General features: G+C 38.4%; 1 protein-coding gene and 1 pseudogene across 1 annotated transcript; both read left to right on the top strand.

The window, feature by feature from the left end:
- The first annotated feature begins 23,591 nt into the window (after window positions 1-23,591).
- Etv1 (ETS variant transcription factor 1) lies at window positions 23,592-110,005 on the top strand. The gene is made up of 13 exons (XM_052185924.1): window positions 23,592-23,936; window positions 24,360-24,491; window positions 25,342-25,429; window positions 26,748-26,795; window positions 36,629-36,682; window positions 70,845-70,974; window positions 74,603-74,791; window positions 78,561-78,808; window positions 94,462-94,530; window positions 96,451-96,519; window positions 99,376-99,545; window positions 104,074-104,175; window positions 108,255-110,005. The coding sequence occupies exons 2-13, from the start codon at window positions 24,447-24,449 to the stop codon at window positions 108,474-108,476; spliced, it is 1,434 nt and encodes a 477-aa protein (XP_052041884.1). The 5' UTR covers window positions 23,592-23,936; window positions 24,360-24,446; the 3' UTR covers window positions 108,477-110,005.
- A 72-nt stretch (window positions 110,006-110,077) lies between these two features.
- LOC127687950 (60S acidic ribosomal protein P0-like) lies at window positions 110,078-119,715 on the top strand (annotated as a pseudogene).
- Window positions 119,716-144,179: the final 24,464 nt, after the last annotated feature.

Genomic DNA, 144,179 nt, shown 5'->3' with positions numbered 1-144,179 from the left:
TCACAGGTAAGTGTGGGAAGTGGACTCTGGCAACCGATTTCACCTATATGTGACATTCCTGAGTTTGGAGCTCATCTGCCAAACTGGTTCTTGATACCAACACATATGTAGTTTTATATATTGGTTAGCATATGTTATATATGTGCATACATAAATGCAGTGTATATGACATGGAAGAAGAAATAAGGAACAGAGGCAACCTAAGAGAGGAGATTGGAAAAGAGTATAAGGCAGATGAGTCTGAGAAAAGAAAAGGAAGACATATGCATGAAATTGCCATGAGGAAACTCAATGTTTTGTATGCTAAGTAACAATACTAACTGAAAATATATTATTGTAACAACATTTAAGTTTTAAATACTAAGTTCTCTCTAAATCTCACTTCATATGTTTGATTGCTATTAAAAACCTTAACCCAGTTTTATAATAAATGTCGTGACAAATAAGCTTAACACTTCTTTTCAGTTTAACAACAGCTGGTTCTGCCTTTTCTCCGCAAGTTGTGAAGGTGATTCGTAAAATTGCCAAGTAATAAATATGTGCTGGTGGGCAACATACTGGCCTGTTCTGCACTTGGTAGACAAGATGCTGGCCTGCTGTGCACCTGAACTATGCTTCTCCCATTTGTTTGGTTACATTGGGGTCTTTTGTGTGGTTTGAGATACCCTCTATTGATTCAAAACTGGCCTCAAATTCATGGCAATCCTTTGTCTTTTAGCCTCCTAAGTACTGTGGGGATTGTAGATGTGAATCATACACACACCTGTCTCTAACACTACATCATAGCTGATTCCTCCCATAGGGCTCTGTGTTAGCTTAAATTTTTCTCTAATTTTTATAATGGTTCTTAAATGCTTTAACCTCCATTCTAGCCCACCACCCATCAGAGGCAGCGAAAAGCCAAGTTATTAGGATACTGAGGAAGTGGACCTGTTAAGAAATTGTTCTTTGGACCAAATCCAATTTTCATTGTCAGGAAGGAAATCAGCAGTGGCAGCTTTATCCAATCGCAAACACTTCACTAATATACCAGCATTTGAGTTCTGAAGTGTAGAAATAGCAAACATGAATCAGCAGCAGTGGTACAACCCAACAGAAACAGCCAGGCCTCCACCGAATCCACGTAAGTCAGCAGGAGGGACCAGAACCATCAGGGATGCCAGGGATGCAGAAGTTCTCTGCATGCCCCAAGACATAAGACCAATAAAGTGTTGCAAAGCTAGCTCTGCAAGCAAGCCTCCGTCACAGTCCATTGAGTCCAATTTATACTTCCTCCAAATATCATGTGTCCTTGGCGGGTCTTGCCTCATCCCTTGTCTCTCCTCTGCACTCTGTCTTAGCAAAACTCCAAGTTGACTCTGAATCAGCTGACATAATTCTGCCAATTGGCCAGAGTCATTGGAAGCAGCAACAAGCCACCTGAAGTTTGTTGTTGTTGTTGTTGTTGTTGTTTTTGGTTTTTGGTGAGGTTCTGTCTATGGAGTCATGACCAATGGAACTCTCAGCTACACAATGTAAGGAGAAAGAATATGTGCTAGTCCATTAATGAAGAATCCCTCATTAAATGCCCTTTCATGTGCTTGCTTTAACAAAACATGCTTTCACCTGTGTCTGCTTCAGCAAAACATTCTTTTGTGTGTTTGCCCCAGCAGAATCCATCTGACACATCTGACTTCCCAAAGAAATCGTAAGTTTCCTCTTTAGCTATGCTATTGGCATGTTATTATGGTAACATTATATGTGTGTATGTGTGTGTTTGTATGAGAAAGAGAGAGAAAGAGAGAGAGAGAGAGAGAGACAGAGAGAGAGAGAGAGAGAGAGAGAGAGAGAGAGAGAGAGAGAGAGAGAGCTCTACCCATGATAGCATTTCTGCCTTAATAGTTGATGAAATACAAGGGTGTGGAAGCACTTGAGGGAGTTAATTAGACGTACTGAACTTCTGAGTGTGAAGCCTAATCTTGAAGGTCTTGACAGTCACTTGAATGGCTTTTCCTACTGTGAAGAGGAAATGGGTTTAGCCATTGAGTAGCAAAGCCTTCTCCAGTTTCCTGCTGGTTCCATTGTTCCTGGAGGCCTTTGCTCATCAGGGCCTGGCTTCAGGTCTGACCACTCCCTTACTTGCATAGATAGAAAAACAATGTAAGAAATACAAAGTAGATTCATGTACAGCTTGGGTCAAAACTAGAAGGAAAACCAACCTTTCAATCTGCCTCTGACTAATCAAATGGGAAACTTTAAAAATAGTTGTTTATTGTATAAAATGGAGACACTCACATGGACTACAAGTAATTGAATTAGGCCACATGTTCTCGGGACAGGAAAGAAAACATAAAAATGAAAGTAAGTTGGTTTTACAGTTAAAGAAATTGAAGGACAGACAGTCTTCTGTTAGGTTGTGGAGCGGGCAATATTAAATTCAGAACCCGGAGAACCATATATCATTTCATTTCAAACCAATAGCTATCATAAATACAGTCAGATGAATTAACTTTCGCAGTAGATCTTTCTGGCCAGAGTACTTAGTAAAGGTCAAGAATATTTCTCGCTAGTAGTGGTGACACTAATCTCAGTATGAAGGCGGGAGAAAAAGGTGGATCTCTGATACTAGCTTCAACCAGTATAGACAGGGCTACATAAAGAAGCCCTGTTTCAAACAGACAGAAAAACAAACAAACAAACAAGCAAACAAAGAGAACATTAGGCTAACAAAATAAGATTCCTTCCATAGAAACAACACAATGAAGACCTAATGGGTACAGCTTAGTGATACAGCCCTTGCCTAGTCTGGGCAAACATCTGAGTTTGGTTACTAGCATTACCAAGGAAGACAAAGTTCACATTAAAGTGGACAGAGAGCCTGAGAGTCACTATACTATTCTTTTTTTTAAGATGTATTTATTTATTATCTATAAGTACACTGTAGCTGTCTTCAGACACTTTTTCCTCTCATTCTGGCCTCGCTTGCTTGCTGTAGCTCTCTTCAGACACCCTAGAAAAGGGCATCAGATCTCATTATGGATGGCTGTGAGCCATCATGTGGTTGCTGGGATTTGAACTCACGATCTTCGGAAGAGCAGTCGGCACTCTTAACCGCTGAGCCATCTCTCCAGCCCCAGTATACTACTCTTACAGAGGACATGGGTTTGGTTCTCAGCACCTACATCAGACAACGTGTAACTACCTGTAACTCTAGCTCCAGGGTTTTTAGAAGCCTTTGGCCTATGTGGATACCTACAGTAATATACATATACCTCCACACAAATAGACACTCATTTTCAAAAAAGAAGTATGCAACATGCTATGTGGAAACATCTAAGAAACTTTTATCTCTAACCATCAAAGGAATTGTATCTTTTCTTTCCTCTTGAACAAAAGCCAGGTTGTCAAACTAATAAATTTTTTATGATTGCAAATGTGCCATGAATATATTTCCTCTTTCCTCTTTATTCTTAAACGATATAAATGTGTGTATGCATAAAAAATTCTTAATTCTTTCCTTCATAGACCCAGAAACCAAAGACTCACATTGAAAATACTCATAATATACACATATATCCATATTATATAATATATATAATGTGTATAATATATTTATATAATATGTGCATATGTATGTGATTTAAATCAGAAAGACATTTCATAATAGTGTATTAAGACACCTCCAGGTAATATTAGTAAATATTCCCTAAATTCTATAAACTGTATCCATTGTACAAAACAAGAAATGCACATTATTTTTCTTTGTGATTTGCCCATTAAACACTTGCCATATTTTTTAACCAGAGCCAGCTATCATGAAATTATGCCTACAAAACAGAGGCACACACAATCCACCAAAAGTGTGGGAGCAAATAATTGACTAGGAGAAACTTATGCATTTAAGCAGTTTTGCCCATAGGTTCGAATCAGTAAGGCCAAGTGCTCTCCCTAAGTCCCCATGCTGCTCATAGAGGAACACAACCACAATGTTTTTATGCCTTTGGTCTATTTATTTTCAGTAATGGAGGTGTTTTCAATTCATGCAGACACTAGGTAATTCGGAAGCTTGAAACACTATTGAATAAATTATAAAGGAGGGAATAATGACAACCACAGGGTTGTGTAGGGTGATGGGGTGAGAGGCACAAACAGAAAGAAGTACAGCTTCTGTCTGGGAAAGCATAGGAGAGTGGAGCACCTGTGTAGAAGGAACAAGGCCCAGTTCCCCAAGAGAGTGTATATCCTGACAGTGGGGTCCTCTGGACCTGCTGGACCCAGGCCTCCAGTCTCTGGCTGTGGCTTTCGGAGCCTTTAGACATCTAGGAATGCTGGAAGGGAACCTGGGTGAGGGGGACAAGAAGCCTTGTTCCCACTGCTTGAGAAGCTATAGGAAGAGATTTGCTCTCAGGAGAGAAGCAGACTCTGTTCCCTACAAGCTTCTGCTCTGTGCAAGCTGCTGTTTCTGGGTCCTCTGTCCCTTGACTCTAAGCCTGGCTTAGGACAAAAAGCTTATGCTGTGCTGTTCATTTTAGCTTAAGTCACAGTTTGCTGTTGTTGTTATGTAGAAACAGAGTCTGTGGCCTTCACTTGCACTCTTGTCTCAGTCCCGAGATATACTAAGGATTGCCTTGCCTTAAATGTCATTTCAGCCATCTCTGACCTTTGTCACTCATATGAAACTTCTTTAAAGCCAACAGTGTAAACTCTGAAAAGATAATTCAAAGTTAAGACTAACATTTCCTCACATCCCCATTTCTATACTTTTATTTTTATTTTGTGTTTTCTTTTTTCCCATTTTTTTTGTAATGATAAAATTAGTAATAATATGCATTCTTTGAATGTAACCAAACCTTCCCTGGCTTTTGGTGAGCTGAACTTGGGGTGCTACTGGACTGGACATCAGTTAGGAAAGTCACCCCAAGCCAACGGCTTCCTGGTTTGGTGTCTGACACCCAAGAATAAGAAAGAAGGCTGCAGGGATGGCTCAAATATTAAGAACACTTGCTGTCTTGCAGAGGACCTGCATAGGACAGCTCTCCAACCTCTGACTCCAGTTCCAGGAGATCCAATACCTCTCTAACTTCTATGGAAACTGCATACACAGAGTGAGTATACAGACAAGCAGAAATGTAATTATATACAAGGATACAAATGATTTTTTGTTAAAAATAGAAGGAAATAGGGATAAGAAGTAGCCAGAAAGAACAGTAATGAGGGAAAAGTAAGAACTCTTGGACATATGGTGGGCTTCAAGGGAAGAAAGCCAATGTGCAACCCGGCCCACTAGCCTTTTATGGGTCTTATGCTGGGAACTGAGAGCTGGAAACACAGCTGAGATGTTTTAATCTTTTGGTTTTTATGTGTTTGTTTGTTTGTTTGTTTGTTTGTTTGTTTAGAGAAAGACAGAGAGAGAGAATGTGAAGTTGGGTGGATAGAGGGGTAGGAGGAATCTGTGAAGAAGTGAGGGGGGCATAGCCAAAATAAACTATGAATAAAATATTTTAATAAGAAGGGATGGTGCACATTAGGCTGAGCCAGTGAGGAGTCTATATGTTCTGTGCTTGTTCCCTCTGATGCTAGAAAAGTAACCAAAATTAATTTTCCAATCTTAGTGGTCACATGCTATCAGATTAGCTGATCTACCATGGTCTCACCCTTATTGCCTCAGAAGATTGCTTTCCTGTTTCATGTTTGAGATTATCATTTATATAAATAAATGAGAAAACAGGAATTTTTCTAATGATAAAAGTTTCAAGGGAACATAGAGATATATGCCCATAAACCCATCACTCAGGAGACAAGAATCAGAGGATATGAGTTTTAGGTATTCTGATTTTGAGTACTAGGGCATCCCTGTCTACACTGTGAGTGCTAGATCATCCAGGTCTCTATGATCTCTGAGCCATCCTGGTATACACTGTGAGTGCTAGGCCATCCTGGTCTACACTGTGAGTTGTGGGTCATCCTAGTTTGCATAGTGAGTTCTCGGCCATCTAAGGGCTTCAGGGAAAAGAAAAAAACAAACAAAAAACCTTGTCTAATGAAAGCTTCATTTGTATCTTAAAATTTGCCTTTGTTTTCAAGTTTCCTAGTTCCTTACACACTTTGGAGGTTGGAACAGGAGGCCTTTCAGACTTTGAGCCATGGCACTCAGAATGCAGCCCTGTTCTTAAGGCCTGTATCAGTCTCCTCCCTCCAGGAAAAGTCCAAGCTTTCTTAAACCAATCCCGTAAATTATTACCTTGATAAATTATCTGCCTATTGTTCAGCAACTTCCTCATATGCCAATAATGATACTCCCTCATCCAATCCTGAAGTATGATTTATTTTTTTAATTAGGCTCTGTGCGATTACTGGTGATTATACCTAATCTATGTCTCTAATGCTAAACTGACTACTTCCCCAAATGGTGCTCCTAAATACTTGCCGTTTGTATCTTCCTGGGTTATTTCTGCTCCAACAGTCTGGTGTCCTAGGAAGGCACATCATGCTGGCACATGCGTGGTGCATCATGACAAATGAAGACATCCTCTACTCTCTGTCTTCTGCTCTGAGCTCCTTCTCTCTCTCTTTTTCATTCTCCCTCTTGGTCCCTGCCTGCAATACCCAAACTGGTAGCTCAAACCCCACCAGTCTCTATCCTCTCTAGTAACTGGTCGGAGGCATTTTTATTTAACTAATGGTTTAAAATTGCAGAGTAAGGATTGTACAGCAAAGGCTGGTGTACAATGAGGATTTGCTCCTCTTGGGGCAACCAGATCTAAATGGGATGCTATGATAGTTCCTTGGCTGCACTGGATATGACTGCAGGCTGATAAGATAACGTTGTAGGTCATAACGGTTGCATAAAGGAGTTAAGTACAGTTTTACTGTGAAAGAAGTTTATCGTTTTCTTTGTGAGATTCCCAGAAAAGTTTGGGGTCTGTTCTCAAAGATCATATACACTTAGGTAACAAAGCTTGTTTGGTTTCTATCTTAACATTCTTATTTGAAATAATAGTCAGAAGCTGGAAAGAACACAGGTGTCCCTCAACAGAGGATGGATACAGAATATGTGGTACACTTACACAATGGAGTACTACTCAGCTCTTAAAAACAATGAATTCATGAAATTCTTAGGCAAATGGATAGAGCTAGAAAATATCATCCTGAGTGAAGTAACCTGTACTGGCTAGTTTTGTGTGTCAACTTGACACAGGCTGGAGTTATCACAGAGAAAGGAACTTCAATTGGGGAAGTGCCTTCATGAGATCCAGCTGTGGGGCATTTTCTCAATTAGTGATCAAGTGGGGAGGGCTCCTTATGGGTGTTACCACTGTTGGGCTGGTGCTCTTGGGTTCTATAAGAGAGCAGGCTGAGCAAGCCAGGGGAAGCAAGCCAGTAAGAAACATCCCTCCATGGCCTCTGCATCAGCTCCTGCTTCCTGACATGCTTGAGTTCCAGTCCTGACTTCCTTTAGTGATGAACTGCAATGTGGAAGCATAAGCTCAATAAACCCTTTCCTCCCCAACTTGCTTCTTGGTCATGATGTTTGTGTAGGAATAGAAACCCCGACTAAGACAAATTGGTATCAGCGTAGTGGGGTATTCCTGTGACAACCTGACCATGTTTTGGGGAGGACTGTGGAAGGACTTTGGAACTTTGAGCTAGAATAGCCATTAGAATATTAGGGACTTGGTGGAAAGTTCTGTAGGAGCTTGGAAGACAATGTTAAGAACAGTGCAAAAGATGGTGGCCTGGCTTGTGAAATTTCAGAGGGAAGATTAAAGACTCTTACACTGGCCATGTTTTGATTGTGAAGATTCTGTGGTTTTAGTTAGCTGGGGCTGAAAAATCAGCTGTGAGTAAGAAGATATCAGAACCACTAAAGCAAACCTTTGTGTTACTGGGATTATTGATGCTGGTTAGCTGGAGCTAAGAATTAGCAGTGATTAAGAAGAGACCAGCATCACTGAGATGAAATCTTCTTGGAAGTGTTTTCTGAGAGCACAGAGAGTGTGTTCCAGATAGCCACAGTTGTATTTTGTGCTGTGGCTGGACTTGGTACTGTGTAAAAGTCACCCAGATGGTACTGGTTTTGAAGGCATGAAGGGGTCATGCAGAGCAGCTGAAGCTCTTGGCACAGTGAGAGGCTACAGAAGGCCATTGGTGAAGGTGCAGCCTTAGTTGAAATTGATGGCCCAGGACTTGAAGGGATCATACATAGGAGCAGAGGCTTGTCACCATGAAGAGAGCCTATGAGAGGCTATTGGTGAAGCTAATTACAGTAGAAGTCAGCAGTGTTTTGGAGATGCCAGTGCCATGAGATGACCACCAAGAACAGCAGCAGCAGTGGAGTACAGGCAGCTGGAGCCTAGAAGATAAGCTGTGTGCTACAAAGGGCAGAGCTGGAGAAGTAGCCCAAGCCCTTGGAAGAGCCTGGAAGATTGTGAGTTGGATCCCAGACATTGAACCATTGGAATTTGAGTTTTGCTTTTGGTTGTGACTGTGCCCTGACATGTTTCCCTCTTGAAGGAAGAAAGTATTTTAGTGGAGCCACAGTTACAAAACTTTGAATTTTTAAAAGACTTTGAATTTTAAAGATATAGGACATTTTAAGGTGAATGAACTTTTAATATGTAAAGACTGTGGGACTTTTAAAGTAATTTAGATCTTGGGGATGAATAAGAAAGTATGGGTTGAGGCTTAATAGTGATGTATTTGTGTGTCAAGTTGACAAGGGATCAATTGTACTGGCTAGTTTTGTGTGTCAACTTGACACAGGCTGGAGTTATCACAGAAAAAGGAACTTCAGTTGGGGAAGGGCCTTCATGAGATCCAGCTGTGGGGCATTTTCTCAATTAGTGATCAAGTGGGGAGGGCCCCTTATGCGTGTTACCACTGTTGGGCTGGTGCTCTTGGGTTCTATAAGAGAGCAGGCTGAGCAAGCCAGGGAAAGCAAGCCAGTAAGAAACATCCTTCCATGGCCTCTGCATCAGCTCCTGCTTCCTGACATGCTTGAGTTCCAGTCCTGACTTCCTTTAGTGATGAACTGCAATGTGGAAGTGTGAGCTCAATAAACCCTTTCCTCCCCAACTTGCTTCTTGGTCATGATGTTTGTGCAGGAATAGAAACCCCGACTAAGACATAACCCAATCACAAAAGAACATACATAGTATGCATTTACTGCTAAGTGGATATTAGTCCAAAATCTCAGAATACCCAAGATACAACTCACAGACCACATGAAGCACAAGAAAAAGGAAGACCAAAGTATGGATACATTGATCCTTATTGGAAAGTGGATCAAAATACCCATGGCTCACAGCCAACCAATAGAATGAGCATAGGGTCCCCAATGGAGCATCTAGAGAAAGGACTCAAGGAGCTGAAAAGGTTTGCAGCCCCGCAGGAGGAACAACAATATGTACTAACCAGTACCCCAGAGCTCCCAGGGACTAAACCACCAACCAAAGCGTACACATGGAGGGACCCATTACTCTAGCTACACATGTAGCAGAAGATGACCATTTCAGACATCAGTGATAGGAGAGGCCATTGGTCCTATGAAGGCACAATTCCCCAGAATAGGGGAATGCAAGTCAGGAAACTGGGGGGGGGGGCATTGAGCAGTGGGAGGGGGAATGGGATAGGGATTATTTTGGAGGGGTAACACAGAAAGGGGATACCATTTGAAATGTAAATAAAGCAAATATCTAATAAAAAAGAAATATCATTATGTAAATGGGATGTTGATTCTGTTTATGCAACTTCTAGAAAGTTTTAATTGTGCTGGATTTTTAAAAAATTATGTATAGACAGCTCACATAGCTTATGTTGATGTCAAGCTTTCCATGTAGTTAAAGAAGACTGAATTTCTAATGCTCCTGTTCCCAGTCTTCCCTGTGCTGGGACTTAAACCATATATCACCTCGCATGGTTTATGCAGTGCTAGGGACCAAATCCAAGCTTTCACGAATGCTAGGCAGGCACTTTGCCAACTAAGCTACATCTCCAGTGCTGTGCACTCTCAATGGACAAGAAACAGAAATCAGAGTCCAGGATGAGCCAGTTCCTTTCCCATGTTCCCCAAATTTTCTCTGTCCATTTCGTGTCAGTAGAACTGTTGCCTAGCCTACTCAAGGCATTGGATTCAATCCTCAGGACCGCAAAAACAAGCACAGACATAAATAAAACAGAATAAGGTCATAAAACAAAACAACTAATGAAATAGCAACAATTAGCAAACAGTTGAGAGGTAAGATCTTAAGAAAATGCATCAATGAAACGGAATGGCATAGTCTGTCATAGATAGCAAGAAACACGTACACGTTCATATTGAGGATGCCAGAGGAGAGCTGTGGGTCTTAGGCCTCGGAAACTGCTGCTTCCTTACCATAGGCAGGGGGCAGGGCTATGTCTCTTACTGGTCTGAGCTCCCTAAGCAGCCTGAGAATAGTCAATGAGTACCAAGGTCCTTCCTGTCTCTCTCCAGCACTGTAATTACTAGTGTGCCCCACCATATTTAGTGTTGTTTAGCATGGGTTCTGGTCATTAAAGTTGGGCTCTTCTGCTTGCATAAGAAGCACATTACCAACTGAGCTATCTCCCAAACCCTCACATTGTTAATGAATAGTGAACTCAGTATGAGGAAGTAATTTTAAACTCTAGCACAAAAGATTTTTACTACACAAATCTTCATCCTACAGTGTCAAATCCCTAAGTGATACTATATCTTGAAGTTCTACACTTCCTTTACCTGAACATCTTAAAAAATTGTCTGTCACGGTAGTACATGCCTGTAATCCCAGGACTCAGTAGATGAAGACAGGAAGGTTGGAGTTCAAGGCCAGCCTAGGCTACATAGCAAATGTGACAGTAGTTTGAGCTTTAGGAGATTCTGTCTCGAAATAAACAAAAATGAATTTCTTAACATCTCTAACAATCATTTTATGGTTCTATTTGGACATTGCTCTAGAGTGATGGGATTATAATCTGAGTGTGATAAAATCTTTTACGTAGAATCTTATCTCTAATAGCAGGGAAAAAAATTCAATCTAGAATGTATTGTATTTCACACGCTGAAAAGAAAAGGTTCCTTACTGAGAAAATTAGAGTTCCTTCTTAGGGTTCTTAGTCATTTTAATGTTAAAAAAAAAAAAAGCAACTTAGAATAAAGTCAGAAAAACTCCAGGACAATTTTATAAGTGCATAAAAGAAAAACTTTAGGGCAGTGCCTTAGTTAGGGTTTCTACTCCTGCACAAACATCATGACCAAGAAGCAAGTTGGGAAGGAAAGGGTTTGTTCAGCTTACATTTCCACATTGCTGTTTATCACATAAGGTTGTCAGGACTGGAATTCAAGCAGGTCAGGAAGCAGGAGCTGATATAGAGACCATGGAAGGATGTTTCTTACTGGTTTGCTTCCCCTGGCTTGCTCAGCTTGTTTTCTTATAAAACCCAAGACTAGCAGCCCAGAGATAGTACCATCTACAAGGGGCCCAAGGAGTCCTCCCCACTTGATCACTAATTGAGATCCAGCTGTAACTGGATCACCTTGACACACAAACACATCACTATTAAGCCTCAACCCTTACTTTCTTATTCATTCCCAATATCTAAATAACTTTAAAAGTCCCACGGTCTTTACATAGTAAAAGTTCAAACCCTTTAAAATATCCAATATATTTTAAAATTCAAAGTCTTTTAAAAATCCAAAGTCTCTTAACTGTGGGCTCCACTAAAATACCTTCTTACTTCAAGAGAGAAAAATATCAGGGCACAGTCACAATCAAAAGCAAAATCAAACTCCAACAGTCCAATGTCTGGGATTCACTCACAATCTTCTGGATTCCTCCAAGGGCTGGGGTCACTTCTCCAGCTCTGCCCTTTGTAACACACACCTTGTCTTCTAGGCTCTAGATGACTGTACTCCACTGCTGCTGCTGTTCTTGGTGGTCACCTCATAGTACTGGCATCTTCAAAACACTGCTGTCTTCCACTTAACTAGACTTCACTAATAGCCTCTCATAGGATCTCTTCATGGTACCAAACTTCAACTCGTTTGCATGATCCTTTAAGTCCTGGGTCATCACTTGCAACTGAGGCTGCACCTTCACCAATGGCCTTCCATGGCTTCTCACAGTGCCGAGCCTCAGCTGCTCTTCATGACTCCTTCATGCCTTAAAACCAGCACCACCTAGGTGACTCCTATACATTACCAACTCCAGCCACAGCACAAGGTACAACCTTGGCTATCTCTGGAACACAGCCTCTGTGCTCTCAGAAAACACTTCCAGAAGATTTCACTTCAATGATGGTGGTCTCTTTAATCACTATTAATTTCTTAGCTCCACCTAACTAGCATGAATAGTGCCAGTAACACAAAGTTTTCACTTTAGTAGTTTTGGTACCTTGTTAATCACAGCTGATTCTGCAGTCCCAGCTAACCAAAATCACAGAATCTTTACAATCAAAATAGCACTAGCCCTGATAAGTGTCTTTAATCTTCCCTCTGAAATTTTAAAAGCTAGGTCTCCATCTTCTGCACTGTGCTCGACATTATCTTCCAAGCTCCTGTACAACATCCCACAGAGCTCTTAATGAGCCTTCTAGCCCAAAGTCCCAAAGTCTTTCCATTGTCCTCCCTAAGTCATGGTCAGATTGTCACAGGAATACTCTGCTATGCTGGTACCAATTTGTCTTAGTCAGGGTTTCTATTCCTGCACAAATATCACGACCAAGAAACAAGTTGGGGAGGAAAGGGTTTATTCAGCTTATAGTTCCACATTGTAGTCCATCACTAAAGGAAGTCAGGACTGGAACTCAAGTGGGTGAGGAAGCAGGAGCTGATGCAGGGGCCATAGAGGGATGTTTCTTATTGTCTTGCTTCTCCTGGTTTGCTCAGCTTGCTTTCTTATAGAACCTAAGACTACCAGCCCAGGGAAGGCACTACCCACAAGGGGCCCTCCTCCTTGATCCCCAATTGAGAAAATGCCTTACAGCTGGATCTCATGGAGGCATTTCCTCACCTGAAGTTCCTTTCTCTGTGATAACTCCAGCCTGTGTCAAGTTGACATAAAACAAGCCAGTACAGGCAGGCAAGCTGTAAATTTTGACAGCAGCTGAAGGAGGGAGATGGAGATAACAGAAATGGAGAAGGAAAGAAAACCATGTTATTTAGAAGTAACTACATGATGAACAGGCCGCTAAGGTCTGGGAACAAGGGCTTCAGAGAAAGGGAGACTAAGAATCTCAATAAGAAGGAAGACCAAAGTGAGAATGCTTCAGTTCTTAGAAGGAGGAACAAAATACTCAAGGGAGGAAATACGGAGACAAAGTGTGGAGCAGAAATTGATGGACAGGCCGTCCAAAGACTGCCCCACCTGGGGATCCATTCCACCTACAGTCACCAAACCCAAACAGTATTGCGGATGCCAAGAAGTGCTTGCTGACAGGAGACTGATATAGTTGTCTCCTGAGAGGTTCTGCCAGATCCTGACAAATACAGAGGCAGATGCTCGCAGCTACCCATTGAACTGAGCACAGGGTCCCCAATGGAGGAATTAGAGAAAGGACTGAAGGAGCTGAAGGGGTTTGCAACCCATAGGAAGAACAGCATTATCAACCAACCAGACCACCCCACCCACCCCCCCCCCCCCGGAACTCCCAGGAATTAAACCACCAACCAAAGAGTACACATGGAGGGACCCAGGGCTTCAGTTGTATAGGTAGCAAAGGATGGCCTGGTTGGACATCAATGGGAAGAGAGGCCCCTGGTCCTGCAAAGGCTTGATGCTCCAGTATAGGGGAATGCCAGAACAGTGAGGTAGGGGTGGGTGGGTAGGTGGGTGGGTGAGCACCCTCATAGAAGTGGGGCAGGGAGGATGGAATAGAGGGTTTCCGGGGTGGAAACCAGGAAAGGAGCTAACATTTGAAATGTAAATAAATAAAATATCGAATAAAAGAAAAAAAGAATCTGTAAAATGACCATTACTGTTTCCAGATTCCTTAGACAGCTCAACATTCTCAACAATTTAACTCAGTTTAAGAGAAGCAGGATTTATTGAGAAAGTTCCAGCTTGCCTTGAAAATGCTAAGATCTCTAGTGACTGACTTGGCTAATATATGATAGAATGTCTGAGTTAGAAAGGTTTAGTGGGCAAAATTCCACCGATTTAGTACGATGCTTTTTATTTACTATTACAAACTGGACGACATACATTCCCCTAAGTGGTTAAGGACATAAATGAGCTGAAACCCATGGACAAATTTTAGAAGCAGAAAAAAATATATATAGTAGTAATAAATGTTGTGCCACTGTAAAAAGATTGGTCACTATTCTTTTTTTTGCCTTCTTTTATTATCCTTTATTATTATTTTTAATTAATTATTTTATTTATTTGCATTCCAAATGTTGCTTCCCTCTTGTTCCCTCTTCCCAGAGTTCTTTACCCCATTCGCCTGTTTCTCCTCTGAGAAGGGGATCCCTTTTCCCACAGCATTTCCCTTCCCTGGAGCATCAAGTCTTTACAGGATTAGGTGTATCTTCTCCCACTGAGACCAGCCAAGACAGTCCTCTGCTACTTACATGCCAGGGACTCGGGACAAGCCTCGTATGCTCTTTGTTGGTGACTTAGTCTCCGGGAGCTCTCAGGTGTCCAGGTTAGATGAGACTGTTGGTCTTCCTATGGTGTTGCCATCCCTTTCATCTCCTTCAAACCTTCTCCTAACTCTTCTGAAGGGGTCCCCAGCATCATCAGTCCAATGGTGGACTGTATCTGCATCTATCTGTTTCAGTCAGTTGCTGGTAGAGCCTCTCAAAGGACACCAATGCTAGGCTCCTATCTGCAAGCAAAACATAGCATGGTGTCAAGGTTTGGTGCTCCCCCTGATCCCCAAGGGGATGGATCCCCAGTCACCGGACTGCCTTTCCTTCAGTCTCCACTCCATTTTTGCTCCTGCATTTCTTTTAGACTGGAACAATTCAGGGTCACAAATTTTGACTGGGGGTTGGTGACCTGATCCTTCCACTGAGGGTCTTGTCTACATCCTATAGGTGGTCTTTTCAGTTTCCATATCCCTACTGTTGGACATTTTACCTAATGTCACCCTCATTGAGTCCTGGGAGCCTCTCATGGTCACTTTTCTTATGAGAACAATAAAGACTCATGCTGCAGTGGTGATCTGGCTATCTTTTCCTGGTGAGCTTATATCTTAGAACAAACAATTTGGGCTTTGGTGAAGTGAGGAGGGGTTTCATCACAAATGACCCCCACTACCTTTTATGTCTGTTGTCTTTTCTTCAACAGGGAAATCTGACTGGTCCTCTGGAAGCTCCCCTGAGAGGCCTATTTCTGTTTCATGTCTCTTTTCTTACTTTAGGATCCTCATTTGGTGACATATACCACAGTAAGTAATGCAGACACCAGTAGGTGCTTCAGAATTCTTGAGTCCAAGTAATGTGGTAATAATGAATGTAGATTGGTTTAAGTGTCTATAGTTTGAACTAACTTAGAACTCAAGAGTGGTTAATACATGCTTTTCAAGTGCAGACAATTTGAGAATTAAAAACTTAGAGTATTGTTGATAGAGATTCGATTCTGGATGGACAGGCTATTACTAAGTGAGGATCAATGTGTTAAAATATGCGAGAGTATTTATTGCATAATGCTGATAACAAACAAGGTAAGTGAATGAGACTTCTTCTTTTTGTAAGATTGACTTGTAAGAAATATCCCACATTATACTAGGAAAGAACAAGAGCTATTTATAGCTATTTAATAAATGTTGTGGACTTTTCCTCCAATTTAACTGATAATATTATTAGTTTAACACCGGGCATGGTGGTGTATGACTGTTATCTCAATACTTTCGAGGTGGAGACAGAAGGATCACAAGTTCAAGGCCAGCTTCTACCATGTAGAGTTCAGTATAAACTTGGGCTAAATCCTGAAAGTCCTTTCCACAGAATAAAATGAATAAAAGAAAGAGGATGAAAAAGAAAGACAGAGACAGGGTTGGAGGAGGGAGAGGTAGAAGGGGAGGCAAGAAAGGGGAGGGAGACAGATCCGACTAGATGCAAATAAAAATGGCTTGATGCTACATGCACGCTCGGAAAAAAAAATACCTATGTTTTAACTTGAAATGGAAATACCTGAAGCAATGTGGTCTTGCTTAAAGACCTTTTTGATAGTACTGCCTTCCTTTATTAGTGCAAAAGGTGTCACAAGTGTCACATGTAAAGTTTCCCTAAGAAAGATAAGAATTCATTCATCAACAACCTTTTTCTAGGTAGTTGATGTTACTCCCAATTATACAAGATAAACCAATGAACACTGACATTTGATATCATCATAGCAAAGAGAACAAAACCCCAAGTTTTATTTAGTGAGTGTCACACAGATACAAGGAAGATTTGTAGCTTTCTTTGATGTGCTCACATGAAATGCCTGTAGTCAAACGGCTATTTTTAAGCTTGAGAAGAAACTCGGGACAAAAGGAACATTTTAAATATAAAAGGGAATTCGGGAAGATCACAAAGAAGTAAAATCACTATTACAAAGTTCAAAGCCACATTGTTCTTCAAATATCAAGACGCTGACTTAAATATCATTGGTGACCCTTATTCAAGGGACACTTTCTGGGGTTTAGGGAAGTGATGGACACATGGTCACTCTTTGGCCCCTTTTAGAAACTGTTTGGTTTTGGAACACTATTATGTTTTACTTTCTTGCAACCAAGTCTCCTGTTGTGTCAGACTTTTGAACTAGAAAGGAGATCTTAACTTCAAGATAATGGGTAGGCTGTGACAGGCATCAAGTCAGCTGACTACCAAAGACAGGGAGAGCACTCTGAAGTGTCAGTCCTCTGTCTGAGCAGCAGACAATCCCTTGTCAGCTTTAGAGACCAAAGGTTGGCCCCTGTATGGCTGGGAGCCAGAGCTTTGCTTTAATTTTGAGAAGAAGTCAGGGTGTTTCTTGTGTCAAGGATAGTCCTGCGAGCTCTCCATAAGATTGTATGGGCAGATTGTAATGAAAACTTGCCCAGAGAAGGGATCTGTATTGTATGGTTAAAAACCCTCTAAATGTACATGGATGGGAACTGGTGTGGCAGTCATGTTCTGTCAAGTAATTCAGTTTGTTGGTTCATTTCCTCCTAGCAGAAACTTCAGAAAATAATATGTATATGCAATATACAAATGTTGAAACTGACACTCAGAGAGAAACAATATGGCCTATGTTGGAATGTTGGGCTACACTTCCTTCCAATCTATTTTTCTTGAATTCTGATTTTCCACTACTCCAGTATAGTGTGCATGTGCGTGTGTGGCTTTCTTTCCCCCCTCACAACTGATGTGTTCAGCAAAGTCATTTACTAGGAATACAAAAATCATAGAATTACTTTTATGGGGTTTCAGGAAAGTCTATTACAAACCTTTCATTTAATAAATAAGAAATCAAAAGAGGCACTAGCTCAACTGGGATTCCTAGTCATCTTCAGACACTTTGTTGTTACACACATCAATGTCACATCCCTAGAAGTCACAGAGAACGTATGTTTCTGTGCCAAAAAAAGATCAGCTGGTATATTTGAAAAATAATTTGACTTTTATGTCACTTTTAAATCATCCTTTAAAATTATTAGAGCAAAATTTTATTTCCAAGCTTTACTGAAGCAGGATTTAAAAACTACAAAAAGATGTGTTTAATGTACATAATGAATTTTATTTTCAATGTTACAGTTGAAACCTGGAGCTTCAAATATATTACCCAAATGCCCCTTCTAAGGCATATTCACAACCACTACCTTCCATCTCTCTTCTTTTTCCTCCTCCTTCCTCCCCTTCCTCTTCTCCTCCACATTGTATTGTATTTTATTTTATTTTATTTTATTTTATTTTATTTTATTTTATGTGTAGCTCTTATTATAGCAGAACTTCTTCACATTCCCATTTTGAGTTCCTGCCCTGACTTCCTTCATGGTGGACAGTGATCTGTGGTAGGAATGCAAAAGACAAATAAATGCTTTCCTCTTCAAGTGCTTTTTACAAATTTTGTTTGCTTGTACTTATTTACCTTTATCAGTGTTTGATCTGCATGCAAGTCTCCCACCTGAGTGCTTAGTGCGCCCCAGGCACTGGATTCCCTGGGGGTGGAGTTACAGACAGTTGTGACCTGCCATGTGGGTTAGAGGAGCAACCAACTACTAGCACTCAGCAAAAGCAGCAATAAGCCATCCTTCCAGCCAAACCACACCACCAAAACCATACCAAGTTGCTTCAGGTCATGGTCGTTATCTCAACAATAGAGAGTAAACTAGTAAAGGCTGGTATGTTTTGGAGGGAAGCCATTCAGAAACGTGCCATCTGTTGATTAACTCATTCACCTGACAATATTCTCAAAACCATCCATTACTGTCTGTCACTGAGAACATTAGAGCTCTGAAGAGTTTGTCAATGGGTAGATGGTAACCAACTTTAACACAGAACACAGAGCTCAGAGAAATACCCCTGAGAAAGCAAATCATGTGGATGTCTCTAGTGTTCCCATGGTGTTCAGTACTAGACCTAGAAAAAAAAAAATCTGAGAATATGTGTACTGTGCATAGATACATCTGTCTTTACTCACACTCTCTCCGTTGTCAAAAACAAAATATATAGTACCATAGATTGTGTTTCCTGGTTTGTTTTCTTTGCTACTTCTTTTAGAAGTAAGTCACAAAGACAAGAGCAAATAGAGACATGCACAGGCAGAGAGAAACTCATGGGTGGCACATCAAAGTTTGTACAAAAGTACACGAGACGATAGAACAAGAAAAATAGAAATTGAAAAAAATGCACAAAGGCAAAACTGAGAGCCCATGTCCTATGCTACACAAGGAATGTGAGTCCTTTTCAACAACACTTCCTGCTAGCAATTTCCTTTCCAAACTAGGTCTTTTCTGTTGGAAGACAACAGAATTTGCTATATGGGAATTCTGACCCAGTGTTATCAGATTCTTCCATTTTTTGTAGGGATACAGGTACGGGTTATTGGGCATAACTTGGATTTTAAATGCTTTCTGTGAATGTCCTGCTAAAGTAGATTTGTAGGCCAAACGAAATGTATCTCACTAGCACACTGAGGACTTCCATTACAGTCTTCGAAGAAATTAGTCCAGGGTTCAGATTCCTGCACCCTAGCTCAAACCCATAGGGCAGACTGTGGACACATCTAGGAGCCTGAATTTTTAATGACTTTATTATGTAATCTCATTTGAGAACCAGGAAAATCACACACTGGGGGAGGGGGAGGTGCATAATTACATTTGAATTTCAAAGCATTATACTTCATTAAACCCACTGCTCTATGGATGGGATTATATTACATCTAGAGTCTTTACTCTAACATGTAGCACTGTGGCTTTTGTGGAATTTTTCAGGTCAGGATTATTGGCTCCAACTTTATGGTTTAATAGATAGTTCAAGTTCACAGTTTAAAGACCAGGGGATAATGAGCACTTACCTTCAAAATGTTCCACAAAGTTGTAGTTTAAGGTGCAGTATATGTGGCTTCCTTCCCATTGTCATCCTCTGAGCATTCATGGTTGACAGACTTTCAGTAGGTGACAGCAGCACTGAATGCCAGAGGATGTCTTCTCCTGCATCTTTCTCTGACAGTCTTAATCCTCACCCCACATTCCCAAGTTGCTTGCCAAGGACATCCTCTTAAGGTTATCAGTTATCTTTCAGCATGGAGAGGAGACACCATGTTTTTCCTTCCATAATTTTCACATTGCATACTATCTTATATAATGGTGTATCTTATTCTGATCTATGTGATATAGACCCATGCAAAAACTAGGTCATCAATAATTCTCTTATATAGTCTTTTGGCAAAATGAATTTTTGAAACTGCTAGTTTGCTTAATAATAATAATAATAATAATAATAATAATAATTTGAGAAAATTTCTTTTTACTTTTTCATATTTGTAATTTTAATTTACTATTTTTCTACCTCAGAGGAGTGTATGTGTGTGCATGTGTGTATGTGTGTGCGTTTCTGTATACTTGGCTGGAACTTGCTGCATAGACTAGGCTAGCCTCAAACTTGCAACCATTCTCTTGCCTCTGACTCCTAAGTTCTGAAATTAAGGTGTAAGTACCTTGCCTGCGATTTATTTTTTGTATTTTAATTTACCTGCAGTTTTATTAGAATATGAGTTTTATTTAGGTATACAAATAATTTTAATTAAATATTTTATTTATTTACATCCTAAATGTTGCCCCCCTTCTTGGTCACCCCTTCCAGATTTCTTTTGTGTATGGTTGGGTTTTTGTTGTTGTTTTTTTTTTTTTTTTTTTTTTTTTTTTGATTTGGTTTTTTCAAGACAGGGTTTCTCTGTGTAGCCCTGGCTGTCCTGGAACTCACTCTGTAGACCAGGCTGGCCTGGAACTCAGAAAATCCACCTGCCTCTGCCTCCCAGAGTGCTGGAATTACATGCCTAGACAAGCCACAGATTTCTTTACCTCATTATCCAGTCCCCTTCACCTCTGAGAGGGTACTCCTTCCCCTTTCCCCTTCTCCAGTATTTCTCTTCCCTGGGGCATCAAGTTTTGCCTGCTATATTAAGCATTTTTTAAAAAGTAGGACCATGATAACTTGTAGTTTTTCTCAAGCCACTTTTAGAAATCCAATTACTTACATGCATTTTCAGTGCCATAAGTCAGCTACAGACAAACCGCTAATGTATATTATTTTACTTCACAAAATAGTAGCAAAGGAACTATAAAGCTTTAAATAGTTTTATATGCAAGTTTAAAAAAAGTTTCCAAACTTTAAAACAACAAAAAGGGGACTGGTGTGTGTGTGTGTGTGTGTGTGTGTGTGTGTGTGTATGTGTGGTGTTGTTCTCTTAAGACTCAAGGCTCTTATTTCAAAACCCAGATGGTATTTCAAAATACAAGTAAATAAATGTCAAAGCCTCTCGGCCTCTGAGCTGCCACTCTATGTCTGAAATCTTGCCAAAATGAAATTTTCCATTCAAGAAGGACTGGAATGTACTAAACTGATTTAAAAGACATTCTCAAAAAGAAACTTTGTGCAACTTCTGAGCACCTCTTCTTGCTCATGTAGCTGCTTCAGTGGACATTTCCGTGGAATGTAACACAACTGAAAATTAAATTCTCAACACTTTCCTTACCTTCTGCTACTGAATTTATTGTTCTTTTCCTCAGTGACAAGGGTAGGCCATAACGAGGCATTGGGCTAGAAATTAGTATTTCACTAAAGTGCCAGGAGGTGAACCAGGATAGTGAAAACATCTCACTATGAGGGCAGAGAAAAAGAACGTGCACCAAGAGAAGGGGCATGGTTCAAATGTCCGGTGGCAAAAAGGCTCATAGGTCGCTCAACATTTTAGACTTCTCAAAGAGTTGTAGGGAAAGGCTGCTTAGTCACATAAGAACTTAATTTTCAATTACTGTGGGAGTCAAATAGTTAACAGGTAGCTGTTCATCTGAAGACCTGCAAAGGAGAAATGGGGAGAGTCTGCAGGATGATAGACCATCCTAAAAGAAGAGTCCTGTCTAGGGATGCTGGACTTCGGGACCTAAAAATTGGCAATGTGTGAAAACGTACACTAAAAGAAGCTGGGGAGAAAAATGACACTGGGATAAATCAAAAGTAGAAACGAGAGCTACAGAACATTAGAGAAAGCTGAATAGTTTCTACACCGCGAGACGACTTGCACATTTAAACAGCCACGTGCTGAAGAGCAAGGAAAAGTTACTAGTTCTAAGCTTTCTTTCCACTCAAAATTCCCTCTTTTCAGGATTTTCTCTTAGTCAGGGCACCCGGGAATTACACCCTGTGATAGTTCCTTTAGCCTAGGCTTACTTCCTCTCTCTCTCAACTACTCAACAGAAAGGTACTTCCCCTCTGCTAAGGTCATTTGGTACCAAGTGTGTATAGGGGGAAAGCAAGGAAAGGAACATACTCAGACACTTGCGCGCACCCGCGCACGCACCCGCAAAGCAACAACAACTAAAAACTTTTGTGGTTTGGGGAACTTGGGCCTTTGTTGTATCTTTTTTCCTTGTCCCGCCACGCCCCCAACCACGTGACCCAGAGAGCTCGGGATTTTGTGAATGGAGCCGAAAGGTGGAGGAGGGGGGCATGGGCAACGCCCCCTGCACGAAATCATCCAATCCGCTGGCGGAGCGCTGCGGGGTCAGCAATAAACAACAATGGACTGGAAATCCACGGTTCCTCATTGGCCTCAGGGACAGGCTCCCCGGGCCTTTCACGAAGCTCCGCCCTCTCCCGGTTGCTCTGGATACCTGTCCCGCTCTGGCCTCACAGAAAGGCTTTGGAAACTGTTACCGCCTTGTCTGAGGTTAGCTGACTGGCGGGGTACCCATGCTGTCGTCCCCTGTTCCGGTTGCACCCTCACTAAGTCTTGTACCGTTGAACGCACCCCTCGCCCGCCTCTTATACTGTCGTCTCTCAAAGTGGACGCGCGCGGCGCACTGACCAGTCTCAGGGCAAGCTTTGTGTGTGCCCTGGAAGACCACACTTTTCCCTTGATGAAGCGCAGAGTGGTTTGTCATAAACCATGCTCTTTCTCACCGGGCGTGGAGTGCCAGGCGCGCACGCTCCCATTTTGATGTTTCCACCATGTTCCATTTAAGGAAAGAAACTTTCAAATAGAAATTGAGAACCGCAGCACTTTGCTCAACGGAGCTAAACAGCTGCTAGAAAAGTCCTTTAGTTCCCAATTCTGGTCCCCGCCAGGGTCTCAAGTGACTTTTAGCACCGTGAAGCCTCCGCCCCGCTCCTCCCTGGCCTCCAGTTCTCGGTAGGGCAGCGGCAGCAAAGGGGACACATCAGAACTAAGCCCTGTGGGCAGGCAGCTTCAGAGACATTCTAGCTACCAAACGTCCCATCATTGTCCTTGTAACCCGAGCTCTCCCTGCTCTCCTCTCCTCCCCACTTCTTGGTGGAGGAAGTGAAATCCTCAAGTACAGTAAGTGACACCCTCTGCCTCTCTGTATACATAACAAAAGCTCCGGAAACGGCGGGGACGGGGGACGAGGGACGGGGGACGGGAGGGGGGACTTCTGAACTACCTCGTCCTCCCCAACCCCTCTGCGGCCACCGGAGGTTTATTTCCTCTCAGCACTCTCCAGGGTGAATCTGATTTTTATACTTTCCTCGCCCACACTGCTACGTACTCCTCCGGATCCTCTCTTCCAGCGCCACCTCTCCTGTGAAGCAGCTTCTCTTGCTTGCTTTCCTTAACAATATTTTCCTGTCCAACGGACGAAAGGAGATCATTTTTGTTGAAGATGTATTTAAAAAATTCTTATAAGCCCTATTACAGTGGTGATTAGTGTTAAAAAAAAATGAAAAAAAAAATAGCTTGGACCGAAAGCTGCTGGGGAGCAAGGCTGGAACACGTGGTGGGTGGACTCCGGGTCAAAGGTAGAGAAAAGGGATCGTGGACACTCAATCTGTACCTGAACCTCTACGACAGTGCTTTAAGGACATCGGCCTAATAATGGACCAAACAACGCTAGGAATGGGAACTGGTTGACTCGGTACACTAGGTTTCAGTATCCCTCCGGTCTTAACAAACACAGCGACTTAGGAAGGAAGTAGGTTTCCTCGGTGGCTTTTCCTGGGTGCGGACCCCGCGACTTCTCCCTGAGTAGTCGCGTAGGCTAGGGGCGCGGGAGACCCAAGGGAAGGGGCCGAAAGCTGCCTGATTGACAGCCCGAAATCTGATCTTGTGAAAGAGACGTGGAGCCAATGGGAGGCAGCGATCCATCAGTTTGGATTGGAGGCCCCTGGAGGAGAAGTAGAGGAAAAACCACCGAATTCAGCTCTGTCAGAGGCGCTTTCAGCTTCCAAGGGGAAGTGCTGGGCAATAATTAATGTTTTTATTAAATCTGGAGGGAATTTTTTGCAGCCGTTCGCCTAGCGTGGCCTTCAGGTGGGTATTTCCAACAACTTTTTATGTCTCTCCAGATAATTGCATGGTTGTGGGTTGCAAAAAACTATTCTTATGAAAGAGGTGTCTCCGTCTCTTTAGTCCCGTTAGGTGAAAAGCAAGTCTCGTTGATCGCCATTGCTAGTTTTGCACACGTTTGCGAGTCAGCGCTGCCTGGGGTACACTGACCGAGCAGGGAGCATCCAGAGTGTAAATAAATACATTGCCTCTTGTTAGGATTTTTGATACGACCGAAAGTATGTAAATTGTGAACTCTCTTGCCTCTCTTTGGATCCAGGTGAAGAAGGCGGCGTAGGGGAGGGTTATTTTTGTGAATGGGGCTGTCGAGGGTAATTAGCTATGCAAATGCAAAAGCTTCATTCATGATTTTTTTTAAAGCCTAAAAGCCATCTTGTTCCCCTCTAGGTTGATAGAAGTCCAGATCCCGAGGAAATCTCCAGCTAAATGCTCAAAATATAAAACACTGTGCTAATATTTGCGAAGAGGAGCAGAATGGATGGATTTTATGACCAGCAAGTGCCTTACGTGGTCACCAACGTGAGTGATCAGTTCGAAAGTTGCTGTTTATAAACTTGACTCGGACGGGGGTGGGGAGAGCCAGAGATGCGAAGGGAGGGGGCAGGGGGTTGGGACTGCAACTGCAGATACTTTATCTGCTTTGTTGCCACTGTAGGGCGACTCTGCTTCTAGAAGCCCTGTCTACAAAATGAGCTTACCTTTGAGTGATTCGGATAAGGCATAGTTTTGTTTTAAGATCCCTTCTTCGGGTTAATGTGTCCACGATGAGTGCAAGAGGAGACGGAGGGCAGCAGCAGCTGCACTCAAAGTTTGTGGCTGCGTTTATCTGCCACATTGAAAAGAACGAAGTTGAGACAAATGCTGACAATTTTGTGTTTACATGGGGTGTCTTGGGGGTTTTCTCCCCCCCCCCCATTTTCTCACTTTTCCCAGTTTTGCTTTGGCTTCTAATCTTACTGCGGGTGGGGGGGGTGCTGTTTGAGAGAATGGAATTCACAGTTTTAATCTGGAGTTGATTCAGAAAAAAAAAAAAAACATTAAGTGTTTTAGTTTAATGTTTTGATGCTGAGATTACGTGTAACCAGGATGAGGATAAACAGGAGTGTTAGGACATGCTCTGGGAAGCAACTCCTCTCCCTGGCTGTTGAACTCAGTCTGAGCTTTCACTGTCAAAGTCAGACAATACAAGTTGGAGCTCTCCTATGAACTTTTTGTTGTTTTTTTTTGTTGTTGTTGTTGGTTTTTTTTTTTTTTTTCTACTCAGAGAGAGGATACAGTAGGCTTAGGTTATGTATGCATGCTTTTTTAAAAAAATGTGTGACATCTGAGATTTATATTCTTTTAAAGGATTTTATCTTTCCCTTTGTAGAGTCAGCGTGGGAGAAACTGTACCGAGAAACCAACAAATGTCAGGAAAAGAAAATTCATTAACAGAGATCTGGCTCATGATTCAGAAGGTGAGGTTTGATTCTGAGCTGAACGCCTCTTTTTTTATTCATGCTCTCTACCGTCCAAAGGGTTCAATCTCAATCTCATCTAAAACATAGTGGACTCTGAGACATGGACCGCCCAGGCAGCCACTCACACAGTGGGTTTGCCTTGGAGACTATTTTATGGTCTTGTCACAAAATTGATGAGAGGAAAATAAACACGCAACAGTGACCTTCTTACTTTAAAGAGTATTTTGTGTTCATTCTTGTCCATTTGGCAGATAATTCCCTATACTGAGATAACAATTTCAAACTGTAACACCCTGGCTGGGATCAAGTAAGCAGCTCTGCCCACTGCTTAGGTTTTTCTTTCAACTTTATTACAAGTTGAACAATATAAATGAAGCCATATACTATTGTTGAAATTTTATGAGTGAGTTTGATGACTGTAGTTTGAAGTCATAAGATTTGTTGATAGGCCTTAACATGTTTACTAGATCAAACTTAAGGCTTATTGAATACTTATTATATTATTTAGTAAATTAGGCTGTAGTTTCTTCCTATCAACTGTTGTTAGGAGGTCAATATATTATGAATTATTTCGGCCCTGTGGGGCTACTCATTATGGATTGAAGAAACAGACTTAATTACTAAAGTTCACATTGAATTTAAATTAAGTGGACTGAATTCTAAAACTTCATCAAAATTTCATTCTCTTTAGATACTTTTCTTCCTACCCACCAAATGGCAGAATATAATTTGTAACTGATAATAAACCAAAGTGGGGCACTAATGTCTTTGACTTTTATAGATCTACTAAAGTAAAACATTGCATTTGAAGTTGCACCCTGTGTTGGTGTTGAGCTGTTTGGCTGGAAAATGTAACTTGGGAGTTAACGGAGTTCTGTTGGTATTTTGTACATAAAATTAAAATGTACTTGTTCTGTCTTTCTAATAGTTACCCCACTTCTATTTTAGCAAGAGTCAAATGTTCTTAGGAAAGGTTTCTGTACATAGACCATCTTAGTGAATTTCTGTGTATGTGTTTTTCTTTTCCTGAGCTTCTTAATTATTTTGAAAAAGAAAAAAAAAGATAAAAGAAGGTAATCTGATTTAGTTGCCTAAATATAATATTTAGTTGCCTAAAGAAATCTCTTAAAGTGTCCCTTAATTAATGTCATAAGTAAGCAGGATTATTGAGATACTTGAGATATGAATCCTGTGTTCAGTTGACGCTCCCTAAACTGAGATCATATTGAATGGCAGCGTCATGAGAAACATTTTCATTTAAGGAAGCCCGCAGACTGTCGAGTCTCAAGCTTGTGTGTTTGACTTGCTTTTTTAGAACTCTTTCAAGATCTGAGTCAGTTACAAGAGACATGGCTTGCTGAAGGTAAGAGGCACAACTGTCTTTAAAGGGGAAAAGCAACTCTAGAAGGGGGTGGGGGGAGTTCTGAACTTGCTGTCTTAAATGTTCAACCCAATTAATTGAGCTCTAAAGGAGCCACCTCATGTGTCATGCATACATTAGAGCCTCTGATGAGTTTGTCTTTGGGGACTCTGGGGCTGTACTACCCAGTGTCATCACAAATTACCAGGAGAAATTGCTTCTAGCTCACAATCACATCTGCTTTTGGCAAGAACTAATGCACCAAGACTTCAGGTTCTAAGCCTCTGTTCAGATTTTAATTGCAATTGATCAGGTTTATATTATTGTACCTCGAGAGACCTCAAGCCAGAACCGGCAGGCTTGCTCTTTCCCTTAGAGCAGCGCATGTGATTGTTTGGTGCTCTGCTGAAGGACTTTTCTGATGGCAGAAATTAGTTTCTCTCGGCTCATCAGGACGGGATGCTTCAAGATTTAAGTGCAGGTGTCTTCTTTCCTCCTTGTTCACAGCATAGAACGTTAGGTGTGTATGCCTCAGTTAAGAAATCTGTGGGTTTAAAATAAATCTTTTAAGGGGATTTGAAGGTTTTTAAAAATGTTTCATGTATTATGATGCATGTAATGTTTGTTGAAGTTTGACTTCTGATGTCTTGTGACTTTAATTAAGATTTAATATGAAGACATTTAATAGTATTTTAGATTTTTAAAAATTTTCTGCTGCAACCTATTATATCTTTTATTGTGTGCAACTTTGTTTATAGGAACAATGAAATGAGGCTTAAGAAAAGCATGACACATACTCAGATTTGCTTAAGGTGGAAGGTGTTTATTGGTTATTTACTATTTAAAAAATTTTTTTGGATATTTGTGAAATATTATTTCATAAGCTGTGTGTGTGTGTGTGTGTGTGTGTGTGTATGTGCACAAGAGTGTGTAGGGGGAATAGAAAGTTGCTGATATTTAAACATTTATTATGTTTTGTTATTTGCATACTTACTTTCCGAGGGGACTCTAATTCTGGTAATAGATTTTAAGATGGTTCAAAGGAGAGGGAGGGTCTCCAAATGGAACCCTGTGCCTCTCTAGCTGCTTTGAGGAAGACTGAGGAGTTTTTAGTCTAGATCTTGTAGTCAGTTGTACAAGTTGCTGTTAGCATGTAAACAAGTTTCTTTGTCTTGCTGATAATTCTATTCCTTCACTAGGGTTTTACTACCTTAAAGAATTCAAAATCATTGAAGTTAAATAGCTCTTAATTATCCTTTGAAAGGGGGGTTGCATTTATATGTTAATGAATGGTAAGTATTAGTGAAAGTTTTATTTAAATTTAAGGTAATTTTTGCTTGTCTTTAAATGAAACTTACTGTAATAGATTACTTAGTATTGCAATATAAACCATATATTCAGATAACTTTCTCATAAAAATTTGCAGAGGCTCTTATGTTAACTTTTATCTCTTTTTTTTTCCAAATTGAAGGCATTTTGTTTATTCAAGAATTTACTCTCTTACCTAAAATAAGTTACTATACTTACCTAATTGTTGTGGAAGGTTTATTGGTTCTTAAAGATATTGAAATTTGAAAACTGAATCCAAGTGAGTGCACTGGTTGGCAGGTTTTAGATGTGCATAACAGCTGTTTCTGGAATTTTAAAATGTGGATCTGTGGCAGACTGTTATCATTTTTAGTACATTTTCTTTCTTTTATTTTTTCACTTTGCACCTGATTTATTTGAGTCTTATGGCTCAGATAGGAGAGCTGAATAATTTATCTGAGTTTGAGTTTATCATTTAAAACAGTATGGAATATTCTTATCTCTTCATTACTTGCAAATCAACGCTGAAGGCTTATCTTTATATAAAGTAAACCTAGATAAGGACTAATGTATTTGAAGGAACATGCTTTTACTTAGAAAAGAATTCATAAGCTTAATTAAATACAGGAATTAATCTTGAGGGCTTTTCTTTACTGAATACCAGGTGTACTATTTACAAACTGCATTTTAGAATAATATAAACATTTTCAAAATAGATACATGAATTTGTATAGTTACGATGTAAGCAAATTTTATTAATGTAATTTTTAAGATCTAATAGTAAGAGAGTTTTTTAATGTTAGTGCACTGGTTTGGTCCTCAGCAATTAAATATAATTGTTGTGTACATATATTCTAATTTGGCATATCCTTTGAGTTGACTAATATTAGCTAAGAGATTTCAAAAATTAACTGGCTAATTTGTCACTAGTTTTGTTCATTTGTGTTCTTCTGAACTGGCAGAAATTAATGGATTACTAAACTAGCAAAGGATAAACTGTTACATATTTCTTTTCTTAATGTTCCATAGCCAAGAAAGTAACCATGGAGTTTTAAGGCATTTTGATCTTTTTAAAAAGAGACCACTGACAATTAACCAAGTTTCTCCCCTGACTTAGGATCCCTCTGGGAAGCCAACAGGTCCAAAAATGTTTTTAGGCATAAGAATCAAGTTTGCTACATTGTGTCATATGATAATTACATTGAAAACATTTCCCAAAGTCCTTAAACAAAAATGGTGCTTCTTGGAATTTTTTAATATGTTTTTTGCTTGCAAAAATTTTTATAAACTATAGCCAGTGCAACACATTGATTACTTATGAGTAAATGATTGTGTATCTTAAAATGTGTTTTATTTCCAAACCGCAGTTGAGGTAGAACAGGCAGGACTGTTGGAGGGTAAGGATAGAGTTCATATAGTCTTCTGTAAAAATATAATTGCATTTTCCCCTGCAACTTTATCTTTATACAGAGATCTAAAACATGTCTGTAAAATGTAACTTCACATTAGAAGCACTTTCCAAGCAATAATGCTGCAATTTTCAGGCTTGTAACAAATATACCACAACTTAAAATAATCACATCCTGAGGGAAATTATAAAGCTAATGTTTTCAATGACCACAATACCAGATAAAAGGAATAGAGACTATGCTTATATTTTAAATGTTACCATAGCTACTTTATATTGAACTTCACTATAGACAATTCTTTATCGATTCTCAATCCTTTCACTTAGATGGCTACTGACAGGCCATTGGAATTATTTGATTCCTTGAAATAGCTCGTTCAAATGTCACTCCTATCATCATTATAGCAACTTTGTGTTCTTAACTTGTTTTTGAAAAGCTGTAGTAAGTAAGTAGTCTCAAAACTTCTTGTATGTGTGTGTGGGGGGGGGGGCAGGGGCAGAAATAGAAACTAAGCAAGAAAGCATTGCACTTTTCTAAACACATCCAATCAATGCTTACCTAATAATACAACATATAAGAAAATAATATGTTGCAGTATATGTGTCATGTGAAACAGAGCTACTTTTGTCTTATTTTGCTGTGGTCTGGGTGTCCTGAGGTCCTCTGTTATGAATGAGTTTGAGGAGAAAGTCCCCAGTGGTGACTCACCAACCACCACCAGGGTAAAAGGCTTTCGGTGACACCAGGGAGCCAAATTGCAGCGTGCAGCCACAGCTATACCTTTGGAGTTTTAATATCAAGAACAAGGTTCTACATCAAATGACCCTGTTATCTCATACAAATAAAGAGATTACCTTTTGGTTTTATGAAATCGTCAAATAATACTCAGGTTGGTCTAGAAATAGAGACACTAATAGGTTTTCCTCAGTCTGTTTCTGATACAGCGTTTACACTCAAACTATGTTTTTATGATAGTTACTGGGAAGGTGAGCTGTTTTTATTCTTTACCTGTGGCCTCCATTACACACGGTGCTCATTAGACTTGTTTTTCTTGTCCAAATACCCTACTTCACGAGGAAAATAGATGACAGCATTGGCCTTAGTTTTGCTTTTCTTTCTTTTCCTTATTTGGCTCAGTATTTAAAACTGTAATACTTAGTGTGGTTCTATGAAACAGGATCTGATAATTGAGCATTAAGAATGAATATATAGGTCCTTAGAATTGGGTGGTAGATGATTCTTGGTGTGTGTGTGGGGGGGGAGTGTGTGTATGGGTATGTATGTCTTTGTGTGTGTGTGGTATGGAATGCTGTAAGGAGTTGTAGCTGCTCCCATACTTCTTTTTTTTTTTTTTTTTTTTTTTTTTGTAGTTGTTGCACCAGAAAGCTCTGTAAGATGTGAAAGGACTCTCATTTTTTCGTAATGGTAGAAGATCAACAAATGGAACAAATGTATTTTATGGCTAAATATCTGTTGGAAAAATGTAAATGTGGCTTATCTATGATCTACTTACAAAAGAGAAAAATTATAGAAAAAAATGCATTGAGTTGGGTATAGGGCCATTTTCTTTCTCAGAAAATGTTGACCTATGTTGGTGAAATGTTGCTGAACTTTTCCAGTTGAGTTACAAAGACTAATATCTTGCATGTTATACTGCAACTTTATTTCTTTGATTTATGTACAACTTTGTAATTAGAAATAATAAAAATAATCATAGAGGCAGACCTCTGTAGCACTAAAGCAAAAAACAATCTGGCTGTGAACTGCAGCTGGTTGGCTCTCTGGGCATCCTTTTTAAGTTTTCAAGTCACTGCAGGTCAGTCTAGTTCGAAATTGAAGCTGTTTGAGACCTTCCCGTTTTCCTGCTTTGAGTGCACACGCAGAGTGTGTGAAGCATTAAAGGCTTCTCTGTCTAGGGAAGTCCCCCTTCCCTTTCTGCTTAAATATGTTTATATTTCTGCACTAATTAGTGCTTTTACTTTGCAACCATTTTAATGTGAAAACCGGATGTGGTCTATAAAACCAGGTTTAGTGAACTCATGATCATTTTGTTCCATGGACTGAAGCCTCATTTTAGGATTAGAAGGGGTACCACAGCGCAGATGTCGACATTCTTCTTGTTTTACTTAAAATAAATCACACATTTCTTCAGGTAAATTCATTTCTAAACTTTGATCCGAATGCTATGAACCTCAACAAGGATCTCTTACATTCTTATGACTCAAAATTTGCATGATAGGCAAGGAAAAAAGACCATTTATTTAATTTATTACTCGAATTTATTTTCCTCCAGGGAATCAAACTTAAGGGCTTCCTACATGTTTGTTCATCAAGGGCTCTGTCACTGAGGGACATCCTAGTACATTTAGTGGTTTAGGGGTCCTTTCTTCTTCCCCCCTCCTTCTCCCCTTCCCCCTTCCTGTTCTTCTTTCTCCCTTCTTCCCATTAACCTTTCCTTATTTTCCACATACTTTCCTAAGTTTTGTATATCCATGTTTTTGGAACAAGGTGCGCTGGAAAGTAAGATGATTTAATATGTGTATATACATCTCTTTCCTTCTCTCCCTCCCACGCTCCTCTCTTTATGTATACGTGTGTGTCATATTTTAACGTGTTTCTCATTGGGTCTGTTTGAGAACGAGCAGTAAACTTGGCGTGTTTACCCTGCAAGTTCAGCTTCCTTGCTTCGGTTCTCTGGAAGGGTGTGACATGAAAAGATTGCGGTTGGGCCACATGGTTCATGCTGGACTGTGTTTTTGTGAATGGAGGCAGAAATCCAGTTCTGCCTGCTTGTCTTGAGGAAATGCTGAGGAGATCAGCTGTCTCATTCACGGGCAGAAAGTATGAGTCATACATCTTCCGCCTTGTTTGGCTCCAGGTCATTGTTACAGTGGATAGAACTGGTTTTAATTAAATATTAACCCCTTTAATACTTGACATTTGTTTCATTTGTAATTTTCCCACTCCTCCCCCGCTTGGCTTTAAAAGAAAACTCAACAGACAGCTAGCTTGTAAGAAGAAGAGGGTTTTTATTTGCCTGCAGCTAAATTGGAATTTTTTTTAAACGTTCACCATTTCTTAAGTGGCGAATACTCTTTTATTTAAACGTTGAAAATCGGCATAAAGCAGAGATAAGCTATATGTAAAAACTGCTCTTCCCCAAGGCTCTGGTGCTTAAGAACACATATTAAAGTTGAAAACTGGGGCATTGATTCTGTGACATTTTGGTTGCGATTAATACTTTTATGAATTTCTTTCCCAGAGTGCTGCTATGTTGCATCAGGCAAAGTATTAGAAAGGAAGCTAGATAAAGCCAGTAACCTGGAGTGCGCACAGTGTCCTTTTAGAGCAAGGCTTTGGAGACGCAAAGGCAACTGGTCTATTAACGTGCAATGAACTGATAGAGTCGCCTCAGCTATCGCCAATAAAATCGATGTGTTCACTCTTCATGAAAATCTTTTATTGGTCTTTGGTACACATTTTCTCTCCTTCTCCATTCTTTCTCTTCTTCCTCTTTCGTTACCTTGTGTACAGAAGAAACTTTCCCCAGAGATGATCACTTCGAGCATACTCGAGTAGACAGTAATGCAATGAAAAACATTTAGAAATTTTTAGTTGCGGATTTAGTTGGCTTCTATTACTAATTCTTAACTTTGGGCTAGGTATGGCTCGAAACAATATTTCAGACAGCTGTAGCTTACTTCCTCTTGGAATTCTTGTGAAGTAAAGAAAAAAAATGTAGGATACAAGTGTGGGGGATCAGTGTCATACTTTCCTTGCCCAAATCCAACTTGTGTTTTGAGTTAAACGCTTTTCTTCTCCTCCAGCGTCAGGTTCGAGGTAGACTTGCGCCTTTGACTATTTAAACAGGGTGCTCAATCTACTCAGTGTCGTAAGATTAGCTTCTGTGAGAATGTGAGTCATATGTTTTTTGTTAAAATTCTGTAATATGTTCGAGCATAAGTGTGAAGTACTTATTCAGTATGTTAAGGAGTTAGGACAGAAATAGCATCCTTCATCCTTACTCTTTTTACAAATTGTTAGTATGAAGCTATTTTCTCCGAACTGATGAAGTATACCTTCTAGATTCCTCTGCCCCTTAAATATTTTCCCTCTCCCCACACCTATGCCAACACCCAGCACATGCTGCACACCCATTGGGTCCTGCCTTGCTCCTACTCATGCAGTGATGTGTTCTGTGAACTGTAACTCTGGCTTATGAAACTAAGAAAAGTCTTGCCGAGAGCATATCTGTACCAGCATATTAAGTTGCAAATAACTCACTACCTATTTTTAACCATTTGTATAAACTAGCATTATATTATCATTGGATTATTGAAATGATCTTTCATTATTTTATTGCATTTGTCTGCTTTGTGCTACTACACTGGAATGAAGGCTCATTTTAAATATAAAATTATCTTATTATTTTGTTTTAGGCCTGAATATTTATCTGTGAACCATGGGTATGCCTAACTCCCTCAAATATCAGGTCCCCTAGAACTGGAATTAGAGATATGTGAGCCAGCGTGTGGGGTGCTAGGAATCAAACCTGAGTCCTCTGGAAGAACAGCTAATGCTCTTCCCCATTGAACCATCTCTCCAGCCCCACATGTTGGCTTTTCAAAAGTATATTTTGCGTCTCAATCTGTTTAGCCCTTTTGTTTTTGTTCTGTTTTGTTGTTGTTACTCTATGTAGATTCTAGATATCCTGGAACTCACTCTGTAGATGAAGATGGCCCCAAACTCAGAAATCAACCTGCCCCTGCCTCTCAAGTGCTGGAACAAAAGTGTGTACCATCAAACCTGCCCTGTAAAACCCCAGATTTTAACTTAGAAGGAAAAATACAAGATGGATATATATATATTGTAAAGTTCAAGATTTAGTTATTTTCTTGCTATTATTAATATGTATTAAACACCTAATTATTTTTCTTTCTCGAGTCATGGGCTTGCTTGCTTGCTTGTTTGTGAGACAAGGTTTCTCTGTGTAGCCCTGGCTGCGGTGGAACTGGCTTTGTAGACCAGGTTGGCCTCAAACTCAGAGGTCCACCTGTTTCTGTCACTGACTGCTAGGGTTAAAGGTGTGTGCCACTGCTGCCTGCTTCACCAAGTTGTGTTTTCTAGAAGTGAAAATAAACAAACAACCCTTCCCCCAACAACAACAACAAAAGCCAGGCCACAATCATGTTGAAAGGGAATTTGTGAATGTGACTTTTCAGGAAACGGTATAGTAGAAGATTAGAAAGAAGAAAGGATCTAAGATCTAAGTATGTGGATCATGCTTAAAGTATTTGATTTATAGGTTTCAAAAATCCCCTTGTTGCATTAAGGTGGGTGGAAGGTGTTAAGTGGCATTTAAAGAGGTGAAATTTATCCAACTTGAAAGTTATTAAACATAGTATCAGCTAGTTGAACAAGAAGAAAACTTGCTTCTTACACAGGCTGATTGAGCTGGTACCGGTTATGGTGGGAAGTTATTGCTGGTTAATTTTTATTTAGTGGTAGGGAATGGTGTGTCTTCAATAAAGTTAAGTACTGATATGAGGTACAACAATTAGAAAGGAACTGTGTGCTTTATACATTTTACTATTAGGCAAGACTATCCTGGCATAGCTATATTCTTGTCTAAGGTAAAGTAATTTATTCATTAAAGTATTTGCATTTGCAAAGAATGCTATTAGATAAACATAGGGAAAAACTATTACAATATTCTTTCATTTTCCTTCATATCACATAAGGTTATGTCATATAAATTCTGTTATTGTGTGAAATTTTTTTCTTAACTCACTTATGAGCCTGAAACATTTCATTAGACAATGATCATTGCTTTTGCTGTAGTTGTTGATGAATGTGATTTTAGACGGAGTCTCAAATTGTAGCTTAGGCTGGTTTGGAGCTCATGATGTATCTCACTAGCCTTAGAATATTGGTGAGCCTCAGCCTTCCAAATGGTAGAATTACATCCCTGGCTAAGACTGATTATTTTTATCAACATTCCCCACATAGAATCATTTAATTTAAAAAAAAAAAGACTGTCATCTGTTTTTATATGCCTTGATGGGATCAAAATTTATAGTATTATACAATAATAGCAAAGTAATACTGTCCAATGAGGTCACATTGAAAGTAAATAAGATGACCATTACATGTTCAGAAAGTTACAAGGAATCTGATTTCTGTTCTGTGTAGTTTTTTTTTATACAAAAGATATGCATATCTTTATGCTTGAAAATTCAATAATATCCTGCAAGATAGGCTATTTCAATGTCCATAGCAAAGGTGATAAACATTTCAAGATGCAAGAATGGACTTGTGCTTTAATTGCCCTGAATGTATTAAGTCCTCCCTACCAGTACCTTTTCTTTTCTAAAACAGGACATCATTTGATCTTAGGGCCGGTGAAATGGTGAGATTCTCTTCCTTAGCACAGACTAGTAGCCAGGAAAATATTTTGCCTGAATGGATGGCATTTGTTTTATTGTTTGTTATTTTATTATTATGAAGAAAATAGTTAAAATATATTGCTTTGTTGCATGTGGCCCCAGTCATTGGCAGTTCTTACATTCTTGCATTTTTATAACATTACACCTTGCTTTGAACAAGTTTAAGGCAAATGTTTTTAATGATTTGCAGGAGACAGAACATACCAAGAGAAATCATTTCTAAAAGTAAGAAGGAATTTGTGTGAATTCAAGTGATGTGGCACATCACTTGTAAAAATCTTGTAGGTCACCGAGGTGGTCTGCTTAAGCACCAGCATTGGGTAGATTAAAATGTCCTTAGTGCAACTCCTGCAAAATCCATCTGTGCATGATGTAAAGATCCTGTACCTTGTATTTTCCATCTCTTCAGTGTCCTTCTGGCCTGTAAAATTCAGAGGGACCACACTTGCTGCCATGATATTTCGGACACACTCAAGTTTTCCAGTTCTATCAATGGGCCTTTCTCTTTCCTCTCCTGTGTCTTGATCCTTTACATAGAAGGTTATATTGGCAAATAAAGCACAGTCATAGCTCCATCTATACAGGCCTTGCTTGACACATCTGATTTGATTCCTTATGTCTTGGCAGTTCCCCCTCTTAATTTTGTTTTTTAAATTTTCTTTTTCTTCTTCAGCTCAGGTACCTGACAATGATGAGCAGTTTGTGCCAGACTATCAGGCTGAAAGTTGTAAGTACAGCATGACTCATGTCTTGTGTTTCCTGTGTCTGTCTTTTTTTATTGTTCTTTCTATTTGGTTGGTTTCCACTTCTAGTGTCTGTCTTTGCATTGTCCCAGTGTTGTACTGGGATTGCAATCATGAAGTGGTTTTATTTGTCAGGTTGTGACATCAGCAGGATCCCTGCAAAGTATCCAGTGGTGTGTAAGAAAAGCAGAATTGTTAAAACACTGGCTTGTTCTCCATATTTAGTGCATTTCCTTGGAGAGGAAACAGGGTGTGCTGCAATTGTTTATTCCAATTTTGCCAGTGCGTTCACAAGGAAAAGTCTGGGTGTTGATGGGAGGCACAGTCATGCGAAATTAGTTATCCTATAAGTTGTAAAAAGATCTTGGTTTGGACATTCACTGGCTAATTGCATTACTCTGTATTCACAAACTGTCACCTGCTTTGATTTAATATTTAGCCTGACGTTTTCAGCTTCCAGGTTGCAGGAGGAGCACATCTGGAAGTAGCCTTTGGCTTCTTACAGCATCACTTTTGTGTTCCTATCCCTGAGCCTTGCTCCAGGGCCTGTCAGAATGCAGGAAGAGTGATTCATAGATACTTGCCCTCCCTTAATTGCAGAGTGAGCATTTTGCCTGCACAAACATAGTTGCCCCAGGGTTTACTGCTGATATTTATACTTTGCAATTCTAGCATTAACCGAGGCTACTGACCCATGAAGTAAATCCAAAGGAGATGCATGGTTACTCCTCGTTCCCCAGGGACCTGTTCTGACATAGCTGGTGAATTCACATCTCGATGGACAGTCTTGGGCCTTGTATTCTAGAGGCTTCTTTTTCATTGTACATGCACTTCTATGATAAAGCTTAATTTATAAATTAGTAAGAAACTAAGAGTGGTAACAATGAGCTAGAACAATCATAATGAAAACGTATCATTAAAGCAATTTAAAATTATAAACTTTCCCTTTCATATTTGGCCTTTGTCTGACTGCAAAAAAACTAAGCTTGTAGAAAGTGAAACTGTCTACGTGTAGAGAACATTAGGCCTTGTTATGAGAGTTTTCTGATGTATTATCAGTGCCATTTAAAACACTAACCTGTTTTGTGCTTTCAGACTGTTGGTGGTATTAGATGAGTTCGTGTCAGCAGCCTATACCTCATGGAAGTCATAGTGTAGACCTTGATCTCTCAAGCACCTATGTTAATACCTTCAGGTGACAGATGTTTGCTTCCAATGTCTGTTATCCTGAGCTTGCCAGGCATCAAGGGTTCTTAGAGGTTTCTTAAGACTAAAAGCCAGTTGAGAGGTCAAAGAAGAAAAGGTGTAAAAAAAGTGACTTCCCGGTAGTTTGTTTTGTCCCGACAGCTGGAGTTCTCCTTAGTTTCTCCAGTTGTGAAGTGACTCATTAAAGCTTTGTTCATCCAGCAGATGACAGGTTAAACTAAGAGACAAAAAAAAAAAAATCATGTTCCTCATAATATAGCTTGATTTTCAAACTCATTGTAGTAAAATGGAGACAAAACAAATTCCATCATTTTAACCAGCTTAAGTATAAAGTTCAATGACGTTAAGTACATTCTGATTACTGGACTATTCAGAATTTTCAATTAACCCTATACCCGTAATGCAACAGCTTCTGACTCCCCACCCTCTCCAAACATTGTTCTGTCTCTTTTTTATTTGTACTGAGAAGAGAATTTGATGTACTGTTTGATATCTGGGCACATGTATTTCGTATATCTCTCATGAAACATTCTTGAGATATCAACCTTAAGAACTAAAGACCTGTGGAGTCCCTGTCTTCTTTGGGTTTCTCAGTCTTTCTCCCTACTTTTCTATAAGATTTCCTGAACTGGATCCATCTAATGTTTGGGTGTGAGTCTCTGCCTCTCTTTTTACGGGCTACTGGGTAGAGCCTCTCAGGGAACAGTTATGCTAGCTTTCTGTCTTGCAAGCATAATGGAATATCATTAATAGTGTCAGGACTGGATCTTGCCTGTCTAACATGGACCCTTGGGACTTCCCAGAGACTGAATCAGCAACCAAAGAGCAATCGCAGGCTGGATCCAGGCCTCACATATGTAGCAGATGAGCAGCCTGGTCTTCCTGCTGGTCCCCTAAACAACTGGAGCAGAGGCTGTCCTCAAACTTGTTGCCTGCCTGTCTGCCAGTGGATCCCAAGCCTTTAAAGTGACACTCTTGTCTGGCCTCAGTGGAAGAGGATGTGCATAGTCCCACAGAGACTTCATATGTTTGTGCAGGGAGGATCGGGGATTTAACACTCTGACGGAAGCTTCTCATTCTCAAACAAGAAGTTGAATCTCGGATTGGGGGAGGACTTGAATGAAGGGGTACTGGGAAGAAAGGAATGACTGGTACTGGGTTGTAAAGAGAATAATTAAATAAATTTAATTGAAAAAAGGAGAAAAAAAGAGAGAGAACTAGAGACCTCCCAAACTCTCATAAGAATAGTAGCTAAGGGTATCTATGCAAGGCCTACACGTACTGATTGAATTGTGGGAAGAGAAAGGTCATCTTTCTGACATTTCCTTTTCTAATTTTTTTTTCCTGCAAGTTCAATTTGTCTCTCTAGTGAAAGAATGACTTCTCATTGAGTCATTTCATATCCGTATAACTGGTAAGGATTCAGTAGTGCAGCTGCCAGGATAGAAAACAATACCTGAAAATGATTTTTACTGCTTTTCTTATTCAACGTCTTTATACGGTTTTATTCTTGAGTGTTTCATCATTCACACTCACATCCACAGCAGTGTTGGCTTCTCCCCTCTGTCTTTTTTCTCTTTTGATTCCTCTTCACACTCTACTCACTGTCTGTCTATTAAGCAGATGACATGTGGTTAGGGGGAGCACAAAAATGAATTTTTACTTTTAGTTAAATTTGATTACTTTCATTTGAGACTCATGTTGGTTACTTTACTGAGATCATGAAGCTCTGACAAGCCACACCCACCAGGCCATCATTATCAACCCAGATCTCTCTACTCCTGGCTCCTCAACCTCTCCTGATGCCTCATGAGAGCCCCTATGTAAGCAGCAATATGTGGCACCTCCGGACTCACCCAGTACTTTGCTGTGTGTAGGTATAAAACACTTTTTAGACCAGCTGAGGCTCTAAAGGCAGTCCACACTAGAAAGACCAATGGTTTTATTCCCATATTGACAGTTTTATTTTTATTTATATTTTTGAGATAGGTCTTAGAAGTTTCCAAGCTAGCCTCAAATTCACGATCATGGATTATCATGGATGGTCATGGATGATCATGGATGATCATGGATGATCATGGCTGATTATGAATGATCACGGATGATCTTGAAGTTCTGATTTTGCCCCCACTTCCCAAATTATAGGCATGTGCCACCATACCCGACTGCAAACAAATGTGTCTTTTTGGGTCTCTGCTGTCCTTTTAAAATGAAGCCATTGCTGTCCAAGCTTAAAAAAAAAAATCTTGATTTAAATTGTACCTTCAGTTAGCTGCAAAAACCTGCAGTTACTGTTTTGTTCAACTGCCTCTCAGAAGCATCTCAGGTTTCCTAGCTCTGTTTCATCCCTGTTTCCTGTGTCCCCGTTCCTCAGTCTGCTGCCACACAGCGTCAGAATAGGTTTTGTGGTTGGTTTTCTTGTCTGTGATCCTTTTTCCTTCCAGCCTGCCCTTTGCATCCCCACATAGGTGTCTGGCCTTGTTAATTTTCTCCTTGTTCCTCTGGCTGGCCAAAGTCCTTGTGCTTAGGCAGAACGTTGTTCTATAATCCAGACCTTGGACTTCTTCGCACCAGGGTGTTGACTCTGATGCTTCCATTACTCCTTCCCCTACAGACATCTTGATATCTTTGCCTTTTTTTACTTTTCAGTTCTCCACAACTTTTTTTATGCCTTGTGCTGCTTTAAATGATCTCACTTTTGTGAGCTTTTGGTGGTCTTAGTTCATACTTGGTTCATACAACATCTTGTTTGCCCTTCTTGGCTTTCTGCTGCAGTCTTTGTCTTATAGAGTTAGTCTACACCATCTACTGTATTAGAGAACTATAGTTTTGTTTATATTGTTCTGCTTTGGGTTGTTTTTTTTTTTTTGACATTCAAAAGCTTTAATTCAGATTCATCATATATTCATATTGACAAATTGTCAAATATTCATAGATTACAACTAGATCCTGGAACCCAGTGTGGATTTGAACTTATGGCTATGATCTTACAGGGAATGTGGGAACAAAAAAAAGATAAGTTTTTATCTATAATACGGTCCTGGAGAAACCAAGCAGCCTTTGTACCTCCCAGGCAAACACACTGTGCATGGATGTTCAATCTCAAGGAGAATCATAAAGTTTCTCAAATAAAGACATAACCTACCCCAAAAAATGTATTTACCAGTCAGAATAAGCAAACAGAAATGTTTATCCAGCTTCTAATGACTGAGGCCCTCATACAGACATAATTTTACCATTCTGGATATACTTAAAACCCTCAAAGCCTGTTATTAAGGAAATCTTCAGTAGCTGCCTGTGCAGCTCCTCCTCGTTCCTCCAGCAACAAGGTGCTTGGAATCCCTGAGCAGTTCAAGACCAAGCCGAGCCCGAGAGCAGCACCTAAAAAGCTCTGGTTTGTTTTTAAAGAGTCCTGGTTTTCCTATACAGCTTTGGGCTAGCCAGGAACTCAGAATGTAGGCCTGGCTATCCTTAAACCCAGAGAGATCTGTCTACCTCTGCATTGCTCATGCTGGCATTAAAGGCGTGAACACCTTTAATGAGATTGTGATCGTCTTAAGAGTCAGGGGCATGTCAGATTTAACGTGCCTGCCATGTTACAGATGACCATAAATAAGACAGTTATCCCAATCATCTCAATTTTACTTTAGCTAGAAAATATTGACAGGTGAATGAGACCTAGAAACTTATAAATAAAATGTATTTATAAACGAAAACTAGAAACAAGGGTGAATATAAATCTAAAATGGCCTGATACAACTCATGGTAAGGCATAGTTTGTTTCAAGTTTTAATGGAGAAAACAATCTTGAGTTCAGCTGATGCTGTCCAGCTGATTTCAGTTGGTACTATGGAGAGAATAAGAGAATGATTTGAAGATAGGAGAAGAGTGTTTGGACTTAGAGCGAAGAGAAGATTTCTTGACTTCTTCATAAAGAAGCTGTCAGACAGCAGAATGGAGAGGTTGCTTTTATAGATGCTTGATTCTTTTCTGTCTGGGGTTGCTTAGCGGGGCAGAAGGAATAGAAAGAAACTGGTCCCTCCCCACACGGCCTGCCATTCCTACATTTACCCAGGATGAACATAGATAATTGGATTTTCTTACATACCTCCATGAAACAAGATGTTTCTGAATTTATTTTCATTGTTTTAGTCCTTTGATAAAGCAAGATTAATCAAGTTAAAAGTAAAAGTTTTTCAAGAGTTTAGTCAAATTTTACCACACCCATGGGACTATGCCATATTTAAGCACAAATAGGTAGCAGAAGAGAAATTTCAAAAATTTCAACCAGAGATATACGATAACATTTGGGTCTTTCTAAAATGTTTTCCGAGCATGTCTTATTTTTATTGACAAAATATTTGAATTACAAATCTGGAGCCCAGTGTTACACCATTGCTGGCTAATTTTTGAGAAATTCTGAAATTTGAAGCATAGGCATTAACATAAGTATAAAAAAAAACAAATAAATGAATTCATTCCAAGAAACAAAAGGTTTGAACACATAATTTGTTTTGTACCAATACATGTTTCATAACTTAGAATTGTTTGGAAACTATACCATCACTTTAGGATATACTCTGACTTTAGTGAGAAACTAAGTTTTCAGGAGAGGGACTAAAAGGGGTCTCTTAAACATAAATGCATGACTAGCAAGGTGTCTTGGTGGATGAAGATACTTGTTGCCAGGTCTCATGACCTAGAATTCCCTAGATATACATGGTGGAAGGAGAGAGCTGAGTCTTCTCAGCAGATCTCCACATGTACTATACATGCAGGTACACACACACACACACACACACACACACATTCAGGCACATGCATACATACACACAAACAGAGGAACAGAGAGAGAACATTTGAAAACTTATCTTTCCAAAGTATATATAGGTTTGCATATCAACTGAACGTTTTATAAATACACATGTAAAATTATATCAGTTATCTATTAACTTGTGATATTGTCATGTCACAATAGTGAACAAAAGCTACCCTTTGTTTTGTTCATCTTGCAGCTCCACATTAGTTCTATAGCCTGCTTCTTCTCTACGTTACACTCATCACTGCAGTCTTTTCTCTGTAGGGTGCGCAGGATGGTCAGTGTTCACAGTTAAATCTCCCACTCCCCAGGATGTTCCCAGGACTCTGCTGTAGTCCCAAAAGCACAGACCTTGAAGCTCTACTCTGCCTTCTCACTCTCAAAGGGACAGTGGAATGCAAAGCAGTTAGAAGGGTGGCATTGGAGGAATAATTTTGGCTCTAATATGTTTATGAGAGTAATTATTTTCAACCACTTCACTTTATCTGATATATGTAGTAGAGTACTTGGGTACCATGTACACACAGTCAAGACCAACCAGTGTGTGAGGATTCAATGATTTAAAAGCAATCACTACATAGTGACACCTTCCAGTAAATAAAAGCCACAACAATGATATTTTCTCAGGCTTTTTCAAAATTCAGAACAACACTCACCTTGAGTTTTCGACCACAGAGATGGGACACAGTATATAAATTATTGTTGGAAACCTGCTTCTTTTTCTGACTTTTTTTGGAGGGCAGATGCTATGGACGAGACTAGGGGCTTGCACGTAGTTTCCCACAGGACTGCAGCCTAAGCCCTATAGATCTACTTTCTAATAGGCCATTGCAGACTCTCACAGACTAATTTATTCTGTGTTAATAAGATTGGAACATTTCGATTTGTGTTTCTTAGCTTTTGCCTTTCTAGTAAACTATACCTTCCTAGCACACAGTGAGACCTTTGTAAACAGCTTAATTCTTAGAATTAGTCTTGGCATCTTCCACCTTTGAATGAATTTGGGGGTTTGATTGGCCAAGAGGATTTAGGGTCTCCTTTCACTGCTTCTGGCTGTAGAGGGTGCTGCACCCTGAGCAGCTGTGTTGCTAGTTTTAGACCAGGTGTTTGTTTGGGCTATTAGCTCTTTCTTGCTCTTCTTTCTTCCTCTCCTTCATTCCCCCTTTTCTCCCTTGCTCTTTCTCTAAATGTTCTGGTGAGGCGAGCAGGATTTCACTGTGTAGCGTTGGCTGAGCTAGAACTTCCTGTATAGATAAGCCTGGTCTTGAACTCAAAAAGATTGCCTTGCCTCTGCCTCTCTCTAATTTTTTTTATTTAATATTTTCATTTTTTTATTCGATATATTTTTTGTATACATTTCAAATGATTTCCCCTTTCGTGGCTCTCCACTCCCCAAAAGTCCCATAAGCCCCCTTCCCTCCCCCTGTTTCCCCACCCACCCCTTCCCACTTCCCTGTTCTGGCATTGCCCTATAATGCTGCACTGATCCTTTCCTCTCTCTACTTTTTGAGACACCCATAAACATATTGCTCTAGTCAGTCTTATTTCCAGGACACACAGTCCTTCACCTGAGGTCCCATGTCTGAGGTCTGAGTTCTACCTGTCTAGAGGAGTCTGCCTCTTTGGTCTACGGTTTGTTGTGATTACTTGGTTTGCTATTGTCATTGCTGTTTTTGTCCTTTCTTTTTTACAATTCAATTTTTTTTAATTAAGGCAACATAGATAATATAGAAAAGGGGTTGAGATACATAAAATCATTCTCTATGCCTACAATCCCTTATCTCACAGCCCTTTGTAGAAATAAACATGCTTTTCTCCCCTCCTTTTAAAAAATTGTATGTGTCTAGGTCTTTTACCTTCATGTCTGTGCACCATGTGTTCTGAAAGGTTAGAAGAGAGCATTGGATTTCCTGGAATTTGAGTTACAGATATTTGTCAGCAGTCATGTGGGTGCACAGGATTGAACCCCAGGTCCTTTGGAAAACCAGTCAGTGCTCCTAACTGTCTAGTCATCTGTTTGGCTCCCTTTTCTTATTTTCTGTTTTGCTGGGAAGGCTGTTTTATGTTAGTTTATGATTTGAGGTGGCATAGTCTGTTATGGTTACAGTATGATGGAAGAAACACAGTTGATAGTGCAGATCTGAGTATATCAAGAACCAGAGAGATGATGCCAACTCTTGTCTACCATTTTTTTCTTTCCGTTTTTTCTTTTGCATTTCTTTTTCCATTTTTCTTTTTTCAAGGGTTTAAGATAGGATCTTACACAGCCCTTGATTGATTTGAACTTTCAGTGTCGTCAAAGATGGCCTTAAAATCATAAAACCTTCTGCCTCTACTTGCCAACTGCTAGGAGAAGACATTAACTACTATGCCCAATTTTAGACTGTATTTATTATCTGTTAAGACAGACACATAAAAAGAAGTGTTTTGAAGTGTAATTGTTATTTTTTCTTGTAAGAGATAGGAAATTCTAGAATGGAGCCTCAGAATCTCTAACGAGTTGTTTTGTTATTCCCATGTAGGCCTAGAATGGAGTGTAAGGTTAAAAGCTTTGCCTACCCTGTCATTTGCTTACTTGGAGTGAACACAACAGCCTCAGTCTTTTTGCAGTGAGCTAATGGTCCCTGCTACAAGATTATATGTGCAACTAGAAGTTATAAAACCAACACAGCCACTTCCTAAAAATATAATCTAAATAATGTGTCATCCTTTTATTATTTATGTAGACTAGAGAATTAGAAAATGAAGTCTGTATATGATGTTTTTAAATGTTTCTCTTTTTAGTAAATCTTTGCTTTACTAAAAGTATATTTTCTAATCCCAAAGCATATTTTTTCTTTATTTACTCATGATTTTCCATTTTGAGTGTCATTGATGACACCAGTATAGAACCATAGACTCCAGCACAGAATGGCTGAACAGTGAACACTCTATGTTACTTAGAGAGAAGCAAGGCATTGCTGGCCCCACCTACTGTGAGGTTTTCTAACCAAGATTCTGGCTTATAAAAGTGCTGAGTGCTTATAAAAGTGCTGAGTGTGTCCTGTGTTTCTCTCCACAAAGAGCCTGACCGGCACACTCAGAAGAAAGGCCTAAGTCTTATTTTGGTCCTTGGTGGTTTCACAAGAAATATATTTTCTAATCAAGGTAGAAAACTTAATGACAAATCTCTAGGCACAGCATCCTGATTGTTCCAGATCTCCTCTGCTCTCTGAAGCAAAACTAAGCTGGGATGAATAGGTCTTGGATGGGAAATCCAACCACAAATACTGCCTAGCAAGAATTTTTTCTTTTAAGTGATACTGAGATCCACTGAGTCCAAGAGAAGAGATAACACTTTTCCCTACCCTGAGCATGCATTTAAAGTTGGTTTACTTGTGGCATGAAACAGAGCTCATTGGGTTCTTAGGCACAGGCCACATTTCTATCCTATGACAGCCTTTCACAGTAAAGGACATATAAATGTAACCTATAAATGTTAAGAAATGCATGGCTGAATTTAAAAGTGGACCTAAAGAGGGGGAGGATGACTATGAGAAAGAGCTAAACTGAACATATTGGTGTGTGCCTTTATTTCCAGACCTAACATTTGGGAAATGAAGGCAGCAAGACCAGAATTCCAAGGTCATCTTCAGCTAGATAACAAATTCAGAGCCATACTAGCTACATCATTTATTACTATGAAATAAATTACTAGCTTTTTTTCTTTTAGTCTTGGTTTTGATGTATTCTCTAGAATATACCAAACACATTTGATTTGATCAGTTTCTTGTTACTAAGTTAGGTAACTCAGACAGAATCCCAAGAAAAAAACCAAAACACAGATCAAGACTAGGTAGGCCCCTAACAGCTTTGATGTTTGCTTTCCATTATAGCTAAAGGTTGAAAGTGCTCATTAGCTTTGTCTTTCCCCTGGCGCTTTCCCTTCAGTTTGTCCTTGATGCAGCAGTATGCCCTGGAAACTGACTTCTCAGACTTGTTCAAAGGAAGTATGGCAGCAAGTCCTTTCCACTCTTCCTACCTATAATTAGCAACAAATTAGTTTATGAAAGGCAATCAGTGCCATCTTTGGTTGAAGTTCACTCAATAATAAATAAACATGTTCTTATTTAGCAAGCGGACTTCTTAGGGGGATAACAATCTAGTTGGAGGATGGTGATGCAAATCTCTTTGCTGAAACAAACAGTGTAGTTTTTGCTCCAGAGCTTAATTATGAACACATAGTATCCGATCCAGAGTAATTTACAGTTGTGTGTCACAAGACACTTATTAGTATTTGAAATTTTTTTTACAAAATCTGTAAAAATTATGAAATCAGATATAAGTTGGATACAAAGTAGACTAATGAGTATATAAACATATTTATGTGATTTTGTGTGTTTGCTATTTCTTAGTTTGATTTTAGTCTGTTATTGGTGCTTTTACTAAGATTTGGTGCTGTGTCTCACATGATGTTGTTGCTTTTTAGATCTAAGGACTTATACTCCAGCGAGTGCTATTTGCATTTGACAGAAGCCAGGGATATTAATAGTTATTGACTTAGTTATTCATAAAATATTTTGTAATGGCTAGAGGAAAAAAATCCTGTTTAAAGAACATCTGGTGAATTTTTAAACAGAAATAAATACTTCAGTGAAATAGTTTTATATGCAAGTTTTCAAATATTATTTTATTTTATTAAGAGTGAGTTTCAAGTGGCTGACCTGATACTTGTTATGTGGATCAGGCTGAATGCACAGAGATCCACCTATCTCTGCCTCCCTGCTGGGCTTAAAGGTGTTAATAAAGGCTGGGATAAAGGGATTGATGCCACTTTGCTTTGCTCAAATAGCATACAAAAATGGAATTTAACAAAGAATCAGTTATACTGTATAACAATCCAAGTCATTTAAACAACATGTGATTCATACCTGCCTATAGATATACTTTTCAGTAATGTTACAAATGATTTTTGATCCTGTAGAATGTTTTGAATTATGATGACTTCTTCCTGATCTCTGACATTACAGGGAAATTTCATATTAATATTTTGCTGTTGTTACCTTACTAAGTATTGAATTTAGGGTTTTGTGCATGCCAGGCAAATGATTACCCACAGAGCTACATACCCAAATCTAACCTATATTGAGATGATTACATTCTTACATATGTAGTCCATATTCATAGTATGCCATTCTGTTACTTTAAAATATGAATAATGCATTTTAAAAATGAATCAATTTTTACATTCCTTGTTAGACAGAATCTGATGAAACCAGTATGGCTTTGAATTTGCTATATAACTGAAGATGACCTTAGATTTCTGATCTTGCTGCCTTCATCTCCCAAATACTACGTCTGGGAATAAAGGCACACACTAATATGTCCAGTTCAGTTCTTTCTGCAAGATTCTGGATTGTTTTGCTACATGTCACAATTGTTCTACCATCTGAGCTCATGCCTTACCATCATGTAAGATTTAGTGTTCCTTGTATTGCATACATTTACTTGCATTGAGTACACATTTGTAGAACTTTAGTCAGTACACATGTACAGGAGGATTATATGCAAGTTTATTTGCTTGGAAAATATGATTTGAGGTCCTTTTCTGTGCCTGACATGTGGACAACCAGATAAAATATCTCTACTATTACAAGATAAACTTTGATCCACCTCTACTTGTTTATGTTATATCACATGAGGGGTACTGTCTATGCAGAGTAACTATTATGTATTTGCCTTTGGCTCTATTGCTATATGCAGAAAAATAGCTAAGCCAAGTCTTGCTTTTAATTTTACCTTTATTTCCAGAAAATACACCTTTCACACAAGTGTAGTCACAGGTTCTCCCAGCCAACAGTTCAGTGTTTGTGATTCTAACTCTTTGTCTTATACCAACAACTACACTGTGGATTTTAAAAGATTATATACTGCAATTTGTAGTTGCTGTCTTGTTATTTTGTTTTTTAATTTTGAGGAATTGTTTTGTTCTTCAGAGCTAGGGATCAAACTGGGACCTTGTGCATGTGGCATGATTGGCAAATATGTTACTACCGAACTACACCCCGACTCTGTTTTAATGTTAATTATTGCTGTGGACAGAATCTGTTCTCCATACTTTAAGGCTATGATTGTTCTTTAATGTCAAACTTGGTAGCTTCTATGTATGCATCATTGCATGGTTATCTGCATCCTGATTTTACTCCTGTTTTGATTGGCTTTTAGTGGATGGATCACATCCTGTTCACCCTAGTTTGAATCATATTGTCATAGGCATTCACTGAGTATTGAATCGAATTGAATGACTAACCGCTTGGGTAGTTAGAATTATTTTTTTTATACATTCATGTACTAGTGACTTTAATTGTTTGATGTCTAATGCAAATATCTGCTTTAGGTTTCTGTTTCATTTTCTTTTGAGGGATAATGGTGACTGCACATTTGCAACATTAGAGTTAGACCCTAGTTATTACATTGGAGCCCTTTAATAAATATTAATTGATATATCTATCTGAAAATACATTTCTCTCAACAATCTCTTTTCAGTATGAATACTGAGAAATTACTTGGCACTGTTCTTGTTTTATTTAAAGAGAAATTCAGAGAGCACAGCATGATCAAATGGGTAAAGCTTGTGAATGCCGTCATGCAGCCCTGGCCCTCAGCACCCGGTTGCTTAGGTTATGCCAATCTTCCTTCTTCGACCACCAGACGTTAGACCACCTATAAATATCAAAACTATTTCTGGCTTGAGAAGAAAACCAAACAGAGCTTACATAGCTACAGCTATGAAAATTGCTCAATGGTAAAGTAACATGCATGAGTCCTTGAGTTTAATAACTGACAAAAGACACACACACACACACACACACCAAGTAATGGTTTAAAAAGATTGCTCATACAGGGCATTGATACTTTTGAAAAATCTTATTAAGTTTTAAAAAATTAAAAGAGGCTTAGAGAAGACAAAAGGACTTTTCTAGCAGGTGATTGTCCCTGGGAATTCATTTGGGTTACCTTTGTAAACAAAATGGGAAGCTTGGTGTTTGAAAATGGCAGCTGTCATTTGGGAAGCTTGTGCTTAGCTTTCACTGCCTCAGAGATTTTTCTCTTGTTTATTCAAAATATTTAGGATGCACATGAAGGCTCTATGAGTTTGCATGCTGCTAATGCAGAGGTGTTGGATTTTGAAGTTTAGAAGATCTGTGTGGGCTGTAGAGATAGGAAGCATGGGAGCAGAGGCACCAAAGAGAATGCTAGAGGGCACAGCCTTGAGATCCCAGCCGTGTGGAGGCCAAGTAAAGAGGACCACAGGTTCAAGACTAGTTTGCATTTTATAGCAAGATCCTGACAGAAGAAATCAAGAAACAGAACCCATATCAGGAACTCTGTGTGTGTGTGCGCGCGCGCGCGCGTGTGTGTGTGTGTGTGTGTGTGTGTGTGTGTGTGTGTGTGTGTGTGAGAGAGAGAGAGAGAGAGAGAGAGAGAGAGAGAGAGAGAGAGATCAATAATCCTGTTGGCATTCACGAATTCCTGATTTCTAGTAAGTCAGTTTTCACTAGAGCCCAGAGCTTCAGTTTTAGATGATATTGCAAATTAATCACAGCAGTATTTTGCATTTAAAAATTAAATATGAATTCCATAGAGTTCTTGGTGTCTTTCTGATTTTAAAAGAAGATTGTATATGCTGGGGATATAGGAAATAAAAACTGTGAAAGAACACACATTTTCTTCTTCAAAATTGTTTGTAATGATAGTCTTCTGCTGTCTTAGAAGCACAAAAATATAATAGATGAAAAGATGAATCAATGCAGGATGTTGCTATGTCCAGCTCTCTTTTTTCAAAGATCAACTTCAATTATATTATGTACACACATAATTCCTAGTTTACTGTTGTTTAGATTGTTCACATTAGCTGTGATCAAGCTCTATTGGCCCGTGTGAGGTTCTGGATAAATCTGAACTAGATGCTGGCATCCCCTTGTCTTTCCTTTCCACATGGAACTTTTCAACACTGATATTTACTGCTGAGCTGTAAGAGGCTGTTCTTAGAATGTCCTCTAGCTGCAGACTTGCCAGCAAAAGTTCTGTCAAACTCTATCAAGACCTCGGCACTCACTTAAAATGACCCCTTCTGGAAGATGTATAGATTACAACAAAGTCAACCCGTAGCACTACTCCCTCCCCTTTGAAACTGTGGTCATGCTGTGAAGTGAACTTTTATCACTGTTTGAGGTTGTTTTTCTCTGTTCTCATGGACACAACAGCCTGGATATGTTGATCCGCTATGACTTTCTAGTTCTTGGAATGGCGCCGACTGTCAGGTGATGCAGTTGTCTCAATTCACAGGCCTGAAGTGAAACCAAAGTGCCCGAAGAACATTGTTCTGTTTTTCTGGAAGTTTCTGCCTACCTTTGACTCCTCCTGTTGTGTTTTCTTACAGGATAATCAAACCCTGTTTTCCTTTCTGAAAGCTCTACTTTCGTTCACTGTTTTATTGCAGATTAAAGGCTGGTACATTAGAAGGTTATCAGTTAATCAATAAGCTTCAGTCATGCCATCTTGTGATGAAGATATCCATTGATCAAAGTGGAAATTTAGGCCCTGAGCTTTTAAATGGCAATTTCTGAAGGTTAAAAGAGTGTTCTTGTGGAATGTACAGTTTTGTCTCAGTATTTATATTTAAATGGTAGGCATGACTTTATGCATATGCATAACATACACAAACCTGTATATAAATGCCACTATCTGCATGTTATATAAAATTCCATTCACATCTCTTTTTTTGTTAAATCTTAATCAGCAGCTCTTTCCAAATTGTGTGTGCATTCGTGTGTACATGTGTGCCTGTGTGTGTGTGTGTGTGTGTGAGTGTGTGTGTGTGTGTGTGTGAGTGTGTGTGTGTGTGTGTAAAGCAAAAGGAGGAGGACGAGGAGGAAGGGGAAGAGAGGGAGAGAGAGAAAGAAAGAGAGAGAAAGAGAGAGAGAGAGGAAAGGAGAGGGGGAGAGACAGAGAGACGTCTTCACATACACACAGAAAGACTAGTACTGTAATATTTTCTAAGCTGTCTGTGATCACAAAACTGGAAAATATGCTTTTATTCATATGATTTATATACTTAAATGGACATGAGTTACCATAAGAGTCATCATCTTTATTTTAACCAAATTCAGAATGCCCTTTTAATTACTTTCATCCTGTGGCTTTTGTTTAAAGAGAAACTACCTAAGTCGATACCCAGTCAGTGCCAGGCATGGAGTACGAGGTGCTAGGAACATTGTCCTAGCATTTAACACTGATCTTTGGATCTCCTTAGCACCTGAGACTTCATGGACCGTTTTCTCATTCTGTATCTGTTTATTTAGCCAAGTGACCTTGGTAGGTAGGCATCCTTGTCAAGACTCACACAACTTCAGTGTCTGTCACAGTCTCATGACTGCATCAAGACTCACCCCACGCTACTTTCTTTTCTGTACTTTTCAGCAAATTGCTAGATTGGCATTCACTGAGTTGTTATTAATGTTGGTTCAAGTGAGTGGGATATGTGAAAGTATTTCGGATACATGCATATATGCGTGTAGACACTTAAATGCCCATAAGCTGCAGTGAAGGGAATAGAAAACAAAAATGCATTTTCTTATTTATAGGATTCTTCACGAAAGGACAAACTAATGCATGCACAGGCGGCAAGGGTGGAGTAGGCAGCATCCTAAGTTCCTTATTAACCTATGAAAATCGCTGCCTTTGTGCTTTGAATGGGAGAGATGTGGCTAAGTCCTGTGTGTACATAACTTCAGCTTCAGGACTCCTGAATGTTTGCTTAATAAAATAATGATGCCCCCAAAGGGGAATTTTAAAATTTTAGTTTGGGCACTCTTTATCTCTAGACAGTGAATAATTATGCCACAATATTTGCGAATATTTGCTGACATTAATTGAATGCCACCTTTGTTATCATATTTTATCTGAAACTGCTTTTAAAAGTTCTTTTTTTCTGCTACAAACAGTATTGATGCTATAGGCACTAGAGCCATAATTGCCACGGTTTTCACCCAGGGATATGAATACAGTATCCTGACCTTGTACATCTGTGTTCAAATGTCTGTTGTTGACTAGATATGTGGCTTGGTTCAAACAACTTTAGATCCTTGTGGGTCAACTCTCTCAGACATCAAAAAGGACTGAGTGCTAACATTGGTAGGTGACTCACCTATAAAATGAGAATCTATCTAAGTCTGTTTCTGTAACATTGTATGTGCTTATATAAAAATCTATACATGTTTGGTACATAGAGAACACCAAACTTAACTCCTGTATAAGAATGTAGTGCATAAACTATTTCAGTGGTACTCTTCATATTACTTAAGTGTGTTCACTGGGATCAGCTTACCAGTTTGTATTATATTTTGTTTGTTTGCTTGTTGCCATGCTCAGGAGTTGCATGTACAACTTCTAGACCTTTGGAGACAACCAGACAATACTGTGGCATTGAGAAGAAACTCAGAAATGTAGCCTCAAACCTGCCAGCATGCTGATCACAGAAATTCATAAATAGAATGTCCAGCTAGAACCATTCTGACACTTGTTAACACCAATCCCAGTTATAGGACATGCTAGCACCTTGTGTTTCAGACTATGAATTTGGTTGATCTAGGACCCACTAATTTGTGGGTCTAGTAAAATTGCTTGTGTCTTCAGTGTTTTTGTTAATTTTGAAGTCGATTCATTGAAGGAAAAAAAGTGATGATTTTTCAATTAAGATGCAACCTTTATAGTGCAATGCATAATAATTATAGCATTCACTCGGCCTGAAGAAAAATTTTTACCAGTTAAATAGTAATAATCAGGATGAAAACCGCATTAGAAGGGTATTAATTTTATGATCATCTCAATTTAAATGTTAAAAAAATCCACAAAACTTTGCTGTGATTACTATTCCACCGAAGCTGTACTCAGTTTTACATGTAGCCTCCTTGAATCCCATTCAACAATAACTGGCTGCTAAAATGGATGGCCAAAGATCACCCTTGTAAACTAGATACTTCCCTGCCTGTTAGAATCACTGTGCTTCAACAGGATCAGATGTGTTTGACCCAAATTATCAGTGTGATGGTTCTTAACAAAGTCAAGAATCACAGGAAAACAATTTAAAACTGAAGTTCCCACATTTGGAGTCTGCATGCTGAATATATTTAGGAGTAGATACTAGTTTTTCTGCCAGCCAAAGGGAACATCTAGAGTTAGAGGACTATTTAGTATTGACAAAGGATCTTGTAACAGCTACGAGTTTAGACTGCAACAAACATGGCAGTACCTAGTGACGCAAACTTAGCTCTGGACCAACACTGCTTCAGTTTTCTAAATGAAAGGTCAAAGTGTCCGGGTGGATAGGATGAGTGAGGGGGCTACATTTTGTCAAGGTTTTAGCACCTAGTCTAGAAAAACTCAGGATCCCTACAGGGGTGACGAATCAGCCCCACAGCATGACATATCAGCATTTATTCACCATGCATTGTCTTGAAGGTCAGAGAATTTTATAAGGTACATTAACAGCAGAGGATATTTAACATAGTGATACCAATACTACACTTGAAGAGAACGTGAGGTGATAGTGTCTAACTGACGCAGCAACCAAAGGCTTTGCTTTGTAATGTTACTCTAGAACACACGGGACGAGTATATCTTCCCTAGGGTGGTGTTCTTCTCATTAGAGAGCTGTTCCACTCCTCCTGAAAGGGAACAAGATGTAATAGCAAGTACACTCCAAAGTTATGGAAGACCCTGTTAGTTTGGTTTGTGTGGCAATGGTGTCTGCACAGGGTGTTCCAAGTGTTCTCTTTATTATATTCATGGTTGCCAATTGAATGACAACAACAATAATGACAAAGATAACGTGGTTTTCTGAAGCACTTTTTAAGCCAGTCTTAAGTCACTGCATTTTGGAAGTTATTTGGTTTTACTTGCATGGTTAGAATCCAAAATTAAATGGTTGTTCATTTATATTACAAATAGTTCATATACACAATCTTGATATATAATAAAATACCACACACACACACATACACACACACACACACACACAGAGAAGGCATGCTGAAAAGTTTGAAGGAAGCAGGGAAGCATGTAGGGAATATTGAAATAACAGGAGGGTAGGATACATTCAGTGATTGAATGGAATTCTGTGAGTCAGGCTCAATACCCCTCAGCTTTCTCTTTATTTGGTGGGTTTGTGTTCATGTGTGACTATGCCATGGCTCACAGATGTGTGCATGTACATGTGTGGGTGTGCCAGGGCTCACAGATGTTCAGAGGGAGTTGTGGGAGTCAGTTCTGTCTTTCTCCTGTGTTGGTTCTAGAGATTGCACTCATTTTTTCAAACTTGGGAGCAAACTGATCCATCATGCCAGCCTCTTCTCTACTGCTGTAACCTTGGCAAATTACTAAATGTTCTTTGGATTGCATTTCAGCATCTTCCAAAGGGACTGAAGATAGTACGTGTAGAACATAGATAATTTTGTCCAGAGCACTCATTAGTGGTACAATTATTATGATATTCACAATAAAACTCAAGCATAGATTTATGGTGCAGACATTGAGATCTCTACCTCGTTGGATTTTTGTTGTTGTTTTTTCCTGCTCAAGATACCTATATAAATTGGAATAGTTGAGAAAGGCCTCACAGAGAAACTAAGTCATGCTCTTGAACTACAATGCAGGCTTATAGAAGATTAGAAATGACAGGAACCTAGAGATTGCCTACCCATTATGTCTGTGACAGCTGGACACCTGATAGCTCTTGTCTAGGGCTCACTGGGTATTGTATGTTCATATCTTAAGACAGCTGATTTTTCACAATAACCTAATTTTTAATGGAAGCTGTCATGTTCATTTTTAAAATTTTATTTTTATTTATATTTTTTAATGTTTGAGGCAGGGTTTCCTCTGCATAACCCCTGCTCTCCTAGGACTCACTCTGTAGACCAGGCTACCCATGAATTTAGAGATTTACCTGCCTGTGCCTCCTGAGTGCTGGGATTAAAGGTGTACGCCACCATTCTCAGGCTTTTTTTAAGTTTTGTTTTTTTTTTTTTTTTTTTTTTTTGATTTTTTCGAGGAAGAAAATTGTGTTACAGAGAAGTTAAGTTTGGGTTCACTATGGCCAACTATAGATCTTCCTGAAACTCTTAACCAGAGTAAGACTGTCAAAACAGGTTTTAAAAACAAAGGTGTTTGGTCAAGGCAATAAATAGTACTAACTTGTGGTAGGATAGAAATAAAAATGAGCTCGTCTTGGTAGAGAATTTTCAAGAGATTTGTGTCTGTCACGTATTTTGTCAATGAAGGGGAAGATCTTTGTGGTGGCTGAAGACCAGGCATTGGTGCTGGAAAGGCAGGCCTGTTTCCTGACTTTCAGAGACAATAGACGCTATGTCTGAGTCCACAGACAGATATTAGACAGTGGGGAAAAGGCAGGTGGAGATTTGTTATTTGGAATAAATCAAATTCTATAAAATAGCAAAAGTATATCAGGTGAAGCTGGAACTTATTTGATGAACCAATGAACCTGGAACTATCTCAGGATGAAGCTAGCTGTCATGTACTGAGGAGAAAGTGGAGGAGAGATAAAACCAGAGAGTTTCTTTCAAGTGTACTGGAGCATATCAGCACACCTGTACTCAATTAACCACCTTTACAAAAAATAATTAATATATTTTGGGTATTTTCTAAATTTTTTTGAATCTGGTGTGATAATTTTAGCACTGGCTAAAATTCATGCTTGTGTAGTAAGGGAAGAGGAGAAGCAAGATTTATCTGACCTTTCTTCCCCTGCACACCCTCAATTTACAAAGCTCTATTTACTTTAAAGGGGCCAGGAGGAGAATGCAAAACAGCCTATTATGTTTGTGATCCTAGCATTGTTTTGCAGCTGGTATCCATGTGCTTTTCTCATAGCTTATCTTTTCTATCCCCCCCCCATTTTTTTTTTATTTGCACACTTGGAAGCAGAGCAGAGTGCTTTTTCGTTTTCGAGTTTCTTGAAACTATCAGTTACAACATGGACTGTATAAACACTCACCCCACACCTTGTCTTTACATGCTAATATAAATATGCTGGATCTATCAACTAGCTCTGGCATTTAATGCACCTAATGGGCCACTTACACCTGGAGTGACATCAAATGAGACTCTGAAGAATGAGATTATGATTCTGGGGAAAAAAAAAGAAGGAAAATGAAGGGAGGAAAGTCTGTTCTATATACAATCTCCTACATCATGCTGTGTTGGTAAACAAGAAGGCGACTTGACATTGGTATTCTCTTTTATCACTAAATTATAGGAAAATAATATGCCTGTGATCTGTAATAGTCATTATGGTGTCCAATTTAGTATTTAAGAGTCCCAAGTGGTTAACTTTAAGTTAAAGTAGGTCAACATAACAGTAAATACATAATTTTGACAGTTTTAAAGGAGGCAGCTAACCATTAGAATACCATTTTGTTTAGATATGCCACTTAAACTTTATCTAATAGCAATCACATCTTAGCATTTAAAAATTCATAAGCTATTAGTAACTAATATTTATTTGAGTGAAATCTGTGAGAAAATAAAATCAAACATAGGAGTGCTTTCCAGTTAGTGTCTCTGTACACTGAATAACAAAAAATCTTGCCTTGTTAAAGGATTACTGCTATATGTATTTTGATGTTACCACAAAATGGGCCACTCAAGAGAGAAGAAAACTATCTGTAGTATTCAAATACCCTTGTGTCTGTGGTAGGGTTTTTCATTTTTGATAGTTTCTGAACCTTGCTATGCGCTTTACTCTAAAGTCTGTGTTCATAGTTAACAAATCAAAGTAAAAACACACACACACACTCACACACACACACACACACTGGACTGTTTCCTTGACACTTTTGCTGTGGAATTAAATTGTGTGGTAGGTGAGATGCTTCTGTTCCCCTCTGATCCGGCTCAGTTCCTTGTGGCTCGTATTATGTGGAGTTGTCCTGTCCTGCAGCCTCCAGAGACTTCTTGGGTAGTGTATCAGGACAGCTCCAGAAGAGAACAAAACAGAGCGAGAATCCCTTGAACTAGCCTTTGAGAAGTTACATCAATAAAGTATAATAAAAATTGGAAATGTCATTTTCTGTACATTTTTTGTAAGCATCTCTGATTCTATAAATAGAGCAAGAATTGAGAATAACTTCGGTTATAAGTACATTCAAATAATGAGTGTTTGGGTAATACTTGGTTATGTACTCTTACTATTCCAACAGTTCCAGAAGATTATCAGCTAAGTCAAATACTGTAACTTTGAATGCATATGCCTTATTATTAATCACTGTAAAGTACTGAAATTAGAATTAATGAACTAAATATCAATGACTAGAGTGTTACTCAGTAACTGTTCATTCTCAAGATAGTGAAGGTGGATAGAGTACTCCCTTAAACCACTCCTGAAACACTGTAATATGACCTGGTTCATTTGCAATTGTAACTCTCTGCTGGGTTTTACTTTGAAATGAGGGATACTATATTCCAGTATCAGTTTCCTTACAGTCCAACATGTCTTTTAGCAATGGAAACAGGATCTGTGTACTTACTGATTGTTTACACTCTGTTCTTATCACGTTTGCAAAGTCAGATTCTTATGTAAATGTCTTACTGGGTGTTTGCTTACTATTGAGCTAAGCTCATCCAAGTCTCTGGTTTGTTTTCCTTTATTAGTGAGTTTTATTGTTTGCTTCCTCTTTTATTTCTGTAGGCTGGACTTGTCAGTAGAGACAAACTGGTTCTGATGTCACTCATGCAGTAGCTGTTACTGTTTATCATTCAAAAAAAATGTTAAAATGGGGGACGGGTCTGATTGGCTGAAGAAAGTGCCCCTCCCAATGGTATGGACCTCAGGGTTCTCCTTTTTTGTGAGGTCATTCTTTAGTTTGGTAGTTAGAGGCATGTTCTGCTGGCCTCAGACACACAAGAGTTCTGCTTCAGCTTCCTAAGAAAGTGTGTGTGTGTGGTGTGTTTGTGTGTGTGTGTATGTGTGTGTGTGGTGTGTGTGTGTGTATGTATGTGTGGTGTGTGTGTGTGTGTGTGTGTGTGAGAGAGAGAGAGAGAGTAGCAGTGAGCACCACCTTCCCTAGCTAGGAAGCTAGGAATACTCTTGGTTTTTGCTGTTGTTTTTATTTTGCTTCTTTGTTCTGTCTTGTTTTTGCTTTTATGTGTATGAATATTTTCCCTACATGTATGTCTGTGTTCCACATGCCAGCTTGGTATCTGTAAAGACCAAGAGAAGGTGTGTTAGCCCCTGGAATTTGAGTTACCGACTATTGTGAACACCATGTGGGTGATGGGAATGAAACCAGGTCCTCTCCAAGAGCAGCCAGTGCTTTTAACTGCTAAGTCATCTTTATAGTCCTGTTGGTCAGTTCTCAGACTAATAAAGTTACATGAAAAATGTTTCTAGGTGGTAAATACTTTATGTTAAAGCAGTTCTATAGGAGTGGTGTAAACTCATGCAGCCAGGATGTAAACATTACAGAGCATTTTATTTCGTTTGTTCTTACTATGTCTCTATTATTTAGTGTGTGTACATGTGCCTGCCATGAAACAGATATGGAGGTCAGAGGTCAATCTGAGGAAATCATTTTTCTCTTTTCCCTACATGAGTCTTCTATCGAATTGAAATTGTCAAGCCTGGTGGCAGGCGCCTTTGCAAGGCATTCTGAAGGACTGTCCTTCAATTTTATTTTAGGATATAAATTATACATATGTTGTGTCAAATTAGTAATTTTTTTTTAAATAAAATGTACAACGAGTGTTTACCTGAGCCAGTATGGCCATCTGGAACATGGCCCAGTGACAGGGCTTTTCTGAAAAAGGTGTTACAGTCAGGAAAATTGCCATGTTTGCTTTGTAACCACTGAATCTTTGTTATTTTGGCAACTTGTAAAGTTTTATTGGTATTTACTGAAAGGTACTTTTTTTTTCTTCTTGTGGCTCTAGCCAGCTGGCTTTCTTGTTTTTCCAGCAAACTTTCCTAGCTCTGGTATTGAGAACATGTTTTCAGCTTTGATTATCTACTGTCAGGGTCTTTTTGTACAAGGAGCCAACTGACTAATAATGTTTGAATTGATGTCAATCATGTCCTTTGTAGGGTCACACAGAATTGTGGCAGGTGTGCTGCAAGCCTATGAGGCCTGTCCATACTTACCCTACATAGTGTTTTGATGCTAAAATGGTCAATTTAAGACTATGCAAATTGCAGGCTTCCCCCCCCCCATACAGATGAAAAGAAAAATATGCAAAATTAGTAATCAAACACAAGGATCCAGTAGGTTATAAGAAAGTGGAATTGTGTAAGTAGTAATGAGTTGCAAAGTAACTAAAAGATCATTTTGGGGAGGTACATATGAAAACAGTCAATGCAAAATATCTAAAGTAACAGAATCATAAAAAAAATTTAGACTTGGATATATTATATATTAGATTGGAATGCCAAATTTCTCTCTTTCTCCCTCTCTCCCTCCCCCCCCCTCATACCCCATCTCTTACTCCTGGGTTTATTTGAAGTCTTATTCAAATCATGCTGACATATGTGAGGTGGCTTCTGAACTTAGTCATACTGCACTAGTTCTGAAGACTTCAGTTAGAGAATTCACTTACACAAGTATTTGTTTCACTGTTTTGTTTCATTTAAAATTGGTACATAGGTTGTTTTTCTTCATAAAAATATTGGCTACTTGTTAAACTGATTTTTGACATGTGCTCTTTCATTTTGTGTGTGTGGGGCGTGGTACCCATGTCACTGCATGCATGTGGATATCAAAGGACAGCTTACATCACTTCTTTCCTTCTCTGTATGAGTCTTGGGGATTGAACTCAGATCCTCAGCTTTGGTGATAAATGCCACAGCCATCATCCTCAATATGACTACTTTTTTTGCTTTCTTTTGTTTTGTTTGTTTTGTTTTTGGTGACTAAAACTTACAAGTCGTGGAAATGGTTGGTTGGTACTTATTCTGCAGGAACAAGTCTGTTCGTATTTGGCAGGGTTTTGGAGCAATGCAATATTATCTCAATTCTGTTTTGCATATTACTATGGCTCATAGTTAATGTAATTACTATGAAATTTTAGGTTAGATTTTATTCCTAGCAAGTTAATTAAAAAGGAACATTGAAGTCCCACCTATCACTTACGGAGTCTGAGCAATACAATTTTCATGTTCTCTTCTGCATTTTCCCTTTTCTTTTGTGTGTCATCTTTTTTCCTTTCTTTCCTTTGTTTTAACTTTTGGAGCAGCAAATAATGAAGGTCAAATTTATCACACTTTTCTAAGATACTGTTAGCGGTCTGCTGGAATATCTGCTGAGGAGATAACTCTAAGATGTTGGAGGAGGTTGGGGTGCCTAGTTCTTTCTATGACGAGGTGGTCTTCATGTTTGCATAGCAGCCGAGTCAGAGTGCCCTTGGTGTCTGGATTCATACAGGTCCACATGTTGTAAGATTCCTCAGAACTTCTTCATGCAGAAGCAAGAGATACCAGGATGTGATGGAATTTTCCAGGCTATGCCCAGCTAGGAATAATAACTTCCTTCCTAGTCATTCCCAAATACCTGTTACCTATTATTTGAAAGAAACCACAGATTTTGGCACAAAAAAGAAATCGCTCTTTTGGGGATTTTGCAGGTCTTAAAGACTATATTAAAGCACAGAGGGGCAAATTCAATAGAAGAAGGTTTCCAGGTTCAGAAAGGTCACAGTTAGGGCTTCATTTAATAGAGCATCTTCAGGGAGTTGTGGATTCAGACAAATTTCCTCTTTTGGGAGCTTCATTTCGATTGATTAGATCTGTTTCTCAAATAGCTGCAGCTTGTTCTGTTTTGTTCTTGGCAGTTGGATGTGGAGTGTTGTGTGTTTGGGCTCATGGCACAAAATTTGTTTCCAAAAAAAAGTGTCATGCTGCTTCCCATCTACTGGACCAGTAGGGGTAGGAAGATCTGACTTGGAGCCAATATGAATTGCAAAAGTGATTCGATTTGGATAGCTCCTACATTAGACCTTCGTTTCCCTGCTTTTACCCTTTTCCAGATAGAAGGGCCAGTTTCCTCCCAGGATACTTCTGCTGCCAATTAGACTGGGAAGGTGAGGATCATTTAGCACTACTAAGCTGAAAAACCATTATATGAAGTTTGGGCATGAAATTTAAAGGAGTCAATCAACATATTGTACATTCAGCCTCTTAATGATGCTTTTAAAATTAGGAATGTAACTTTCTGGGTTTGATACTGCTTGTTTTGTTATTATGATAATATCTTTCTTTCCCATATCAACTAGAAAGTAGGTGGTCCATGTCATCAAATTTAAATGAGATTCGAAACACCTTTTAAAACAGCGAGTGCTTTAAAATGTCAACCATATTGACTGCACAGCTTTCTAATGTGCATTATGAACCCTCCTCGTTTAAATACAGTACTTATACCTGATTTTATTTTTTCATAGAGATTAAGGGTCATTGCAATTGGGAGTTACTATTATTTCCACAGTGCAAAAATGCCCGGAGCAGAGTTTAGTGCCCATTTTCACAATATGACCCCAGAAAAAACATAAGCCCCAAAGTCTTGTATCAGATTTTCATAATTTTTCTCTAATGTCTATTTAGCAGTAACTCTGCTACTTCTCATTTTGGCTGAGGAAGTCCTTGGGGTTCAAAATATTTGTGGTGAGAGCTGTTGAGAGAGAGAGAGAGAGAGAACTAGAGAGAGAGAGGAAGAGAGGAAAGAAAGTGAATGAGAAAAAATAGATGATAAATGGATAGATAGATGATAGATGGATGAGCGGATAGAAAGATGGGTAGATAGATAGATAGATAGATAGATAGATAGATATATGTATATATGTATTTATATATATATATATGATGGATAGATAGACATATAGACAGGCAGATAGAAAATGTGAAAGAATGCATACACATGTCTACATGTGGACACATTATGACTATATTCAGATAAAGGGATAGGTACATGCTTAGCAGATAAACAGGTGAAGTGAGCTCAATACAGATACGGCTGGAGATTGAGATGGGAGTGTAGCAAATATGAAAACCCAGGTTTCCGTAAGTAACTAAGTATATTTGGACCGAGTTGAAATGTTGGCAGCCTTTGATAGAGATCACCAGACACTGTGGGAAGAATCATTTTCAGTCAAGTGAGAGGAATCCACATTGCATCCCCACCAGTCACTGAGCAGAGGGATGACACATTTAAACCCAGAATGCAGATCCATAATATTCTATTAAGTTGCTATAATGGTGCTTTGCAATGTACACAAAGTTATATTAGTAAGCCTACTTTTGAGAAATGGTTATCCCTTGAGGTCACGTCTTCATCAGGAAGTCCATTCTGCAATCCGTGAGGATTCCAAACTTCTATTTCTACTTTGCCTCCAAGTCCCAGGGTGTGCACCTGTGATGCTGGAAGGAGGTGTAAGTTCCAGGGTCACCTCCAGGATCTTCTCAGCTGTCACCTCTTTTTGCCACTGACACAATTTTTCAGAAATTCTGGAGATAGAGAGCATGCTCAGTGTTACTGACAGGAGTCACGGAAGGGTCAGGTTGTCTCTGAAGAAATGCATGACTTCACTAAGATGCTCTGTGGACAGCAGGTATCTGATGTACCCCAGGCTGGCCTGCTTTACTCTCCGGCCTCCTACTTATTATTTCTGTAATCAAAGGGTTCTGATGATTAAACCAACACTGTCTCAGTCTCAAAATTCTGGCCATACATAACATCTTGACCTAAAAGAATTCTGAGGTTCAGAATAACAGTTGTTTCTCATGATGACTAAATATCTTATAAGTCTTAAAATCATCAAGGGGTCCACTACAGAGTGGATCTCTGAACCAGCAATATCTCCTTAAATTTTCTGGCTCTTCTTTCTTATAACAATGTAAAGAATCTTATTTAAGAAAGAAATGGATATCACGTTTCTGTGCTATGATCTGAATTTCTGCCTCAGAGATATTATAGGTGAATATATTTGCTGACTGCAAACAATGGAAAAATCATGAAAACTCGAATCAGGGTCCCTGCCCTTAAATGTGTTTCAGTTTGCATTTTGATAGCGGTTTAGAAATGTTATCGCTTGTTTTGTCACAGACATAATTCACATCTTTCTTCAGGCACTGTAAACAAGAGAAATGGTTTAATGGCCCCATAAAGGCACTCTGCTGATAGCCGAGATTAGGCTCTTTAGTAATGGATGTCAGTGTGTGTGTGTGTGTGTGTTGTGTACACACTGAGAGTAGGGAGAGTTTAAAGAGGCAAATGTACTGAAAAAGAATCTCAGGAGAGACTTAGATGCAGCTTGAGGGAACCCCTGAGTGTCTCTACCTTGTGAGGTGTATTGACAGAGCATTTGACATTACTGTCCTTATTTGTACATAAGCCTTCCCCTTTCCTTCTGAGATTTAGCCGAGGACGAGTTGAGGTCATTGCCCTGCATTTATCACCTGAACTTGAAGTGGTACTAACTTAAAGGGAGTGTTTCATCTACTGAGTGTACTTCTAACTACATTTATTTGTATAAAAGACTGCATGCATTTTTCATGGCGTGCTTGTATCTGCTCTTAAATAATCTAATTTATGTATACCATTTATTTTTTCACCTTTTACAGAGGATTTTTTTTTTACCTCCTCCAAAGCACTTCCATAGCCAAGTATTTTTTTTTCCCATAAGCACTTTGATGTCTATAACATGATTTGTTTTTGTGTTGACTCTTTTTCAGTTATATTTTCTAGACAGGTGTAAAAATTTCTGCATGTTATATGTCATCCCGGACTAAGTGAGTGCTTTGAAATTCCTCACACCTCATAAATCTGTGGTGTTTTAGAGTCTCAATTTTGTGCCATTTTTCATCGGCCTGTTTGTGAATTGATTACCCTAGGCCACACGAAGTGTTACCAGACCACAACAAAGTGAGCTTTGTTGACTAGGTTGACAGTGTATATGAGCAAACATCACTCCTTTCGTGTTTGCTTTCTCCCTTAGCACTATAGAGCATGATCTGGCATGAGGATCAACAAGCTGTTCTCTGGAAAGAATCAGATGGTAAATTTTCAGACTTTCCAGGTCCATCATGGCTACTCAGGTTCGCTACTGTGGCTTGAACTAACCCCAGATGGTCATCAAGTGCATTTATAAAAACAAGTAGTAAGTTGTAGGGGTTCACAGACTGTCCTTTAAACTCCTCAAGGACCATACTGTAGATTACCCTAAAGGTCAGGGTTAGGGTTGGTTTTATTTTATCATAGTTCAGGAGTCCCAGTGCCAGTGTGAGCATACGTGCCTTGGTTCCCTTTAGAAATTGCAGATTTGCTCCAGAGACCTGTTTCTCTTTTGACAAGAACTAAAAATAAGTGTTTCTTCTCCTAGGGTAAATACTTTGTATTCCTAGAAATTATTATTCTGTTTCATTCTTAGAAGAATTAAAAACTAAAAAGAGTGAAAGCCCTGAGCCCAGCCTACTTCCTGCTTCTTTACCTTCCCTGGAGGTGTCTAGAAGCCAACTTGCACGGTGTTTGTGACTTTTTTTTTTTTTTTTTTTTTTTTTTGTAATTCCAGGGTAGGGCAAGCTCTCAGTGTGGGTGCATCTAGAAGCCAACTTGCATGTCGTTTGTGACTTTTTCTTGTTTTGTTTTGTTTTTTTTTTTTGCCATTCCAGGATAGGGCAAGCTCTCAGTGTGTGGGCGGGTCTAGAAGCCAACTTGCATGTCGTTTGTGATTTCTTTTTCTTTTTTTTTTTTTTTGCCATTCCAGGGTAGGGCAAGCTCTCAGTGTGGGAGAGCACCATCTTTGCTTCAGTGTAATATGAGTAGTGTGAAATTTTAAATGTCTTGGTCACAGTAATAAACTGAAAGAAGGCAGAATGCCTAAAAGCAAACACAAATGCTCTGAGAAGTTTTTGCATTTAGATACAAGTGCCAAGAATATATTAGTAAGGTCATGCATACAGCTGTGTGTATCACACACACATGAATTAATCAAACATAAGGAATATAGAGCAGGCTAAGATCTTTGCTAGAGGAAATATTTTTCAGAAATCTAAATAAAACTATGATTGGACCTACATTTGCACTTGATGGTATGAAGTCATCTTGTTCAACACCTGCACTCCCTAGCTCTATATTGCCTTCAAGCTCTCAGTATCCAGTCTACCATTTAAGGCATAGTAGATACAAATAGGGAAGGAATAAAGGGTTCAAAAACACCTGATGCGATTTTATACAATGTTACAGTGTGTTCTTTAACAGGAAACATTTCAAGGGCAAATGTAAACAGATTTTAATTTTATTGCAACCAAAGCCCCAAGATTCCTCTTAAAAATTTTATTTGTTACTATTTTTGAAGTTGGGGGTCTTGTATGCCTATGAAGGTCAGAAGAGGACATTGGATCCACCAGAACTGGAGCTACAAATAGGCATGAACCACTGTGTAGGTGCTGGGAATCCAACTCAGGTCCTCTGCAAGAGCAACAAGTCCTCTTAACCAGTGAGCCATCTCTTCAGCCCAAGCTCTAATTATTTTTTTTAAGGTTTATTTATTGTTTATCTAAGTACACTATAGCTGTCTTCAGACACACCAGAAGAGGGTGTCAGATTTTATTATAGATGGTTGTGAGCCACCATGAGGTTGCTGGATCTTGAATTCAGGACCTTTGGAAGAGCATTCAGTACAATTAAACTCTGAGCCATCTTTCCAGCCCCAATGCTCCAATTCTTAACCTGCTATAATGTTGTCTTAGAGCTTTACCCAGGCATTCTGCTTAGCTTCTTTATGTTAGCTTTCCATGTCTACGACTAAATAACCAATAATATGAACTTAAAAAGTAAAAAGATTAATCTGGCTAATGGGTTCAGAGATTTTAGGGGACAGGCTATACTTTTTAAATCTGCAGTGTACAATACAGCATATCAGATGAAGCTTCTTATAGCTGGGAAATAAAACAGGCACCAGGGCCTTGAAGTCTTCCTTCTGCTGTGGCTTATTGCCTAGATTCCCTCTCTTTATAACCATGCCTCACACTGGGGACCAAGATTAACATCTGAGCATTTGAGCAACAATCAAGTCCAACCTTGAAGATCACCAAGCACTATCTAAACCTGAGTTATTTTCAAACATAGTTGAAGTTTCTTGTTCAGATTGTCCACTCAGCTTCACACCAAAACTCCTATTTGTGGACAGCTGTCACAAACGTGGTCTGTTCTCAGTGAAAGGTTACAAGTTAAGGCATTATTGTCATGACGACGGAAGTATTCTCCTGGGAGAAAGTAATTCATTCTCTCTATCTACGAGTTATTTTATGTTGTGCTTCTGCTCAAATCAGAAGTTCATTTTTAAATTAGGATCCTTGTTTGTGGAAACCTCAGGGTGTCTCAGTGCTTCTGAGGTATTGTGACGGAATTGTTTCCCTTCTGAAATGTAGGTAGAAGATGAAAGATACTAAGCCCTGTCGTGTCTCACTATTAAAGCTCTTAAATGAAAACAACCACTGAATTTCTAAGTACTTAACAATGAATGCCATAACCACTCCTTGTAAACTCTTGGATTAGGAAGTGGTTAAATTTATTTTGAAAGTGCATATTTTTAAGTCCTGATATTTTGGAGCTCTTAAATCTAACCATTAGACAAACTCAGCCATTATTAGTGGTTTTAAAGGTCAAGTCTCCATCAAGGCAAAGAATGCAAGGCCTATCTCTTGAGTGTTCTCTCTTCCTCTCCCTAGAAAAGCTGATAGCTGTGCGTTTGTTAAAAGTTTGCACGGGAACCCTCAGGCCCTGTTTGAGGAATGCCTGAGATGAACTCTAAATTTCATACTTAGATAGACGACCCAAACTCTACAAAGTCAGGAATAAAGCATCATTTGGAACATCCTTTCTTTGTCAATGAAATGAAGAGGCTAACTCGCTTGATTTAATTCACTTGAAAAAGGAAAGATTCACTTTAATTACACTACAAACAATGCCGATGCCTGCAGGTCTGTGTTCCAGACCCAGGGAGGACTGCACTGGAAGCGGAATGCTAGCAGCCTCGGCAGCAGGCTGGAGCCGTGTTCAGTGAAAGTAATTTAATTAGTGTTGATCATGACTCCAGATGATGGTGATTTGATAAGGAATAATTTAGTACTTAACAGCCTTTTACATGCACCAGCTCCGTGTGGGAAGGTACAGCAAATTGCACGAAATGAATGTGCTGCTTTCTCTTGCGCCGGTGCCAATGATCTGGAAAAACCTCCTATTAGCAGACGCTAAGGCTCGAGTCCTGGGATGAAATATACCTAGGCAGCCAGCCTCCAACTCAGCCTTTCCTGGTGGGAGCATCTACATCTCTCATGCAAAGGTAAATAAGAGATGTTGTCTACATGAAGTCATTGGTATGATTCCCAGGAGGGAGGCGAGCTTAAGTGAGGATCATAAAAGATAAAAGTCCCACTCTCTTGTGCAGAATAATCGAAGGCTTCAGTTTGGCTTTAAGTTTTATGATTCACCTACAGATATGAAAAATAAAGATAAATGCTGGGAATCTTAGATCGTCCGGTTAGTCTTTGGCTTGGGACTAGTAAAGAAAAATCAATTCTTGGTCCATAATGATTCACAGCCCCACAGGCATAGAATGAAGTTGTAAAGTGAGTCGAAACCCTCCACAGTAGAGCTGGGGAGCCTAAAAGGTGGAGAGCCTTCAAGTGTTGGCATCTAAATAGAAGTTTTTCAAGTGACGAATCTGTTTGAACACAATGTACTGTGGTGCTGCTAAGCCTCACAGAGGACGCAGTATTTGATCACCTTTTAAGCTACGTTTTTGTAGCTTAAAATCATTCCTCAGCCAGCTTGGTGACAACATCTACTGGTAATGGAGCATCATTAGGTCAAGGTCAAGGTGCAATAACAAGGTGCCATGTGCTGGGTGGCTTAAAAAGCAGATGAAGATGAGAAGAGAGAAGGGCTCTGAGAAGAGGGGGGGGGGCGGGATCTGCGCTCCGGATTCTCCCCAGTCCTCTGCACTTTCCTCTCCCTCTTTGATATTTCTGGGTTTGCCGAATCCTCAACTCGATCTCTGCCTTCTGCTTCACACAATGACATCAGGAGCTCACATCTTTTGTCCACATTTACCCTCGGTTTGAAGAACCCTAGCCGTGGACTTATGGCTTACCCTAACAACTTAATTTAACTGAGCAGCCAAACAAAATCACAGGCTAGATGCAGAGGGAAATCTTTATGCTCTCGGCTAGCTTTGTTTTGGAAATTTATGGGGTTTAGCTACATAGCTGTGAGAGCATCTGTGTTTTTGCATGCATTGGAAGGTGCTCTATTCCTTGTTATTTCTAAATATTCTTTGCATGCAGATGCCATACTTACTTATCTCCACCAATGAATATTTAAAACCTTTTAAGCTTTCTTTACATGAATAAAACTTCCGCAAACATTCCCACACATGTCTTTTGGGGACCATATGAACTCCATTTTCATATATACATACACATCCATACAGAGAAATATGTATTAGTATTATTACTAGATCATAATACATTCTTGTTGAAGCTCTCAGGTACTCACACCCTTTCTGAGAGGCTTGTACCAACCTCCATTATTTTGTTCAATATCAGGGTTGCCAACCTTTTATTACAGTTTGGTTTTTCTAATGAGTATTTGGTGATAATCATATTGGCAATTTCCTGATGAGCAAAGATTTTGTTTATGTTTTCACTCATTTTGCTGTCTCTACCCATCTTGCTGTTTAGATATTTTCTTTTATGAACCAGTTGTCTAAATCTTTTGAACTTACCCTTCTTCCTTCTAATGGAGCCATTAAAGAGGTAATTTTAATTTTAGTAAAGCTTAATTTGTCAAGTTTTTCTTTTGGGTTAAGTTTATTTTGCAAGCTGTTTATTAATCTTTTTTATACCTTTGGTCACAAAGTTGTAACTATAGAAATATAGCTTCTTAGGCCTTAATTAAGTTTTATTCATGTAAATTAAATCTGAATTTAATGTTACTTCTTTGAGGACAAATGGGTTTCTTTGTATGTTGCTACAGCTTTTTGTTAGGAAAACATAAATCTTAGGTTTGAATTCAAAGTTCTAGAAGTTGAGTACACACATACGTTTTTCTGTCTATATTCAAAGAGCTTGAAAATAATGAAAATGCTTTGCAAAAAGTACCAATAAATGTGTTGTAACATAAATGGTTGTTATTCTAAGAGTTAGTGAAACCATATGTACACACATGCATCACACATATATACAGGAGGAGAGAGTTTTCTTAGTCAACATGGTAAATGCTTTGTGATTTTCTTTTTCATGTATCAAAAAATTTTATCATTGACATTTCATTGTGAAGGAAATCTAAAGAGAATACAGTGAACACATGTGGGATCATAGGACTTAAAAATAGAGTGAAATTTATTCATTGGTTTTATAGTCCTCAAAAAGCACATTTATGTGAATGTGTATGTGTGTGTGTGTGTGTGTATGTGTTTCTTGCAGTGTACATTTTATGACATAACTGGCTTTATATTAAGCACAATGAATGTATGTAAACAGTAACTATGCTTTAAAAATGGTTACATATTAAGTTGCATAAAAAAAGGAAAACACTATTTGTTACAGAATGATTTTTATGGAGGATTACATGTGGTGAAAATTTTTTATGTATCATATTTTATCTTTATACTTTAGGTAAATAGATAAGCAGGGATTTTGGATTCTGTTTAAAATTAACCACCAACCTTAAATATGTTGGCTTCCACAGCCCCCACACTTTTATGGCTTGCCTTTGGACGTACACCTGGATTTTCTTTGTCACGTGTCATGAGATCACTGCTACTGAAGCAATACTACTGAATAATGCTTAAAGCCTTACTCCAGTCTTGGCTAAACAGTTATAATTTTTTTGTCTCTGTTTTAGTCAATGGAAATATTTATAACAGGTTTTCGAAACATCCAGAATCCTTGCGGCCGCATAGCCAAGTTACTGTGAAATGGTAATGATAATTTATTTCAAGAAGAGAAGTAAAACAGACTAACTAATAGATGTGATTCTTACTTGAATCAAATCTTTATTTGTTTGTTCTGTTTTTAGTGGCTTTTCATGGCCTACCACTGAAAATCAAGAAAGAGCCCCACAGCCCATGCTCAGAACTCGGGTCTGCTTGCAGTCAAGAGCAGCCCTTTAAATTCAGCTATGGAGAAAAGTGCCTGTACAATGTCAGGTAAGAAGTCTTAGGCTCGTAGAGAGCAAAGTTCCTTTTGGAAGCAGAAAGTGTGGAATGTTATTAAAATCTCAAGTCAATTTTATGGGTTACATCTTCATTACATAATAAGCTAATTAGGTAATGTATTCAGCAGAACTCTAAAGACCCATTTGCCATACAGTCACACACTTGAGAATCATTTTAAAGTAATAATTCTCATCTCAATCATTATTTGCTTTTCCACTGTGGTGATGTATCTTGGGTTTGAAAAGAGGGTCTTATTTGGCACAAGCAGCTTTTGAAGGTTCCCATCAGAATGAATGCATTATGTACTTTAGATAGTTTGTAGAAAAAAAAAACATAACATTTGGCAAGCAAAAGCAGTACATTAGTTATCTGACAGGCTTTGCAGATGATCTATAAGAGGCATTCATGGACAATTGCAATGAAACTATAATTTTATAAGGCCTAGCCAAGGCTATTATCTATTAAAAAGCCAGTTGTTCTTGAGATGATAATAAAGGGTGGTGCATTCAAAGTGCATTGTTCATTTACTAGAAAATTTGATAACACATATGTTCATTAAAAACCCTTTGTAGTGAATTGCAGGCTTTTACTTTTCATCTTGGCCTCTAATTGCATTAAAAAAAAAGAGTTGGCTGTAGCTGTTGACTATTACTCTTGATTACAGTGGAGACTTGGTTCTTAAAGGGAGGTAGCTTGAGAACTTATAAAAATGATTCCAAATATTTGCACTGTTTTATAAGGTGTATCAGTTCAAGCTCAATGCATTAGGATCCAGAAGAATCTTGTGTTACTGCAAACACATCTGCTCACACCATCTTTTACATCAGTTAGATGAAAGAGTCAAGAAAATTAGATTGTGCCATCTTATGGCAACTGACCAATGTTGAGATCTTTTGTTCCTGTTTGTTCTTCAAATTTGTTGTTTTATATGTGACTTTCTAAGAGGCTCACTAGAGCCTGAAATTGTGAGGCAGCTCATTTGAAACTAAATTTGTTTTATAAAACAAATGTGAACTGTGACAGCATACAGAATTTATGTTAGGTATCAACATGCATTTGGCTACTTAGTTTTGTTGTTTGCATTTTCTCATTAAGGTGTGTATAACAACACAATTATTTTAGCATTGGACAATTTCCAGTCATTGAACCAGTTATTATAGTGATCATAAAAATACTGTTTCATACAATATATCTCAGACCTATAAACTAACAGTTGAGGAATTGGCCAACAATTTGAAGGATTTTGTTTAAAAAAAATACATCTCTCTCAGCACATAGCCTGTATACAATACATTCTAGAGCTTCCATTTCTCTATAAATAGTGAAATTTAATATACCACCTTACAGAGGAAGAAAGGAATATTTTAGGATGATTAGGCATTTGTTTGTCTCTTTCTTTTATTTTCTTTCTTTTTGTTTGTTTGAGACAGGGTTTATTCATGTACCTCTGGCCATCCTGGAACTCACTATGTAGAGCAGGCTGACCTTGAACTCACAGGGACCCACCTGTCTCTGAGTGCTGAGATTAAGGGCATGAGCCACCACTGCCTGGTTTTGTTTCTTCTTCTTCTTCTTCTTCTTCTTCTTCTTCTTCTTCTTCTTCTTCTTCTTCTTCTTCTTCTTCTTCTTCCTTCTCCTTCTCCTTCTCCTTCTCCTTCTCCTTCTCCTTCTCCTTCTCCTTCTCCTTCTCCTTCTCCTTCTCCTTCTCCTTCTCCTTCTCCTTCTCCTTCTCCTTCTCCTTCTCCTTCTCCTTCTCCTTCTCCTTCTCCTTCTCCTTCTCCTTCTCCTTCTCCTTCTCCTTCTCCTTCTCCTTCTCCTTCTCCTTCTCCTTCTCCTTCTCCTTCTCCTTCTCCTTCTCCTTCTCCTTCTCCTCCTCCTCCTCCTCCTCCTCCTCCTCCTCCTCCTCCTCCTCCTCCTCCTCCTCCTCCTCCTCCTTCTTCTTCTTCTTCTTTTTATGGGAAAGACTCAAGCAAGCTACTTCATAAAAATAGTAGGTTCTTGTTCAGAAACATCAGTAAAGAACATAGGTAAATGGAAAACTGGAATACCCAAAACCTAATCCACACATCAAATGAGGTACAAGAAGAGCGGAGGAGTGGCCCCTGGTTCTGGAAAGACTCAGTGCAGCAGTATAGGGCAAAACCAGAACAGGGAAGTGGGAAGGGGTGGGTGGGAGAACAGGGGAGGGAAGGGGGCTTATGTGACTTTCGGGGAGTGGGGGGCCAGAAAAGGGGAAATCATTTGAAATGTAAATAAAAAATATATCAAATAAAATTTAAAAAAAGAACATAGGTAAAACCAAACACAACACATTTTTGTTTTTGGCTTGAGAATTTCATACATATATATGATGCATTTTAACTAAATCTATTCCCATATTTGTCCCCTTCTTCCAGTTCCTCCTTTCTCCTCCACCAGTTTCTCTTCCCAGTGTTCTTAATATGAGTACAGATAGCTTTAAAGAGTGAATAGATTATGTAGCACATACCGGGGCACTTCTGGAAAACATATTTATTCTTGGATATAACTCTTTTGTAGTAATGGAGAAACTAAGTTATTATACATTAATCTGAAAAGAAAATATTTCTTTTAAAAGTCTATCATTATGTACGTATACTTTTCTTTCTTTCTTTCTTTCTTTTTTTTTTTTTTTTTTTGAGATCAGATCTGACTGGCCAGTATAGGCTGGGGCATAGAACTCAGTCTATAGGCCAGGTTGACTCACAGATATTTGCCGGCCTCTGTTGCAATTAAATCTTGCATCAACTTAACCAGCTCTTTTTAGTATTTTATTTGAAGAGTATATCTAGATACTTTACACAGAAGTAAATATACCTTTTTGTTGTTCAATCAGAAATAAAAATCTGATTTTAGTAAGATATTTTCCTTGATTGAAGTTATTAGATATTTCAGAAAGCCACTCATTGGGAAGCTATTTAAAGTCATACTATAAAACAAACAACTTACTGTTTTTGCATTTGTAATTGAGAGTGGAAGTTAGTCTATGATAATAGGATTTTATTCTTAATGTTATTTTGTACCCACAATCAAAGAAAACTTAAATATATCAGAGACATTTTAATTTGCCTCATTAATCTTTATTATGAAGGAATTCAAGGCCAAGCATCATTTAATATAAAACATCTAGAGAGGCAAGAGCAGTGCTTCCAATTCTACCACAAAAAAAGGCAAATCAAATATGGCCTCTCTCCTGAGGGAGGGCTGATGTTAGGTCTCATTTTGAAACGTAATAGAGAAGAAGAATGACGATCAGGTATTTAAGGATTTAGGAAGGAGCTGTCCCTGAAAGATGGGTGTTGACCACAGACGGAGGTAATGGTGATCCCTCAGCGCATGGCGCTTCCTTAGCTAATTTGTCTGTATATGGAGAATGTATGTCACAAATAGTCAAGTCATTACACAATTTCATATAATTATTTTCTATGTAAGAGCATGGGACTTTGAAGTTTAGAGATTCTCGAATTAAGAAATTAAAATCCAAAAGAGTTTAGCTTCCCTTATCGTGTATGTCTAAGGTAAGCTTTTGGTATTTCCCTAGGATGGGGATCTTTAAAAATTACTCCAATGCAGCCTATGTTCTCTTTTGTTCTCTGGGCAGTGCCTATGATCAGAAGCCACAAGTGGGAATGAGGCCCTCCAATCCCCCGACACCGTCCAGCACTCCAGTGTCCCCACTACACCATGCATCTCCAAACACAGCTCATACTCCGAAACCTGACCGGGCCTTCCCAGCTCACCTCCCTCCTACTCAGTCCATACCAGACAGCACCTACCCCATGGACCACAGGTAAGCTGTAGACACCATTTCAGATGAAAAAATAAAAATCTCCCCCTGTTTCAGCTTTCATAGAGGACATTATTCATAGCTGTTCTAAAGATCTCCAGTGTTTTAAGGTAAGCATATTAATTCAGCACATTTGTACAAGATATTTTCAGTAAAAGGTTGCCCTATCAATAATAAAAATAATTTATGGAGAAGATAATGTATAAACATTTAAATTGCTAAAGTGAATATAATCTGAACATTTTCCCTTCACTTCTCATAAATTGCTTCACTTAAACATTACCACAGACCATGCATACATATGTATACACTAGTTTTGCAAAGTTAGACGACTCAACCTACTAGATTACTTACAAAGTTAGGTTCATTATCTTACATCAAATGGCTTAGTTCCACATAATCTTACAGAGTATAACTTATTTGATTAATCTATTTGCTTTCCTTTTCAATGACTATTTAATGTCCGTAGACCCATGCCTATGGACACTCAGAAAGAGCTTCAGCGAGAGAGCTGCCAAATGAGTGTTACTTAGAAATGAACAAGGCAAGAACCGAGTCGGAGCTGGTGAGAGGCATGTAATAAGAGATTGTTGACTCTGAGAGAAGTGTCAGTGCAATCCGGGAGGAAGTACTTCTTTAATCCATGATTTAGAATACCAGCTAAGTTTGTCCCTTCTGTTTTGTTCCTCATTACCAGTGCTGTCCAGGAAACTCTTTAGCAGTAGTCTCTATGGGAGAGAAAGACTTTATCTGAAGGGGGCACTGAATCCATGACAAAATACTGCCTCATGTGTAACTATCTTTGTGATAATGCTGAATACTAAATGGAAAGAAACGTGCATCACGCACCACTAGGTAGTCTGTGGCCTGTATTAGGTGCTTTCAACAACACAAATAAGAAGGAAATCATTAAGAAATTCAGAGCTTAGAGTTTCTATTGTCTTTCTGATTAAAATTGGCCTTTTAATGGAAAAGTTATACAATTGGACACCTAATGTAAAATTACATTAACAATTGGACTTGCCCCCCTAAATTTCAAAAATTCATCTAGGAACTACAATCATAACTGGCTGAGATACATCACTGTAAAAATAGCTGATTGAAAGGACTCCTCCCAGCCATCAGAGGAAGCAGGTGTACCGCAGGCAAATCTGGATATATAAAGAAACACTTTATACCTCAGTCTCAAATTGAGTTACTCCTTGCAATAAAGGAATAGCACGAAATCTAATTTCCCCATGCGAAACAAAGCCATGTCCTCTCCCGTTGATTGTCATGACCCAGTTCTTCTGAGCTTTAGTTCCTAAACACCTTCTGTTGTCTTTCCTTTCTCACTCCATAGGCGTGAGATGTGTTTAGAGTGAACTGCTATGTGCATCTATCTGTGCAGTTTTATAAATCCAGATGAAAGAATTCCTGTTGCAGGGTAGGCAATTAAACAAGAGCCCATTGTGCAGGACCAGAGAACAAGCAGGGACAAAAAACTACCATCGTTGCTTTAGCCTGCTTCCGAAGACTCACCCAAATTTACCGTCACCAAGTGCCCTGCAGTTCGAATGAGCACCGAATTATAGGTTATGTCGTCTGCCCTCTGTGCAGGCTGGCTATCTCTAAGGCAAGGGGACTGCTAAGTAGGTAGTGCGCTTGTTTTTAGATGATCTAACTGGAGGTGCTTTGGCCAGATCCATTTTTGTCTCTCAACTTGAAGTCAAACAGTTGAGACTGAGAACAGCCGGCCCGGAACTACAAGAGGGAAGCTCGGGGTCTTTTCCCACTGCCCCCCAACTGAGTTTTGAGCATGGTACCAGCTGGCCAATCCCAGGAAAATCTCCGAAGCCTTATGTTTCTGATGAGGATTTCTTAGAGGGATCTGGCCAACGAATGGCAGTCCCTTGGTTATAAATGGCAAATTTGCTCTGGGAGCAGATCCCTTCCTCAGATAGCTCCCTCCAGGCCAGCACCCCACCTCACTCTGGGGACAGTTTAGAGCCAGCTGGCCTGCGTTCTGCTTCCTCTCCTCAGCCTCAGTGCACACCTCAGGCCAGCCCTTTGGCACGTCTTTGCGAACCCACTGTGCAGGAGACCAGTCTTGTTTTCTGTAGCCGTGCTCCCCATGCAGATACCGACTCTCCTTACCCACGAGTCCATTTCTCTACTGTCCTATAGCCTCCAAACTTTTTCCTCATTTTCTCTTAACCAATGGTCAGTGGCTCACCAGAATGACATACAAACCATACATTCTCCCGGGAAACATGTCCCTGATACATACATAGCCTCTCACAAGAACAAGTATAAATCACATCGACTCGTAAAAAGCAAATAGCTTTGCTTCCTTACAATGCTTTCAGTGCAAGCGATGTTAGCTTCCTTTTAAGGCTTCAGAAGGGAGCCAGCTTCTTATTTTATCTCCAAGTTACCATTTTCTGATTCACTCCTTGACAGTTCTTAATGATAATTTCTGTTTCTTTTTTTGGCTAATGAAATAAGCAAGAGAAGGGAAATGCATGCAGTGCCAGCCAGCCTCGCTGTGGCTTTCACAATATCTGGGTTTCTAAGTTTATTTTGTGCAGGTGTAAGTGGAATTTCCATGTTTCTCATGGTAGCAGGAATACCTAGAGTTAAACCCTGGCAGGGGGTACGCTTCTGAAGGCTAAAGCAGTGGCCTTGCCTTTCTTTGGCTTTTGCCTTATTTTCATTTAACATTACTGAAATTAAATGCTAACTTTCAAAATTAAAGTCTAGTGGATGCTTTTAGTGGGGGTGGGAGGTTAATAGGGTAATATTTGCTCATGGATATGTTTTAGAGGGTTTTTTTTGGTAAGCACTCTTGGGGCATTTTTAGAGTACTTTTAAATCTTTAATTAGTTCACATCTTTGTGGTGGGTCAATGATATTATGGATGAGATGTACAGAACAGAACAATGATGTGTTCAGCCAATCTTTACCAAGAAGGAAAGAACATGGGACTCAATTCCAGCTCCCTCGCTGCCTAGGCCTTAGAACATCCTCATGCCCACACAGCCTGGCGTACTCCAAACCTGTTCATCTTAGGTGTCCAGCTAGCTGTGTATGTGTGCTTATTTTTTACTCAACTCAACAGTTTGGAGGTCATAGGGTCGAGTATGCCCTGTAATGTTGTTTGACAGGACAGACAGAGTCTTTTAAAAAAAGAGCTCCCATAATGCCAGGAACGCATTGTTAATTTGGACATTGCTGAAGAATTTAAAGACCTGCTTATTTGAGAAGAGATTCATTTCTCTTATGCTTCCTGAATTTCTGAGGGTGATAAAAGGCATGCCAATAAGTAGGTTTTGTTTGGGGGCTCTTTTGTTTGGCTGTTGATTAGTTTAGTGACAGAATTTAAAGAGAATGCCATTGGAAATCCCTGTATTTTCTTACATTTCATTATTTGAGAACCCTTTCTTCCAGAAGTTATGTAAATGATCCAATTAGCTTAAAATTGGTCATTTTCGCTGTTAGGGTTCATATTAATTCAAAAATAGTTGGTTGTTCTACAGCTACTGACAGTACACCTTTAATTGCATGATATGCGGAATTGTTTGCAATGGATGGGTTAAAGGGGGAAGCACACGTCATCATATGATTTAAAACAAATCATAGCACTCCTAAGAAAGAGAAATCTGAGGCTCATTAAAGCTGTTCATATCGGGCTGTTTGGTTTAAAGTGTTCACTAGCAGCTTAGGAATGATATCAGTCTTTTAAAGACAACTTTGTGTGACCATTTCATCTGAAATGCACTCTCTTCTCCAGATTTCGCCGCCAGCTTTCTGAACCCTGTAATTCCTTTCCTCCGTTGCCGACAATGCCAAGGGAAGGACGTCCTATGTACCAACGTCAGATGTCTGAGCCAAACATCCCCTTCCCACCACAAGGCTTTAAACAGGAGTACCATGACCCCGTCTATGAACACACCACCATGGTTGGCGGTGCAGCCAGCCAAAGCTTCCCCCCTCCTTTGATGATCAAACAGGAACCCAGAGATTTTGCATATGATTCAGGTAGGCCCACCCTCTTATGGAATTACATGTAAATCATCCGTTCACCTCCCTTGTTGATTTGCTTAGGGTTGTTAGACTGGGTGCCTTCTGACCATTCATTTGTAAGTGGGTATTTTGATTCTATCCTGTATTTGGGACTTTCTGCGATTGAGAGCATGGGTTATCAGAAGACTTTGACATGAGATGATGATCAAAACATAGCGTCTGAAAATGAAAGCAGTTCAAAGACAGTGCAACTTGTAGAACTGCACTTACTCAACTAAGAGCAGAAACTCGTAATTTTTTTCTTGATCCAGTTCTTTTTCCCTATGAAGTCTGCTATGCTAATGTTATTTAGAAACAGTACTTGCAAAGTAATGGTCTATTTATGGTGGGTATTTACACGTGGTAACTTAAAAACAATCATTGGTGTCAAAAGTTCCATATTAGAAAGGGAACAGAAAAAAATGTACATTTAAAATTCCTTCACTGAGTCTAGCTTTGTCTTAGAGCGCTGGAAAATCTACTACATATCATCTGTCAAAGGAAAGAGGTCTTCCTGAAGGTAAAGAAGCTTAAAATTGATTCCAAATGTTACTACCAGGTTTTGCCAACATTTAATTGTGAAACTCAAAACTTACCTACCTTGTCTCTATTGAGTTTTTCTGTGAAATTGGGACATAAGCTTTTTACACTTCCAGGTATTTTGAAAGATGTGTGAAGTAAAGGGTAATTTTTGTAAGGAGGGCACCACACACCTATAAATTTTTATTACTAACATTGTAGCTAGGTCCATAGCTGGTTTTAGATATGGAGATACTTGAGTGGAGTCCAATTTCCTTCCATCTGGATACAAGTGAATGAATGTCTTTTATGAAAGAACTATTGTAATAACTGCTGAGTTTTGCTTAGGGGACAGAAAGCTGCTTCCAGGTTTTATTGAATAAAACAATCTGCTTTGTTGTAAAGGTCTCTTAGAGTTCAACACAGGGGTCCCTGTAACTTAAAGGCTCTCCCTCAGTCTTCGTCCTCACAGGATAGGAACAGGGAGGACTAAAGTCATTGGCTACTCTAAAACATGCCTCAAAAATCACGAAAACACAGTAATTCTCTACATCCCTGAATTTTCTGTCCAACTTACCCTCCTAGGGCCTGGGTAGACAGATTCTGCTCAGGTGTGGTTACTTGAGGGCAGAACATCTCTGCTTGTGCCTCCAGCCAGGTCTAGAAGAAAAAGACAGAAGTAACAATCCTTAAGTGTGTATGTTAGGCCTCACTAGGTCTGGGGTAACGTTAGACCAAGGGCTAGGAAAACAGGTAAGGTGGGCTCTGAAGAAACATTGGTTCTAATCTATTCTAGGATTAATTTTGAGAGGTTTCCTTAAAAGGTAAATTTGAACTGGACTTCTGTGTTGTTTTCAAAATATGTTCTTAAAGAAGCCAAAAAACAGTGCATCTATTTTGTGGATGATTCGCAGTTTAGAAAAATAACTAAGCCTATTGATTGAGGTTGTGCATCTTGGGAGCTTTCTTGAAATTCTTCCTAGTGATGTGAGTTTAGAACCTCTTCATATCTGCCCTTGGATTTAATTAATTAATTAAATCTATAATTAAATACCTTGAAAGCCAATGTTCGTTTTTATTGTAGGTAGAAAATGGATTTTAGTGTGAATTTCAAATTCTGCTAACTGCTGTTATGCTTACCTCTCGCTATTGTTGGTTTGATTCGGTAAAATTTAATTAATCATCGATTTAAAGAAACCAGAGATGGAAATGATATGTTAGTATAAATAGTCAATGAGTGGGACTTGTATAATATGTTGAATTTTTATCTATTTTGCTTTTGTTAAATGTATGATACTAAAGGAGTCGCATTGTACCTTTTTGTGATTTTCTAATTTGTTCCACATGTATCTTCTCATGTTTATATTGCAAACACATGCATGTGTAGCATGGAATTAAGCATTTATATTTTGTGAACCAAGCAGGAAGAGATTTAAGGATCCTAATAAGGCAAACATTTAAGGGGTAGATTTGTAGGCATTAACTGCATTTCCTATAGGTCAAATATAGTGTGACTATTAGAGTCAGCCACTGTATGTGCCTCAAAAGCTCACCTTTTGCCACTAAAGCTTAAGGTAATTATCCAGAATCCTATCTTAAAAGTATACGTGTTTCATCTCTTTTCTAAATGTAGCACATAAGTGGCTTGTAAAATATTACTTAACATTTGAGAGATACTGATGCTCTACCCTCCCTAACTATATTTGAAAATGACGCAGATATACAACACTTCTTAATTCTAATCTCAGTTTTGCCTGTAGGATTTGGCTGTATTTGAATAGTTAAAGGTTGAACTTTTGGGTGGGATTTAAAAGGAAGAGCTTTAGGATATGATTTAGAGGAGAATCATTCATTAATCTGTTGGTGTCAAGATAGATTTGCTGCTCTGCAGTTGGCCCTTTGTGTGTATCACATATTGCAAACAACAAGGATGATCTCTGGATATTTTGTTTGTCATCAGCTCATTCATCTTTCCCGAGAGCACATTAAACAACCTTTTAGTAACTCTAATGTATTTATCATTGAATCGCCACTTTTCTTATTGGTGTTGAACCAGTAGCACATTAGGAAGTACTTTATGTGCAATTTTTAAACAATATAAAAAATGTGTTTTCTATATGAGTTGATCTAGAATCTGTGATGATCTAAAGTTATCATTTCAGAGGGATTCTGGGATACTTTATCGCTTAATTCAATGTACTATAAATGTTGTGACAATAAAAGATGTCTTCAAAGAGAAAAGACAGCATGATTGTGCTCTAATAAAACCTGACATTAATTATGACATGGGAAATGGTAGGTCTATTAGTTATAATTATAATTACAGGAACGCAATTTTAACTGCCGAATATTTAAGATAAAAATTCAAAATATTATGTTATTAGAGTAGGAATCTTTATTCAAGGGAGAAAGCGAGGGGAAAGTTGGATCTGACAGAGAAGAGAAAAGAACTAGATATTCAAGGAGCAAATTTATTAAGCCACACAGTGTGGCATAGTTAAGTTACATCGTGGCACTGTGCTGGAAAGCTAATGCAGTAGGTCTACTCTGTTGATTTGTTTCTCTTCAGTAGCCAGTTAGTGCTGTGTAAAGCACCACACAGGTTTTTGTTTGTTGGTTAGTTGCCTTCTAAAATTAAATGTATATACAGCACTCATTGGACAAGAAGCTATATAGAGTCAGGATGTGTGGAATGCTTCATCTGGAATGCATAAAAGAGTACCTTGATGCACTCTCCCACTATCATAAACATGTCTGCCCATTTCTGTAACTATCCATGTCACCTTAGCATGCCAATGAGACAGGTAGTTTGCTATTCATCTTACCTTTTTGCTTTTGAGACCGTCTTGCTATGTAACCACAGTTGGCCTGGGTCTCACAGTATTGACCAAGTTAGACTTGAATTTGTCACAAGTCATCCTCCTCAGCCTCTGCTGTACATCATATGTATATGTAGATATACATCATATACATATACATATTCATGAAATATATGTCTAGTATTCCCATAGGCCCCTGACACTTTAAAAAAGAGTTCTGAATCTTTTTCAAGTTCAGAAACGGGGCTAGGAGGGTGCATATGTCCTGAGTACTGTTATGTGTTTTGTTGTGTTGGTGACTTGTCTTCCTAAGCATTTAGATGGACAGCAGTGAAGTGAGCCTTAATTCTGTGAGCATAACTTGGGCTTCCACCTGCAGGGTTTAGAGCATGGTTTTAAATGAACCTTATATGGTCAAAAAAATCATAGGGAAAGGCAGTTAAGAACAGTGTGGCTATTTGCATTTTAATAGACATAGGGGTCCCTTTATGTGTTTGGAGATAATTTGTCAGCAACTTAATCCATTGACTAAACTTGTAAAACACTAAAGAAAAAAATAGTAAAATTAAGGTTAGCATGACTCATAGTGTGTCTTCAGAGTGTGAATACCCTCATTGTTACTTTGCCCTTTAACAATATCCCAGAACTCTGTCATCCATCGGTGACAGCAAGCCTAATGCAAACAACTGGAGAGGAGGAAAGATTTATTTTGGATCAAGCATTCAGAGATGTCAGTCTGTAGTCCTTGGCTGTGTTGATTCTTGGTGTAGGGTGAAACAAAACATCACTGGAATGGGAATGTGTGGGAGAGGCTGGGCTGCCCACGGCCTGCCGCCGCCACCACCACCACCACAAAGAGATGGGAAGGGGGTGGTTGGAGACCAGATAGAGACCTTCAAAGTTTCTCCTTGGGAGACTGAGAGGTAACTGAGACTTCCTCTAATTCCTAATTTCTCCCCCCTCCCAAATGGCACTCACAGCTGGAGACCAAGTCTTCAATTACTGCAGCCCAGGAGAGCAACCTGTGGGCTCCAACCAGACCATATACACATACTTACTTGTGATTACAGAAAGAGACATATATACTTATACCATTGGCAATTCAGTGATTTCTTACTGGAGAAACCAGTTTTAGTCATTTTAAAACTTAAATCAGAATTGATACTCTATTTAGAGAGTTCAGTGAGCAGTGAGACTTCAGTGGGATGTGTTTTTGTGCCATGAAAGTCAACACATCCTTCCTAATGTACACCTTCTCTGATCAGCTACACAATTATCTCCATTCATTTCCTAGTTGGTAGAATGGAACACCTAAAACAGGAAGAGGCACAACCACTAGAACTTAAAAAAAAATTAGAGAGGTTGCTTCATGAATGATGAAATTATACTTCTCAACATATTTAGAAAGAAAATATAAGTAAAACATGCTTATTATGTTTAAATTATTTAGCAGTATACCTTAATAGTAATGCAGTGCTATAGTGTGCATGTCTTTGTGCTCATGTGACTGACAAGGAAAGGAAGTTCATCACAGGCACTGCCCAGCATCGCAGGAAAGAACCCAACCATTTATCTCCAACCCTGAACAAGAGCACAATTCGAAATTTGAATTGTAGTTCCTGCTGGCTGCAAAGCCATCACGAAGCTAAAGTTAGGAGGGTGTTCACATTTCAGTTTAAGTACTAGACCCAAACTGCAAATCAGTTCGGACATATTTTACTATTGATCTCCAAATAGTTGTTAGGCTATATTCCATGAACTGTCTTAATTATGTTTTAAACGTATTGACTCATGGAGGTTACGCCGCACATGAAATTCTTAAAAATATGAAATAATGTTGGGTCTGGTGGCACAGGACCTGGAAGCAAAGAAAGGCAAGTTGAAGATAGTTTGAGGCTGGTTGGGTCTATAAAGAGAGCCTCAGGTCATCAGGGATACAGAGTGAGATCGCCTTTAAAACAAACAAACAAAAAAAACCCAACCAAACAACCAAACAAAAAGACTTAAAAGGGTGTATATTTACTCATTAGTAGTGTTCCACATAGAGGGTTATCTTCCTCCCATGTACCTTCAATTTTTTAAAATCTTGAGCCTCTAAGGCCTCATTGTTGTTTTCTAGCAGTTGGTTTGCTTGATATCAGAGGCTGTTAGTTAAATAGCAAGCTGTTATAATGCTATAAGTAAGAACAGATTTAAAACAGACCGTCCTACCTCGGACTGCCTCTGCCCTCTCCAGGCATGGCAATGGCTCCCTGGAGATTTGCTCAGGTGTGAACACAGGGCCTGTTGAGTGCAAATATGTTCCCATGTGGGCTCAAGTAACCGTGAGACAGACATGCTTTCTTCCCTTGACCCGATGGCTGGTAATACAGATGTCCCACTGTTTAAGTTAGAACTGGGTCTTTCCGATTCATCCTCGTGATTGCTTAGATTAGATCTTTTTGACCGTTTCTATTTTTGGTCATTTCCAGTGCAACTCTGATTATGGTGCTATAAGCTCCCACTTTTTGTACCCGAGATGTGGCGCTCCCAAGGGCTCAGCTCTGTTCTCTACGAAGCATTACTTAAGGCCACATTCCTTTCATGGAATGCTGCACCTGATTCCCCCCCCCCCCCATTCTAACATTCTAACTTTTAATGTTGTTGCTTAAAGAAATGCAAGATGGAGGAGCACTTGGGAATCTTAAAGAAAGAACTATTGATTATTCGGAAGATGTTAACTTTCTCTCCATTGCGCTAGCCTCCAATGACAATTTTCTTTTTGCTCAACCAGGGTTTTGTGGACAAGTTGGCTGATGTTTTAGGCGCTTCAATTGTGAAAAGTGACAGTGGTATTTACTTAATTGATCTCCCAATTATAAGAATTCTCATGGATCAGTCTCACAAGTTGACTTTGTTTTTAATTCCCTAACATGCACTGTGTGGGTTTTTCACATTTGATTCTGGTTAAAGTAGAAACTCTCCCAAACCACGAAACTGGCCTGTTCTATCAGTTTTTCTAAGAAATGCTTCAATATCCTCTAAATCTACGGTTACTGTAAGTGGCCTTGGCGAGTGATTTGATTTGAGAATTGAGAGCACAGTCTGGATTTACTCTTCAAGCATTAACACAGGTCAAATGGACGGGGACTGCATTTTAAGTCAGTAATGGAAGGCTGAGGGCTGTCTTAAACCAATCATATCAGTTTTACCCATGACTGATTGATCCCTAGGGGCAGAGCCTTGTAAGCATTTCTTTTACATGAATGGACTCCATAGAGCCTGGAGTTTCATTCATAAAATGGAGACGGAAAGGAAACACACACACATGCACAAAGCCTGGCTCTCTGGAATGTCATTTATAAAGAGCTGGAGGGTGTAGTGTTCCATCAGCTGCTGCTTTTGCCAGTTGACTGGAAGTAATGATTAATGTTCATTGGTCCTGCTTGTGTGTAACCTGACACCATTTATGGCCTTCCAGAGTTCCTAATGTATGGTGAATGAGAAGACAACATTCTCAAATCAGAAACATAAACAGGAACTGGTGGGTCTGAATTCCATTCAAATATGTCATCTCAGACCCACTGTGTTTGTCTAACTTGGATTTTACAGGCAGGAAAGGGGGAAGGGAGGGATAACATGCTCCCTGGCTGTACTAGTTTGGAAAGGGGAACTTGACAGGGGTGGAATACATTTTTATAGTGTGTAATTTATGGTTTCTCTGCAAACAAAACAACCAGGACACTTACTTTACGTTGCTTACCACCAGTGGGTGAAATGAACATCTAACTGCTTTTATAAGTGGAGCTGAGATTTGAAATTAAATGAAACAGTTTAAAGACCATTGGCTATCTGTGTTTGGGTGTATGTGTTTAATGAATGTGAACAAAGAAAGCAAAAAATTACTTTCAAAACAGTGTTTTGTATGTGTGTGTGTGTGTGTGTGTGTGTGTGCACTCATTGGAGTTTTGGATTTTAAATATTCTTATAAAATGTTCTGGAGCTCATATATTTCCATACTCAAATGAGTTAGCTAGGTAAGAGGAAGAATGCATTTCATATCTTGGTTTTTTTATAAATTGTGTTGGGTTAAATACATACTTATTTTCATTGTGTATGTATGTTTCTATTTAATCACTTTTAATAGTGCTCAGTAACTTTCGTAAGGACAGGTAATTCAAATGAATAGGAAAATATTCAAAAAGCTAAATAAAGTTGCAAAATCAGCCATCTTATGGTTGTGATATTTTTGATAGGCCTCTAACTTTGATTTTGATTCCTTTGTGTGTGAGCCCTAAGAATTTATTGCTTTATTTACATGATCTGCTTTTTACTTATGGTCAGCATTAAATAGTAAAATCACCCAGTTGGTGTGATATTTAAAAAATACCAACTCCTGGGCCTGATATCTGTTTATCATTTGTATCATATGGAATAAGCTTTGCGATTTCTTTTGCCTCCCAATTTACTTATTTACAAAGGGGACTTTGCAAAGATGAAATATGGTCATGCCTAAGCAGTGCTTAACACAGAATCCAGCATACATTAACAGACCTGACACTGATGCAGGATATTCAGTGGCATGATTTTTATCTTGATTTTTTGAAGATTTCTTCAAAAGACTATGAGTCCTTCAACAAGGTGCTATAAATTCACATTCAGGCTAGAGGATAATATGAAGTATAAGAGATATTCTACCAGAGTCATCATATATGAATCCAGTATGCTGTGTCTGACCTAGTTCATGCTAAACTCTGTTACTTGTTCCATTTTTATTGGAAGCAAACAGAACAAATTATCCCAATATGGCAGGAATCCCAGGAAAGATGAAATCGAGAGGAAAAAAAACCTCTACTCCAATACTCTTAAATCATCCAGCTTCCAATAGGAAACAAATCAGGTCAGACTCGGTACTCAGTATCAAATCCTTCACTACAGACTATTGTGAATCATTGGATCAGTCAATGGCATTGGTTCTCATATTTACTTTTAACTGCCAGACTATGTGTTAACTGCCAGACTACGGTGTTATCTAGTAAATACCCAAAGTCACAATAATGTTGTGTCTTCTGCCACGTTAACTTTATTTTTTTATTAGCTTAATAAAATCACAGCCCTATAAAACTTATAAAATCCTAGGTTTAGAATGTTCATAAGTTGTTTATAACTTGTTCATAAGTTGCTTATGTTTTGTGTATGATACTTTCATACACAGAAGCTTAAGAGAAATATTTGAAGATTAAGTTTAGAAGCTTATGAGAAATATTTGCAGTTTCAGAGGGGAAGTCATATGCTATTGTGTGCTACTATGCTGTCATTGTGTCTCAGAAACATTGAGTTCTCTTCACTGCAATATTCCCTTCTTTGTTCCTTGGTTTTGCCAACAGTATAATGGTTCGGAATGTTTGTGCCCTGTCTTTTGTCTGTCAGTGTAGATTTAGTTTATTTGCTTTCATAGTTTGCTGAAATAGAAATATTCCAAGTGTAGTTGAAGCAATACTGAACTTATCATTTCCTTCTTAAACATTAAGCCATATCCAAATCCAGTACTTTCTTCTTTAAGACACATTTATTTTATTATATGTTTATGAGTGTTTTACTTTCACAAGTGCCTGTGTACCCTGCGTGTGCCTTTTCCTCAGGGAGGTCAAAAGAGGGTTTTGGATACCCTGAAAGTGGAATTACAGATAGTTATGAGCCCCCAGGTGTGTGCTGATAATTGAACCTAGGTTCTCTGCATAAACAAAAATTTTGCAAAGTCACTGCCATTGAGACACCTCTCCAGCCCATCTGCCACCTCTTTAGACTGTTCTGTTCAGAACTTTGTGACTGAGAACCCAAGAGGGCCATAAAACTTCACTGTTTCAGCTCCTTGTTTGTCTTCTCTCTTATGTGAGTCTAGACATACTACTGCTGGAACTTATTTTAGACTTAATAACTTGCAGATTTCTCTAATATAGAATACATTATTGGTGCAAAAACATCTTTTTTGTGACTATGACTTGCAGGAAACTACAAAATGTAGTTTTCCCGATTAATTATATCAAGTTCATTCATGCATAGAATGTAAAAGCAGAGTTAAAGGTAACATGGGTGTTTCTGTATTTGCATTTACACCTATCTTTATGAAGCATGTGTTGTGTATGTCTTGGACACTCATTGGTTGTTTAACGTAATATGTGATATTAATAGAAAGTGGGAAGAAACAAGCCCAAACCAGGGAAGTAACAGTTAAAGAACTGAAGAAGATGAAAACATTGGAAGAATAAAGTTTCAATTGGTGTCATATGTTGTTAATATGGCTCATGTCACGATATTTTTCTCTTTATTGTTTGGACTTGAACCAAGCAGTTCCTGTATGCTAGAGAAGCACTCTGCTATGTATCTGTCATATAGATCCTTGGCTACCTCAGGATCTAATACACATATTTTCAGAAATTTGTTGAATAATAATGTTAATAAAAATGGTTAAATCTTCTAGTTTTGCATTGAAGAATACACACACACACACATCTAACAAAGTATATAATACTTTCAAATGCATGTTTCACAGAATATACCATTTTGGCTCTATATATTTATCATTTTAAAATTTCTCCCATTGTTCATGCTTGTGACTGGACAGGGTTGGTGAACAGGACAGGATGAAACCCTATTTTAAAAGTGAATGAATGAATAGTTCCATGTTGGCTTCCCTTACTCATATCACTGCTACAAGAAGTTAAATGTTCATAGCAGCCCTATTTATAATAGCCAGAAGCTGGACAGAATCTAGGTGTCCCTCAACAGAAGAATGGATGCAAAAAAAATGTGGTATATATACACAATAGAGTACTATTCCGCCATTAGAAACAATGAATTCATGAAATTCTTAGGCAAATGGATGGAGCTGGAGAACATCATACTAAGTGAGGTAACCTAGTCTCAAAAGATCAATCATCGTATGCACTCACTAATAAGTGGATATTAGCCTGGAAAACTGGAATACCCAAACATAATCCACACATCAAATGAGGTACAAGAAGAACGGAGGAATGGCCCCTGGTTCTGGAAAGACTCAGTGTAGCAGTATAGGACAAAACCAGAACGGGGAAGTGGGAAGGGGTGGATGGGAGAATAGGGAGAGGGAAGGGGGCTTATGTGACTTTTGGGCAGTGGGGGACCAGAAAAGGGGAAATCATTTGAAATGTAAATAAAAAATATATCGAATGAAATAAAAAAAACAGGAAAAAATGTACAGTCAGGAAAATTTTTGCATTCTAATTTAAATGACAGCAAAAGCACAGTCTTGAGCTACTCCTACTTTTCTGGGATTTGTCTTTTACCTTAAGATATTTGAATGTTTGGTTAAGTTGTGCATTGATTAGTACTGCAGGAGTCTAAGCAGGAACATCAGATGAAGAAGACTGATTTTCCTACCTCCTTGTTCATTTTGCTATATAAAATAATCCCGCTTTTATACACTTATTTGATAAGAAAGCAGTCTCAGCCACCACTAAAAATGCCCAGGATAATCATGACAAATCTTTCCTGTCTGAGCCTGGTGTACCTTTTGGACGATTAGACAAATGATAGCGAAAGGGGAATTTCCCTTTTGTACAACTGAGCAGCAAATATGCAAATCAAAGGAGTGCCTGGCATATTACATGTGCAAATTCAGAACTGCTTCATGGGCAAACCTTTGCTAAAGCTGCCCGGATCCAAACTGTATTTTCCAGTACAGCTTCACCTTGTTAGGCAAAGAGGGAGAAGCTACTCTTTTCAGAATTTCTTGTGCATGTATCTTGAGGTGGTATCACTTCAGTATGATACCCTTAGTCGGGACGCTACATGAAGCCTACGCCAAGAGGTCAGTTTGGAGAGTTAGCATTCTTTGTTCTTGACTCCACCCAGGCGTCCAAGCCTTGAGTTGCCAGCACCACTGCACTGCTTTGAGTTTTTACAGCATATTAGATCAGCTTTCATCACTACAAGAGCTCATCTGTAACAAATTACAGGCGCTGTGATTTCTGTGAGCTGATTTAGTCAACACTAATATCGTGTTTTAGAACGCTTTGATCCACAAGTTTCTACAGCACTAAAAATCCTTTGTCCTAAATTCAATTTATATAATCCAATTTATAGACTGACTTTTAAACTTCATAGGCCAGTGTTATTTAAGAACAAACAACAAGGGTTAATACTGGGAAGAAAATGAATTTCAAAGAGAGATCCTTGGGTATTTAAAACGTCTGATGGAAACTCTGGCTTAATCATAAATTCATGATGGCTGTTTAATCAATGTATTTTAGATACCATAGATTAAGAGATAAATTCACAGAGACTATTCCAGAGTAACTTCCCTAATAACCAGCAAATCAACTAGTTCATGACACGTAAGAACAGGAAATTAAGATACTGAAATATGTATTTATATCCTAAATTCTTACTGTCTGTATATGCTGACATAAAGTATCACTTCATATCAAAATACATGTATAAGAAATGAAAAAGAGCTGCTTTCTCCCTCTTTGCCTAACAATCTAAAGCTCTGCTGGAAAGCCCAGTACTGATCTGGGCAGCTTTATTTAAATATTAAATATTTAAATAGTATTTAAAGCACTATTTCATACAACTTTCTCCATATGTTCCTCTTAAAAACCCTTTTAAAAGTATCAGTAACACTTCCATTTTACAGATGATGAGGGTAAGGACAGAGCTGTTAACCAATCTATACAAAGCTACAGTCCCATGAGATGACAGACCTCAGACTGGAATGTGTACCTAGTAGATGACAAGGTAGTCATTGTTAATCACTGTGCTGTGCTGGTCATCCTAAAATTATAATTAGATGATACCAGATCATATATGATAGTATAAATGTCCCACCATCCTAGCATGTCTCCAGAGGCCAGGCAACAGTTGACTGTTACTCTTGCACTGCACTTTCTTCCACAAGTAAAGTGGAGGGCTCTGCACGGTGACACCTCTGTCCCTGCCACCCAACGTCTACCTTTGACTTCATCACTTAGCTAGTTTGGTTCTTAGTTGAGCGTTTAGCAAAAGTTCAAATGTAATGCCAAATCACACCAGTTGTACTTTTTTTTTATTAGATAAGGTAGAAATGAAAGCAGCAGGCAATTTAATTAGCAGTAATTTTTCTGGGCGAGTCATTACTTTGATGAACTTCAGAGCAATGTTTACGGCCCCTAATTAACCATGTTAGTCATTTGATTGAATAATCACTTTGGAAATGTTTCTACAATTTGATTAGAGTCTGACCCACTCTGATAGTCATAAATTAACTGTTATCACTTTAGAATAACATGACTTTAGTTATTCTATGTGAAGAAACCTCCCAGCCCTGTCCTTTATTTAAAAGAAAAAAAAATTCTGGCTTCTCTAGACTGTATAAATGGCATTCATTTGAAGGGCAGAGTAGATTTTAAAATGCTAGCCAAGGTCTTGCCTTTAAAAAAACTAGTTGTTAATTTTATTTGCTCTCATGGAATAAATGGTAAGAATTGGAAAAGCACAATTTTCTCCATAAATTGCCACTTATGCCCTCGTAAAAATGTAAATCACACTTTGTTCTTTGGAGAACTGTAATGAAGATTCTGGCCTCAGCCTTATTATGTGTCACTGATTTTTAAATAAATTGAAATTTTATTTAACTAGATTTCAGAAATATCTATTTAAAATATGTAGATGAAGCGCAACAGTTCCTGAAGAACACTACAGTGTAAGAGAAAGAAAAGAGATGGCCGCTGCTTTCTAGATGCAGAAGGATTATGCTAACTATATGTAAAGTATCTCTGATGTTCTTGTCTGGTTTTCCAGGATGATGCTGATTTTACACTATGTTAGAACATTCTCTAACTATTCTTCAGCCTTGAATTCTGGGTACCCCAGAGATGTTTGAGTGTCCTCCTGGCCCTTTTTTCCTTGTGCTCTGGGATGGAAAGTGTTTCTTTAGCCACACCAATATGGAATAGAGTTCAGCCTCTGTCTTTTCCTCTAGCTGCTTCCAGAGCTGCCAGCTGTTTTTACAGGCATACCCCAGGTGTGGAGCAGTCAGAGTATTTTTGTGGCATGGTGATATTAGTATAGCAAAAGGCTCGCCTCTGAGCAGCTGTTGCACTGCCTGCAATCATTAACACTGTCCCTTCCAAGCCCAGCTGTTCTGAGGGACCTTTTGCCTGGCAATAGATCAGAATAACATTAAAAATTAATGTGAAGCTTGGTCATTAGTTTGAAGTTGGGATAAAGTGGCTTGCTAACTATTCGGCCAATTATCAATACTGTCAGGAAGAGAGGCACTTTACCTTCATAGATTCAGAAATATGTACTATGTAATAAATTATATGAATCACGATATAGAAAAATGTGTGTGTAAGTTTTACACTATCTTCATCTGGTAACCTATGATTTATGTGTACTTTCATCTTATAAAAGTATTTAATTTTACTTTTTTTGATGGTAGAGATTGTACATGCAGTGCAAAGGGTTCTACTACTGAGCTACCTGCCCAGCCTCTCATCTCCATGACTCTAATGGGTTTTCTTGCTTTTGTTTCTGAGACAGAGTCTCTGTGTAACTCAGACTGGTCTCAACTTCACAATCTTTCTTTCTCAGCCCCATGAATACTAGGATTATAGGTGGGTACCACCAAATCCATTTTAAAATGTTGTTTGAATTATGACTTACTGGAAAGATCTTTTAGATTAAAACCATATGGGCTTAAATACTTTTATGGTAAAAATTGCTCATATTTTTGTTGACATTAGAGCAAAAAATTTATCATTTGTCATCAGACCCCCACTAAAAAAGCACTGACTTTCAAAATGGAAAATTCTAGACCAAGGGAAAAACCAAGCCAAATAAAAGGTACTGATTACCCATTGTTACAAGGAGTGTGTAGATAAATAGGTCTGAGGAGACAAGACTTTTTAAATTCATTTTTTAAGAATGGTATATTTTAACTGCTGGGCGGTGGTGGTGCACACCTGTAATCTCAGTACTCTGGGAGGCAGAGGCAGGCAGATATCTGAGTTCGAGCCAGCCTGTCTACAGAGTGAGTTCCAGGACAGCCAGGGCTACACAGAGAAACCCTGTCTCGAAAAAAGCCAAATCCAAAAAAAAAAAAAAAAAAAAAAAGAAAGAAAGAAAGAATGGTATATTTTAATTGCAGATGGTGGGAATATAGGATTTTTTTTTTATTAAATAGTATATTTGTAGTACACATTTAGGTTTTTTTATGTTGCAAAAAAACTAATAAAACATACAGATGATCTAATTGACTTGATCTCAATTATTAATACATTCAAGAATAGGGCTCATTTTGGGGAACTGAAACTTTCTGTTTTGAAGAATTAGTTTTAAGAAAAATTTTTAAATAAAATATAAAAGTAGGTGTTAGGGCTCAGAAGAGACCCCTAAAATATGGGAAGGTCCTTATTTTGGAAGCTGAGTACATCTGCTCTGGTTTCAGAATGCATCCATCCACTTTACCAGAGAACTGGAGAGCTATAGTAGATGTCAGAGACCATCTCTTACCCCTTAATTTTATAGCAATACCGATAAAGAAGGTTGGTGCAAATGTATGTGGCTTACATAATAGTAAGGACTTGAAGTTTAATCTGTCGTCTCCAGCTCCATATTAATTTCATTTTTCCATGTCAAAAGCACTGAATATGATCAGTTCTGTCTGAGTCAGCACCTGAGCCAGGTCCACAGTTAGCCAGTTTGTTTTCTCTTCTAGAACCCTTGGCTCTGTAGGGGAAGCTCTGTCTTGGCACAGACACCGTGCAACTGCTTATTATGTGCTGTCCCTTTGTTGGCCTTGAACATGATCTATATTCTTAATAAAAATGAAAAGCCAGAAATGCTATTATCTGAGAAAAACAGTTCAAAATTATGAAGATGACCTATGAGATTTAATTATTCTGTCTTTTCTTAATAATTTTTTTGTCTAGAATTCGTGAAGTCACTCACGACTGAACTGTTTAGCACTGTGCATAGAGAGAATACTCTGAGATGTATAAATTGATTCCACTTGCCCTTAAACACGCTGATGTGACTCCCATATGGTATTGGTGAACTTCAGCAAAGTTGAGTTGGTAAAACTATGTTGACTAGCTTATTGAAGAGAGTCAGTCTCTACTATGATCCATTTAAGCTTTAAGTTCTTGGAGGTCCCAGGGAACATGTTCTCCATGTTCTGACAGACTTGGTCATTGGTGCTCTTGGTGTTTCTGCTCTGTTCTGTGTACCTTTTCCCTGCTCCTCCCTTCTAACCTGCCTTTCTGTGACCCATTTTGTTTCTTCTTTCAGAAGTGCCTAGCTGCCACTCCATTTATATGAGGCAAGAAGGCTTCCTGCCTCATCCAAGCAGAACAGAAGGTAACTTCCCCATTTTGTAAAATTGCTTATAAATTACATTAAAAGCAATCATACTTTACAAATGTGGATCCACATTCTTATTCATTGTGTGCTTTGGGAAAACACAGTTATGTTCTTAAAACATTATATATGTATGTATGTATGTATGTATGTATATATGTATGTATGTGTGTGTGTATGTACTGTTTGGGGAGAGAGAGAATGAGCAATGAAAGAGTGCTTGACCAAAGTACCCAAGGCCGTGGACTCAGCCCCAGCAAGGAGACATAAGCACACACTCGCTTTCTTGTTTGAAGATGAAAAAATAGTGTTTCATATCATAGTAGTTTGTGCTTGCCCATGAGCATGAGTCTTGCCCACACCCATGACTGTGTTCTGTCAGCAACTTGCAGTCTTTCAACCAGAAACAGCTCCTTACAGATTACCCACCATACTGCACTCTACTGACATGCATCTTGGAAAATATTCAGCTATGATCTTCTAAGCCTAAGTCACGGTTTGAAGTAAAAGATGGCAGTGTGATTTTGCCTTTCAATGTCCTGAATTTTGTACCTTTTGGAAAAGTAATTATTAAGAATGGGGTCACATAGGCTGTGTAAAGACAGAATGTTTATTTCAGGTAACCACAGTAGAATACTCTGCTCTAATAGACTCTGACATCTGCAAAGTAAGAGACAAGAAATAATTATCTGGAAATTATATCTACTGAAGGATTCCTGGAACTGTGTACATATTTCTTCAGGAAAATTGCTGTAGATGCTACCTTTTCAGTTAGGATTAGTATTCATGATTTTATATGAATGATATTAATAGACATTTAACTGATAGCAGAAGACAGTACATCTAAAATACTTGAGAGGAAAAGCTTTGTTCCAATGCAGTGTAGTTATTCTTGCTGTTGTTATTAATATTATAAGCCTGCCATAGAGAACCCTGTATTTGAGAAATAGGTGTTGGTTTTATATTGTATGAAATTTCCTCCTAAAAGTAAAGGTGACAAATAGGCAAATCAAGTATATGTACGAGAAAAAAGAATTATGAGAAGGTATCAGTTTATTTTTACTTTTCCTATGAGGTGAGTTATTTTATAACTCAAAACAAAACAACAATAACACCCCTTTCTTAATTTCCTGCCTATTAATGATGAGATGGAGTCGGGGAGATGACCCGTGGGTAGAGGTGCTTGACACTAAGCCTTACAAATTTAATTCAGTCCACAAATTCACATGATGGAAGGAGAGAGCCACCACCACAAGTTGCCCTCCAACATTCAGGGCAATGCTGTGACTGACGTGAACACAACACACATGTGCACACATACTCATATGTGTGCATGAGTATGCATATACACTCATATAAATGTGTAGACAGTATAATAAAAAGTATTTTAAAATGATAATATTAGTTTTCCAAGATATTTCTACAATGAAGTAAATAGTAAACTAAATGTGGTTCAGAGTGCCACGGACAAGACCAGAAATTGGCTTTGCTATCCCTCTCTTGAATAATGAAACAAAGGAGAAGCCAGAAAATAAAATGATGCATTATTAAGCATAGGTTTGCTAGGATTTCTGTGAGGTCAGCACAGAAATTTATAACTGCTTAGGTCAGCAGTTATAAATCTATTATTGTTTCTATATCACTGTGCTATGGTGCTCCTTTAAATTAGAGTCCATGGTGCTCACACCAGCTCTACTATTCTCTTTCCCACTTGATAGATGGGAACATTGAGGCAAAGAGCCAAACTAATGCGTCAGATATCAAATGGCTGGAAGGTGACAGAGTCCATTTCGAGGCTTTTTTTTTTTCATGTGTGTGTGTGTGTGTGTGTGTGTGTGTGTGTGTGTCAGTGGCTATAGAACTTTTGAGCATAATTTTATATTCTACCATTAATAAACATATCCTATTTTCCTCCCACAGGCTGCATGTTTGAGAAGGGTCCCAGGCAGTTCTATGATGATACCTGTGTCGTCCCGGAGAAGTTTGATGGTGGGTTTCTCTTGGTTTACAGTTGGAGTTTCTAAGCAGAGACCATTCTTTCCTTTTCTGAGAGCAGTTAACATTTGTACTTAGGGGGTTTTGCACACGCTGTTTGTCACGCACAAAGTGCTCCTGCAGTTACTGGGCACTCTTGTCCTTCCTCCTCCCCTTTGTGCCCTCTTAGGTTCCACAAGAGTCCCATTTTTGGAGATGGGAGAAAAGACCAGCATTGTCGCTGTGCTCTGTGTAGAGCAGGGCATCTTTCCGTTGCCCTGCGGTGCACATGCAGCTTGTTACTTGAGATTTACTGAAAGCTGAGCCTGTAATTAACAAAACAGAACAGAAAGCATGCTACTGTGGATGCACCGATGACTAATGCAGGCCCTTTCTTTTTATTGTTCATGAAAAGATGCATTATGGAGCACAGGAACAACATAACTGCCCATTGAGTCTACTGATTGCTTGCCCCCACACTCCCACGAAGGAAGATGTACATTACTAATGTAGCATTATGTTGTAATTGCTTAAAAGGAAGTTAGGAACGCATTACCTTTTAAATATCTCTCGCTCGTGCAATGACTAGGTCCCCGATATTAGAAAAGAACGTCAAACTAGATAGATTCTTCTTTTCTTGACAAGCTTGGTGGCAAAAGCTGACATTTACAAGGAAGCTTGGGGGAAAAGTGAATGGTTAATTCATTTAGTGGTTCTTCAGAGTGGTCTCCATAGTTCCTGCTTTGATTGTCAAACAGGAAATGAGCAGGGGCCCTCTGATTAGCTGATTGCAAAAACTTTGGGGATCTAGGCTGTAATGACTTGGGCGCTCTCAGAGTTTTTAATTGTCATTATTTAAACAGCGAAGTGCATGCTCAGATTTCTGTTCAATCTCATAATTAGTTCTTGAGGGCTTAGCTCCTAAGCTTCTTGCTGCTCTTGTAGCTATTGGGAAGGATGGTGAGTTTTAGGAAAATCTATTTCCTTAGCCTTTCCTTAAGATGGCTCAATTTATTAAAGGCCATGGAGTTGAAACCCCAAAGGGGATCACCTTTTTTGGTTTTCTTCTACAATATTTACACTTCTGTTTCAGAAGCATGAGTTGTATTAACTGCCACTAACAGCACACCATCACAGTTCTTAAAATGTGCCTTTTTCTGTGGACATGGAGCTTAAAACTTGCTTTCTGGACTATCCTTTCTTCCTTTCATTTATTGTGAATTTCACATTTTAAATAATTTTAAACTTAGTAAGGGTATACAAGGAGGGATATTATCTTAAAACTACAAATTAGAATGGTGCTGCTTAGGAGGCTGGCTGTCCTTTTCCCTGTCTTTGGCTGTTATTTAACAAATACTATATATATATATATATATAAGATAGTATGTGCCTTGCATTGTTTAAGTATTAGAGAGCAAAAAGAAAAGCAATGATTATTTTTCTCATGTGGCTAATGGAATAACTCACATTTACATACTCTAGAAACTACATTTAGCAAGGTTCCACTAGGTCAGCATGATTATCCCCTTGCCTCCTTGAAAAAAAAATACTAGAAGAAAAAGTCTGAGATAAATAAAAGTGACTTTAAATCAACCTGAAGATAAACTCCTAAATTACCTTGTTAAGAACAAAAGCACTTCATGATTTGTTAGTGGCTATTGGTTGAATGTTTGTTTGTGTTTGTATGCTTTTCAAAGGTTTTTTCTTCCTGGTCATATGACAAGTTGTATTTCTACTAAAAAACTACTAAAAATTTTTAGAAAGTTTGTGATTTACATTTGCTTTGTAGTTCACACTATATGAATAGAGGTAGGCGAATATATCCTCCCCGTGTTGTTTCCTTAACCAGGAAGAATTCCCACACTGACCCTGAGCTATCTGTAGGGTATCAGCTATCAGCTCAACAGTCCCCATTGCAGGTAGGCCCATACAGTTCTGCGAAGCACGCCTGGAGTGGGAAGGAAATGAGCAGCGCTCAGAACACCAAGGGCTCTGTTTTGTTTTCTTTTGTTTTGAGCTAAGACAGTTGTACAGCAAAAGCAGTGTTAACTCCAACACTCATGCTAGACAGTTTTGCCATACTATGCCATACTAGGTCAATGCAGCACATTTTTTTGTTTTTTTGCTTAAAAAACATCTATATTACAGAATGTGTTGTTATATACTGTCTAAAATTGGCCCTTAACAACAATAACAAAAAGACCAACAAACAAAATTAAATGAAAAATAAAAACACGTGTAAGTTTTGTTCATCGGGAATGTTGTCTTATTTATTGCCGAGTGACAAAGCAGTAGCTTCTGGAGGAAGGTACAGTAGGTGGAATGCTGCTGCTGTTGCTGCCACTGACTCCCAGAAGAGAGCTTCCTAATTCATACAGATCACATGGACTTTATGATTTTAATGAATTTACCTTGAAATATGCTCATTGAGAATTTCAGTAGTCGGTCATGTGCAGGTCAATAAAGTATTTGCAAATTACAGCTTGTAGAAATTAATTGATAAAAATGCCCAGAGCTTGAAGCTGGTGACATGGTGCTAATGAAGTAAACAACCATGATTGGATATGATGGCTTGTAAAGACTCGCATGAAGGATAGACAGTTGGACCAGGTTGTTATAAGTAAATGATGGTTATTATTTTACTCCTTACTGGTATACATTTGCATTAATGAGGATACATATTGTTATGTCATCTGCAAGTTTGTCTACATTGTTGGTTTGCTTTTAATCATTTGTTTTAAATCTGTATTTAACGGTGCTGTTTATAACCACCATGAGCTGATTGTGTTTAGACATTTTCATGATTGATTTGGTGTCAGTTTTATACACAGGGCATAATATTGCTGATAATAATTTACTTTTTAAATTTAGGGGACATTAAGCAAGAGCCAGGAATGTACCGGGAAGGACCCACATACCAGAGGCGAGGCTCCCTTCAGCTCTGGCAGTTTCTCGTAGCTCTTCTGGATGACCCTTCAAATTCTCATTTCATTGCCTGGACTGGGCGAGGCATGGAGTTTAAGCTGATTGAGCCTGAAGAGGTTAGTCTGAGTAGATGTTTGAGTAGGAAACCAAAATTTTCTATAATATAAGCAGATTTTATTAATCTGTTAAAAAGGTGCTTAAAACATTTCAAAACTATGTAGACATATTTTCAATTTGAAAGTGGATCAAAACAATGTAAAATAATTTCTTTCCTGGTCTTTCTCATTGAATGCAAATAATCTCTCCTCCATTTGCGACAGTATACATCTGTTCAGAAGACTAGTTTTTCAGCAGAGTACTGGCTTCACACCAAATACACACCAAACACTCAGAAATAGTAAAACCATTGCTAATTGTTTGGGTGTTTAAATTTTCTAGTATATTTAGAGCTCCATGTGACTGTAAAGAAATTTCATTTTTCTGTTGAAGCACTTCAGTGATGTAAGTAAAAAACCACAAAATTATGGGGCAGGCAACTAGATGAACGATGCCTAACGGGAAAATTGCAAAGCCCCTTTACGATAACTGGAACACACGATTTTAATAATCAAAGCAAGGCTTGGACTAGGGAAGTTCAATGTGGCTTTGTGTCAGTTAAACATGCATTTCTCCACCTGCGATTAAAATAAACTGAGCAGAAACAGAACACTTTACATTTGTCATATTTGTTAGGACAGAAGACATTACTGAATGATGTCAGTAATGTTCGAGCCACTCAGGAGAGACAACATTCTGTGAGAGACTATGTCTATTTAGCAACCCGTGGTGTCTATGTGTTTGGGTCTGAAAAAAAGAATGGAAGATCTGACTAGGTGACCAGTTAGTGCTGAGTTTTCTTGTTATTTAAATGTGAGAAAGATACACAATCACATCTGTTTCATACAATTGATAGTTCAACGACTTTGCTGTCACAGATGCATAAAGTCAATAACAAGACCCAGTAGTTTAGTCAGTTGACTATTTTCAAATGGCGACACGCTCACTAGGACTTGTTCAATAGCTACTACATGTCTCCTAAGCTTTTGTTCTACATCAATCTCTAGGGGTCTGAGAAGTCAGCTCAGTAAACCATGTGCTTCTGCACAAACATGAGGATTTCAATTCCATCCCCAGTAGCCATGTGCAAAGCCAAGCATAGCAGCGTAGACCTTTAATCCCAGCCCTCTAGGGGCAGGCACAGAAAGGTCCTGGGGACACACTGGCCATCTAGCTGAATCACCATGGTTCCATGTTTAGTGAGAGATCCTCACTCAAAAGACAAGTTTGAGACTGAGGAAGACACCTTTCATCAACCTTGGCCATAAACACACACACACACACACACACACACACACACACACACACACACACGAAGAAAAAAGAAAAGAAAAAAGAAAACGAAAACACCTTAAAATGTTAAATATTCTAAATATTCTTAATGGTTCTTAGTTCATTCTTAACAATCATATACACCAGACCATGGCCATGTTGTTATTTCTTCCAATTTCTTCTTTGAAAAGAAGTCTGTGAATTACTTTAGTCTGTGTGGCACACTGTTCCTCTCCACTCTCTTCTGCATAACAAATCTTTCAGTGGTGACCACCACAATTTATGAGTCATGATTTGGAGGCCACCATATTGTACTACTCACAGGATTTATTGTTCTCATCTTTCACCATTTAGTTTAGATTGATAATGGTTGAAATTCTGAATCTGCCATGCTTATCTGCTCGGTGTGCTTGGATACCAATAGCAAACACATCTTTCTCTTTCAGGTATCTGAGATAATGGTATATCATTTCCAAATTAGTCAATCTTATCTTAGGCAATTGTTTCCAGAAACATTCTTTAACATAGCAAGATACTTCCTGGACTCAACCACAGTCTTATGATGATGCAAACCTAGTTGAACATCACGGAAGTCAGATTGCCAAACCCCAGAGTCACTGTCCCATAGCTAAGCATGACCTTCCAATGTAATTTGATGGGCTGGAAGATGTAGGTCACTGGTGCAGTGCTAGCCTTGAGTTCAAACACCAACACTAAAAATGTGTTTATTAATATAATAAAACAAATATAATTATACGTAAAGAATTAAACTGACTCATTTAATGACACTGGCAGTGAAGATGCATACCAAGTCACTATACCCTGTAGGCTCTTTCTGAACAGTATGAGCTCCCATTTGAAAGTATGACATGAGAAAGTCAGTGGAAGTAGTGTTTTCATCTTGAGAGTCCATGTTAAAAACTGTGTCTTAATATTGAGTGTATGGCATTGGTGGCACTTAGGGGGAACCAAGTGGACTTAGTTTTTGAATGGCCTGGAAATTATCTAGGCTTCCTGCTAATCTTAGTTCCTTTGATCTCCATTGTATACACATATTGTGGCCTATTTTTACCTTAATGTTGTGCCAGTTTTGACACAAAATACGTCTAAGAACAGACTTTCTTTACATACAGATTAATAATCCATAGTGCTGAGGATGAGGTGGCATTATGAGAAGCAAACTCTTAGAGTCCTCTCTTAAGGTATTCACAACAATTACATCACACTTTCCAGAGACTTCTACGGTGCCTAAAATTTTGTTGCCTTTTAATTTTGAAGAGGACTCTGAGTAGTAAAATTCTAATAAGGACTCATTAGTAAATGAATGCTTTCAGGAATTGTTGCTTAACACAGCTTTTCGCACTTACAGGCTGTATGCTTGTGTCTTAATTGAGCAACTGATATCATTCATAACACTTTTGAAAGATTTTACTTAAAAAACAAAAAAAAAGCAAAACTCCTTCCTTCCTTCCTTCCTTCCTTCCTTCCTTCCTTCCTTCCTTCCTTCCTTCCTCCCTCCCTCCCTCCCTCCCTCCCTCCCTCCCTCCCTCCCTCCCTTCCTTCCTTCCTTCCTTCCTTCCTTCCTTCCTTCCTTCCTTCCTTCCTTCCTTCCTTCCTTCCTTCCTTCCTTCTTCCCTCCCTCCCTCCCTCCCTCCCTCCCTCCCTCCCTCCCTCCCTTCCTTCCTTCCTTCCTTCCTTCCTTCTTTCCTCCCTCCCTTTCTTTCTTGTCTATCCCTCATTTCTATTCTGTTTTACATTTCAGGGTCTCATAGTCCAGGGTGGTCCATAGCCTTAGTCTCATATTCAACTCCCTTGTGCTAGAATTCCCAGCATACCTCACTATGCCTGACTTTTTTTTCTTTTATATTGGCACCTGTTTGTACTTGATTCACTATTGCTTAGGCATTTACTTTAAAGATTGTAGAAAAATCTGTGGAAAAACTGTGACTGCTGGCTTGAACAAACGGTATTGTCTCTGCTCAATGGTATCACTACTCACAGAACAGTACAGCACCCCATGCCATTCAACGCCGTTTTTTGTTCATTTTGAGAACACAAATTACTTTAAGGTGGGTGTGTGTGTGACAGAAAGATTGTTGCTAACAAAAGGAAGACAAGAGCAGAGAGTTGGTTTTGAGGACGCTTTTTGTGGATGGGATACAATCTGGAATTTTATGGAAACAAAGGCTAATCCCCAGACTACCAAAGAGTGGGGCTTAATGAAATCTAGATTGCACTGGGGTGAGAGAAACAGGCTCCTCTCTCTGTATGCCTCCATTGGCCCAGTGGGAAGATGAAGTGGAGTGGTACCATTGGGAAGAAGAAGTGTTTTCAAAGCTCTGCTGGAGGGCTCTGCCTTAGCCACATCCAGGGCTCTACAACAGTCACATTTGAAACACTTCCAAGACCTTTACTAAGATACACTGTGGTCATTCTGCTTTACAAGGAAAAGACTCATATACATGGTGACTTTTCCACTTCCGCCTTATTTTTAGCATCCAATTAATGTTTCCTAAACGAGTTTAATTTTCCAGTTTGGGGTTGGCTATAGTTTTCTTAGATGCTGCTTTAGGCCACAAACAATTATTTGTAGTTGAGCTTATTAATTGGCATACTGTTTCCTCTGCTGACACGCTGCCAGCTGGTCATTCTTTCGTACAATCTAAGCAGATTCTTTTTTTTTTTCTGTTTTTCTTTTTTCTTTCTTTCTTTTCTCTCTCTCTCTCTCTCTCTCTCTCTCTTTTTTTTTTTACAAATGCAATAAAACACCTTTACAAAGGGGTCATTAAGCAGTTCCTAATCTGGGATTTTTTTTTTTTTTTTTTGTCTGAAAGTTCAGGAAGGAAGACTGCTAGTATATGGCAGAAGGGAAAATGTGCCTCATTTTGGTGAATTGCAGTCTGTTCTTTCATGATGCAAACACATTCCCTTATTTCCATTTAATTTCTATCCAAAACAATGGTGACAAAGGAACCTATTGTGACGGAGAGAACTGTAAGCCTGGTTTAAACCAGGACACGGGGAATTCACAACACGAAGGGAAGGCTGTTGCTATTTCTTTATGCCTTAGATTTGAAAGGTATTTTTTGTGCATTTAGAAGTCCTGCATTTAGGAACTCTCTCTCTCTCTCTCTCTCTCTCTCTCTCTCCTCTCCTCTCTCTCTCTCTCCTCTCTCTCTCTCTCTCTCTCTCTCTCTCTCGTGTGTGTGTGTGTGTGTGTGTGTGTAGGCCAGTTTAAGACTCAGCACTAACAATAGGATTCTGTTTTGATGGCAGGTGGCCCGGCGTTGGGGCATTCAGAAGAACAGGCCGGCTATGAACTATGACAAACTTAGTCGTTCTCTCCGCTATTATTATGAGAAGGGAATCATGCAAAAGGTGAGGTGATAACACATTAAAATTCACTGTGATGTTGCCCACTGGTCTCCAAGTCATATTTTAGACAGCACATTATCACAGCTTCGCCACAGTCAGGCTCTCCCCCATGTTGACAAATGCTTGGCTCCTGCTTTGAGTATCATGAGTCTATTTATAACTTCATTGACATTGGAGATAAGTGTATAGTGCTATATACCAAGTGACAATCTTTCTCGGAGCTTCCACTTTGCTACACATGGTAGACAGGTTATTTCACTATTGATACTGGATCTATAGGTCACTAGAAGCTCTAATTTATTATACCTCAGAGTCACACATTTTTGAAATGCTTGTTTATTTTGTTTTTGTGTTTTTTGTTTCTGTTTTTGTTTTTCATTTTCAGATTCTTAAAATACTCAGGCATCACTTGTTCTTATTAGAAAACAAAACAAAACAAATTTTTTTTCTTGCCTTGATATCTTGCCTGATTTCATCACTTGACCAGTTTAATATCCCAAACCACTTACTTGAAATAAATGTTTCATCTTATTTGGTTGATAGAACAAACTTCAATATATTTTAATTCAAATGAGCCTCTTTTAATATTTAAAAGTTTCTTTTATATAAAATGCAAAAACATGGATAAAGATAAAATGTACTTAAATATAACATTTATGAAGGAGACCGTGAATAAATGAATATATAAAGATAAAACATTTGGATATTTGTTATTATTTCCTTCAGCCTTGTGTGGTTTATGGCTTGTATAGTACTGCATTTAGATATGAATGCAGCCTCAAACAGACTTTTGGATGCCAGTATTTAGTACGAGGAAGGGAGGTTGTTTATCACACCAACATGCAAAACTTGGAGCCTGCATGTAGCTAGTAACGGATCAGGGCCCCTTAGGCTGTTAGCAAGTTCTTTTCATCTTCGCATAAGCACAGCCTGCTATTTTAAGAAACACTCATGACTTCTATGAATGAGACTTCTTTCTAGAATGTTCTGCCTTTTTCATGATATCTCTTTTTATGGGTATGGACCCTCATGACTAAGTAAATTGTGTCATAGTTTATTCAGAGGAACTCTGTGCCTCCCCTTTTTATAAAATAGAAATATATAATATGGAATTACATTCTAAGTCTGTATGACCATATTTGCTCATTGGCTTAAAACCTTAGTTAGGCATTTGTACTGTGTATAAAGAACAATTGAATTAGAGGTCTAAAGAACAAAATAAAAATAACCAAATAGGTTAATGCAAGTGAAGCCTTTTAAATGGTTATTAATTTCAGTAATTCTGAAATAGAAATAAATGCTGAAAATGTTCATTATACTTTATAGATAAAATATGTGCACATGTAGTTAAACATGTAGCAATACTTCGAATATTTAAGCAACACATAAAATATTTACTAATATAGTAATGTTTATATTCTGTATAATACAAATATGTTTATTTCTTTTACCTTATCATTTATATTTGATATTTTATTTATTTAATTTAATGTTCATACACAAATATAATTTATTTCGGTCAAATATACCCCTATTCCTTCTCCTTCAAATCTTGGAAAAATATATTATTGTTTATTTATTTATTTGTTTGTTTGGTGTGTGTATATGTGTGTGTGTGTGTTCGTGTGTCTGTTCCTGTGTCTGTGTGTCTGTGTGCAAGTCAGATGACACCTTACAGCCACCAGGCTTGCCTTCCCACTCTGTGGGTCCCAGGCATTGAATTCTGCTTGTCAGGCTTGGTGGCATATGCCTTTACTTTCTTAGCCATCTTAAAATTTTAAAAGTTGAAATGTAATTTAAATATCTGTCTAGGCTTTGACAACATATCCACCTCCCTGTTTACTTCTGATAAGTTCCTCCACAAAACTTCCTGTATTTGTTCATCTCGCCATTGCCTTTAGCTTTGCCTAAGACTCTACAGTGCTTCTTACACTGTATTTGTATCACTAACCAAGGAGGGCATTGTTCACTCTGTGCGCCTGCTCTAGCAGGGTGGAAAATACAGTAGTAACATGAAATATTTCACTCACAGAAAACTGGAAGGATGCAGAAAGCAGAAGTCCTTAGCATAGTTGATGATTCTGCTGCATAGTGTCCATTTAAATTCCTCATGATGAAATCATTTTTATTTATTACATTGCTTCTTAATGAAGACAACCCCTACATGTCAAACATGTTAGAACAAACAGGTGCGGTACCTAAAGCAAACAATTCTTTTTCTGTAGCCCCAAACTAAACAGAGTGAACCACAAAAGACTCAGAGGCAAGTTGAACACAGCATTATTTTACCTTCGTTTCCTGAAATTTTTTTGAAAAATAGAGAAGAAAGGAAACAAAACTAAGATTTATTCTGTATCTCTCAGTTTTTGCCTGAAACTGCCTGGTTTTACTTTGGCACTCACGTCATTACTTCACTGTGTGTGTGTGTGTGTGTGTGTGTGTGTGTATGTATGTGTGTGGTGTGTGTGTGTGTGTGTGTGTATGTATGTGTGTGGTGTGTGTGTGTGTGTGTGTGTGTGTGTGTGTGTGTGTGAGTGAGTATAATATGGTCTAAAGGAGGAGAGTTAACTAGATGTCTCCATTTGCTTTGAACTGTGCTAGAGCTTTCTGTGTTTCACAGCTGGCCTTCCAAGGAGTCCTTCCTGTTTCAATTTCACAAGACAAGGAACTGAAGAGCAGTTTAAGAAACATGTCCAGATTCATAAACATCTCTCGGGGTTGGCTCTTTCAAACCTCTAGATATCCAGATGACTTGGACTCTAATGTGGTTCCTTTTACTTAAATTCAGGGCAACAAATATTCTCCAAGTCCAGAGCAGCAGAGCCCTTGGCAGTCAGTCATTCCTGTTCTCCCAAACATGCACAGAGAGTTTATAAACTGTGAGCACACTGCTTCCCTGTGTCACAAATCAACTAGCAAGACCTTTTGACACAGAAACAGGAGATGGCAGGTCGGTTTCAGCTATCTGAAGTTGTGAGCTAGAGTGAGAGAGAGAGAGAGAGAGAGAGAGAGAGAGAGAGAGAGAGAGAGAGAGAGAGACAGAAAGAGAGACAGAGACAGAGAGACAGAGAGAGACAGAGAGACAGAGAGAGACAGAGAGAGAAACAGAGAGAGCAGTCACACTTCACACAGAACTAACTGCCTTTGTTCTCCACAGGTCCCCTGGGTCTTGAGTTCCTTTGCATTGCCTAGTAATGGCAGATACATCTGTCTCTTTCCATTGTTTATCAGTTTCTACAGAAGCATTACTCTCCAAAACTTAAGTTTGGGGCATGTCTTTCTCTACAAATTGTGCTACATCTCCTTTATATCAGGCACTTGACACATTTCCTTTTCTCATTTCCTCCCTTCCCAGTGTGTATTTTAGATTCCTTTCACTTTTTTTTACGCCTCTTACTTCAATTTGACACTTTACACACATCCTTAAGCTTCATCTAATGCATCTTGCCTTCATTTTAAAAAGTGATGTGCTCAGGATAATGTCCTCCTGCTCCATCCTTCATTTAAATAAGGCTATGTATCTTTGGGGCTTTCTTAGATGGAGAATACACAGTGCCAGGGGAAACAGGAAGAAGACAGCAGCAGTGCATCCTGGGAATCCGTGATCATTATTCTACTCTTGGGAATAAAACACAGTTTTTTTTCTTTTAAAACTTTGCAAGTTGTAGAAATATAATAGTAAGGGGGGGGGGAGATAAACCTTAAACCTTATGATTTTCCAAAGCATAGATGTAACCTTTAAAACAAAATCTTCAATGCGAATTGCTTCTGTTAGGTCATTGATTTCTCTCCCACTGATGACAGTGTAAATACATCTTTATGTTAAAAAGGCAAAAGCAAACTGCTAATTTTCTTAGCTTTTCGTAGAACTAATTATTACTGTAGCCCAACATTTTGTATTTCTCTTGATTGAAGGGAAGTCCTTACTTTCACAAAGTAAGGACTTTTCCCCCGTGAAGATGTGTCTATTACTTAGTTGCATAGTCTCTTGCCCTCTGTCTCTACTCATCTATTAATACATGATTGTTTCTCTTTCCCTTACTCCCTTACGGTGACGCTGGGCTTTTCTGTGATATTCTCAGGTGGCTGGAGAAAGATATGTCTACAAATTTGTGTGTGACCCGGAAGCCCTTTTCTCCATGGCCTTTCCGGATAATCAGCGGCCACTGCTGAAGACGGACATGGAGCGTCACATCAACGAAGAGGACACAGTGCCTCTGTCTCACTTTGATGAGAGCATGGCTTACATGCCAGACGGAGGCTGCTGCAACCCCCACCCCTACAATGAAGGATACGTGTACTAACAGGAGCAACAGTCAGGCAAGGCACCCCGTGCTTCGCCTCTTTTTTTTCTCAAGATGCAGAGAATCAACGAATTCTCTTCGATGTTTGTTTTATTTCTGTTGTTTGTACCTTATTTTTTAAATGATACTACAAAAGGGGGCTTTTCCTGTTACATTATTCTATGGTCTGCCATGGACTGCGCACTTTATTTGAGGGTGGTTGGGAGTAATCTAGACATTCGTTCTTTGTAACAGGAAGATGGCGGGTGAATGGGCGGAGGGGAGCTGAGAGATTCCTTTTTACTTAAGCTTGGGAGGGGGTCCTACAGGTTTTCTGTATGATGAAGCTATATCATGTTTGTTCGATTTCATAATAACGTAAGATAATTTTCCCTGGGTATCTACGGTACAGTTGATTTCATGTTGTGTAAATATCTTATTGGAGACCATTTGCCTTGGGCATTTCTCCATCATTATTGAGTCCCTGCAGGTGTACAAAAATCTACTGTAAATGACAGTTTAATGTTAGAAATGACTGTTTTGCACCTCTTGTAAAAAAAAGAATATTTAGCAATTGCATTTGTTGTTCTTTCTGTTTCACAATGCTTTACAGATGACTTGAGGAGAAAACCCATACATGTGGGCAATTCTCTCTGAAGTTGAGTAATCACCTTGACTGTAAAAGAGGGCCACAGGTTTGGACTCTGGCTCCAACCGAGTCATAGGCCAGTAGCATTACATGTATCTGGTGCCATCTTGCTGTTTCAGTACGACAAATACTGTCTTTGAAATATGTGGATGCCCATTTCACTTAAATAATGACATGTCACGATCCTTCGGAATCTTCATTGAAGTGTGCTGGGATCACAATGAAGAAAAAAAAAGAAAAAAAAAGAAAAAGAAAAAAAGAAAAAAAATCACCTGTCTCCTTTCACTATCTTCAGTACATAAATACATTATTTAATCAATAAGAATTAACTGTACTAAATCACATATTATGCTGTTCTAGTTACAGCAAGCACTCTTTAAGAAAAATATCCACTACACTAAATAGGTACTATAGTAATTTTTAGACATGATACCCACTGATACGCATTTAAATGTTTCACTGCTGTGTTCTGTTGATAACATATATAAATATTAGATAATGCTAATGCTTCTGCTGCTGTCTTTTCTGTAATATTTCTCTTTCATGCTGAATTTACTATGGCCATTTATAAGCAATGCAGTTAACTACAGATAGCATTTCAGGACAAAATAGATGACTCAAACCATTTATTGCTTAAACAATAGCTTACCACCATGCTATGCTATAAGCAGCTGTTATGCACATTGACAAATGAACAGTGAGCCTCAGCTTGTTAAAGGAAACTGTGGAAACTTTTGTAACTATTGGTGAAATGGAACGTTGTTTATGACCTGTTAAAGACTGTGAGGAAGTTGCTGTGTGACATAGTGCTGGCACTGATGCTGTCCTTTATATCCTTTGGACACGCCTGTAAATGTGATCAGACTGTTCGAAAGAAGATTCAAAGATCTGAAATTTCAAAGTTTCTGCCTTGTTTTCATTTTGCTTGTTGTTCGTTTGTTTTGTTGTGCATCCAAAAACAACAGCATTGAGCATGTGTCAGGCTGTTTCATTCGCTCTGAAAACCGTAAGGAAATGGCACCTAAATACCCCTGAGTAGCTGCTTACCAGATCCAAGCAGAGAAAATGTCTTCACCTCTTCACTACTCGGGAAGAACAGCTTCATAAAGAATCTATAGGAAAACTCTATTTCTTAGAAAACCCTTAAAGACCAAATAAACCTAGGGAAGCATTTCACCAGCACAAGAAAAGAACTTGTGAAGATAAGCCCTCAGCATCCTTTTTCTTATGTTCCACAGATCACAGTTGTTTCTGTAACTTAACTGTTCCTTCACTCTCCACACTCACAAAGGGGCACAATCCACATCCTCCAGAAAGATTCTGATTCCTGCAGATGTCTATAAATGATTTCCTTGACTGTACTGCATGTGTTTCCCTTGGCCCTTCATGGGCTGATAAGTATGCCTTAAAAATCAGGAGAGCCACCATGACCATGTGGCTACTTACAGCACTTGGACTTTCTAAGTAAGTGAAGTACTTATTGGATAGACACCCAAGATACATGATTGAGCTCTTGGTAAAATAGAAAAATTCTAAGTGTGTCTTGAAATATAAATCATATTGAGGAGTCTTTTCTTTGTCTATAGTTCTTCCCCTACCCATTTAATATTCTTGTTCTAGTCAGAGAGGAAGAGTTGTCTGTTCTAAAGGATCAAAAGAGGAAAGGTATTAATTTTGATGTATGCAGAAAACTATATGTTTTATTGCAACAGGTAGTGTTTAAATGGACTATTTAAATCATCAGCTAGCATTAAGTATTCCTAATATGAACATTTTCAAAATATAACATTAGAAACTTTAGAAAAACGGAAGATTTTATGTTCTGATTTCTTTGTTTTTTTTTTCCTTTTGTTTTTTCATATTGACTTAAAAAACATGTAATTGGTGATGTTTGCAAGAGTCTTGCATTTTGTATTTCAACAGCATTGGCTAGCAAGCATAGGAATTAGTGAATTAATTTTTTTCTTCAACTTGATAACAGAGATGAAAAGCTATATCTACCAGTGTTTGATGGCTCTAGTTTAACATGCCCATATATCCAACAATTTCTTTAAACAGGGAATGTGACCTTCCAAATATGCTGTGAGAAATTATTTTCTTAGGGGGTACTTCAAAATCAAAATCCACAAAACCGAGTATATAGTATTTCTTCAAACCACAGAAGCCTTGCTTCCTGTAGATGCTTTAACAAATTGTTCAGACTTGAGTAACAGTACAAATTTCCTGTCTTACAATCCTTGAGGTCAGAATTTCAAAGTCGGCCTTAAAGGGCTAAAACTGAGATGCTGGGAATGCCACCTCCTTTTGAAAGCTTCAGAGAAGCCTTGTTTTTTTTTGTTTTTTTTTTTTTTCATTTTCTGGGGAAGACAGTATTTCTTGACTCCTAGTAACAATATTTCAATTTTGCCTCCCTGTCTATGTCCCTTTCTCTCTGCGGTCACAGATCTTCTGAGCTTCCTGCAAGGACACTTGTGGTTACATTTAGGGTCTACATGGAAAACCCAGGCTGAGCTGCCCCTCTCAGCCTCCTCACTTATTTGCCATGTGTCCCTTTTAACAGAAACACAATTCTTAGGTTCTTGGGATTATGATGTAGCTATGGGGAAGATCTGGGAAAGGCTATTTATTTAGCTTTATTCACTTTCCCACACAGCCAAAGACCCCAGAGAGCAAAATGCTAATTAATTTATTCATGGAAAAAAGTTCTAAGATTAGTCCACACTAAGGAGTATTGTCATTTACCATTCAGATTTCTCCCTTTACTTTGCATAAATACTTTTTTAAAAAAGCCTCAGTATGAAAATTCTCCTATTCTAGTAAAGCATCTGGATTATCACAGTCAAGCCTTTATATGATTTAAATATCCCTCCTCTGCTAGTTAAACATGTTATGGTAGGAAAAATAACCAACCTGTGATAACAGCAATAGCACGTTACAGCTGATGCTCATGCCATAGTATGTTTTCAAAAAGCATTTCTTTAACATCATTGAGTTCATTTTCTGATTGTCAGATCTGCAAATGATAACTGCTTATTCAGTAAGAATAATAAACAGAATATGCTCTTGTTAATTAAAGGAACAATTCTAAAATCTGACTCGAATTTTTTTCATATTGCAGTGAAAGATATTTCTTGACTGATAACACAGTTTTTGCACCAGATTATAGAGTTCTAAATTGAATCATGTTTTTGATCATGCAGCCTTTCCAGATTATATAATGATGAAATATATTGGCAAAAAACAGTTGAATGCCTAGTTAAGTCCTTAATTTTTTTTTTTTTTTTTTAAAAATCTGAAACAAGCAAGCTATTTTTCCAGGCACAGTTTGGCATGGAGAAGAGACATTAAAAGTAGGCAAAAATGGAAAGAATCAATTTTAAAAAGGCAGATTTGTATGTTGGACAATTGCGACAAGAATTTCGTAGAAGCCAAGTTCCATAAAAGTATTTATGTAACTTTCAGTACTGAAGAGGTAGATAGGTGGTATCTCAGAGGACGGAGAGTGGGTGGCTGCTTTTGAGTTCTTTGGAAAGCTGACCAAATTTAGTGAGAACTCAACTACTATTTTTAGGATTTTATTTTATTTTATTTTATTTTCTTAAGTGAAACTGACTTAGACACTTTAAAAAATTATTGAGAAGTAAAGTTTAAGAAGAAAAATCTGGTTGGATTAGTGGGTGCCTTTATAGAAATATTGATGGTTTTGGAATATTCAATGAAAATGTATATATAATAGCTGTGGTTTAAGAATCCATATATAAGGTAGGTTTTCTTTCTGCATATGAACTCCAATATTCTTACTTAGTTCCATTTGAAAATTATGTTTCTATGGGGAGGTTTTTTTTTTAAGTTTGCTTGGTTGTATTAAAATTATAATTACAGTTTGAGAATTCATGTGGTGATAGCAAATTAAATATGCTCAAAATTTAAGTCTAAAATAAAAGCCCGGAAATTGAAAATATTGGGTTGTCGTGATCACTCAGAATGGTTGCACATTCAGACCCTGTGAATGCCATCTCAGTGTTGACTGCTTCTTAATTAGCTGCAGTTTGAATAATTTATGACCAAACTAATAATTCTGCACTATGGTCCTTTCTCCTTCCTTTCATTTTCTGAAGGATTTAGATCATGACACTTAATACGTTTTTCTAGTTGTGTTCCAATCGCTTTAGATTATTTCATTAAATCTCAAGAAATGTGTTGAGGAGACAGAGAAACAGCAGAATTTGGGAGACTCAACAAGAGCATGTGAATTGTCTACACTGCCTCAGCGGCTGTGACTTGATTTGTCTATCGAGCTGACAAACTAGCAAATGTCATTGTGTTGAGATGTCAGGAGATCACGATTCATAACTTGGACGTAGCAGAGTTCTTGATTTAGCTTCTCATGATGAGAATTCCTATTACAATTACAATTATGATTTGCTGAACCGGTGTTCTGGTTGGCTGCTCAGTCTTTCATTTGGAACCCTCTTTGTAGAAAAGCTAGCAAGTAAATAAGGCAGCATTTAAAACAACAGTAGAGAAAATGAAAATGAGCAAAGTTCCTTTTGATTCTTTTCCGGTGTTCTGGTTGGCTGCTCAGTCTTTCATTTGGAACCCTCTTTGTAGAAAAGCTAGCAAGTAAATAAGGCAGCATTTAAAACAACAGTAGAGAAAATGAAAATGAGCAAAGTTCCTTTTGATTCTTTTCCATTGGAGAAAATTCCAGACTAATGTTCATCAAAGCAATCCATGCATAGACTCTTCGCTTCAGGAAGCTGAACACATTGCATAGCTAGTTGAAAGGAAAACAGGAATCTTCAGACTATTGAAGTAAAACAACATCAGTCACATGATATAGAAAACACAAAAGTGACTTAATAGCAAAACTGAACAAAAGCAGGAAGAGTTATATACATAAATCTTAATTTTTATGTCCTATTTTTGCTAAAGGAGTAGTGACAGTATCATGCATAGGTTAATATTCCCAATCACAAATAAAACCATCTCATAGAAATTTGCAAAGATGGTGAAAATAAAAAAAGATATGTGTGGCTGGACCATTCAATCTGAAAACTGCCATCTTTTTTTATTTGGGAATCAAACTTGGGCCTGGCACTTGCAAGCAAGGCTTTACTTGCTGTTACTACTGAGCCACACTTCCCCCACACACTACTCTTCTATTTGTAAGAGACCACAGAAATGTTTACTTTGTTTTTAAAAATAGTTTTCAAACTTAAATTTAAGCAAAATTTTCCATACTTTGTGAAAAATTGGTAGACTGCATTCATGGTTAAATCTGCTTGCTTGATAAGGTCCTAATATCGACTGTCAATAATATTCAGAATAGTGTATAATCACTCATTTTCAAAATGTTTTTACTTTTTTTAGTCATTGTTTTAGTAAGGGTTTTTTTACTGCTGTGAACAGACACCATGACCAAGGCATCTCTTATAAGAACAACATTTAAGTGGGCCTGGCTTCCAGGTTCAGAATTTCAGTCCATTATCATCATGGTAGTACTATGGCAGTGTCCAAGCAGGGATTGTGCAGGAGTAGCTGAGAATTCTACATCTTCATCTGGAGGCTGCTAGGAGAAATCTGACTTTCAGGCAGCTAGGACAAGAGTATTAAAGGCCAAGCCCCCAGTGACACAACTACTTCAACAATGCCACACCTCCAAATAGTGCCGCTCCTTGAGCCAATCATATACAAACCATCATAGTCATGATGTTTAAAATATTCCAGATGATACTTGCTTTTGAATTAGGATCTGAAATATATAAAGTATTGCAACTTTATGCTGTATTTTAAATTTCGATTGTGGTTAATTTACTAGTAGGTTGGCTTGAAATTTATATTGATAGTTTGATGTCTTTATTAAAAAATAAAAATGTCTACATAGGGCAATAATCATATCAAGGAAAACAAACTATATTTAACTAGCTAATTGAGTATTTTTAAACAACTCAGTCTTTTAAATACATATTGACAAATACCAGCAGTTCCTTCAAACAAACCACATTAGGGCTAGTGAGATGACTCAGCAGATAGAGGCCCCTGCTATCAAGCCAGATTACCTCAGCTCAAACTCCAGAATTTACAGGGTTGTAATTTACAGGAAGATCTGACTTCTTCAAGGTGTATTCTGACCTTCCTGCATGTGCTATGTACATGCCTATCTGTCCGCCACTCCAAATGGATGGAGGGATGGAGGGATGGATGGATGGATAGATGATATATAGATAGATAGACAGACAGACAGGTAGCTAGGTAGGTAGATAACTAGATACATAGAGTTAAATAAAAGTAATTTATAGTTTGAAAAGCCACATCAAATATTAAAATGACCTTTTGATTTCATCTTTCTTTAGTCTGAATTGGAAGATTGTTATTAAAAACAAATTCTAGAATATAGGTAAGCTCTCTAAGAGACTGGTACTATAGATAACATTTTTAAGAGAAACAATTTCAAAGCATGTATTTTGGGCTATCCTGTAATCAATCTGAAATTTGGCTACTGGAATAAAAGTAGGCAAGCTTTCATTACCCTTTATGTTTTCCTTCAAACACTGAGGACTTTCTAACCTAAAGCATGATGAATGTTTTATCTCCCCTAACTTTCTAATTGTCCTTTTTAATTCTTTCTAAATCTATTAGTAAAAGGATAAACTGCAGTCTGGTTTACAGAGTGAGCTCCAGGACAGCTTGGGAAATATAGAGAAACCCTGTCTCTAAAACCAAATAAAATAAAATAAAATAAAATAAAATAAAATAAAATAAAATAAAATAAAATAAAATAAAATAAAATAAAATAAAATAAACTGATTTAAGAACAATATAGAGTGGATTTTGATCACTAATGAAACTGAAGTTTCTAAAAATATCAAATTCCTATATCATATTTTCTTTCTAAGTAAATAACTTTAAACCTTTTCCCTGTGTTTATTTATTCTTTGAGAATGCCATGCAGTATATTTTACTCATATTCTTTCTTGTCCCCTCAAGCCCTCTAGATCCTTTCACTTGACTTCAGATTTTTTCTCTCTTAAAAACAAAAACAAAAGACCATTAAAATGACATGGAGTCATTTTCGTTGGCCATACTACCCAGCCTGGAGCCAGTCCTGGAGCATGGTTAATATACTAGTGATACTGCACTCAAGTAAACAAAGTTCCTTCTCCCAGCAGCTCTCCATTGCAAATATCCTTTTTTTTTTAAATTTTATTCGATATATTTTTTATTTACATTTCAAATGATTTCCCCTTTTCTGGTCCCCCACTCCCTGAAAGTCACATAAGCCCCCTTCCCTCCCCTGTTCTCCCACCTATCCCTTCCTACTTCCCTGTTCTGGTTTTGTCTTATACTGCTACACTGAGTCTTTCCAGAACTAGGGGCCACTCTTCCGTTCTTCTTGTACCTCATTTGATGTGTGGATTATGTTTTGGGTATTCCAGTTTTCCAGGCTAATATCCACTTATTAGGGCGTGCATACCATGATTGATCTTTTGAGACTGGGTTACCTCACTTAGTATGATGTTCTCCAGCTCCAACCATTTGCCTAAGAATTTCATGAATTCATTGTTTCTAATGGCTGACTAGTACTCCATTGTGTATATATACCACATTTTTTTGCATCCATTCTTCTGTTGAGGGATACCTGGGTTCTTTCCAGCTTCTGGCTATTATAAATAGGGCTGCTATGAACATAGTGGATCATATATCCTTATTACATGCTGGGGAATCCTCTGGGTATATGCCCAGGAGTGGTATAGCAGGATCTTTCGGAAGTGACATGCACAGTTTTCTGAGGAACCGCCAGACTGATTTCCAGAGTGGTTGTATTAATTTGCAACCCTACCAGCAGTGGAGGAGTGTTCCTCTTTCTCCACATCCTCATTGCAAATATCCTTTTGACTGGGGTGGGACTATGTTCCTACTTCCCCTTCTTCATACTGAAATTTTTGTCTGTCTTAAGTCTTCCTCATCTTGTGCATGTTGTCACAGTCTCTGTGAGTCCATTCGTGCATTTGCCCTGTTGTGTATGGATAATATTTCCTTGAAGTTATCCATCACTCTTGGCTCTTACAGTCTTTCTGTGTGACCCCCAACTCTGCCCTTCTGCCTAGATCCCTGAGCCCTGAAGGGAGGGATATGATTAAAAACCCCCCAAAGATGCTGGCTCTGAACATCATCTAGTTGTGAGTGGGTCTCATGCAGATCTTTATTTGCAGCTAAGGAGGTAAACAGTACAAATGACCAAAAAATTGCCATTCAGATGAATTTGTATGCTAGCCTCTGAAATTCACTATCAAGAATACCATGAATAACAATCAATTATAAAAAGATTTCTTTCCACAACTTCCATTGTAGTTCAATACTTTAGTCCTTTGGGATTGTGCACAGAAAGACTATTACTTCAATTATACTAGCATGGACTTTAGATTACTTGTTTCAATTTGTTCTTTGTTGTGAAATCCATGTATACAAACCTTCAATTTCCCCACATATGAGTCTTCTAAAAGTTAACATTGAATACTTGCATAAAATCAATTGCATGAATATTTTGTTCAAATTAAATACGTCCCATGTAAGATAGATTTATAGAAAGTTATCCTTTTCCTAAAACTAAATAAAACTAAACAATATAGATCTACCACAGAGATAAGTAAAAATTGGAACGCATCATATAGTACTGACTGTATTTGAGACTCTACAAAAGAAGTAATTTAGTGCTATCTAGTAATAGAAGAACAGAATAATTTTATTAAAATAAATTTGTGTAAGTTTAATATTGCCCATTGTTATGACATAAAGCAGTTAGTTAATCACTAACTATAAATGCACATGGTATATAATGTACAGAATATGAAAATTTAAGAATCAAAGCAGCACAGACTTACTCATTAACTTCTGTATTATTTTGATTAAAAACAGTTACCAAGTGCCCATTCTGAGCATGTGCACATACTGGAATTCCTTACTCTGCAATGAGAGGGTTGTGTTATTCTGTGTTACTAGCTCTAAGCAACAGTAACCAACTGGTGTAGAGATTGTCAAAGCCCAGGCTCTCTTTTGTAGAGAGTGTGGCTATTTTTGGTATATCACCTAACAACTGGCCTCTTACCCTGAGCCTAACACTGACGCCCACAAAGGGCTATAAAGATGAGTCACAAGATCCTACCAACAGTGACTGATTTCAGACCTTGATCTCTCTGTCCAGTGACCTGACTGATAGCAGGAAACTCAAGTTGGTATCTGCCTGTGTCCCTACCTTGTGTGGAATACTGTTCTTCCAATTGAGCCCATCTCAGCTTACACCACTGCCCCTGTATAAAATTAACAGTGTCCAGTTTTACTCTCAGTGTTTGGAAAAATCAGCTCTTCACCTGAAGCCAAAGTCAAAAAGCCTATCAAAAAATGTTTCATTTGAGGTTGCCCTGAGGGAAAATTTTTACACTACTCTTTCAGGACAAGCAACCTGAAAAGATAATTTTCTAACTCTGATAGAATTAATCTGTTTCTCCTTTCTATATATGGTAGCCCATAATAATCACTGTGGATTTAATTTTCTTATAGTCCAAGATATTGCAATATCAGAAAAGGAATAGTAAAAGGTAGGAATTAGAGGCATAAACATTTACGAATGAAGACAGGCCAACGTGCTTAATCATTCACTTCTGAGCTATCTTAATCCTGATTGCCTTGATGAAAATGATTTATCAACGTTTGTCCTCATAAGAATGACTTTATCTTTAAATACTGCTTGGCAATCCCTGATGCATTGCCATTATGCTCAAAGAAGACGAAGCAGCCTGGCAGTCCAAATAATGCCTTCAGACTATCCAACATCTGGAAATCTGTGGTTCTGCTGGGCCAGAAAATCATGATGTGCGAGGCCATCTTTAGCATTTGGCAAACAATGGAGCTCTGGAGAAACTGTTACCTCATATACAGGGGGCTGGGGCCTTTGGGTTCACCAAGGAGAACCTCCCCAAAATGCGCAACATGACAGTGGCCAATAAGGGTCCAGCTACTACCTGTGCTGGTGCCATGGCACTGTGTGAGGTCACTGTTTCAGAACACTGGTTTGGGATCTGAGAACACTTTTTACTTCCAGGTTTCAGTCATTACTAGTAAGATCCCCAGGGATACCACTGAAATTCTTTGTGATGTGCAGCTGATAAAAACTGGAAACATCATGGAAGACAGTGAAGCCATCCTGCTGAATATGGTGAACATCTCCCTTTTCTTTGGGCTGGTCATCTAGCAGGTGTTTGACAATGGCAGCATTTGCAACCCAGAAGTGTTTGACAACACAATGTAGACTGCACTTTTGCTTCCTAGAGGGTGTCCGAAATGTTGGCAGTGTTTGTGGATAGATTTGTGACTTGTTGCCTTAATGCCACAATCTATCATCAATGAATACAAGCATGTCCTAGCTCTGCCTATGGAGACTAAGTATATGTTCGCACTTGGCTGGAAAGGCTAAGGCCTTCTTGGTTGATCTACCTGTATTCATGGCCACTGCCTCCTGTGACTGTTTCCACTGCAGCCTCAGTCCAGAGGGAAGCCTAAGAAGAGTCAAAGGAGTCAGATAAGGTCATGGGGTTGGATTTTCTTGACTAATTCCCTTAAAGCAAGCAGCAGGGCCAGCTTAATTTGAGAAACCTGAAAATAAAGGCTTGCTTCTCCAGGAGGAGGATGAGGATAGGGGAAGGAAAAAGAAGAGAAAGATGGAGGAGGAAGAGGATTTAACACATACTAAACTGATTATATGTTAAGGTACATGAACTCTGGATATATCCTCCATGAAAATGAGGACAGTTTTTGTTTTGTTGTGTTGTGTTTTTAATCTTTTATGCAGGAAAAAAAAAGCTGCTTGCTAGAACAACAGCAATTAGAAGATGCAACTTATGATAATTCAGCTTTAAAAACCCTGACTTCAGGAAATAATGAAGTCTACTTAGATTCCTACTGCTGAAGTCAGTGAGCATCAATGATCCTTGTACTCTTTAATCACTTAGAACAAGATCTGGAACCCAGAAAGAAAACCCAAGTTTTTTCTTGTTTTCTGTCAACATCCCTTGCCTGCTAAACAGGAAACTTATTTTATAGTGCCAGCAGCCATTGCCACAACTCTCAAGTTAAGTGGCATTTTAAAAACTATATGTTGAATGAATCTTCTTTTTCAAGTCACTAAAAATAAATCTATAGTCTATCTTCAGACCAGGAAAACTGGTCAGTATGGAATATGAATATTCATATGGAATATGTCTTTCCATTTTCTTTAAGTATTTTGATTCCAGCGAAATATTAAAGCAGGCTGGTGTGGCACTTATGTATAAAAGCCATGCTTAGCAAGAACCAGAGTCATTTATCTAAATGTTTAATAGTCTAGAGGAAGAGGAAGGATGTCAAGAACAAAACTACGTACATGCAGTTAGTGAATTAGTTTTCCAGGGCTGCAATAATGAAGCACACATGGTGTCTTAAGCAATAGAACTGTATTCTTTCACAGGTCTAGAGACCAGATATCCCAGATCAAGGTGTTGGCAGTGTTGGTACCTACTGAATACTTGCCTGTGTAAAGAACCAAACTTCAAATAAGGTTACCCTGTGAGATACTGTAATTAGGACTCTAGCATATTTATTTTTAGCTACGATAGACTGAAACCTTAAGTACTTAAATTGTTCAAGCGAAAGTGAAGAAACACCTAAGCACGATTAAGGCTTAAATCATAGTACTTTCCTGTGTGATGAGTGTAGAGAAAGAAGCTGTTGAATATGATGAAGACATCCCGTTTATTCATAAGGAGATGTTAGACTTCAAATTCATTTTCATACTCTTTATATCTTTTTACAACTCAATTTTCTAAGATTATGTCTCAAGGGAACTAACATAAAGGGGTTAATACAGTGAATAAAGTCTAATAAGAAAATGATTTAGAGATTAAAATTAAGACAATGGAATGATGTAAGAACAAAAGAAACAATGAAAAGAAAAAATAAACCATATTGAAAAAAGAATGCAGTTCTCTCCATTTAGGACCCAGAAGCTAGCTATAAAACATGACCAAAATCATGTTTCCTGAACTCAAATGAGAAGTTAGATGAGAAAATTCGATTTGAGCACTATTTATCATTTAAGCACCATTGAGCAATAAGCTGTGTGGGCTTACACAGAACAAATCATGCCAAACAAATCTGATTGCTTTTTTTTCATTGAATTACAAGATTAGTAGATGAATGCAATGTGGGAGATGTAATACATTTGAAGTTTAGAAAAAACATTTGATATAGCATTTCATGAATTCTGAAATGCATTCAAATAGTCAGGAATATTCACACCAGTGTTCAGGATGGATATTAAATAAAGGACTTTGGGGAGGGCGGGGAAAGCAATAATGGACTGTGATATGGCAGCCGGTGAACATATCATTATAAGGTGCTACAATATGTAACAGTGATCACAGGATTTATTCAGCACATATTAACATTCACACAGCTTTCTTGAGCGTGATTAAAAAGAAGTGGAATAAAAGGCCAAGAATGCACCCCAGGACTTCAGACAATATATACAATCAATCCAGATTTAGGGAAAGAAGAAAATAGATTTGGCCTCCTGGATTTTTGCTGCTTTTTGAAAGCAGTTATTTACCTCACTGGATCATTTAGTTTCTATGTGCTTTAAAATTCTATGGATGCACTGATTTAAACATTCTGTATCTCAGAATAAACCATTTCCTTAAGTCACTCAATTGGCCTGGCATTATATAAAGGTTCACATAAAAGACCATACAACCTGTCTTTGTTTCATGACTCTAAAATGGTCAGCTTTGGTCAGGGTTTGATTCCACTGCAGCATGTGAGGGCTTCATGTTAGATGCAGATCTTTATGTGAAAATTAAATAGGAGAGGTAATTAAATAAATAGAAGTGAATAGAAGTATCCCAATGAAATTCAGTGGATTCTAAGTTAAAAGATGCTCTTGAAAGCACAAGGCCAGCAACATCACAGCAGTGCCCTGGCACAAGTGACAAATGCATGCATTAAATATGAAGCATAGAAATAACTAGGAAGGAGAGAAGTGCGTAATATCATTTCTGGAATATAAGGAGGTGACAGCAAATAGAAATTTACTTATGAGTTTATGGCACCAGGTATCACCCAAGAGATGCTACCTGATGTTTGATCTAGTAGATGAAGTTCAAGATAATTCATCAGCTTCTGAATATATTACTAAAATTACTTTTAGAGGATATGATTTATGCCATCTAGAAACACCACAGATGCACAGAGGGAAATCAGAGCACACAAGGATGGTTATGAAGTGCCAGGACTGTTGTATGAGGAGAGATCGAAATGCGCACAATGAGACAAAGTCATCCTATAGATGGAACATATAGGATGCATTTACTACATACTGCTGCAGTAAGTAGTAAAAGAGATTGAATGCTTTCTAAAGGCAAAGCAAGCACACTGTGAATGTATACACGTATTCACACATTAATAACAATTAAAATCTCAGTTGGAGAATGCCGTATATCTGAATGAATCTGAAGAAATGGCTTGAGAATGTGCCACAGAATATAAAAATGTAATCAATTTACAAGCACAGTTTTGGCAAAAAATGTGAACTAATTATTCACAAACTGATAGTTTAAGTAATATATTTAGATGAAAAAATTAAAATTCCAGCATATACTCTTCAGAAACTCACTATGAGCACAACTGTTTAATTGTTTTTGTTTTTTCCCCCACTCTTTTTTAAAGCTAGTTTCTCCTTACCAGTTGCTGGTTATTTGAATTGAATGATTTCTCCTAAGCAGAACCCACTGTAGAGGTATCACATCTGCAGACATTGGTTACTAGATGCCAATAGATCTCTCAGTAACAGCTAAGTCCTGAATGCATACTTACATATATTTGCACAAGCATGGGCATATTTGTCAGCCTCTATAGTCACTCCTCCAGAACGACTTAAAAGCTCAAATACTGTCACAACTTGAGGGCCACAGTAAAAGTTTTTCATACTCAAAATTTTTCATAGTCCATACTTTCTTTATTTGTGGATTTACAGGTGTCCAATGTCAAAAGATCTTTCTATCATTCAGGATATACCGATTATGCTGTATGGTTTCAAATTTTAATTTTTCTCTGCTGTCTTTTTTTTTTTTTTTTACTTTTTTCCCTTTTATTGGATATTTTCTTTATTTACATTTCAAATATTTTCCTCTTTCTGGGTCTCCCCTTCTGAACTCCCCTATCCCATTGCCCCTCCCCGTGCCTCTATGAGGGGGCTCTTACCCACCCACTTTTGTCTTCCTGCCCTGGCATTCCTTTAAATGTTGATCATGGGTCAGTTTCAAACTTGCTTTTGCCCTTCTGATAGTACACTCTTGAGTTAGAACAGGTGGTTATTATATGGTAAAGAAAGCTTGATATCTGCCTTAATTAGGGTTTCTATTGCTGTGATAAGACGCCATGGACAAAAGCAACATGAACAGGACGTGGTTTGTCTCATTTATACTTCCATGTCACAGCCATTTTCAAATTAAAGTTATGACTGTAACTCAAGTAGTTCACGAACTTGGAGTCAGAAACAGATGCAAAAGCCGTGGGGGAAGTGCTGCTTTCTGGTATATTCCTCATGGTTTGTCCAGCCTGACTTCCTATAACACTCAGGACGACTATCTCATGAGTGGCACTGCCTACAGGCAAGCTGGGCAGAGGCATTTTCTCAATCGAGATTCCCACTTCCAAAGCAATCCTGGCTTTTGTCAGGTTGACATAAAACTAGCCAGCTCATTACCCATCCTCTGACACTGACAGCTTCTCCTTTGAGAGTTTGCTTGGCACTTCTTTTCATAGTGACATTGCATAAAGATATCTTATGAGGAAGAATAGGTAATCATTTTTCATGAAGAGATAATTAAACTGCATGAATTGTCTGCTTTTGCTTTTTACTAAACTTTTTAATGTCAACAAAATATTATTCATTATAAAGTTTGTTCTAGTGGAGATGAAGTCTTTAAATTAGATTAGGGTACCTACAGTGATTTTCCCATTTTCAACTGCTCCGTATTTGGACACCTAATTGATTAGTGATAAGAGATTCGAAGCTACACCAAGCATTAAAATGTATCTTACTTCATACATTAAAATGTATGTTACTCTTACTAAGGTATTTACTGTGATTGCAAAGTATCTGGACCTTCCTTATTTCAACACAACATGTTGAATGGTCTCTGGACATAAGGATAAAAGAATCCAGGTGTGATGGTATATAGCTCATCCCACCATTCAGGTGCTGATGTAGAATCATAACTCTATAGTAAGACTCTGGTTCCAAAAATAGTGAGAAAATAAAAACAAACAAACCAAAGAAGCTAAAGATGAAGATGCATAGAAAATTCTCTGGCTAGGTAGAACAAGAAAGACACAGAGGGCACTGATTATAATTCATTGTGGGAAACTTTGTATTATAAATATCTAATAAGTATTTGAGTACAGTTATGTGAGCAGTTAATCTTTCTAAAATGGGAATATGGAGACATCTTTATAGAAGAGCTGATATATGACCTGGTTGTTTAAATTTGATAGACAATTTTGGTACTATAATGGAGACTGGCAGATAAGAGAAATACGAAGAAAGGAAAAGTCCAGAATTATTATAATATTCTGGAAAGTACTCTCAATTTTTTCATTCAGTCCACCTATCTCTAATAACAACCAAAAGCTGGAGGCATCCTAAGTCTGCTCAAGCTCCCAAAATTATGCAATGCCTCCCAACCTCACGGCTTAACTGCCAGGGCTGATTCTTTAACTAACAGAGTCACTTGAGGAAGGTTTCACAGTTACTCAGTATCTGAAAGACAAATGATATGGCTGCTAAATGAATCTCTGTAGAAAATTTGAGGTGAAAGAAGAGAACAAGAGAATCAGAGATGGGCCTGAGAGCTAGCCTGTTACCAGGAATGAGTAACAGAGATGAGTTGCTTGGCTTTCCAAATGCCAGTGTATCTAAATTATTTTTGAAATTTTTAGCATAGTTGGCTATTCCTATATCTGGTGAAATTTTCTTGGGGAGCATCACAAATCAGTTTAAAGTAGAAAATGTTTAATTGAAAACATTTGATGTTCAATATTTCTTTAGCATGGATAACTGCCAGCAACGTCATTTCTTTCTTTCTCCATTCAGTAAGTCATATATTCATTGGAATACATGAATGAAATGAGAGACCAAAATTCATGCTTTGTGGATTGTGCATTACAATAGCAAGATGGAATATATGTAGCAGGATAGTTGTCTCAGAGATTGATGTATGTGAAGTGATACAGGTCAGCAAGGGATATTATATGTGTTAGTAAAACTTCAGTGACAACAGAGAAACATGGAGATAGTAACAATTGAATAAACAGTTGAAGCAATTGAGTATAGGCAGAAAAATGGTAGTTCTCCCAAACAAAAGAAGCAGTCAATAGGAAGATACTAAGAAGGTAAGTACCTGCGCTATTCAAAGACAATAAGGAGGCCATTGTAACTAGAATAGTGTTGGTGAGACTTAGGTTGGGACCAACTGGAAGAACATAGTTAACTAATGATGGAGATGCTTTTGGGAAAGGGCAGGAGTTTTGTTTCCAGCAAATTCAGTGGGAGACATCCAGTGGAGAGAAAACACCCCTGCACAGACAGTTTGCTATTTGTAGGTTGTCCATTTGGGGTCTTAGGATAATGGGCCTGATTATTCTTTAGGAAAGTTCAAATGGAAATATTGACACCACCAGGAAATAGTTCATATTGTTGCATATAAGCTTAATTTCTGTAATGATATTTATTTCAATTCTCTGGAGGTAGGCGGATTAATTCTAAACAAATTATCTGTCAAACCTTGGATAGGGTGTGATGTATCATACTAATGACTATTACTTTATATAGAAATTTTAATTGTGATACCTGTTCAAGCATGTGAATATGTATTTAACCCCCACCCCCCAGAGTTGTTTGCTTATTGGAATTAGGACATAATGTTAGAATAACCACTAGTGCTTAGTTTTAGCCCTTGCAGCTCCATCTGCCGAAGAGTAACAGCATTGCTTTTCTACACAACAAGACATTCCCATAGAGCCTCCAGGCCAGAACATATTCTAAAATACTATTACCACTTCTTTCTCTCTTTACAGATTCCCACCATTTGATCTCTTTCCTCTTTCTTCACTACTGAATAATGTTTCCCTGCACAGGCCTGAACTCAGCAGATCCAGATCAGAGTCTGCTTCTAACATTCAGCTTGTAAATGATCTTAAATTCCTCACTTTTTCTCAATGCAAACTTTTTCAGTCTGTAAAATAAAATGAATGGTTGCTAATTTTGCAAAGGAAAATGAAAATTAATAAAGAAAAACTACACAAAGGGATTGTCAAAGTATCTTCTAGGCCTCAAGGTATCAACAAATGATAACTACTGCTATAACTGATTTCACTCAGAGATTATTGCCTCATCTACTAAGAGCTGTTAATTCCAAGCTTAAATCCCAAAACAAGCAACCAAATGGATGAATTGCACACTTGAAGTGTATTAGAAGTCAGCTTCATAGCTGACTTAGTACACACTGTACTGAAGTTCCACTGTCATGAGGCTGTCTGGCACCATGCTGGTGCTGGGACAGATGACAAAGCAAAGACCTTTGTGGCAGTCTTCAGAGGAAGCCAGTTGCAAGTATCATCAGTAGCAAATCTGTGCAGCCCTTATCGCTACCAAATTCTTTTCTTGAAGTTTTCTTTTCAGTTTTCATGGTATCCATATACATTCCAGATCCACTGCTTTGGGTCATAGCATTTAGTTGTTACACTACAAATAGAAATCCAAGTACCATAGCTATCTATGAAGAATCATGAGGTCTTCATATGTAGGGCAATTTAGTTTGTGCATGCCATGATACATGTGTGAAAGTCAGAGATCAACTTTATTAACATCACAGGGTAGGTTCCCTTTCCACATTTTCCAGATGTGGTTTCCAGACATCAAAATCAAGTCTCCAGGTATGTTGACACAAGCTCCTTTCCACACCGAGGCATCTCACTGACCATTGTTTCCATCCCATCCAATCCTCAGTAAGAAAAGTGTCAATGAGACAAACAGTCTATAAAAATACCATTGAGCTGATTTTGTGTTGGCCATCTACTGCTGAATATGGGACCCACCCACTGAGACTCCATTGGAGAAAACTAACTTTTCTTTTGCAGGCAATGCCAATTGGATGGCTTCTTGGTTACAGGCTGGAGTGCACCTCTTCCCCCTGAGGGACTACATGCACACAGGCATGGTATAGAATATAGTTTGTTTATTCAGGGCAGAGGATGGGAGTTAGACAGGAGAGAGAGAGAGAGAGAGAGAGAGAGAGAGAGAGAGAGAGAGAGAGAGAGAGAGAGAGAGAGAGAGAGAGAGAGAGAGAAGAGAAGAGAAGAGAAGAGAAGAGAAGAGAAGAGAAGAGAAGAGAAGAGAAGAGAAGAGAAGAGAAGAGAAGAGAGAAGTGAAGCCCAGCCATGACCATGAAGAGAGAGGGGGAAATGGGAGGCGAGCCCAAGGGGCAGAGAGGTGAGAGTGGGATGAGAGAGAGATGATGAGAGAGAGAGAGAGACAGAGACAGAGACAGAGACAGAGAGAGAGACAGAGAGAGAGACAGAGAGAGGAGGGGCAAGTAGCCGCTTTTATAGTGTTCCAGGTCTATGGGGCGGGGCATACCTGACTGTTTCCAGGTATGTGTGGGGTGGAGCTTAGACCTGAATACCAACAGAGAGCATATACTAGCAGCTTGGCAGCACATCAGAAAGTTCTAGAACAAAAAGAAGCAAATATACCCAAGAGGAGTAGATGGCAGGAAATAATCAAATTCAGGGTTGAAATCAACCAAGTAGAAACAAAGAGAACTATACAAAAATCAACCAAACCAGGAGCTGGTTCTTTGAGAAAATCAACAAAATAGATAAACCCTTAGCCAAACTAATCAGAGGACACAGAGACAGTATCCGAATTAGCAAAATCAGAAATAAAAAGGAAGATATAACAACAGAAACTAAGGAAATAAAAAAAAACAGATCCTATTACAAAAGCCTATACTCAACAAAATCGAAAAATATGGATGAAATGGACAGTTTTCTAGATAGATACCAGGTACCAAAGTTAAATCAGGATCAGGTAGGGCTATTTAGTTTGTGCATGCCATGATACATGTGTGAAAGTCAGAGATCAACTTTATTAACATCACAGGGTAGGTTCCCTTTCCACATTTTCCAGATGTGGTTTCCAGACATCAAAATCAAGTCTCCAGGTATGTTGACACAAGCTCCTTTCCACACTGAGGCATCTCACTGACCATTGTTTCCATCCCATCCAATCCTCAATAAGAAAAGTGTCAGTGAGACAAACAGTCTACAAAAATACCATTGAGCTGATTTTGTGTTGGCCAATAGCTCCTAATGAAATAGAGAAATCATTAATAGTCTCCATGCCCCCCCCCAAAAAAAAGCCCAGGACAAGATGGGTTCAATGCAGAGTTCTGTCAGACCTTCAAAGAAGACCTAATACCAATACTCTTCAAACTATTCAACAAAATAGAAATAAAAGGAACACTACCCTATTCATTCTATGAAGCTGCAATTACTCTGATACCTAAACCACACAAAGACCCAACAAAGAAAGAGAAGTTCAGACCAATTTCTCTTATGAATATTGATGAAAATATACTCAACAAAATTCTTGCCAACCAAATCCAAGAACACATCCCCATCAAAACAATCATCCATCATGATTAAGTAGGTTTCGTCCCAGGAATGCAGGGATGGTTCAATATATGAAAATCAGTCAATGTAATGCAATATGTAAACAAACTCAAAAAAAACATAATCATTTCATTAGATGCTGAGAAAGCATTTGACACAATCCAACACCCCTTCATGATAAAAGCCTTGGAAAGATCAGGAATTCAAGGACCCATACCTAAACATAATAAAAGCAATATATAGCAAACCAGTAGCCAACATCAAACTAAATGGAGAGAAACTCGAAGCAATCCCTCTAAAATCAGGGACTAGACAAGGCTGCCCACTTTCTCCATATCTACACAATATAGTACTCAAAGTCCTAGCCAGAGCAGTTAGACAGCAAAAGGAGGTACAAATCAGAATGAAAGAAGTCAAGATATCATTCTTTGCAGATGATCTGATAGTATACTTAATCGACCCCAAAGATTCCACCAGAGAATCCCTAAACCTGATAAACATCTTCACCAAAGTGGCTGGATATAAAACTAGCTCAAACAAATTAGTGGCCTTCCTCTACTCAAAGGATAAACAGGCTGAGAAAGAAATTAGGGAAACAACACCCTTTATAATAGTCACAAATAATATAAATATAGTGGTGTGACTCTAACTAAGCAAGTGATACATCTGAATGACAAGAACTTCAAGTCTCTGAAGAAAGAAATGGAAGAAGATCTCAGAAGATGGGAAGATCTCACATGCTCATGGATTGGCAGGATTAATATAGTAAAATGCCCATCTTACTGAAAGCAATCTACAGATTCAATGCAATCCCCATCAAAATTCCAGCTCAATTCTTCATAGAGTTAGAAAGCTTATGGGACTTATGGGGAGGGGGGAACCGGGAAAGGGGAAATAATTTGGAATGTAAAGAAAGAATATAGAGAATAAAAAAAATTAAAAAAAAAAGAACGAGGAATTTGCAAATTCATCTGGAATAACAAAAAACCCAGGATAGTGAAAAGTATTTTCAACAATAAAAGAAATTCTGGCAGAATCACCATCTGTGCCCTCAAGCTGTACTACAGAGCAATAAGAATAAAAACTTCATGGTATTGGTACAGTGACAGGCAGGTAGATCAAATAGAATGGAACTGAAGACCCAGGAATGAACCTACACATCTATGGCTACTTGAACTTTTACAAAGGAACTAAAACCATCCAATAGAAAAAAAGAGTATTTTCAACAAATGGTGCTAGTTCAACTGGCTGTTAGCTTGTAGAAGAATGCAAATTGATCCATTTTTACCTCCTAGTGCAAAGGTCAAGTCCAAGTGGATCAAGGACCTCCACATAAAACCAGATACACTGAAACTAGTAGAAAAGAAATTAGGGAAGAGCCCTGAGCACATGGGCACAGGGGAAAATTTCCTGAACAGAACACCAACAGCTTATGCTCTAAGATCAAGAATTGACAAATGGGACCTCATAAAATTGCAAAGCTTCTATAAGCTTATTAATAGGACAAAATGGCAACCAATGGATTGGGAAAAGATATTTATTAATCCTACATCTCTTAGAGTACTAATATCCAAAATATATCTATATCTATATCCATCTCTCTCTCTCTCTCTCTCTATATATATATATATATATATATATATACATATATATATATACATATATGTATATATATACCATATACATATAGATATATACATAGATACATAGATCTATAGATCTGTAGGTATATAGATATATAGATATAGATATATAGATATAGAGATATAGAGATATAGAGATATAGAGATATAGATATAGAGATATAGAGATATAGAGATATAGAGATATAGAGAGATATAGAGATATAATCTTGAGAAGTTAGACTCCAGAGAAACAAATAACCCTATTAAAAATAGGGTTCAGAGTTAAAGAGTTTCAACTGAGGAATACCAAATGGCTGAGAAGTACCTAAAGAAAATTTCAACATCCTTAGTCATCAGGGAAATGCAAATCAAAACAATCCTGAGATTCCATCTCACAACAGTCAGAACTGCTCACAACAATCAAAATTCAGGTGACAGCAGATGCTGCTGAAGATGTAGAGAAAGAGAAACAGTCCTTCATTGCTGGTAAGATTGCAAGCTGGTAAAACTACTCTGAAAATCAGTTTGGCAGTTTCTCAGAAAATTGCACATAGTACTATCTGACAACCCAGCTATACCACTCCTGGGCATATACCCAGAAGATGGTCCAACATGTAATAAGTACACATGATCCACTAGGTTCATTGTACCCATATTTATAAAATACAGAAGCTGGAAAGAACCCAGATGTCTTTCAACAGAGGAATGTATACAGAAAATGTTGTATATTTACACATTGGAGTACTACTTAGCTATTTAAAACAATGAATTAATGAAATTATTAGGAGAATGAATGGAACTAAAAAATATTATTCTGAGTGAGGTAACCCATCACAAGAGAACATACATGGTATGTACTCAGTGATCAGTGGATATTAGCCAAGAAGCTCAGAATAACTAAGATACAATTCACAGATCACAAGAATCTCAAGAAGGATGACCAAAGTGTGGCTACTTTGGTCATCTTAGAAGTGGTAGCAAAATACCCATGGGAGGAGATATAGAGACAAAGAGCAGAGACTGAAGGAACGGTCATCCAAAGACTGCCCCACCTAGGGATCCATTCCATATACAGTTATCAAACCCAGACACTATTTTGGATGCCAACAAGTGCTTTCTGATATAGCTGTCTCCTGAGAGGCCCTGCCAGTGCCTGACAAATAGAGACGGGGATGCTCTCAGCTAACCCTTGAACTGAGCACAGGGACCCCAATGGAGGAGTTAGAGAAAGGACCAAAGGAGCTGAAGGGGTTTGCAGTCCCACAGGAGGAACAATAATATGAACCAATCAGTACCCCCAGAGCTCCTGGGAACTAAACAACCAACCAAAGAGTACACATGGAGGGACCATGGCTCCAGCTGTATATGTAGCAGAGGATGGCCTGAGAGGAGATGCCTTTGGTCCTGTGAAGGCTGGATACCCTAGTGTAGAGGAATGCCAGGACAGGGAAGAGGGGGTGGGTAGGTGAGTGAGCAGGAGATGGGGGATGGGATATGGGGTTTTCGGAAGAGAAATGAGGAAAGGGGATAGCATTTGAAATAGAAACAAAGAAAATATCTAATAAAAAAATAATTTTCACATTAAAATAAACTCTACTTTTGGGTCTAGAAAATCACTTATTGGATCCATTTCTGCTTTATTGCACCAGGTGAAAAGTTCTAAAGGTGACCTGGGAATAACTGTATCAAAATTGAGTTTCTCTATTAGAAAAAATTTCCTGTGTTTTAAAAGTACGGTTATCTTGCTAATAGTTCCATAGTTTAATACAGCACGCATTGATATATCAAGTCCTTCTAGAAGTTTCATCTCCCTTTGTTCTCAACTTTTTTCTCTGTTCATTTATTTTGTATGTATGTGTACAGGGAACTCAGGTTTTAATAACAATTGTGCTTAAACTTTTCATATAAGTTGGTGATTGCTGCCTGGGAGGAGATAGTTGGGATAGGTATATTTTTAACACTTCAGATTGAATTCATAGTATGTTGGTCACTAAAAGAAGATGAACAGATGGTCAGAAACTCATTGTTTAACTGCAACTTCACATGAAAGTTAAGACTATGAGTTTAGTTTATAGAGGCCAATAAAATTAAACCACCTTAAGAATAAAAAAATTCCTTTACTTATATAATTTTCTCACAGGAGAAATATATTTGGTTGTCCTTCTTTTGAGAAATAGGCACTTTCGAAAACATGGATTATTCAGTAGCAATACTATAGTTTGGAGAAAATATGGTTTGGATAGAATCCAAATGTCTCTATTATTTTGCTCTCTAGCTGTTTGCCATATATCAAAACCTGTCAATTGTATTCTAATAGGGAATATAATTTCACTGTCAAATATTTATTCACATTTCACTCTGTGTCAAATTGTGGCAAGAAAGTAGGGTCTCTGTGTTTTACTGGCTTTTTGTCTTTTGCAACCTATATCCTTGAATCCTCCTGGCATAAGAAAATCCTTCAACGCAGGACTTGGATAGTGGTTGAACATTAGACAAGCATGCAGTTTTGTCTTGTGATCAACTCTGGGAAACTCAGCACTGAGTGACCCTTTGTATTCTCTCTCCATGATTTGGAAACACATTCTCCAGCCAGGTCTTCTCCCAAACGAAGGCTCCAGAATAGACTATCAGTCATTTTTAAGCAAGTACTTATGCATTTTCATATCTGTGCCATATGCTGTACTAAAAGCTCAAGCTATAGAGTGTAAAAAGAAAGTTTCTCTTAGAGTTTACAAAAAAAAACATAAGGAGATAAATCTTAGCCTTCTTGTTATTTACATAAAAAGTCTGTTGAGTACTTATGATCAGTGAAAGGTAATGCCTGACTGAATAACATTTTATTGCCAGTTACTGGTGGGGCGGAGGGATTATGAACCAGTCATTGAGTCACAAATCAGATTTCACTGCTGAGAGAGAGAGAGAGAGAGAGAGAGAGAGAGAGAGAGAGAGAGAGAGAGAGAGAGAGAGAGAGAGAGAGAATGAACTATGGACGCGTTAGCGAATGGAACGGGGTTCTTTGCTAAGCTACTGAGGTCACCCGGGCTAAGTCGGTGCACTTAAATATACAGTTTTGAAAGGGAAAAGTATGAGGGAAAGCATTCTGAGTGATGGAGTAAAAGTTCAGGTAACAGTGGTGAACAGTGGTCTTTGAAAAGCATGCCAAATTAGTCCCTGGTTTCTATGAGTATTAAAGCTGGCCAGATGGACAGCAGATTTTAATTTTAATATGAGTCACAGGAGTCTCCAATATGAATAACAAATGTCATGCTGAATGAAATTTATAAGATTAAAAAGTAGATCTACTTCCACAGAGAAGAAAATAAAACTGAATAGAACTCAGTCCTAATGATGACTGCAGGGCACTTTTCTGGGTAGCATTGGACTGACTGTGTACTCTGTCTTTTTAATTTATGGTTCCAAAGACTTGCTGCACAATGGCCTGGGAATGTGTCATCTAGTGATAAGAATGGGCCATCTGAAACAACTGGGGATTTCTGACAGTCTTCTGTCCCTGAAGCAGGCCTTTAACATGCTAACCTAGGAAATCCCATGATCCTGAATTGTAAAGGCTCAACACAGGCTGCTTTCTCGGATTTCCCGGCCTGTGTAGACAAGACTTCATCCTTCTAATGCAGCTTTGAAGAATGAGCATGTGATGAATCCCAGGCTCTTTGCCTCTTGCTGCCCATCTTTATGAAAATTTATTTAGCTAGTAGAGCCAAGCATTTAGAGTCACTATACTAGAGGAACCAGAAAACAGTAAACAGTGAATCTATTTCAGTTCAAAGTGGTATTTGGAACTAGAAAGGCAGACTGTGATGAGAGAGGGACATCAAGACCATGGTTCTTAAAACTGACCACCAAAGGAAAACATATTACAATGTCCATGTTGTTGATTCTTGAAATTCCATGGGAGGGTATAGGGGTTTCTCGGGGGGGGGTGTGAATCAGGAAAGGGGATAATAATTGGAATGTAAATAAACAAAATATCCAATAAAAAGAAAAGAAAAGAAGAGAAAGACTCCATGAAGAGTAGGACTCCATGGGAGTCCTACAAATAAGATATGGGAAGAAGGATGATATAAAATTAACATCCCAGTAATCTTTCTTTTTTTCTTTAGTTATTTACATTTTTAAAAATTTATTTATTCACTTTACACCCAAACTTCAGTGCCCTCTCCTCCCAGTATTCCCTCACACAGATCCTTCCCCACATCCCTCCCTCCTCCTTCGAGAAGGGTGCATCCACTTTGAGTATCACCCTGACACTATGCACACCCCTACCCGCATACAGACATCAAGTCACTTCAGGACAGGTGCACCTTTCCCACTGAGGCCAGACAAGGAAGCTCAGTGAGGAGGGTGGGATCCACAGGCAGGCAACAGATTCAGGGACAGACTCTTGCTCCAGTTGTTGGAAGATCAGCATGAAGACCAAGCTGTACATTTGTTACATATGTGCAGGGGATCCAACCTGTGCTTGCTCTTTAGTTGGTGGTTCAGTCTTTGTGATCCCCCAGAAGTCTAGCTTAGATGACTCTATTGGTCTTTCTGTGGAGTCCCTTTCCTCTTTGTGTTCCTCAATTCTTCCCCCAACTCTTCCACAAGACTTCCCAAGTGCCATCTAATGTTTGGCCTTGGGTTTCTGTATCTCTTTCCATTGGCTACTGGGTGGAGCCTCTCAAAGAGCAGCTATGCTAGACTCTTGTTTGCAAGCATAACAAAGTATCACACATAGTGTCAGGGATTGATTCTTGCTCATTAGATGCATCTCAGTTTTGGCCAGTCATGTGTTGTCTATTCCCCCCAATTTCTGTCCTTGAGCATCTTGTACGCAGGACACATTTTGAATGGAAGATTTTTTGGGAGGATTGCTGTTCTTAAGCTTCCACCTAGTAATCTTTAGGACAACTTCCAAAGGCCAGTTAGAATTTATTGTTTAACTCCTCCACTGCTGGTGGGGTTGCAAATTGGTACAACCACTCTGGAAATCAGTCTGGCGGTTCCTCCGAAAACTGGGCACCTCACTTCCAGAAGATCCTGCTATACCACTCCTGGGCATATACCCAGAGGATTCCCCACCATGTAATAAGGATACATGCTCTACTATGTTCATAGCAGCCCTATTTATAATTGCCAGATGCTGGAAAGAACCCAGGTATCCCTCAACAGAAGAGTGGATGCAAAAAATGTGGTATATCTACACAATGGAGTACTATTCAGCCATTAGAAACAATGAATTCATAAAATTCTTAGGCAAATGGATGGAGCTAGAGAACATCATACTAAGTGAGGTAACCCAGACCCAAAAGATGAATCATGGTATGCACTCACTAATAAGTGGTTATTAACCTAGAAAACTGGAATACCCAAAACATAATCCACACATCAAATGAGGTACAAGAAGAAAGGAGGAGTGGCCCCTGGTTCTGGAAAGACTCAGTGAAACAGTATTCGGCAAAACCAGAACGGGGAAGTGGGAAGGAGTGGGTGGGAGGACAGGGGAAGAGAAGGGGGCTTACGGGACTTTCGGGGAATGGGGGGGCTAGAAAAGGGGAAATCATTTGAAATGTAAATAAATTATATCGAATAAAAAAATTACTGGCTGTTATTTATAGTATTGCCAAATATAAAGATGTCCTTGCAAAAAAAAAAAAAAGAATTTATTGTTTAACATTTTGTGTTTATCTGTGGAAAACTTCTTACTAAACAAGAAATGATATAAGTGTGCAAAATTTCATAGCAGATAAGCTCCAGGAGAGCTCTTCCCTCATACTTTGCATTGAGAATCAAAGGTCCAAGACTGGTAAACATTAGCTAGTGCCCTAGGACACACAACTGAAAAGCGGGAGTAGAATGAGCAGCAGAGTTATTAACACAGTTAAGACCACTGAAAGCTACATCCATCATTGGTCAGCATACACTCTCAGGGTTCGATGATACAAATAACCAGAAGCATCTTCAGCATCAGATGGGAGTATATCACACAACATTGACAGGTTGCCAAAACTCACCCTTGATTAATTTTATCAATATTCAGGATTGATATCTTGTTACTAATTGAAATTGTTTATTTACAGCATGTATGCTAATAAAGCTCGAATTAGTTATTGAATAAACACAATAATGTTTGACAAATACAAAATAGGCTAATGGGAGAGTGGAATTCTAAACTTCTGTGTGTAGAGGAGCAATAGGCATAAGCTGGACGACCTATAAGAAAGTGTTTCTTGAGCTCATCCCAGGGAAAGCTCTTACCTACCTCCAAATGCCACCTGTCTGTGAGGTTAAGGTGAAAGCCAGAAAGGTCAATGCATAAAGATCTTGGATTTTACTGTCTTGGCGTTTCATATCTGGGTTGCTTTACTCAGTCTTGTGGGTTCTTTGGGGCTGTCTCTTGCTTCAAAAGAACTCAGCAATTTTGGTTTGTGCACCATAAGGTGTATCCAAGCTTTGCTATCCATGAGAAAACTCAAGCAAATAATCATGGCCTTTATTTCCTGAATAAAATACTGGTTACCAAGCATGTTTAAGACAGTAAAAGTTTAGATAAGAAGAAATTATCTGCACACATTGCCTAAAGAGTCTACTAGTCTTCTACACAGCTAGGTGAAGACTAGAATTGACTCTTCAGTGCATCAAGTAGGCGTGATGATAAAGGTGATGGCTGAATTTGTTGATAGGATGGGGGAAGAACTTGTATAAAAATGTATGGTATTTTTGAAGGCTAGTAATATGTAAGACACTATGAGGACTGGTTCTGATCCCAAAAGAGAAGAAGCAAAATGTATGCTGGATTTTGTGCACTTCATGGTTTTCATCAAGAACTTTTCTCATTGTTTTTTTGCTATTGAATTCATTTTCCATTGAAGGAGAAACCCTAGCTAGAGTCAGTTTTTCCTGCTACTCTCTTCAACAAGCCCATTTGCCTGGATGGTACTTTGTGTTCAATAGATTCTTGGGTAGTTTTTCAAGGTATGTAATTGTGATGGCTATTCCTGGTTGTCAAATTGATTAAATCTGGAATGAACTACAATCCAGAAATGGAAGGCCCAGCTGTGATCTAGATCTTGAGGCTGGGAGACAGGTTTCTGACCTGGATCTTGACATGAAGATCTTGAGGCACAGTGGTCATGAAAAGCTTGGGCCCAGATAAGGTACTACATGCCTTTAATCCCAGGAGACTGAGGCAAGCCAATTTCTGCGTTTAGTCAGCCTGGGATAAAGCAAGTTCCAGATCCAGATGTGGTGGTGCACACCTTTAATCTGAGCCACACCTTCTGCTGGAGACCTACATAAGGGAATAGGAAGAAGGAGGATTCACTCTTCTTCGACCATCCGCTTGCACTTATTTGCCAGCCCATCTGTTGGAACCTATAGAAGACCAGCTCAAATAACTAGCCTCGTGGGACTGAGCATCTACTAGATTCTTGAACTTCCCATTCACAGCTGCCCATTGTTAAATTAGTTGGACTGCAGACTGTATGCCATTACAACAAATTCTCTTAATATATATAGATATTCTGTAAGTTTTGTGACTCTAGAGAACCCTGACAGTAATATTAAATTTGATACATATTCTGTGACTTATTATACGAGCTCTCTAATTTGGATGTTCTGTTGCTTTTGCTTTTGCTTTTGTTTTTATTTTTATTCATGTATTTATACTAATCATAAATCACATTATTATCTATTCAATTCTGTGTTTGGTTTTAGTTAAATTCTTTAAAATGGAAGTGCTGAGTCACACAATGAACTGTTGTACCTTGATTTCAACTTTTATTGTCACTTAGTTACCTAGCAGGAAAGTCCTGTCAAGGTCGTTTTAGAGAACACAACAAAGCTATCTCCTTGCATAAAAGGTAACCATGCAAAAACAAGTCAATGAAATCTTTTCAGTTAAGGTGAATAACTGGGAAAGTGAAGGGAGGCTGATTGAATATGAGAGTAATCGACTTATTTCTGGGTGCAGAGAGATATAAATGTGTTCTGAGCTTATGAAGAACATTGGTGAAGGTCCTGGAACATTGTCCCTTTTCTACTTCTAAAGAAAAAAACATTTTTTTTTAAATCTATTGAATAATATGTCAAATCCAAAGGGATAAAGGAATCTGAAATAATGTAGATTTAGGGGGTGATTGTTCGTATCTAGTGGAAGTGTTTACAACAGTGTAGCCATAGCAAAAGAAAGAACAGCTTCCATTATATGATCAGAAGTGATGGCTGAGCTACAGAGAGTGCCCAGACAAGGAAAATGTAGTAGGTAGCATGAGCTCAGACTGTTTGGCAAAACCACAAAAGGTACTTAAACTAGCAAAGAGTTTCTGAAACTTCTCACTTAGGACCCTTTGTGCTTGAGGAATTCTTATGTGTCCTTGAGTCCAGAGATATATCAAATAGGTATATGAGTCAAATATTTACTGACAACAAATCATAATGAAATTTATTTTAAAACAATTAAATGTTTTATATATGCTTTTACATTTATTATGGTTGAAAGAAAATTTGCATATTAATAAGATAGTATGCTTTTTAATTTTTACATGAGCAATTAAATTTTGGATGGATTTTTTGTTTGTTTCTTTTTTTTGAGACAGGGTTTCTCTGTATAGCCCTGGTTCTCCTGGAATTCACTCTATAGACCAGACTGGTCTCAAACTCAGAAATCTGCCTGCCACTGCCTCCCAAGTTATGGGATTAAAGGTATGTATCACCACTTCCCGGCTTGGCTGGATATTTTCTTTTCTTTTTTTTTTTAAATATTTTTATTTTCTATATTCTTTGTTTACATTCCAAATGATTTCCCCTTTCCCGGATCCCCCCTCCCCATATGTCCCATAAACCTTCTTCTCTCCAGGCTGGATATTTTTTAATCTTCCAAGACCTACAGCGTCTCCAGCATTTATCAGAGTTGACTGATATTTTGATTTTATGATCATCAATGCAGAGAGTACTGTTGCACATAAATATGGCTCAGGGCCCATTGAAAGTAGACAGTAAGAAATGTAAAAACCTGAAAATAAGGAGTTCAGAAAACTGTGAAATGAAACTTCTGGACATGATCTGACTATGACAGTCATGAACTCAGACCAACCATGTTTATCTACACAAAAATGGCACAAGATCAATCCAACTAAAATTCTAGCATATATGGAGAAGAAGCTCTTTAGCTTCTTCTTTAGGTCCCATACAGAAAAGTTATTGGGAGCTAATAGTAGCTGAAGTGAGAAGATGAATTCTCATGGTAAGCATAACATGGTACTATGTGGCCATTTGTTTTCCCATGTTCCAGTGGATGACCCAATATTTATACACATGAATTAGTGGGTTATCCAGGACTAACTAACTACTAACTAACTAACTAACATGACATGAACTAAGGACTTGGTTTCATGGAGAAGTGGTTGGAGAGAGAATTGGATGGAAGACCTGGCAATACATTATGTTTTAGTGTATATATGTATAAAATTCTCAAAAAAATTACTAAGAATGAAATACTCAGTCTGTAGATATTATATAATATGTTATACATAATAATGTATATTAAGTATAAATTATACATATATATTATATATAAATGTAGTGTTAATATCTTCAGAACTGTGATAGGTTTTTGTTTTCTCTTACTGAACTATTACATTTCTGTAAGGTCAGAAATAGCAGGTGAGATAAAAACCACTGCAATTCATAAGACATGGCAGTCATAAATTTAGGCCTCCCTGTGTCAGGTAGGATTTGTTGTCTTTCAGTAGCATGGTGTCATTAACATAGCAAAATAAACATGTGCTCAGAACCATAATTTCAATAGTTACATGCCACAATCCAACTGAGTGCTGCCCAAACCACCTCATATTCATTATATATTTGATTTTTAACTGTTTTTGTTATTATAAGAAACATTTTTATTTTTGCCAAATTTTTAGTGAACACCACATTTAGTCATACAAAACCACATATGTTCACAAATCATAGTTTAAGAAACTAGGTTACATGTAAGGGCAAAACAGTACAAGATGAAAGCCAATAAAAAAAATAAAAACTTCAAATACCCATCGTAAATGATGTCAGGCCAGGATAGCCTCACTGCCCAACTTTTTTTTTTTTTTTAGTAGGTGCTTGGTGGAAATCCATTGCAAAGATCTAAATAGTGGTAAACAGTTCCCTTGAATCCAAGGATCATGTGGTTTTAAGTTGTTATTTCAGTAATTCATTGATGTTTTAATTACTTTGGTGCTTTGAATTAAAAATGACACCATAAATTCATGCATGTAAATGCTTAAGAAGTGGCACTATCTGAAAGGATTAGGAGGTGTGGCTTTGTTGAAGTAATTTGGGGGTGGGCATCAGGGTTTCACAAACCAAAACCAGGCTCAATGGCCCTCTCTCTATCTTCTGCTACCTGTGGATCCAGATGTAAATCTCTTAAACTCCTTGTCCAGCACCATAGCGCCATGCTTCTTGCCATGTTGATAAGAACCTATGAAACTGTAAGTAAGCGTCAATTACGTGCTTTTCTTTTTTTAAAAAAAATATTGAATATAGTCTTCATTTACATTTCAGATACCCTTTCCCAGTTTTCCCCCTCCCAGAAAACCCCCAACCCATCCTCCCACTCCTGTCTTCAATAAGATGCCTCTCCACCCAACCTACTCCCACCTACCCCACCCCTCGATTTCCCCACGCTGGAGTGTCGATCGAGCCTTTATAGGACCAAAAACCTCTCTTCCCACTGATGTCCAACAAGGCATTCCTCTGCCACACTTTTGGCTGGAACCATGTGTACTGCTTGGTTGATGGCTTGGTCCCTGGGAGCACTGGGGTATCTGGTTGGCCGACATCTTCATTCTTCCCATGGGGCTGCAAACCCCTTCAGTTCCTCCAGTCCTCCCTCCACCTCCTCCATTGGCGACCCCGCACTCAGTCCAATGGTTGACTGCTAGCATCTGCCTCTGTATTTTTAAGGCTCTGGCAGGGCCCCTCTGGAGACAACCATAACAGGCTCCTAGTGTATTTCTTTATAAGAACTGTCATGATATCTCTTCATAGCAATAGAACGCTAAGACAGAAGTTGATATCAGAGAGGAGAGGATTGCCGAGAGGTCTGATCATGGTACTTGTTGATGGCATTTTGGGAACTTGGATTAGGACAGCAGTTAAACACTTTAAGTGGGGCTTGATCCATACTAGTAGAACATAGAAGACAGTGATGCTAAGAGCAATGTAGATTATGCCAGCCCAGTTCAAGAGATTTCAGAAGAGAAAACTATTAGTAAATAGTCTAGAGATCATTCTTGTTATATTTTGGTAAAGAATATGGCTGTTTTCCACCCTTATTCAAAAAAATCTTTCTGAGGCTAAATTGAAAAGTTTTGGATTAATGATTTTGCCAGAGGAGATGTCACGAGCCCAGTATTGACTGTGAAACATGGTTATTAGCAGTCAATATTTGAAGAGCTATAATGAAAAGGCAAAATCTCAGCTGGATTCTCCTCTACAGACTGAGGAGAAAAGGAGCACCACAGAGTGTAAATAAAGCTAAGTACAAGATTCAAGAAAGTAAAAGTTTTAAAGAAAAGCCTGATGCTAAATGGAAGAAATGGAGTGGTAACCTCAGGTAAGATCTCACCTAGCTAAGCTTATAATGTGTAAAAAGGGATTAAAGAAAAGCTTAAGTAGTGAGGAACCCATTGGAAACAGAAAGATGATGTAGGTGGTACTGAATAAGGGAGATATATTCCATGTCCAGCAAGTAGCAGAATTTGGTAACTTGGCCATGTGGTTCTACCTTTAGAGTCAAGGATACAGGAAAGGTTATGGATTCTTCCTCCATGACTAAGGAAACCACTGAGGCCAAGCATGTTCAAGAGATATCTCTGTGGGAAGGACCAGAAAGGTCGTTGTATGAAGTGTTGAAAGTGAAGTCTGGATTTTATTGGAGTCCTCAAGATGTTGAAGATGTCAGAGTCATGGGATACCTGGCGATTGAAGCTGCTAACAGGGAATGGAACCAGGCCAAAAGGAAGAAATGTGTGCAGTTGACAAAGCTGAGAAGAGTTTGAGATCTGAAGAACTCATTGACATCAAACACAGACAGAGTTTCCCCTGACCGTTCTAGGCCTTGCTTTGCCCTTCATTGTGCTCTCTTTGCTCCCTTTTGGGATAGCAATGTACATCCTGTGCTATGGTATGTTGGAAGTATGTGATTTTTTTTTTTTGCTTTTGGTTTTACATGTGATATAGTTAGGAGATTGTCATGTGTCCCAGAAGAGACTTTGAATTTTAGACTTTTAAACAGTGTTGAAACTGGTATAGACTATCTGGACTTTTGAAGTTGGATAGAATACATTATTGTATTGTGATGTGTCTATAAGCTTATGGGGGATAGAGAGTGGAATTTGTGGTTTAACGAACAATAGACACCAGAGGTTCATATATTTAAGTGCTTAGGGAGTGGCGATATTTAAAAAAGGATTATGATATGTGGTCTTGTTGCAGGAAGTGTGCCTTTGGAGATGGGCTTTGAGGTCTCCAGGACCATAGTGGTTTGACGTAAGCATACTGAGACAAAAGAAAGCGTATCTGTCAAACAAAAAGGCAACCAAGATTTTCCTGTCTATATGTATATTTAGATCATTTTAAGATTAAGCAATTTGTCTTCCTATTACTGAACCATAAAAACATTTATAAAAGTATATATTGGGGGGAAAAGTCCTTACCATAGATATGGTTTACAGGTGTTCTATCTGTTGCTATGGGTTTTCTTTTATTAGTGATATCCTTTCAAGCATGAAGTATCTCACTTTTGATGGTCCAATGTTTCTGTTTCTTTTAGTACTTTTGGGTCATATCTAAAGACCCAAGTCATGAAGATTAATCTCAATGATTTGTTAAAATGTTTTAGAGTCTTTGTCTTAGACTCTAATGTCTTTAGAGTTTTAGTTCTTATAATTATGCCTTCAATGCATTCTGAGTAAATTTGTGTCTATAGTGGAACACAAAGTATCAACTGTCTTCTTTTATTTGTTTGTACATGGATACCAGTTGTCCCTACACTATTTGATGAAAATAATCTATTTTTTCCCATTGAATGTTGTCAGTGTTTTGTTGTAAATCATCTGATCATAGATAAAAGGGTTTGTAAATTCTTAAGACTATAAATAAACATAAAGGGAAAAATATATAAAAGATAATTGGCCACTCTAAAAACAGTGTGAAGAGAACTTTGAAAAATGTTTAGTAGACAAAAATCAATCATTCACGTTGTCTTTTCCTTATTGACTAATTAAAGACAAGATATTTCACAAAAATATTCCAGATAGTAAATAGATATAATCATAACATCATTATTTTTAGTTCCTAATAATTAATATGTATCATATTGAATGAGACAAACCTCATTAAGAAAGACAAATACTATGTTTTATATGTAAAATCTAGAAAATATACATATCTATGTAGCATTGAAATAGAAGGGAAACAACTTGGAAAAAGAAAGGGATTGGTGGGAGAGAAGCTTGAGACAGAATAAAGAGAGTAGTTGGGGTAAATATTAGAAAAGTGCAGGATATGTATTGTACTGATATAGTTAAATACATTGTTTTACATTTTTTCAAAGTAAAAATTAAAATAACAGACCTAAGTATTGAGTATCAAGAATATATACACTCATCCCACATTTCAGCT

Source organism: Apodemus sylvaticus, chromosome 6 (genome assembly GCF_947179515.1).
Source record: "Apodemus sylvaticus chromosome 6, mApoSyl1.1, whole genome shotgun sequence".
Lineage (NCBI taxonomy): Eukaryota > Metazoa > Chordata > Mammalia > Rodentia > Muridae > Apodemus > Apodemus sylvaticus.
This window is presented reverse-complemented; position numbering and strand designations above follow the sequence as displayed.

Coding starts and splice junctions, on each gene's coding strand:
- Etv1 (XM_052185924.1), top strand. CDS start 24,447: ATGGATGGATTTTATGACCAGCAAGTGCCTTACGTGGTCACCAAC. Junction 25,430..26,747: donor TCTGGCTCATGATTCAGAAG/GTGAGGTTTGAT, acceptor TTGCTTTTTTAG/AACTCTTTCAAGATCTGAGT. Junction 70,975..74,602: donor AAGTGCCTGTACAATGTCAG/GTAAGAAGTCTT, acceptor TTCTCTGGGCAG/TGCCTATGATCAGAAGCCAC.